Source organism: Protopterus annectens, chromosome 3.part1, assembly GCF_019279795.1.
Source record: "Protopterus annectens isolate FY-2018-M chromosome 3.part1, PAN1.0, whole genome shotgun sequence".
Taxonomy (NCBI): Eukaryota; Metazoa; Chordata; order Ceratodontiformes; family Protopteridae; genus Protopterus; species Protopterus annectens.
The window spans coordinates 13359644-13503822 of record NC_056732.1 but is presented as its reverse complement, the minus strand read 5'-3'; positions in this window follow the sequence as shown (position 1 = coordinate 13503822).

Sequence of the window (144179 nt, the reverse complement as noted above, 5' to 3'; positions counted from 1 at the left end):
TGGGTTGGGGATTGTGTCAAAGTCCTTGGCCAGGTCAAGGTAGGTAGTGTGAACTATTTTGCACTCATCCATTGCTTTGGTAACCTTCTCAGAGAAGTTCACCAGGTTGCGTAGGCATGACCTGCCATTGATAAAACCAAATTGGGTTGGGTCCAGTGTTTGATGGTTTCCTATGTCTTTATTGCTCATTTCCATGATAATTCTTTTCATGGCTTTACATACAAGACTATTGAGACTTATGGTTCTGTAGTTTCCAGGGTCTGTAGATGGCCCACCTTTGTGCAGAGGGATGACTGTTGCTGTTCTCCATGCATGAGGCATGAAGCCTGTTTGGATGCTACAGTTAAATAGTAATTCCAGAGGCCCTGATAGGTCATGTTTCATGCTAGTTAGAAGGCATCCTGGGATACTGTCTGGGCCCATTGATGCATTTGTTCTTGGCCTTAGAGAAAGCATTAAGAACATGTTCCCTAGTGATAGCAGGTGTTTGATGGTATTTCCTGAGGGAGGGTTGATGTGGACAGATGGGTAAAGTTGAAGGTGAATTTTTTTTTGTCCAGAAGGTTTACTATATCTTCTGGCTCAGTATAGGTGGATCCATTTACAGTGAGCTCTATGCACAATTCATCGCCTTTGAGGTTGCAGACATAGCTAAAGAATACCATGTGGTTGTCCTTGGCTGGGATGTGAAATTTACCTCAAATATGACTTTGGTAGACTTTATTTGTCCTCTGAGTTGTGTGCTTAGCTTGACAAGAGTGCTTTTATCCTGCTGGGTGCTACACCTCCTAATTTTTGCAATGATTTTATTCTTTCTGTTATACAGCCTATTGATGTTATGATTCTACCAGGGTGGCTTTTTAAAGTACCTACTAGGCTACTGGTCCTTAAGGGTCTTTAAAAGCCTAGCCATACATCCCCATGAGCTTTTTGGCCTTTATATTTTAAGTACATTTAACTCAGAGATGAGCAGAATATTTACCTTATGTCCCTATATGTAAGGGACAAGTATGCTGAACCAGAGGCGAAGTTGCAGTGATTCATCCACTTTGCTTTATGTGGAGAAGAAGGTGATTCCAAAGAAGTAATATTCTCTGTAATACATATTTATCCCCCCAACATGATGCAAAAAGATTTAGATCACTTGAGTTGGTGTTAATGCCTCCACTGAACTTGGAAATGTGCAGTAGGCTTGAAAGGATATTGTTTGTTGAGGTTCTGTATGGGATAGAGACTGCCCCTCAGTAGCCTGTATGACAACAAAAAGCAGCTTGATTTTTTTAGTAAAAAAATGTGAATGGTCAAGTTGTGTCACATGTTTGGAGAGGTACACACTGAAGGGAGTGTTATGTTCATTGATTTGTCTGATGACTGCACAATACAGTGGAATGATCACATCCCTGGTCCTGGATGCCATATCCTTAGAAATAAGTTGTGCAATAAAAAATGACATTCGTACAATAGTTGATATGCAATGATCGAAGAACAGCTCATTGTCTACATTGGTTCCCATGTCTCTAACCACTGGATAAATTTTCAGAGAGGGTGTTGTCACTGTGATACTTTAAATAGACTTTATGTTGGCATTTGGTTTTAGCCCATGCTTTTGACACCAGCTATTGGTTCAGAAGGGCCCTCTTAGAGGATGATTTTGTCCTCTGGGGAGTTTAGGTTTAGTTTGTTATCATCTGCACACCTGGTCAGCCATAAACCATTACCACTAACTTTGATCTGCAAGAAGTAATTGCCACAGAGGAGTGTCTCAAGGACTGACCCCTGGGGTACACCACTAGTGACAAGGCTTTTGGAGGAGGTAGACCTGCCCACCCTATTTTTTTTTTGGGTTCTATTTGTGAGCCAGTTTGCTATCCAATGAATAGCATAAATCTTCTTCTACCACTTCATCATCTCACTAAATCTCCCTCTCTCTTCTACTGACTACTTTTTTCTTTTCTACTCTGTACAAATACATATGATATATAAAATGAAATTATTATTATTTTTTTGCACACTGTATCTAGCTGTACATTTTTGCTTTTTTACCTTATTGTTAATCTTTGAGTGTAAGTGTGAATATATGTTTATATGTATGTAAAATGTATTTTTGGAGCTTTTCTCCTCAGGACTCCATTGAAAACGGGTTCCTTGTGGCCCAATGGACTATCCTGGTAAACCAACTGCAATAAATAAATAAATAAATAAGGATTTTCATTTAGCTAACATAGTTTATATATGATAGCTGAGTGTGGGATGGTGTTGAATGTCTTTGCAAGCTCCAAATATGCATGCTGTGTGAAATGATTTGCCCTCATCCATTGCTTCAATATCCTTCACAAAGAGGTCAACTAGGTTAAGAAGACAGGATACACCCTTGACAAATCCAACCTGATTTGATTCAAGAATTTGTAGGTTACCTCTTTCCCTATTTACTGATCAGATAATGATCCTTTGCATAGACTTACAGATGAGGCTGATCAGAATTGTCTATAATTTCCTGGTCAGTTGACACCCCAGTTTGGACAAGGGAGCGACAGATTCATTTGGCACAAAGCATGTTTATAGGCTGACATTGAGCAGTTCTGTAGGGGTCATACAGGTCTTCCTTCAGGCTGATCAATAAGCAACCAGTTGTGTTATCTTGCCCCATAGAAGTAGTGTTCTTGGGAGGCCTGAGGGAGAGTGCAGATGTGGGTAGGAGATTTAGGAATGCAGGAAGGGAGGGGGGGAGTTAGAGTAAAATTTATGTCCTAGTAGACTGTCTCTATGCTTTCTAGGTTCAAGTCTGTGATATAATTTAGTGCTGTTCTCGCTCAGTGCTAGGTATTGTTCCTAAGATTTCTAACATACTTGACGAAGGCGTCATCATCTTCCTCGGCCTTCATGGCTTTTCTTGTGCTTTACCAGGCTTTGGTCATCAAACAGGGTCTGGACTTCCCCATTATGTTTAGCAAGAATTTTTTTTGCATCAAGAGACACATTAATTTTTATATGCAATGAGTTTTTTTCTTTAATTATACAATCTGTTTATATTTAGTTCTATCATGTGTGTTTATTATTGAATTTAGAACATCTATTTACTTTGTAGGGGTCAGTTATATCTATGCAGCTATTCACATATGTATATAATTTGGAGGTAAAGAATTCTGCATAATCAGTGGGGGTCACCATGTTGGAAGGGACTGTTGAATTTTGCCAGGTCATCACTCAATGTGGTAGTGAAGGATGTGTGTGGTCTCTGTTTCCAGGTGAATGTGACTGAGTTCTGGTCCAGTCTGACCAGAAAGAGAGTTGCAATTGGTAGGGATCATAGCTGTTCCAAACTGATATGGACTAAGTCCCGGGTTTTATTGCCACTTATTGGTGTGCAGACTAAGTGGTCAAGAAGGTATACATTGATGAAGTCCAGAAATCTCTGGACATACATTTTAGAGGGTATTATCTCCCAGCTAGCGGTGGGGTAGTTGAAGTCCCCTAGAAGAATGGTGTTTGATATATACCTACTCTTTTTGATAAGTGGTATTGTATGTTTTACATCCACATGAGCTATGACCATCTCAGACAGATGGGGCCTTGGTTAATGTCTCATCTCTAGGATGGCAAACTCAGGTATGCAGCAACCTCCTTATGGTACACTGCATTGTTAGTAATGGAGAATCAATAATAATAATAATAATAATAATAATAATAACAATAATAATAATAACAATAATAATAGTAATACTACTACTACTACTAATAATAATAGTAATAATAATAATAACAATAATAATAATAATAACAATAATAATAGTAATACTACTACTAATAATAATAATAGTAATAATAATAATAACAACAATAATAATAATAACAATAATAATAATAATAATACTAGTAATACTACTACTACTACTAATAATAATAGTAATAATAATAATAATAATAACAATAATAATAATAACAATAACAATAGTAATAATAATAACAACAATAATAGTAATAATAGTAATAATAATACTAATAGTAATAATAGTAATAATAATAATAATAATAACAATAATAATAATAATGATGATAATAATAATAATAATAATACTAATAATAATAATACCCATTTGTTAACTGCATAGGCCCACTGGGCACACAGTCCTTTTTCCTGGGATGACCCAAGAGTAATGTCTGGTTAATTGACTTGTTTAAGGCCAGACAGAAGGCAAATGAAAGGAGAGGGAGTCAAGCCCTGTACCTCAGGAACTACAGCTCACAGCCTTCACTCTTTGTGCCAACTGCCAGACAGCCTATCACAGGCACGGAAAGAAAAACACAGCTTCTAATCTTCCAGCACCAAAGGTTAGTGTACTACAAAGGTGAGTGCGTTACAATGGTGAGTGCACTACAAAGGTGAATGTACTGCAAAGGTGAGTGCGTTACAAAGGTGAGTGCACTACAAAGGTAAGTGCACTACAAAGGTGAGTGTGCAACAAAGGTGAGTGCTCTACAAAGGTGAATCTACTACAAAGGTGAGTGTGCTACAAAAGTGAGTGTGCTACAAAGGTGAGTGCGCTACAAAGTGAATGCACTACAGAGGTGAGTGTGCTACAAAGGTGTGTGTACCACAATGGTGAATGTGCTACAAAGGTGAGTGCACTACCTGTTGTGCCACTGACACTGATGTGAGGTTACTATAAGTGGTCAGTTCTTTCTTTTGAAAGTTGGTCTTTAATTTCAGTTGTTTTTTTCATCACTTCCTTTTATTTGGCATTCTTTTGTATTTGTAAGGGTTATTTCTTTCTCATGTAGCATGGTGTTTGTTAAAAATTTCCTTTTATAACATAACTGAAAGAGTAGAGGACTATAGCAACTTCCAAGATATCCTCAGGTTCAATCCCGGGTTGAAGGAGTTTGACTTTGTCTGGCTATTAGTGGTAATGACTAAGGTTGTAAGCTGCTAAATACCTCTCTCTTCGAGTCCAGGGCTTGATTCCTGTAGCCTTGTTTGCCTGGTGTAGGTCTCTGAGCAGTTCATTTAACCTGATAGCACTCTGGGGCAATTGGGAAATTGGGCTCGGCTCCTCAAATATCTCCTGAATTTCATGCCAAGTAACTATTCACGAACTTACTTCATCCAAATAGGCTTCATCAAATCTGAAATATTTGTTAAATCCTGCAAGCAAAAGTTTACTAAAGGAAGTATGGCAGTTACTGCAGAGAAGTAGGGCTATGAGCTATCAATAAGTTTCCATAGTCAGTGGTTGAGTCTTCCAGCCTCCATTTTACTATTATGTGACTCTGAGTAAGTCACTAACCAGTCAGTGCTCTGGATCACTTGGAAAGCTGGGTTAGAGTCCTCAATGATCTCCTGGCCTGCATGCCTAGTAACGATCTATAAAGCTATGAAGAATGTTATGGAAGTCATGTAGATACTTGTTACATTTGTTATTATTTAAATGTTTAAATGTTATTTTATGGATATTTTGTGGTGTGTGAAGTATAGTCCTCTGTGGGATTTCACATGGAGATCCTGATTGGCATTTTAGTATATATTTCATGTTTTAAATGTCATTTGTTAATGTAGTGCTTAGTATGATTTCTGTGTTGAATTTTGTATTAAGGAATGTAATTCACAGACGGCAGTGTGTAGTGATTGTGATTACTTTTAGGTATGTGGCATTTGAGATACTGAGGTTAATGCGAACAGCTGATAATGTAAGTAGAGCAGCAAGATGTGTAATAAAATATACAGACCATAAACAGTTACAGGTAAGATACATGTGACTAAGGTGATGGTTTTTCCACATATTTCTTTTGTTATTGTAGCACTTCCCTATGAGATGTGAGCATCCCTTAAAAAATAAATGACAGGTTTTGTTAGAAGGCTATGTACTTCGATGCAGAATTCATAAGAAGAGAATAATTCCATTGGTATCTGAAGAAACATGGCACCTAATACATACCCCACCCAAATTATTACTTTCAATACTACTCATGATGAGAATTTGTGGGCAGAGCTGAAGGCACCGTGGGAAAAAAGGAATTAAGGAATTTGGAGATATGACATGTTTAGAAATAAATCTATATAGGAGCACCCAAAACAAAATAAATTGCTCTAGCAAGAACACATGAAATCGATGGGAGCAGGAATTTTTGCTGGGAATAGATAAGGAAATTAAACAAAGGCATGGATGGTGCAGTGGTGCAGCGGTAGAGTTGTCACCTCACAGCAAGAGGTTCTCTGGTTCAATTCTCGGCTGGTGTGCCTTCTGTGCAGAGTCTGCATGTCCTCCCTGTGTTCATGTGGGTTTCCTCTGGCTGCTCTGGTTTCCTCCCACGTTACAAAGACATGTGTCTGGAAAGTTTCTCCCTGGGCCTCTGCTGAAAATTTACTTTGTTCCAAGTCAGATGTTCCCAGTAAAACAAATGTTAAATAAATAAAAATAAAAAAATACCCGGTAGAGATGGAAAGTTTACACTATTCCAGCAACTACAAAAGCAATTCCACTTCTCTGATCAAAACGAGTAATGTTTAATTTGTTTTTAGACGTATGTAGTAACTCCAAGGTCACACAACTGTTGAGAAAGAGATAAACTCCTTACCTATATTACAGTCAAACTGTCTCAGTTTGACTGCAAATTAATCCGACCACTCACACCAATGATAGTGTGGGTGCTGCAAAGAGCACTATTAACTAACATCAAAGACTGAAACAATACTAATTTCATGAACTTTAATCATACTTTGACTTAGAAATTTTCATCATGGGATTAAAAACCCAAAAGATTTGGAGAAATTAAATGACAAAAAATACCATAAAAACAATGTATGCTAAATGCATGCTGAGACAACTATGACACCCATGCAGCTGAACCCATCTTAGTAAAACCACAAACTTATTTTTGCTTATCAGTGACTTTTTGCCCTCCTCTACTTGAGTCATTACACCCCTAACTACTTTCCCTCCTGCATTTGAATTAATTCATCCCTTTTCACTCCCCTTAAACATTTCTCATCTTGCTCTCTTTCTAACTGCCCCATCCACCACTCTACCCCTCTCATGCACCCCCTGTTTACCTAAGTTATTAACCTTTCAGATACATCAATCTGGAAAAGGCAGCCTACATAGAACCAATCCTATACCTGCTCTCTCAGTCACACGTTATTACCACTATATCCTCTTATACAATACTAAAATCTCCCTTCCTTCATATTTATTAATGTACTCTATTACATATCTTGAACACTTTGCAAATCTTTTTTACTGAAATGCAAGAACATTAGACTTCTTTAAAATAATGTTTCCTTTCTGCAGTATCAATCCATTTACTTCCTATAAGATTTTAGAGCTGCAAGAACTGTATCGACTTATAATTGTTGAAGTAAATACCTTACTGTATATACCTGTCTTGTAAATATGTTTGTTGTTTCATAAGAAATTTAACATTTGTTTTTCTGTGAACTGTCTGAAATTTACTTGTTAATATAAATGCACTGTGATGGAGGTTTTCCCCCAGGCCTCTGCTAAAAATGTACTCTGCTTATTCAAACTCTCTTTGTCAACAAAGACAAATACTCTAACACAATGGGTAATCTGAGGGCAACATTAAATTATTTTTGTTCCAGATCGTCCTTTGGTTTTAAACAAAGACAAATACATTAAATAAATAAATAATAATTATATATATATATATATATATATATATATATATATATATATATATATATACATTGAAAGACAAGTTATCAAACCCAGCTTATCTAAATTCACTTTATCTGAACTAGAAAAACTGAAAAAAAAACACCTCCCTAACTTATATATAACAAGTCTATGGTCTCACCACAGTGGAAGAAACACACAAAAAAACTAGAAATGCAATACCAACCCTTACAATCCAGCATGCTGTCATAAAATAAACTGCAGTATTACTTATACGTTTTTAAGAACATTCTGACAAGAAGTCAAAAAGCATAAACTTTCTATTATGAACATAATAACTGGTAAAATATATTGAAGAATTTCTTTAGATAAGATGTCATTAAATTAACCTTCTTATAGGTTCATAGGTTCATAGGTAGGTACTAGACTATCGGCCCAAGGGCCGACTTGTGATCAGATAAAGTGACAGTTGTATACCACCAATCTCAATATCTATGTATATATATATATATATATATATATATATATATATATATATATATATATATATATATATATTCCATACGCTAGATTGAAGGTTCATTACTTCGAAATAGTGTATGGAATGCACACTGCAGAGAAAGTGCACTTAATCAAAAGTGCACTTACATGAAGTTCAGTACAACAAACGGGCATTGCACTGAACTTCCGTGCAGTACTCACAGACCGTAGGGTTAGGTCATGGGTCATGGTAAGGGGATAGGGCTATGTGACCATGTGAGTGTGTGTAGTGGTGAGTTTTATGTGTTTGTGTGTTTAGTGCAACCTCGGAGTTAGTATATATGAGTAGCGGGGATGTAGGTGGGGTGCAGGGTGGCTTGCCCTCCTGCTTATAGGTAGGGTAGGTGTGTTTGCTTGTTATGTTGTGTTTGTGTGTGTTGTTTTGTTTGTCACAGTGTCATTAGGTAGGTATATGTGTGCTTGTTTGTGTGGTGGTGTGTGTGTTTGTGAATGATCGCGATTTTGAATTTTACGGTTGTGGGTGTCGTTTTTTTGGGCTTTCAGCTTTATAGTTTTGAGATACTAAAATTCAGTATTTTAGTATTTTGAGATTATAAAGTGAATATATATATATATATATATATATATATATATATATATACATACATATATATATATATATATATATACACATATATATATATATAAAGTTCCCAACTTCGAACTTGTAATAGGAAGTCTCACTTATGCGAAAGTTCACTTTAACAAAAGTGAACTTCCGTGAAAGTGCACTTCACCGAAAGTACTGCAGCCCAATGGAGGACATCAAAAAACAAGCTATGTCCTCCACTATGGTGCGATACTCACGGACCTTTGGGTTAGGGCATGGGTTAGGGTAAGGGGATAGTTAGGAAAACTATTCCCTTCCCCTAACCCATGCCCTAACCCTAAGGTTTGTGACTATCGCACAAGCACACTGCAGTGTCACTGGAGAGAACAACAGTGTTCCCTGCAGTGAGTGACCACCACAACCTACAGCTATTGCAGTCAAGCTACCCCCTACCACAAGTGTTTGCAGATGCAGGCCTGGAAACAGGTGGAGAGCCAGCAGGAGACGGCTGAGCCAAATGGGTGGTGGGAACGTGTGGCAATGCCACCATCTAAACTAGGGCAGATTCTGTAGAAACTGAAAATATAAATAGCTAGATATAAGGCAAAACACAAAATTAAATATTAAAAAAGATAGCAACAAAGAGAGGGAGAGAAAGGCATTACTATTATTGATGTGACATAAGACCTATGAGATTGTTATCCAGCTGTGCATTCTACAAGCACTAGAAATGCTGCTATGAAATGTCATATACAGTTACCCCAACATGGATTACCCCAAGGCCCTACCGTAGGATGAGCAGGTAGGTCTGCCTATGAAATGTCATATACAGTTACCCCAACATGGATTACCCCAAGGCCTTACCATAGGATCAGCAGGTAGGTCTGCCTATGAAATGTCATATATAGTGATTACCCCAACATGTATTACACCAAGGCCCTACCATAGGATCAGCAGGTAGGTCTGCCTATGAAATATCATATATAGTAATTACCCCAACATGGATTACCCCAAGGCCCTACCGTAGGATGAGCAGGTAGGTCTGCCTATGAAATGTCATATATAGTTGCCCTACATGGATTACCCCAAGACCCTACGTAGGATCAGCAGGTAGGTCTGCAGTGTCACAGTTCCCATTGTTGTGAATGTGTATGTGAGGGGGTGGTGGAATGTAACTGTTAAGCAGGAGATATCCTGGCCAGTGTTTGAGTCACTGACCCTGTGAATGTCCTGCATACAATGTACATGAAAGTCATATTCAACTACTCACATAACGTAGTTGTAGCAAGAGAAAGAAAGTGTAACTCAGGAAAAAGTATAACCAAAAGTGACAAATGCTGGAAAGAAATAAGGCCAATGTTGTGTCAATGGTCATACAGCAATGACCAGATAAAGAACCCCTAGCTCAGCACCCCCCCACACAAATGATACACCCCCTCAGATCACACTCCACATTAGCCACCCTTGGGGTACCTATACAAACATTTCTCCCTTTAAAACAACATTATTCTCTCTCCAAAAACATGTACCCCATGTTTAACAGGGTGAGCAACTCATGAATTTCAAACCATCATCATATCAGCGACTGAGAGATGCACTGCAGTAGGACAAATGAGGTCACTCTGTGTTTAGGTGCATTATAGAAGCCTGACCTAAATGAAACATTTTAAGTCATAATCTAAGCAAATTGTTTTTGGATGTTGAAATGATTATTTTACAATAAATTGATATTACTTTGTTGTTACAGTTTTTCTTTGGTAGATTTTGGACATTTTTACATCTTTTCATGATGCTCTATATTATATCATGTGACAAATCACCTGACTTGCCTTAGTGCACAGAATGAGTAGCGTATTTGTAAATTTGTTATGCTTTGAAGAGGCTCTGTTAAAAGTAGAAATGTGGCTTATTTTCCCAGTGGATCTGTCCACTGACAATAAAGGCTGCACATTTGGATTGTGCAGGGCTGTTTACTTTTGAGTTGTTATATGTCCAGTGTGAACCACTGTGCTATTACGCAATCTGCCTATTCCATGATTGTATTATATATGCATGTATATGTTATCCTTGATGTTGGCCAACTGTGGGTAGGTGGACATCTGTTTTGCTGACACACTTTGTCTAACAAAGCAGATAGCCGACAGCTGCATGAAATTACTTCAGTACTGGGGTTTGGGAATATGCTCTTTCCCGGGTATTGTGTCATCTCAGAGTTAGAATATTTAAGTACCAGGAGGTGTGGGGGTGCAGTGGGTTTTCCCCTCCCCTTCAAAACCCAACAGTTTCTTTTGAATGGTCCAAGATTATATCTCAGAGTACTAAAACAAATGATGCCAGGAGAGAGTTCCAAATACCCTAAAATTTATTGTTAGCGCTTTTGTTCATTCACAATTCACGATGAACTTCATCAGACAAACATTTCCGAAGAACTATCAACATTATAAAAGCCATTAATTATACAATTAGGAATTCAGTTAGTTAAGACACCTTAATTTAAAGCTGCAGTGCTAATATTATAAAACCATATATATTTTTTGTAAAATTTCTGTAAAAACTACTGTCCTTTATAAAACCACAACTAAGCATTGAAATAGTAGATGATCATAAGAAAGACTTTTTTTTGGACTATTTGCTCATCTTATTTTTGACAAAAATTAATGACTTCATGCACGTCAGTGTAAGTTAAAATATTCTCTCTCCAAATATTTTACCTTCAGCATACATTTAATAGAGCAATATTCATTAAGCCCTGGTGGGGCATTAGCATTCATCCTTAGCTGTCACAACAATTCCAATTTGTCTAGTTTTAGCTGCCATGGTCCTCCCCTTATGTTCTTACAAACCTGCTCGATGATAGTAAAACTAACTTATGTGTGGGGTTAATAGCTATGTGCTTGGCTAATGCGTTCGTAGGACTTCCTTTATTAATATGATATATATGTTCATAAACTCTTTGTTTGAAAACCCGCTCAGTTTTGCCTATACAATAACCATCACATTGTTGGCACATTGCAAGGTAGACAATTCCAGCTGTTTCACAATTAAATTTTACTTTGATTTTATATTGTGTGCCACGGATGCTAAACTCTTTGCCCACTCTAATATGCTTACAATAACCACACCGTCCACACTTTTTCATACTCCAATGGGCATGATACACTAGGTGTTGTCTTTCTTAAATGTTTTTTAGATTAGGACCTTTTTATAGCCAAACATGGAAGCAGACATTTTGCGGAAATGAAATTCGGCAAAGTGCCGTATCGGACTACTATAACTTCGAAGAACTGGTCTCGGCAAAGTGAATTTTTGAATAATGTAATTTTGGCCATTAGAATGGGAATCATAAATATATATATATATATATATATATATATATATATATATATATATATATATATATATATATATATATATATATATATATATATATATATATGTTTATTTATTTATTTAATTAATTTATTTATTTACATTTGTTGACCGGGAGTCTCCGACTGGACGTAGGTCCATTTTCAGCGGGGGCCCGGGGAGAAAAGCTCCACAGTTAAAATAAACAGACAGTAGTTATATTGGATTACATAGTGATTAACAATGTAACATAGCAATTAATTACAAACATATTTACAGATGAAGAACATAGTACATCAGTAGACAACTAGAATCTTTATCTGCAAAGTACATAACAGACATTAACAAATGTTACAGTAAGAAGTTCCTGCTGTATAATAAGTAGTTAGGCTAATGAGCATCTGAGCTTGCTATCATCAAGGTAGTTAGTGCGGTGGAAAGAAAGGTAGTGGTTGGATGGGGTGGGTGATATTAGAGTGGGAGTTGCAAGGGCATAGCCAGCATGTTTTTAGGTGTACTTTTAGTAAAGTTTTGAAGTGGGTGCATGATGGTACGGAGGTAATTGTGGGTGGGAGGGAGTTCCATAATTTGGCTATGGTGCAAGAGAATAGTGCTTCACCAGCAGAATTATTGGCTTTAGTGATCTGCAAGTGATTTTTGTTGCTGGATCTTAGTGGTCTGGTGGTGCGATAGGGTTGGAGTAGATTCTCGAGGGATGGGACATTTAGTGGATGGTTTACTAGTTTGTGGGTGAGTGATAGTTGATACCATTGAAGGAAGTGAGGGAGTTCAAGCCAGCCCAGTTCAGCAAGTGAGAGACAGTGGTGACTACGGTAGGATGCCCATGTGGCGAATTTGGCGATTTTGTTGTAGCAGGTCTCTAGCTTGTTTAGATCACTTTGCGTTAGGTTGGTATATACTGGAGAGGCATAAAGTAGGGTGGAGATAAGGTGGGAATTTGCTATTGAAATCTTTGCTGCTTTGATGAGAAGTTGCTTATTTCTGTATAACGCTCCTAGTTTTTTGTGGACTTTTTTTATGGTCATGGATATGTGAATGTCAAATTTTAGTTTATTGTCTATTTCCACTCCTAGCAATTTGGTGTGTTCAGTTAGGTATTTAGTGGTGTCTTTTGCTGTGATGTTAAAGTGAGAGTTGTTTTGAGTATGTTTGGTGGGTTGGAAGATGAGTAGTTTAGTTTTGTTTGGGTTGAGTATTAATTGGGCATTGGATAACCAAGTTTCAACTAGGAAAAGGCTTCCTGTGTGACTTTTTGCAGTTTGGGTAGGGACTGGGCTGAGCAGATGATGGTTGAGTCATCTGCATAAATAATTAACAAGGGGGCGCTTGCCCTCCTACAAAAAATAAAAGGTAATAATTGTTTTTTTTTTTTGAATGTTAATTCTAACCTGATTGCTATTTAATGGTTTGGTTGTGTGTTTGCTGTTTCATGAGATACTCACATATATATATATATATATATATATATATATATATATATATATATATATATATATATATATACACACACACAAACACACACACACATATATATATATATATATATAATATATATATCTATATCTATATATATATATATATATATATATATATATATATATATATATATATATATATATATATATATAAGTAAATAGGTAGGTACTAGGCTGTTTTGTGGGCTTTCTTAAGTCTAGCTAATTTTCCTCCAAAGGTCAGAAACGGATCCTTTATCTATCTGTAAGGTAAATAACTTAACCATTATACCAACCCCCATATATAGAATCTATATCTATAGCGATGTACATTTGTATGAAAAGACACTCATATGAGAGAACATCAATTCAAATGGAGTTTTTGTCGGCAGAGTTTTGTATGGGATTGTGGTACTGGGAATTTGCCATTACCCTGCTGTTATACAATCTCAAAATTAGTATATATAATTAGTGGGGAGTGGGAGTGCAGGAGTGTTTGCCCCCTTCCCCAAAAAAGAGTTTTATTTTTTATTTTTTGCTTTTGATCATTATAGATTTGCTCTAAAGTGATTGATGTTTGAACATTCACTCGTGTGAACGTTCATTATTTGATGAGACACACACACACACACACACACACACACACATATATATATATATATATATATATATATATATATATATATATATATATATATATTTATAATGGTTTGTATGATTTCATCGAGTTTTTAAAATCGAATTTCATATGGTCAAGACCATATGATCAAGTTTTTGGAAACTTGAAATAAAAAAATCTACATTTTTGAAGGAGGCAAGCTCCCTTCACCCGCACACCCTTGCAAATTATATATACCAACTCCAAGATCATACTACAGTGGGGAAAACGTAAATTCCCCTTTGAAGCAGTTCTATGTAGGTAGTGGGATCGAGAAATTTACCCTTTTCCCTACTGTAGTGCAATCTCAAAGTTGGCATATATAATTTGCAGGGAGTGTGGGGTCTCAATCATATGAATTTTGAGTTCTTGAAAACACAATTAAGTCATATAAAACTATATATAAACACACACACACATACACATGCACACTCACACACGCACGTGCACACACCATTAGATATATAGATATAGGTATATACATACATACATACATACACACATATATAAAAATATGTATAAGTATATAACATTTTTGCATACTGCAGTCTTATGGTCCAACGTGCAATAACAGGGTCTATATTAGATACTCAAAGAGATATTTCATCGAACGCCTCTTCATCGACCCATAAACCACGAAAACACAAAAAAACAAAAGAGCATATAAGCGATTTCTTTCCTTGGGAAAGAAATCGCTTACCCTAAACAAAAAAAACACATCACTACAATCAATACAAAGTGGAGGGCTTGCCCCCCACATCCCCCTAACAAAATATGCCAAGTCTAAGATTGCACTACAGTGGGGAAAACAGCAAAGTAACAGAGGTGGCCAAGCGATTTCTTTCCCAGGGAAAGAACTAAGAAATCACTTATATGACCATTCGCTGTTTTGTGTTTTCGTTATTTAACGGTTGATGAAGAGGCATTCCAAGAAATGCCTCTTTGAGTATATAATAGAAACCCCAATGACAAATATCCATTGGCGTACCACCCATTACATCTAAGGGTGGGTTTTCAAATGATCATGCAAGTACAACAAAGCTGACAGACATCATTCATGCCATGATAAATGTGGCTTGATCAATTGTCATCAATAATTTCAAGTCAAATTAAATGGCATCTATCAAAGGGTATGGAGAACCTTTCATTGCAGGTACTTCCTTACAAATAAAGATGTGATTTCCGTCACAGCATTGGCTGAATGGGTGTCTGTTTTCTTTGACAAGCTCTTACTTTCTTCCTAACTCTGCTTCACAGCTGCTTATGGCCTACGTTCTGAAACCCATTTGGGTGGCTTGGAGGAAAAGCTGCTTGGATTGGGTTCAGCTGCACAGGTTGTAAGAAAAAATCAGAGGAAAAGGAGGAGAGGTCATCTGGTACTTCCAACTACCAAACATATACAGAATAACTAAAGCAGGTAACTTGCCTGGTAGTTGTGAGGTCCTCAGTACTTAAGTGGTCCTTGCTGGATTCAATTTTCCTGTTATTTGGCTGGTAATTGCTATGTCTTTCCTGGAGTGGTAGTGGCTTCTCCTGGTCTGGGGTGAAGAGGTCTGATTTCAAGCTTCTCCCTTTTGTCATTTTAAAGAAAAGACACAGACCAGTTCTCCTTTAAGTTCAAAGATCTTTATTGGCAGATGAGGGTGATTTAGTTGACACACATGTACAGCAACACAGCTGAATGGGGGGGGGGGTACTGATATTCCAGCACCACTGATTATTCAGCTTTGGAGAATCTTTGTATGGGGAGGGCGGCAATCCACAGAGTATGTCAGAATGATGCTGAACCTCAAATTCCAAGCCTTGTCTGAGCCCACATTATCAATTAGAAGTTGTTTCTAGGTGTCAGCTTTGCAAATTGTGAATGGCTTAAACCCTAAACTTAGGTAACACCATTTCAGATTCAGAATAGCTCAAACTTCTAATCATTCATCACTATGATAGTGATTTGATGTAGGTCTCATGCACCTGATAGACAAAATGAAAACACTGCCATTCAAATAAGTCTGAAATGTTCTGTGGTAGGTTCTTTAAGAGATCTTCATCTATTCAAGAGAGTTTAAACTGTAATTTTCAAATGTAGCTCCTCATAATATTTCTTCTTTGCAGATGTTTTCCATTCTACTATTCATTACTGAGTGACTTTTGTGCAGAAAGACCAACATTTCTTCTTCAATAGTATTGTTGTGACTTCATAGCTACTCTACTGTCAATAGACATTGATATTGCAATAGTTAATTACAGTTTTTAGAAGTAACTAAACCAAATAGGTTCACAGGTTCATAGGGTATTGATAATGACCACAAGGGGCTTTTTAAGCCTAGTCTGGATCCCAAATCTCAAACAAGTTCTGGTACCTTTGTTATGCGTAAGCACAGGCCTGGGAGAGGAACCATTTACAGGCCGTCTCTGTCCATTAGAGGTGTAGGTGCCAAACCAGGGATGAATTTCCTGTTCCTCATCTAGTTGTCCATATTACACTTGAATTGGGGTAGGGAAGAACTCTGCTTCTTATGGATGGGGAGCCTGTTCCAGAGATGGGGTAGTCGGGATACATACCTATCTCTCCAGAAGGTCATATTTATATCACAGGTAAGGTTTAAGTCTTTAGAATAGGTTATTCTGGTACTGTTTTGCAGATAAGCAGGTGGTCCATCAGGGTCCATCAGGTCAGGGTTTTAGCAATGCCTTGTGTGCCCAGCATAGATCTCACCTCAAGAGCCTGTAGGAGACAGAATACAGGGATAGGGCCTTGATGCAGTCTGCATAGGACATGCTACTTACACCCTGTATTCTTTTAGTGAAGAACCTCTGTGGATGCTCCAGTTGTTGGATATGCCTGGTTAGGTACATACCAAACGGGGCATTGTACTCAATGATAGGCTGAATGAATGGTGAATACAGTGGAAGGATGACCTCCTAGGACCTAGATGCCATACCTTTGTTTATAAGTTGCATGACATAGATTGATTTCCTCACTACTGTAGACATGTGATGGTCAAAAGCTAAATTACTGTCTATGTGTGTCCCCAAGTCACTGATTACTGGGTCAGTTCTTATGAGGTGTGTTGTCAATTTGATAGTTACCAGGGGAGGGTGACTTGTCAAAGAATACTATTATGCATTTCTTGGCATTTAGTTTTAGTCTGTGGCTCTGACACCAGTTAATTGTCTGTGTCAGTCCTTTCTAGTGAACATTTGTGTCAGTGGAGGATTCTATGACAGCTCCTAATTTGCAATTATCTGCAAATTTTATTAGCCAAAGGTCATTGACATTGATCTTGTCTTCGAAGAAATAAATACCAAAAAAAGAGCAGTCCTAGGACTGATCCCCATTGGGACTCCACTTGTGATTGGCCACTTTGAAGAGGTGGACTCTCCAATAATAACTTTGTGGGTCCTGTCTGTGAGCCAGCTGGCTATGCACTGGGTGACATAAGGATGTATACCTAACTTTTTGAGTATGTCAACAATGCCCAGTTGGGGTATTGTGTCAAATGCCTTGGCCAGGTCAAGGTAGGCAGTGTGAACCATTTTGCCCTCATCCATTGCTTTGGTGACCTTCTTAATGAAGTCCACCAGGGTGAGTAGGCATGACTTGCCCTTGGCAAAACCATATTGGTTTAGGTCCAGTGTCTGCAGGTTTCCTATTTCATTATTGATCATTTTCATAATAATTCTTCCATGGCTTTGCATAAGAAACTAGTGGGACTAATGGGTCTGTAGTTTCCTGGGTCTGTAGATGTCCCATCTTTGTGCAGAGTAATGACTGTTCCCAATTTCTAAGGCACAGAACCTGTTTGAAGGCTACAGTTAAATAGCAATTCCAGAGGGCCTGATAGGTCAAGTTTTGTGCCATTTAAAAGGCATCCTGGGATATTGTCTGGGCCCACTGATGCAGTGTTCTTGGTCTTAGGGAGAGCATTAAGTACCTGTCCTCTAGTGATAGTAGGGGGAGTTATATTTGATGGTATTTTCTGAGGTAAAGTTGAAGAGGAAATAGGGGTAAACTTGGTGCTGAATATGTTGGCCAGGAGGTTTGCTATATATTCTGGCTCAGTATAGGTGGTTCCATTTACAATGAGCTCTGCACACAATTGTGTATTGTCATTGAGGTTGCAGACATAGCTAAAGAATGCCTTGTGGTTGTCTTTGGCCTGAGAGACCAAACTTACCTCATATTTGGCTCTGGGAGACCTTATTTGTCCTCTGAGGTGTTTGTATAGTTTGATGAGAGTGCTTTCATCCTGCTGAGTTGTACATCTCATATTTTTTGCACAGAGTTTCTTCCTTCTGTTATACAGCCTATTAGTGATGTGATTCCACCAGGGCAGCTTGTTTTTTTTCAGGTAGTTCTGTACTTTTTCCTGGTGGGTACAGCTGCTTCTATGTAGCTATTAACATGCTTGATAAGTTGCAGATTTACTGTGAAAAAGTTGTAAGATGCAAAACATCTGACAGCATGTATATTCCTTAGTAATCAATGACAGTAAATTTAAATTTAAAATTTTGTTAACCAAGATAAATCCACACAATTGCTAGTTATTATACTGTGCACAAATAAATGAGATGAATGTTAGTCTCATGGTTTCAGGCATTTCATTGCAGGTTACATATTCATAACTACACTGCACAAATGAGGAATCTTGTTTCTGGAGAGGGTTTGCATGCACACTATGGTACAACTGGCAGCTTGTGGCACAAAGTATTTAAACTGATTGTACTTCTCAGAATCTATACGTGGAAATAATTTTTGGCTGTATGCTTAAAAAAATCCCTTTTCTATACAAGCAATTACTTTCTAGAAAATTTCAAATAAAAAAGTAAACTTTATTTATTTTTTATAGCCACAAAAGCATAATTATTCTATGACATTCACAAGGAAAGCAAGAAAAAAGGAAATATATAAATATGAAAGTGTAAGCAGTATTTCAGATGTATTAGAATGTCAACCATTTAAAAATAATGCAGTCCACTGAGCTCTGTAGTTAATTTTCTGGTTTTATCTTAAATTATTACCATGGCAACTACTACAGTTAAAGAAAAAGAAAATATCTGGATTAAGAAGACATGCTGCACAGAAAGCAGTCAGATGTAAATTGAGAGAGAATTTGAATTATAAAGTAAATTAAATATTATGCTTTTCAATTAGATGATTCAATTAACATGGCATGCTTGTTTAAACTAATAAGCACAGAGATATCTTCTAGAAATCTTTATTATTTTATATTACCACAGTCTTTTCTGACTAAAAAATGCAGTGCTTCCTAAAATGTGTCAAACTACACAAACAACACATTACCAATATTTAATTCACAGATGACTTGGTGTGTATGTTTGGGAAAAAATGTGATATTCCAAGATACCTTTCTATGGCAATCGTTGCCAGTTCTACTCTCCAGACATAAACTCAGCCCATCTACAGCCGATACGTATGGAAAAGAGCTAAAAAACAACACTATGACAGGAACTTCCAACCCACATGACTTATAATATAATGTTTTTTACTACGTATGTGAACTTACCAGAGAGAGAGACCCTTTTTATTCATAACCCAGGCCATTAGGAAACAGAACCATTACATTTACAGAGAGTGAGAATGCAGAGCCAGCAAAATCACAATAAGATGGAAGAGGAGGTCCATTTTATGGCTGTGATCTGTAGTCTGATATTGTAAACGTTATCTGCTGCATTGTGTGGAAATCAAGAGTCTTAAAACACAAATCTTATTTTGAATGCCATTTCACTATACATTGTATCATCATTTCATTATACATTGTTTCACAAGATAAATAATTTTGTCACTTTCATCTATCTACCCTTCCATCCAGCCATTCGTCCATCCATCCATCCATCCATCCATCCATCCATCCATCCATCCATCCATTCTAAACAGCTTGTCCTGGGGAAGGTTACAATGGTGGGAAGTTAAACAGGGCAGCCCAGGCTTCCTTATTAGTGACACCTCTTTTTGTCAAATCCCCAGATATTCCTACATAAGTCAAAATAAGATGAATTTCTCAGCATGAGCTGTTTCCCTTGGTTGAATTTCTCCAAATGGTTATGTTTTTACTTACCTTGATGGGAATGGACCCCCATTCCTAAGTCAGGACACAATTAAAGCTCCTAAAATCAGGTTTACTTCACTGTTTGACATTTAATATAAGTGCTTTTCTCGGCACCTGCAATGTACCCAGGAATTGCCTCGTTTTGCATTGCATACGGGGTTACTTTTATTGGTGACATATTTAGATATGTTTGAAAATGTTTTTATTAGCCCAGCTGCTCCAACTACAGCTGGAACTGTCTGTGTGTCCTTATTTCACATTTCTCTAATTTCTGATTGCAATTCATGATATTTTATGAATTTATGTTTTTGAGTTCATAAGACACTGAACTCATTGGGTGCAACAATTTCAATAATCAATGCTATATCTGTCTTTTTCTATTTTGCTACACTATCCAGTCTGCTTGCTTCAACCTTCTTAGCTGCTGGTATGGGGTGATCCCATATAATCATTACTTTATAATTTTTGCTAATCTTCTGTGGTTCATGTTTCCCTCAGTTGCCTCTATGTTGCAATATTTACAAAGTCTCCAATGTAATTACTTTGCCACATTTTTATCTCTTTCAGTATACAAACCTTCACCATGAGTGTATTGCAACCTGCAATAAGATGCGTAATTGTTTCTAGTTCTGTACCTCAAGACCTACATTTGTCTGTAACTTCTACCTTTTTAAATGTATTTTATTAATCATCTGGTACCTAATTAACTATCTTGGGTTGCCAGTATTAGCCTTTCACCTTTTGGTTTAAATTCACCCTGTTCAAGCCATTCACATGACAACTCTTGGTCAACTTAACTGGCTATGTCAATGTATCAAGCCTGGCTAACTGACTCTAGAATGTGTAACAGTCTGTTAACCAGTTTACTGTGTAATTTAATTTAATCCTGATTTACACTTGGGATTAACTGTAACCTGTGGAACTTGTTCAACTTGCTTACTTATGTAATCGCTGTAAATAGTCTGTAATATGTAATGTTGGTATTATGTAATGCTGTATCTGCTTACCCTTGGAGTTTTTCTCCCCGGGCCTCCGCTGAAAATGGACCTGCATCCAGTCGGACACTCCCGGTCAACAGATGTAAAATAAATAAATAAATAAAGATGTGGCTGTTCCATCAGATCTACACGTCTTGCTAAAACTGTGGTCTTTCTGTTTCTCTTTCTTTTTTTCCTGACCCCGTTCTTTGTGTTCTTTCTTTTGCTTTTTTGCACTTTCTGTTGCCACCTGATTCTTAACCATGTTTGGTTGGATGTCCATGCCTCCTTTTTTTTCTAAAGGTTTCTGCTAACCTAAGCAAAGAGGTCATCTTGGACTTATTTTGTTACTGTTTTAGAACTTTTAATATATTTTGATCTGATGATGTCAATAAATACATATGCAATCCCACAATCACCGACTTATAGGCGTAGTCAAATTCAAGAGGCCTGTGCCTCCTTCAGACTGAGGGATGTATAATCTTGGCAAACACTACTTCTTGTATATCATCTGAAGGGCAAGGAGCAATTTTCTTGTTTTGCTATCAAGCTTTGTCAGCTCTTTTCATGGCCAGTAAATCACTCTAAACTCTATGTTAAAACAGGATGTACAAGTTTTGTTATAGCTTGAACATTATTCTTAGATGTGAATGCTGTTTTCAGTATTAATTTTAAGATATTCCTTAGTGAGCTTTGTTCTCATTTTTTTTCATGTTGTATTGTTGCTACTTGATCCATTCAAAGATACTCGTACACCCCTTCTTTTTCCAAATCATTTATATCCCACTCCTCCCCAAGTTTTATATTTTCTAGACTATTCAATTTTCCTCTTTCAAATGTTGGTTTTATCACTTGTAAATGCCAAATGACATTTCTATGTCATCTGAGGATACTGCAACAACTTGTAGTTGTGCTTTCAGATGGTTATTTGATGAATCATATAGTTTCAAGTCATCCACAAAATGCAGATGAGATATTGTTTCACTTGATGATTTTCTTGGAGTCACCCTTAATCTGTTACCTATGCTGTTGACTAAACAGCTTAATAGATTAAATGCAAGACAAAACAGTAATATTGGCAAAGAACCTCATTGAAATATTCCACACTTGATTTTCACAACCTGGATAGGAATTTGTCCTTTTTTGTGCTCCAACTGCAAAAGTGGTTTGCCATTTTATCATACTAACTGCAATAAAATTTACCAGTGCATGATGGATCTTGTACATCTGTAAGCGTGCTGTAAGCCAGGCCTGAGGAATATCATCAAATGATTTTTTGTAATGTATCCATGCCATTTGGAGATTCCTGTTCCTTTTACAGGTCTCCATTATGGCTTTGTTTAGCAAAAGATGATTCTTTGTTCCATATGAATCTCTTTTATTCCTCTTCTGTTTTACAGCCATGATTGAATTTTATCTAAATAACTATATACTCTATCTATATCAGCTTTCCTATACAAAGTATATGTTGTTGGGAGACAGATCATTGGTCAATAATTCTTAGGGTGATCAGCAGGTTCACATTTAAGTCAGAGTATGTTTTCCCCCTTGTTAGCCAACCCTGCCATTTCAGGATGTACAAATAAGTTGTTTTCACTCAAGGCTAAATCACAGTGCAAGGATGACATACCATTAACCAAAAGTTAGGTACGGTATCTGGACTTAGCATTTTCCATTTGGGAGCCTTTCTTAACCTTAGCTCTATCTCATTAGGAGTTATTTCATTTCAATACATATCTTCTATATCAAAGTCTCTTAATTGTTCTTATACTTTTTTTATCCACTCAGCCTCCTTATTGTGCTCAACTGGGTCCTCATAAATATTTCTCCAGAATGCAACAATTTCCTCTTTTCTTCGTGGTATATCAAATATTGCAGTTTTCTTTCCTAACTCCCTGTAGAATGTTTTTGTGTCATCCCTAAACTGTTTGTTGTATCCTTTCTTTATATTTCCCGGTGTATCTCCTGAGTTTTTTCCTTGTGCAGAGATTTTTAATGAATTGTTAGATATACCCTGGGATTCAATAAACTCTGTGTAGTTTTGCATGAAGACTACACAGAGTTTATGTGTGTTTGCTGTGATGTGCAGTGAGCAGCATTGGTAATTACATATGCATGCTGCACACTGCGTTTAAACGTAAGTGAAAAATTATTTATGATGCTGCTGTTGCTGCTTGCTGAAATCAAAGTCTGATTAATGCACTGAAAGTCTGATTAACACACTGAGCCGTGTAGGCTGTCAATTTTTTCAGTACTGTATTTACTTATGCTCAGTTACTAATAGAATAACTTGTCTATGTAACAGACGACACGTATGATACCGTAACAGTTTACAGCTTTTAATGTGCCAGGTTTAGTTTTGTAGTGCAAGTATGGATGATAACATTTCATTCTCCATTTACCTCAGAACAAACATGTCCCTACATGTACCACATTTAATAAAAATTATATCTATCCCACCATTTAGTCACTGTTCTTTTTTATACACTTTTTATGAAAGCAGTCTTTTGATGTAATACAGTCTGTTCATTGTGTTCTGTTTCAAGGTAAATTATGTAACAATCTTAAACTTTTAGGAAGTCATTCCTGTTAGGAAGTTGTTTTTGTCTCCGGCTGAAAGGAAGTTGTTCATTCATGCACTTGCGTTTCTTATCTGTACTACTCCTTGAAACTTGTACCAGGCACAGAATATTCTGTATTACACACAGTAGGATGCTGAACCATGCATATTTCTAACTAAGGAAAGTTTAACCCTCTTGTGTATATATGCTAGAAAACAGAAATGTACATACATTTAGATGTCTACATTTTACTATATATTCTAACAAGCTGAAGTGTGCATGCACTATTATAAGTGTCTAAATATACATATATCTAACAATTCTCCCTTTTTGTTTTAAAACACACAAACAGTTTACACTGATATGTATTCTTTGGTTAGATCATAATTTTCATTGTGATTTACAGAGAACACATTAGGAAACCAAACCTTTAGTTTTCTTTTGATACAGCAAGTTAAAACATAGTTCCATATAGTCAGTACAATAACAATCATTACTGCTAGAATCGAATGTATAATCCAGTCTAACAACATTTTTATTTTTGAAGACCATCCTATAACAATGCCTCACCAACTATGAGCAGTATCTGCTTCAGTTTTTTCTGCTAACATGATTAACTTATTTTTTACATTTACAGAATTTTATTCATGACTTAGGATTGTTTTATTAATATTTTGCAATTGCTGAATTAACTGTTTGCTTTCCATTATGACTTTATGTAATGACTCTAATGAAAATCCTATATTAACCATTGACAATGTCTTTGGATTCCATTATAAAGGTATTGCAGCCTTGCTTTCTGGAATAAACACATATGTGTTATTATTCCAGATTAAATGAGTGATGTTATTAAGGCAAGGCAACCTACAAAGGGATGTTGTTTAGTAAATAGTAAACTTTGATTTGTCACAATCCATATAGACTTTGGGCTTAACTCTGTGAACATTCCAAAACTAGAAGATAAAATTGCCCATTTACATAGGTTTATGGAATGTTGTAAAAAAACATGGTTCATATACTGGTGAGTGCTGACGACACACCAGTCCATTAGCTGTATTAGTGCAGTGTTCAATTTTGTGAGTTTTATTTTGTAAATCCATATAATTTCCCTCTAGCTGAGACAACCAAAACTAATACAGAAAAAATGGTGGTCCAAAAACTAGTGGTAAAACTACAACTTGACACATTACTTTAGAACTTGTTACATTATAATGTGTAACTTTTCTTGTACAGTATGTATTCATGCAGACTGTTTGTAGCCCATGCATAGTAATTGGGATCCATTTTTCAAACATGGTTCTCCACACATATTTGTTACTGGACAGTAATTTAATCTGAACTGATTTTTTTTTGTATTTGTACATATAAGGATTGTAAAGTACATTTAGTCCACTCTACAAATTTAGTAATATTAACATCAAACCCTAATCTGCTAATTAAGAATCATTAAAAATTGCCAAAATTCCTTCTGAAAGTTAACATGCTGTTTTTGTGATGCCCATATAGTAGGTAACCATTGTGCCTGTAAATGTACTATTTGTGAGATATCCTGTCCTGTCAGTTTTAATCTGTTTGCCAGTATTTCTATATCAATTGAGTTTAATGCCTCTAGGCCTCTTTCCATTCCCCCTAAAAGAGTATTCTACCAAGCTCTTCATCTTCTACAACCAGCAGTGTCAGGAGGGAATGAGATATTAAAATGTAATACTGTTTTTAGCAGTTTTGCCCCACTAACATTCATGTTGATGGTACCCTGATTACTTGATCAAACTTTACTGTGGGATGATTATTAAAGGCTCTGATAACAAAAAGGCAAGGATGTCTTCTAATGATTATTGAATCATTAATACAGACCAGTATTGTTACATCTTGGACCTTTATTTTAGTCACTTCTACAGTAGTGTTTACACAGTCAGTGTAAAATTGACAGAGTACCCTTTCCATTGTAGTATACAGCTTTTTATTGCAGTATTGTTTTGTAAAGATATATGCTAGACCTCAGGCTGTTTTTCAGATCATGACACTCTGATCTAGGGAATGTGACATTTTTGTCCCCTTGGACAAGAGACACTACCTTGAGTTTTACTTGTATTACTTCTGTATACCTTTTCTACTGGAGTATCTGCTATTTTTGGTGTTATTATACAATTACGAAATAGTGTAAAAAACAAAAGAGATATTGGCTTAACTAACAAATGTTTAAAACCAGATATATTTATATTATTTACATTTGCTGTTGTCTGGATTTTGCTCTTGTGCATTTTAAACAGGTGCACTTTAGGTGAAAAGAAAATACATGCATGTCAGTTTTGTGACTCTGTCTCTTTACTGCTTTTAACTATTCTCAATTAATTTCTATGAACTATAACTGTTCTGTTTTTTTTCTTTTTTTACCATTTTACAGATTATTTGCAACACTAATTTATTAATCTGAAATGGTGATTTTGAAATTATTTAACAGCTTAGCATGAGAGGCTGTCCCTGTGTGTATGTCATAAGAATGGCAGTCATACTCCCTACTTTACTGTCTAATTTATAACCATTTTGATTTATCTGGATGAAAGGTTTAAAATATTTGGGAATAAAAATTTAAAAGCAATTAAGTAACGCATCTGTCCATACATTAGATCCGGCTGTGTATTCTAACCATTTTTCAAAAGTAGAGTAGTGTGCTGTAAATTATTTTGTGTCAGCGTACCTAACTGCTGTTTCTCTAACTCTTTACTAAACAGATTCTTCTTGTCTTGTAGTTCTGCATGGGTTGTCTGATATTTTTTAGTAACCTGTTCTGCTGACTCTAAAGCTTTGATGCACTTCTTAAAAAGTGTTTGTATATGTTTTTAATTATTTAGCATTTGTTTACCAGGGAAAGTCTGACTTGGAACAGAGGGAAATTTCTCTGGAGGCCCAGGGAGAAACTCTCCAGACGCATGTCTTTGTGACATGGGAAGAAACCAGAGCACCCAGAGGAAACCCACACAAATGCAGGGAGGACATGCAGACTCCACACAGAAGGCACCTCAGCCGAGAACTGAACCATGGAACCTCTTGCTGTGAGGCAGCAATGCTACTGCTGCACCACTGTGCTGTCCATTAGATGTAATTGATGTTGTCTAAATGTTCTGAACCCATTTTGTTTGTCTTTTAGAAGTTTATTGCATTTTTTGTATGTTCACCATGAATCTCGTACCTGTCCTTATCTGTTTTGTGCTGTGCAGTGGCTTTATTTCACTTTTGTCAAAAGGTTGCAACAAGATGTACAGGAGATTCTGTCAATAACTGATTTGACTTGACTGCTGTTGCAACTCTGAAATTAACATTTCACATGTGGTGACAGGACTTAAGTGTTTAACATCTGGAAATAATGTAAGATTACCTTTTTCTGTTTCTTTATCATTAGAAGATGTTTCTTTACAATTTAAATTCTTAACAATGACCTGCACTGTATTTTATAGCATTGTACACAGAAAGCAGTTTCATATGATTCACACAATAAACATTTACTGTGAGACCACAAATTTTTCTGTTGAAGGTACCAGTCAAATGTTACTACCCATTTCCTCAGTACATGTACATCAACTTGCCCTAATAAGCTTTTGCATTTACCAATATGTTGCCTATACCAGTTCTGTAATCTCTCCCAAATTCTATCTGGTCATTCTGATACATTAAGAGTAAAACTATGTTTACACTTTTTACTAGCATCTTTAACGGCATCCATACTGTTGTCATGTAACACAGAAAGATTTTCTTACCATTTCCATAGGGATACTAGTGCTTACTGTAGATGGTTGGAAAATTCTGTAGTTACTTGAAAAACTGGTGAAATGAAGCTGTCCATTGCAGTTTAGAAACTGGGAATTCACCATCTTGTGGAATTTATGGCACTGTGACCTTCCTGCATGGTAGTGTCACCCTGGATCCAGAAGTCTGGGAACTGTACTGCTGCAAACTGTAGAAAACTGAAGTGCTAGTATTCAGAACTCAATCACACACATAAATGTTAGTTACTGCTCATTTAGTGAAGTAACCTTATACAAGGCACCACTCCTCCTATGTTTGAATACAGGCCAGACCTGCCACTGAAAAAATATTTATGATGCTGCTGTTGCTGCTTGCTGTAATCAAAGTCTGATTAATGCACTGAAAGTCTGATTAACACACTGAGCCATGTAGGCTGTCAACTTTTTCAGTACTGTATTAACTTATGCTCAGTTACTAACAGAACAACTTGTCTTTGTAACAATGCCATTACAGTTTACAGTTTTTACTGTGCCAGGTTTAGTTTTTTAGTGCAAGCATCGATGATAACTTTCCATTTCCCATTTACCTGAGAAAAAATGTGTTCCTACATGTACCACATCCAACAAAAATCAGATCCACCCCACCATTTAATCACTCTTCTTTTTTATGCACTTTTTATGAAAGCAGTCTTTTGATGTATGCAGTCTGTCAATTGTGTTCTGTTTCAAGGTGAATTATGTGACAATCTTAAACTTTTAGGGAGTCATTCCTGTTAGGAAGTTGTTTTTGTCTCTAGCCGATAGGACGTTGTTCATTCCTGGACCTGGGTTTCTTATCTGCAATTCTCCTTGAAACTTGTACCAGGCACAAAATATTCTGTATTACATACACAGATGGTTGCCAAACCATGCATAGTTCTAACTAAGAAAAGTTTAACCCTTTTGTGCATATATGCTATTAAACAGAATGTATATGCATTTAAATGTCCATATTTTACTATATATTCTAACAAGCAGAAGTGTACATGCACTATTATAGTTGTCTAAATACATATATCTAACAGTAAGCAAGCATGGTTTCGTGGCTATCCAGAAAACTGTGTAAAGCAACATGGATAGCAAACACATTTAACCTCAATGCAAAGTAGGTTAAATGGATCGCATGGAATGCCACAGTGATTACCTGGGCTTAACATATAAGTTATGCATATATTCCTAACACAGTACAGGACGGTGTATACATTGCAGAGTATTGTGAAATCCCATTCTAGGCATTCTGTACTGAAGATGTGCAAATGATCTGTAAGGGTACATGGACTGTCATGCAAAATAAATACTCAGGGGAAGTGTGTGTATTGAATAGGGACACACAGATGAATTGTAGAAATGAACACAGGGAAAGAGGACATGTGAAACAACCTAATGTACAGCAGACGAGGGTATGTCAATGGAAAATAGTTGTAGCAGGAACACCAATCACATATCAATATGTTACAGTAGGGACTGCACAGTGAAAATGTGCATTTTGTGACTGTCACACAAGGTGACATAACAATGGGGAGGGTGTTTGTGTGAGATAAGCGCCCTTACATGAATAATGCAGAGGACATCTATCAAGGATGTTATAAACAATTGGGTAGGGTGCATATTGTGAAACTGTGCAAACTGATATGCCTGAATATGAATGTAATCTCAGAAGAGGTCTCCTGTAATGGGACACAGGTAAAGGCTCATGGATAACAGTATAATAAGCATGTACAATCGTGGACAATATCAGAATAATACCACCAGTAATCCCATGTCTCTGACATAACCTATGTGATTCTGCGTGATCAGAGATGGTTTCTACAGAGCTCAGTACTTTAAGAAAGTGCCACAGCAAAAGTCTGCATTTTACAAGGCTGCAGGACAACTTATAATGGAAGACATCAGCACTGCATGTTGGACAGAAGATGTTGGGAGGCCTGCATGAAATGGATGTGTAGGCATGTTCAGCTGTGAAGATAGCTGTAGATCTGCATGTTACCAGATTGATGGGCATGGTATATCACACAACATTTGATATTAATTTATGTAGTGTACGTAATGTATTTGTCAACAAGTACTGAAAGACCAGGGTTACAGTGCATGGGGTAGGTAATACATGGCTGCATTGTAAATATCTGACATATTCTTAGGTAGGACCTTCATTTTGTTATGTTTCCAAATGTGGTTTCATGGCTTGAACAATAAATGGACAGTAAACAGTACTTATACATGTTAATATTTACTTTGAATAGCACAACGGGGAGCAGCGGGTTTGTGTGATTATTGGCAAAGTGTTTGCACATGTGAGATACACATATCCACTACTTTTCTTGTTTGTGCACAATCACACAGTGTGCAAATGTGAGGCTCATTGCTAAAATGATGACAGTTAGTATTGAGTGTATGAAACACAGCTGCTGCTTAGCTGTCTCTGTGGCAGCAGGTGTAAATGCATTGACACATTTCGTTTTGAGCTCAGATGATACTGGGTTCATATCCATGTGTATCAAATACTTTTAAATAAATAATAATAATGGAATGACGTTATTCTTTATAGTATATTCAGCATGTATTACTGTGTGTTGCTATTGTCGTAGCGCAGCTTGGTAAAGCATCATTGAGCAGAGGTAACTGCAGCATTGCAGAGCCATTCAGTGTTGCTTAGCATTCGTGCCCAATGCCAAACTCCATGCAAACATAGAGGCCAAAAAGTGAAGGGATCCGTTGTTTTTTTTTTTTTTTGGTACTTAATGTGTGTTGTGGGTGATTCTATTTTTTGAACAGATTATATATGTTAAAATGAGTTAGATAGGAAAGTGGTGAAATGGGGAGCAAGCAGAGGAAAGAATAAAGGGAAAGCAATACAGGAATGTGCAGGAGGGAGGTAGGAAAGAACCATACCTATCCATTTCTTCAACAGTATAAACTGAAAATATGTGCAGAATATTAGCTGAGAGAGGTGACGACAATGCACTCATGCTGTATAGCCAATTGGACTGAATTGAATGTGTCAAGAAGACTTGTGTGTGAAATGGAGAGCTGTGTATGGGACAATATATACTTTTTTGTGGTACAGGTGTCCATTTTTTTAATTCAGTAAGAGAGGAATGCTGGGTAAGGGACATTGGTATTTGTGGGTCAGATAAGGTGAGTAGGTGAGGAAGCAAATGCAAAAAAAAACAAGACAAGACACAGGGAAGGTGAAGGATACAAAACACTGGGGGAAACTATGATTGAGGTGAGGGAGGGGATAATCCAGGCTCATGCCCATCAAACACGGAGACTGAGAATCTAGTCCTCACCCACTGGACTGTCATTACTGTCCCCTTAACCCTTTGGCTGCTGGAGTGCTTGATGTCTTCTCCTCCTATGGACCATAAGGGAGAGCAGCCTCTCCATCCTGCATAGGTGTAGACCAATGGTGTGGTGCACAACCCCACACAACAACTCTGGCATGTCCTGGCAGGTGATGAAATCCACACCTCCGCCACTACTTTGGAGGGTACCACAGCACAAGCTGCTGGGACAGTACTACCTGACAGCACAGGTTGCTCAGGGGCAGCAGAGGCAGTGCTGCCAGGCTGGGTTCCAGATGTGCTAGGTATCGGTGCTGGAGCCACTGGAGCAGGAGCAGACTGATCCGCTGGGCTGGTATACCTTGCTGTGCTGTGAGGCATTCAGTTATTTGTTACAGATGGATGACCTGGAGGTATTTTGATGACACGTAATAGAAAATAAAAAAGAGATAAGGGTTGGGGTGATAGAAAAAAAGATAAATGAGTACCATCATACGTCACATCTAATGAATTAATACAATTATACAACTCTTTTATCTGTAGTATTACATTTAGGTATACTTCCTAACAACTACAAACAATAATTACAGGCTACTCAAAGTAACCTTTGAAGGTGCATATACTGCACATATGCTTGGTCCACTTATACAGATTACAGTTAACAGTAAAGCATTTATGCCACTTGTATAGAGTTTAATTTATGTAATATTATTAAAGAAATGCAGTATCGTAAATCTGTTACTCATGGTATTTGAACCCACAGCCTCTGACTATAGTCTTACACTTGACTCCTAAAGTTGGTTTGTGCTACAGACTAATGCATGCATGCCTGCTTTCGCAGTTAGGATATGTATGTTCGATTTGCTATTATTGTATAGAAAACCCCAAAATCTAACTTTAACTTTTAAAGCTACAATAATACTTTCTTGTACTGCATACATACCGCTTGCTTCCGTCAGTCTCTTCAGTTGATCAGCATGAGCCTGGCGATTCAACTCGATCTCAGCATTAGCTGTGGAAAGAGCAGAAAAGAACAGAAGAGCATTTGCATACTAGTCTTGCCCATATTTAGCTTTCTATGTATTAAAAATACTCTTTTATTGGCATGCATACACAGTTATTGGAAGTCACCAGTTTGAAACTTAGTTAACCACTGTTTGAGCATATCCCTCTTGTACCTTTGTAGGTGATTGAAATGATGTCTACACTGTTTTTCAGTGCATGGGATGCTGGTTGCAATGGATACAACCTGAGCCAAACAACTCCAAGACTCAGACTTGTACTGAGAGCCAGAATAGTCTCCTTGCACAAGCCTTTAGCTGTGGTGCTTTACCAGAAGTCCAGTAAATATCCTGGACTCAAGAACATCCCACCTTTGAGCCCTAAAGTGGGCACCTTCCCCTCTAACAGCAGACATCTCTAATACCTTCCCCTCTAACAGCAAGCATGTCTAATACCCAAACTAGAGCAATGGCAACTAATGATTTCCTGCCAGTTCCTGTTATCAGGTTTACTGGTAGTGCACAAACGTGAGCAATGGCACCAACCACGTTTGTGCAATGTTAAGCAGAGAGCAGCAGTGACAAGCAGGGAGGAAATAAATATTTTAAATTGGAAGGTTAACCTGAAACTAGACATTAGTTTGAGGGGTATTTACTCCCACAGCATGGAAATATATTTTGAAAATTGGAAGGTAAATTTAGTTAACTTTGCAAAAATGCACTAGGGGCATGAATTCCATGACCTGACACATTTTTGGGGCTTTATGCACTGATAAAATTGACTTTTAAAGTGTGTGATTCAAACCTATGCAGAAGGGGCAAAACATTTTCTTCCACAGCAGTGATTTTCCATCTTTGCCGCAAAAGTACTGTTCAGATATAGCCATGAATCATTCATCAATATTTGTCTGACCTGACAAGGTTGTTGTATATAGATTCAGTTGTGTCTGTGTCTTATTTAATTGTGAAGGCAATCCAAGTCCAGAATTATACTTACAGAAATATACTAGACAGCATACCCTCAATCATATATCTGAAAACACAATAAGGGTGTCTTATTCCTCATACATATAACTCATATCAGCTCCAGCTCCACTATCTAAAGCGTTATAAGTGGGATCCGATATAATGGGAAATGGAACAGCAGTAAAAATGTCTGGAATGTCTTGCATTAGATCCCAGGACCATGTGTATGGCAGCCCTACACTTACACCTGTTGCCACAAGAATGTTAACATAACACTTGCATATTTTTCTGTTCATAAATATAAACTGAAGCATCACAACACTGGGGATCACGTCAGTCACCCTGCTAGACAGGGGTCCAGGGAAGTAAATATTGTGGGAAGAAATAATCAGAGAATTGTTATGGCTAGGCTTGTATAGGCCCTAGGGCCGATAGCCTAGTACCAACCTATGGACCTATGAAGCTATGAACAGTAAAATAGGTTGTACACCCTGTACTAGAACCCAGGACCATATGTATTCCAGCCCTACACTTACACCTGCTGCCACAGGAGTAGTTACATGACAGTTCCATAATTTCCTAGTCAATCTTAGGTTCTGGGGGTTAACCACTATGCAATGCCGCTTAGTGTGTTTGTGCAGTGCCCATCAGAGTTAATTGAATGTATCTGTTTTCAGTTATTGACTGTCTGCATCCTGTCTACTGGTATTCGATGGCCGAAAGTGTTGGGAAACCTTACTAACCACCATGCAACATTCCTTAACAGTGTTGCACAGTGGAAAGCAAAAACTGCAACAATGTATCCTTTTTGACTTTTACAGTTTTATAGATGCTTTGTTTTCAGGTGTTCTGTCTGCTTCCTGTGTGGGCCCCTAGTCTGGGTTTCCGTACTGCTAAGCACCATACAAATGAGATAAGCAAAGGTAGACCTGACATTCACTGTGTTTCTCCGTTTCCCTTGTTTGTGCTAAGCTGTGCACCATGCAAACACTGGCATTAAAAAAAGAAAAAGAAAAGTAGATGTAATGAAGAAAATCAGTCTATGAAATAAACACTGCAACATGTTTGTTGGTACACGTGAAATAATTTTACACAGGTCTGGATATGAACTTTCACTCCAATGAACCTTCAGAACACAGTAAGGGTTTCTTATCCCTTACTGTCACACAAACAGCTTTACAGCAGAGAACTGAACTCATACTGCATGAAATCAACTGCAACATCATCCACAGTACTAACAAACCATATGACAGGTATTTGTACGTGTTAATTTCAGATGTAGTGCACTGAGTGATTACACAACCATTTATAACTATTGCTTGCAAAAATGCAGATCTGTCTTATCTCTCTGCGTTTGTTGCTCTTTTTTTGTCTTATCTGAGGAGTAATCTGAAACATGTAGTCTATGAGGCATTCTGTATCATTGTCCTTAAAATGTGTGAGGATATTAAATGGCAATAATATACAGCAGCTATCAACAAATGAAGGGGAGGTTGGATGTTACTAAACAGAAACTGAATTGTGTGCTGCTTACCTACATTTCAAACCATGATACTATTACTTCTATACTTTGTAAGTCTATCCTGGCTGACACACCCACTGGAGGTAGGGAAGTCTGAATTGCTTTTGTGTTTTCCTTTCTCCCTACCAGTAATCATTCACAGTTACAATCCATTATCAACAAACACTGAGGAAGTCCCTGTACTATGTTTATATGTGCTATACTGAGCTAAGTATTTGGAATTCAGCAATTCTAATAAGTTCACACCTCATTTGTATCTTCACCATGCTCACAGACCTTAATCTACTCCATAAAAAGGCAACCATGTAGCTAGGAAACCTGAAGGTGAGAGACATGTTTATATTTATGTGGATAACACAGAAGAGGATATTACTTTGGGATATATCTGTGGGATATATATATATATTAGCAAATGCTACTTTTATCTGTCTGTGTTTCTTAGAAGTGTACTGATGGCATGTGTGATGTCCCTACTCTGGACCAGTGATCAAGGAGTCTCAAGCCTCAACACGGACACTGGTGAGGGACCTTCACTTGCAACAAAAATGGATGCACACAGTATTTCCAGATGCAGCTCTCTGCAGCAAGTACAATTTCCCTTAAGAACACACAAGGAGCACACTAATGTCGTAGGTCTGGGTTTCCATCTCTCTCTCTCTCTCTCTCTCTCTCTCCAAGCCCCCAAATAAGACTCCCCACTGACACAGCTGTAGATCTGAGTTCTCAGCCAAGTGTTCCAAACCAACCCTCTCTGTGAAACCAGTGCTCTGTGTCCCTGCTTCAAGTAGCTGACACACACACTCTTTGAGATTGGATGTTCACACACACACACACACACACACACACACACACACACACACACACACACACACACACACACACACACACACACACATATACACACACACACACACACACCTGGAGAAAGGCTGACACACATTTACCAGCTATGTCCCCTTTGCCCAGACTATAAGATAGATATTGCCACCAGAACACTTCAAAGCCAGCTACTCTAATGCTTTTACAACAGTACCCAATTATACCAAATAAAATTAATACTAATACAAATGGTAGTGTTTGACCAATGGTGCAAGGCTTTCAGAAGTGGCCACAGTGTCACTAAATACATATAAGTACTCTCAAAGGTAAACATTTTCTCTAAAAGGCCAGACACAATGAAAAGTTTAAATATATTTAACAATAAATAATAAATGAACATGAAAATGCTAAATATCTGTTTACAATAAAGACCAGGGTTTCAATAACAGGGGATATTAAAAATAACACAGATGGAAAGGTTCACACAGATACAAAAATCATTACTTAACTAATCTCACTATATTTTCCTGACTTATCTAAAGAATTACTATTCTCTGGTTACTTACTAAAGCAAGGCAAGATGAAGTGGACAAGTGGTCATTCTTTGGCAGGTTTCAAAAACGGACTACTCTGAGACTTCTGTCTCATCTAGTATTAAGACATAATTTCAGTGCTGGATTACAGAATGACATCACGTACATCTAGTTACTTGACTACTGGTTCCCACACTACCCCCTTTACTAGAAATTGAACCAGACTCTAGCACATATGTGTCATAATACACACACATAGAGCTCTGCTAAGATGTATTATAGCATCTGAAAGCTAAAAAAGTATTACAAAAACTTCCACCCTTCCAGGGTAGCAATTAGTTCACCCCTAAGGACAATACAGTAGGATTCCTAGTTTTGGTTTTCAGAGAAAGTTCGCCTCTGGCTGCAGTGAGAACTATAAGACACAATCTTTATGGTCTAAACCAGGTAATTTAATTTCAGACTATTTTTCAAAATTAGCTGGACTGGGATTAATCTCTTCTCTTCCAGTGTCCTCTGTTACAATATAATAATTTTTAACAGTTACAATACAGTCTGACATGCAGGTGCATTTCTTTTCTGCCTAGCAGGACCCAATGTTGGTAAATTTTTAACACAAGCAGCTTTACAAATACATTTTTCAACACAAGCATCTGTACAAATCAGTTTGATGTATGAATGACATATAATTTTTTTACAAAACTCCAGCTAGCTATGCTGGTAAATGTTCCACATCCAATGCCCTACTCCTTCTGGCATAGCTGGCACTACCTCCCATCACCACAGTATGGACATGTTTGTTAGAGCATTTCATTTTTTCAGCTGAGCAGCCTTATGAACTGTCATGACAAGTGCTAATGTTACAATTGTTTTTCTGTGTACACTCTTCTATTATTTCTGTGAAATGGTAAATGTCAGTGTCCTATATTGTCCATGACATAGTGGTGGTCACCTAATAGGATGGACCCTATACACTTCTAGTGGAGTGCTGGCCACAGTTAGACATGAATGGCAATAGCTTAAAATGGAATGTCCTGTGTTAAATCTGTTGACATGCTTCAGGAACAGTTCATTTGATAGCACTTTTAGCATTTCAGTGATGGTTTGTTTGCAGAATGTGTCATTTGCCTGTTCTTTGGTTTGTTTTCAGAATGTGTCATTTGCCTGTTCTTTTGGGGATAGGGGAGCAAAGTTGCATTTCTGTTTTAGCACAAACAAGGATATGTTGATATTGTTACTCTCCTTGCATTGCATCCAACCTTGCTTTGTATGTAAATGTAATATGGAATAACCACACAATTCCATCTTGACTGGTTTATGTTTCTTCAGTGGATAATAGTGAAATGCTACCTTATATGTGTTATCTGGAAACAGGACGTTTAGATAGGTAATACATATAATTCTCCTTCTGTTGTGCTTTAGGTCACCTAGGACTATGGTACCCAGGTGTCTCAATCCCCAACCCCCCCCTTCAGTAATCCTGAGAATCATGTCACTGTGGAAGCCTTTAGGCAACATGGTGCCTTTCTGCTTGAGAGGGGACGTAAAGAGATGTCAGGCAGAATGCAAGTTTGGCAGCAGATAGTTGCTGATGTGAATACAGTAGGTGGCCAGAGCAGGACATGATTTCATCTGCACAGAGGAGAGCAGCTGCAGTGGCCCATGATCAGTTCCTGTCCACTGTCAGGGATCCAGACAGCTCCTAGGAATGTGCAGAACAGTATTTCCTTGACATTGGTACTACTGTTTCAGGGCAAGTATGGCCCAGGAGGAGCTTCCAGGTAGGCTTATGTATCTCAATTGTTACGTAATCTTGTATAGTAATATCTTCTTCACTTTCGGCTGTTCCCGTTAGGGGTCACCACAGTGGATCATCTGTTTCCATTTCTTCCTGTCCTCTGCATATTGCTCTGTCACACCAACCACCTGCATGTCTTCTCTCACCACATCCATAAACCATATCTTAGGCCTTCCTCTTTTCTTCTTACCTGGCAGCTCCATCCTTAACATCCTTTTCCCAATATACCCAGCATCCCTCCTCAGCACATGTCCAAACCAATGCAATCTCGTCTCTCTGACTTTGTCTCCAAACCGTCCAACCTGAGCTGACCCACTAATATACTGATTCCTAATCCTGTTCATCCTTGGCACACCCAGTGCAAATCTTGTATAGTAATATATTGACAGCAATATCTAAGTTCTGAACTCATTACATCTGAGTGACGCCTCCAGATGCATCTGCAGTTAACTCCTACTGTCAGCTCTAGGCATCAAGCATTGTTCATATTTAAGTTCATGGGTTCATAGTAGGTACTAGGCTATCTGCCTGAAGGCATTTATAAGCCTAGTCAAAATGTGTTGGCTTTCGACGCCCCCTTAGATTAGTTCCCTGTGCCTCTGTCCAGCAGAGCCACTGAAGTGATCCCTGGGGTAAACTTTCTGTTTCCCATCCACTCGTCAAGGTTTATTTTGAAGAGTTTTAGCAAAGAGCTCTGCCTAATGTAGATTGGAATCTTGTTGAAAAGCATGGGAAGTCTCTGGGACAAGAATTTATCCCTCCAGCACGTCCTATTTATTGTTGTGGTGAGGTTTAGATCCCTAGAGCATGTGGCTCGTGGGGATAAGGTTTTCTTTATGTGGAGCATGTCCATCAATTCTGGGTTGGACATGGCCTTGTATGTCAGGCAGAGATCACCTCTGAGTAGGCGGTATGCAACTGAGTACAGCTGGAGTTTCTTCAGTTGAGCTGCATAGGGCATCTGTTTGAGGTCAGTGATCCTCTTGGTGAGGTACTTCTGCAATCTTTCCAGGTGTTGCAGGTGTCTTGTAAGGTGCATCCCAAATAGGGCGTTGTAGTCTATGATGGGTGTGATGAGTGATGAGTACAGGGGCACAATGACCTCTTTTGATCTGGATGCGAACCCTTTTGCGATTAGGTGGGCCATGTAGAAGGATTTTCTAACCACTGATGTGATTATCAAAGGTGAGATTGCTATCTACTTGGGTCCCCAGATCCCTTATTACGTCTTCCATATTTAGGGGACTACCACCTATGTGGTAGTTTGTGGGTACTTTTTTTTATTCCAAAGGTGATGACTATGCACTTTTTGGCATTTAGCTTGAGGCCATGATTTTGACACCAGGTATCCGTCTCAGTGAGACCCTTTTGGAGGATGTCTGTGTCAGCCAGAGAGTCAATTACAGCCCCTAGTTTGCATTCGTCTGTGAACTTGGTCAGCCATAGTCCTCCTGTGCTTGCCTGTAACTCTGAAAAGTATATGCCGAACAGGAGAGGTCCTAGGACTGAGCCCTGGGGAATGCCACTTGTAACTGGTTTAGAGTCGGACCTAGCTCCCGCAACTCTCACCATGTGGGTTCTGTATGTGAGCCAGTTGGCAACCCATCTTGTGATGTAGGGGTTTATGTTCAGGCTGGTGAGCTTGTCTATAATACCAGAATGGGGAATGGTGATGAAGGCCTTTGCGAGGTCTCGGTAGGCTGTGTGTACCACCTTTCCCTTGTCTATAGCCTTGTTAACTGTCTCAAAGAAGTCCACCAGGATTAGGAGGCATGATCTGCCCTTAACAAGGCCGAACTGAGTAGGGTCCAGTGTTTGGAGGTTCCAAATGTCTCTGCTAATGAGTTCCATGATGATGCACTCCATAGCCTTGCAGACCAAGCTAGTCAGGCTTATAGGGTGATAGTTCCCGGGGTCTGTTGTGGCTCCACCTTTCTGGAGTGGAATAATCATTGCTGTTTGCCACTCTATGGGTACGTAGCCTGTGGAGAGGCTGAGTTTGAACAGTGTGTTTAGGTAAGGGGTTAGTTCATCTTTGAGCTCATGTAGGATGCAGCCTGGGACACCATCCAGTCCACTGATGCTGTGTTTTTGGCTTTGGAGAGGGCTGTTTTAACCTGAGTGTCTGTGATTTCAGGGACTCTACATTCTTCTGGCATGGTTATGAGCCCTTTTGGGGGGTGAAAGGGGGGTGAAGTTTGCGCTAAACCTGTCTGCCAGGATGTTGGAAATATCAGTCGGTTCAGTGTATTTTGTGTCATTCTGCACTAACTTCGAGCAGATCTCAGTATTGCCACTTAGATTCTTGACATAGCTAAAGAATGACTTGTGGTTATCTTTGGAGTCCTTGACAATTTTTCTTTTGAAGCTCGCCTTGGATGATTTTATGAGGGATTGTAGTTTCTTGCTGATACAGATCAGGGTTGTCTTCCCTTCTTGGGATTTTCCTCTTTTCTGTACTAGTTTCCTCCTTCTATTTTATAGCTTCTTTATAGCAGGAGTCCACCAGACTGGTTTCCTTTTCTTGGAGGAGTGAGTCTTGGTTTTGCTTGGGATAGCATGATCTATGCATTCTTGTGGTGCCCGTAGAATGCATTAGTAAAGGATTTTGCAGCTTGGACAGCGTTATCCTTTAGCATGGGGGCTTTGAAACTTTCCACCTCGGTCTTAAGTAACGTGAAGTTTGCTTTTGAAAAGTTTTTTACGGTGGTTTCATTGTCTGGGAGAGGGGGCGGAATGTGGATATCCAAAGTGATTTGTTTATGGTCAGATCTAACCAATGAGAGGTTGACCTCCGGTGTGGAACACCAGTCTCCCATGTTGGTGATGACCAGGTCCAATATGTTGTCACCTCTGGTGGGAGTGTTGACCAGTTGTTCCAGGGCATTTGAGTTTATGAATTCTAAGAAATGTTGGGTAAGAGAGTTAGTACTTGAGTAGTTCTCCCAGTTAATGTTTGCGTAATTGAAATCACCCAATATTAGGGTGTTTGGTAGGACCTTTATGTTTCCCAGTGTTTCCAGAAATGTGGAATGGGGGTCCTGGAACATGGTGGGTGATCTGTAGCAAGCAACAACTTGAATTGCAGTTTTGCCTGTTGTTAGTTGCACGTGGATGATCTCTGAAGCATCATGCTGTGCCACTAACCTGGAGGTGTGGGTATCCTTGATGAATATGGAAACGTCCCCACCTTTTGTATTTTGGTTTGGGTTCTCTGGCCGAAATGTATGGTATGAGTTGTAGCCTGGTAGTGCTGGGGTGCTGTCTGGAGCCTTAAATCATGTTTCTGTTACTGCACATATATCGATTTTCTCCATACTGAGGAGTGCCTCAAGTGCATGCATTTTGAGGTTTAGACTTCTGGCGTTGAGCAGCATTACCCTCAGTTTTTTATTACTTGTGCTATTTATGGTGGTGGGTCTGTCTTTTGTGCCTTGCCTAAAAATGGCACTATGGGGGTGGCAAGAGCCTTGGCCAGTATTCGAAAGCCTAAGAGTGACATGTGCAAGCCATCTCAAACGAAGCAGCGTGGCTTGTCTAGCATGTCATCACAGCTGGACAGACACTAGATCCTCTTTGAATGACAGCAGAAACTTAGACAATTGTTGAAATTGATAATTTTTTTCTTTATACTGTGGTATCATTCTTGGTGAGGGTAGGATGCTACTCAGGGTCAGGGTCATACCGGCCTGGGCTATGTGATCAGAGAGCTCTTCCATGTCTTTTTTCATGTAGTCCAGGGAGGTACGGTCTCAGGTCATTCACACCAACATGGACAATGACAGAGTCATATTTGCACTTGTTCTGGAGTGACCTGAGTGCTTGTGTTATGTGGCGGATCCTGGCACCCAACAGGCAGCTAACAGTAACCTTCTCCTTATTCAGCCTAGTGAGTGAGACATCAGTGTGCCTGACTATAGAGTCACCTATTACTAGTATGTTGGGTATGTTATTTTGCCTTAAGGGCTGTGATTGCATGGCACACTGGTTTTGTAAAGTATGTGTTCCATGGTTTGTGTTGGGGGGGTGGAGGTTGCTTGGATGTTTTCTTTGGAGGTCTCTGTTGCTTTTGCAGATTTTTATTTAGAGCCTCCGAGTATGTTTTCATGTATTTATGTGTGTTTTTTGCTGATGCTGGTTTAATGGGTCTATGTGAGACTGGTGGTGTGATGCAAGTATTTCCCTTCTCCTCATGAATGTCTGATCCAGTCTTGGGTTGAGAGAGAGCTTAGCCTCTAGTTTGGCTGTATAATTGCATCTCTCGCATGTATTAGTGTTTGGTGGTAGGAGGAGAAGGTTGTCTGTGTACATGAGGCAGTTGTAACATTGCCTCAAAATGCCCAGATTCACCAGTTGGACTGGAGAGTACACCTGAAACTGCCCTTTGAACATGCCTGGATAGGTACAGTGAACTGTTTTACTGGATGGCTGGTAAGGTCGAATAGAGAGCCTTGTCCTTCTGTACAGTACAGGAGGGTCTAATGCTAGGCTTTATAAGTGCTTGCTATGAGATTTGAGCAAGTGCTGAGCTGAGAAATGAATGGCTTGAGTGCTTAAGTTGAAAGTTTGTCTAGTTCCAAGGGAAAAATTGAAGGGAATACTTTGTAGAGCCGGGAATAGTTTTATCCTAGCTAACCTGTGCTGCCTGGCACTCAAAACTGGGCAAATGCAGTATTTATAGCAGGGAAATGAAAGAGATAGAAATTAGCCCAAGATGGCCAATAAACTACTAATTTCTGGGCTGAAACCACTCCTCCAGGGACAGATAGGCTGCTCAAAGCTCCCCTCTCTCACAGGTGAACAGAGAAACTTCCTTCTATCCAAGTAAGGTATGGGCAAACACAGAGATTTGCAACACAGCCCTGAATTCAGCACTAACCTGAAAACTGGACTATACTAGCTTAGAATGGTGGGAAACAAGTATATATATATATATATATATATATATATATATATATATATATATATATATATATATATATATATATATATATACATATATATATATATATATATATATATTGTTTGTTTGTTTTTCATAAAGTAAAGCAGATATAATTAAAAAAACACTTTAAATGCACAGAAACGGATACTTATTGTTATGTATCACAGATCAGAGTTGCAGTCAATGCCCCTAGTAATAAAGTAGGAAGAAACACAAATACAGTAAAAGCAAATGAATAAAGTGCATTTTTTATATATAAAACAATAGAAAACGAACAAACTGATTTAAACAAGTTACCCAATTAACCAGAAAAAAGTTCAAAATTAAGCCCTGCTCCAGCAGTCTTCAATCAAACAAGTTCTAACTGCACACTCCTGCTACTAGGGTGCAGGGGAAACTTCTCCAAAAAAGATGGCCTGGATCACAGCTCAAGTTATACAAACAAAGCTAGATTGAGCAGGCCTGAATATGGTCTATGCCACAGCAACAAGGCACACCAATTTCAAAAAGAAACAGATCAAATAAGCAGGCACAATAAGCCTGTGACCAGAAATTCCCTGCTGAGAAGGGCAGAATCCAGCCTCTCCTCCCACAAGAGTGCAGACCACAAACCTTCTTAATGCAGAATAACTGGCCTGAAGCCCAAGTGCTTAAACCAGAACTAATACACTTTTAGAATAGCAGGCACTGAGCTTTCAATCAGCAATTCCCAGCTCAGAAGGATGTAAGCTACCTGCCCTGCCACAACAGTGCAGACCACAAACCTTCTTAATGTAAAACAACTGGTATGAAGCCCAAGTGCTTAAACCAAAAGACTTAGAATAACAGTTACAATTTAATCGGGCTACTACCAAGCAGTAATAAATGCAGCAGAATAAATAAAATTGAGTACTTTTAAGAAGAGGCAAAAGCAAAATAAAGTAGGAGGAAACATGAATACAGTAAGAGCAGATGAATAAAGTGCACTTTTATTTTAAGTGCAAGGAGAGAGGAAGGAAGAACCTAAGTGGGTTGGCTTTCTCAAATCTTCTCTCTGTATTACGTAGAGTGAACACTAGACTCAGAATATGATCTCAATGTACTCGGTTAAGTGAGCAAATGAGATGGACCCAGGAGGAGTGTTCAAATACAGACTTACAGGAGGGGCAGGCAATTCCAGAGCCAACGACACTAATACCAACACAGGAACAGGGAGGGAGGGTGGATAACTAACTGCAGGGAGACACACAGCACACTGTTAAGTGAAACACACAATTAGGTAACAGAAAAAATGAAATACAGTACTTTTAAAACTGCAAGTTTGTACTTAGAAGACTAAAATACAATACTGCAAGTTTCACTTAACTTCAGCTTGTAATGCAGATGATTGTAGCCAAGCAAGTCTCAGAAGTTGAGCAAAAACTGTTGCATCAACAATTCCAAAACCATGCTATTTACAAGATTTTAAAATATTTCATCTTAAGGCTTACACAATGTCAAACTCAATGCATTAATATTTGACCTCTGTCTAGTGCAGGTAAAAAGATATTAACTGTTGTTTTTATGATATTAGTTTATATCTATATAGTTTCACATTTTTGAAATATCTCAACAAGTAACACAAACAGAACCCCTTTGCCTCATATAAAAGCTCTCAACTAGATGAATACAATGTTACTGATAGTATGTGTGTAACTTGAGTGGTTTCTGAGATATTGTAAGTTGCTTACAGAATATTACAAGTGTAATAGTTAGTGTATAGTTTGTGCTGAATAGTTTGCCATTTATACTTCTTTCATAACCCCTGTGATTCCACAGATATGAACATTTATTTGAAACGTGAGGACGTAATTTGATTCTGTCAAAGGCTTAGGCTCCGCCCATTGGAAGTTACAGTGCAAACTTCCTGAGCTCCACTGGAGTGAATGAGTTAACAATACATTTGTTTGGGGGGGGAGTTGTAGATTGCTACAGTTGACAACACATTCTGATTCATTACACATGGGCTTGGGCTGGAGTTGTCATCTAGGTTTTTGTTAAAGGTATCATTAATTGACATACAAAGGCACCATGTTTTAATTCCCTGTGCTACTGTTGTGTTGATGTTGTCTTTAACTTTTACTTAACTTCTTCCAGGACCATCATCCATGGGAAGCACAGCATCACCTGAACATGGTAAGCCAAACATGTTTATGTCAGTAGTGATGACCAGTTTAAAGAAATATGTTATTTAATCCATATGTGCAATGTGGGTGTCAGGACTGTTGTGTGTATTGTTGTACTGTAGTGGCACCACTGTTAATTTGTTAGCATACATTTGTCTATTAATTAATTATTATTATTATTAATTTCTTTGCTGTGTTTGTTGCTTATTTTCATAGATAATCCTGACAGTGGAAGTGTAGGACTCTTACCTCCTGATGTCAGAGTACTGGCAGACTCTGATGATGATGGTGGCCAAACAGAGGCACAATCGGGGGGGGGGGTGCAGAGGTTGAATCTGACACTGAGGTTGACATTCAGACATCCTCTGTAATTCCATTGGACACAGCCAGTAGGCCTACACCAACCCATGCCAGTGAGCCCTCAGATATTGGACAGGTGGCGGGCAAGACACTCTATCAGGGAGGTGTGGTTACTGCTACTTCACTGCCTGTTGACTTTGGCCATAACCAAAGTGTGGGCTAGGTGCCATGCAGGAGGGTTGTTAGGGGTGCTCAGAGGAGACCTGCTGTGCATCCTGTACCTGATCCAGGTGTGTCTTCCTGTGCCACTGAATGTATGTTTAAGGCCATCATGGAGGCACAGGCACATTCTTATAGGTCCCCCAAAGAAATGCTTAGGGTTGTAAATGTGGCATAGGCTAAAGTGCGGGATTGCCTCCACCATGTTGCTGATTTAGTGGATCAGATGAATGACACATTGGAATGGGCAGTGTCTGTGATGGAATGTTTGCTGGGAGGGGGATGGCATCCTCATGGGTGTAGGTCAGTTACATCATCTGCTGTTAGCTGACATGGCAGTGCCCAGTCACGCCGATAGTGGCACTACTTCCACTGCTCTGTCAGTGGTTAAGCTGTCCACACCCAGATGTAGTAGGCCATGGGATCGTGGTCCTAGGTGTACTCATGAGGGGAGCTCATCTAGCAGACATCAGTCGCATTCAGGTAGCAGCAGTCCATCTGACCACGGGTGTGGGTGTGCCAGTGCAACTCCTGGCAGAGCCAGATCTCATGGTCAGGTATGACAACAATGAACAGCCACCTCTACCAGACATGGCTCATACCTGTCCAACCTACTAAGATACAAAGCTTGCACACAGTTTGGCTCTGTTCATGCAGGCCCTCACACACCAGTTTTACCTAGAGGACCCATACAGATGCACACACACAACAGTTACATGGTTCAAACATAAAGCTTAAAGCTCATTCTGTCTCACTGAACATTTGTTACTTTATCCAGATATCTGCCTTCTTTTCTTTCTTACTCACACTCACTCAGCAACCTTTTGTGTCAGCCTAGGCTTCCTGCCCCCCCCCCCCCCACACACACACACACACACACAAAACACCCTGTGCAAGTGATAACCATGTCATATCCTTGTTTTCTGTATTTTGGATTTAGGGATATCTATTTATTTATTTCAGTTTGATGACCAGGAAAGTCCACTGGGCCAAGAAGAGCCGATTTTCAGTGGAGGCCAGGGGAGAAAAATCTCCAAGCAAAAAATGATACAGTATTTACTTGTTGTAAGATACACATAATTATTGAGAAATATACAGTATGTAAAATATACAACATATAGTTACTGAGCATAGTAAGTTAGGTACACATTGAGAGTTGAAAATAAAAGCATACAAGTACTGGAAACAGTAGTACATCAATGGTAGGGAGTGGATTCGCATAGTGAGGGTATGGGATATAAGTTATGAATATAGCAGATTGGAGAAAGAGAGAGGGTAGAAGGGTGCTTAATTTGGAGTGTGACAAGGGCATTCCCATTTAGATGATAAATGAGAGAGCAGGTGAGATTTGAAATTGTTATGGTTAGATAGATTGCGTAGCGGGAAGGAACGAGAGTTCCACTATCTTGCTATGGAACAGGATAGTAGTAGTTGGCCAGGGGGTTGTGAGGGTTTGTAAACTTGTAGGAGATTTTAGTTTTCAGATCTGAGGGAGCAGTTTGGTTTGTGGGGTTTTAAGGATGTAGTGAGAGGGGCTGTTTAGCAGGTTTGAAGATGAGCTTGTGGGCAGTGGTAAGTTGGAGATATCTGAAGTAGTTGGGAAGTTCGAGCCATTTGGGGGTGTCGAGGGAGTGGCAGTGATGGGATGAGTTTTTTGCATTATTGCAAATCTGCATATTTTGTAGTAACAGGCTTTGTGTTTGGCTCATAGGCCAAGTTGGAGATCAGTGAACAGGGGAGCACCATACATAAGAGAGGGGAGAAAGAAGGTGGATGCTAGAGTTTGCTGGATAGAGGGACTGAGGTAACGGTTGCATCTGTAGAGGAGACAGATTTTTGATGGGGTTTTTTTGAATGAGGAGTGTATGTGGGTGTCAAATTTTAGGTCTTCATCAATGATAATGCCTAGTGGCTTGGTATAGGGAACGATTTCTAGGGTGGTGGTGTTCTGGCTAAGTATGGAGAATGAATGTTTGTCGATATTAGAGTTTCTGGAAGGAGTAAAGATCATTAGTTTTGTTTTATTAGCATTTAGAGCTAAGGGGTGGATTGCATCCAGGTTTCTGTTTTGGAGAAGGCTAGTTGGGTTTTTAATAGCAGTTTGGAGGAGCAGGAGGATGAGCAGATGATGGTTGAGTCATCTGCATACTGGAATACTGAGGATTCGGGAATGGAGTGGTGGAAGTTGTTGATGAATATGTTAAAGAGTAGAGGACCCAGAACAGAACCTTGGGAATGCCGGTGGGTGTAGGTAGGAAGGGAGAGTTTGATGTTTTCCATTTTACAGCTTGTTGTCATTCAGAGAGGTAGCTCGAAAACCAGGCTATGGTGGTGGGACAGAGGTGTAGGGTGGAGAGCTGGGATAGGAGTAAGGTGTGGGAGTTGGTGTCGAATGCTTTAGAGAGATCTAAAATTAATTTCGATACAAATGTGCCAGTGTTGTGTGCTAGGTTGATGATTTCAAGAAAGGAAAGGAGGGCAGGTATGGCACTGTGGCCAGGGCCGAAGCCGTGTTGAGTGGGGGAGACGATGTTATTTAGGGTTAGGTAAGGCATGAGTTACGCATGGATAGTTTTTTCTAGTATTTTAGAAAGATGACAGATTATAGCAATGGGTCTGAAATTGGTGGTGTCTGTGTTTTTACCACCTTTATGGAGTGGGATGATGTAATCATGACACCAGATTTTAGGGATGTAGAATTCTTGTATGGATCTATTTATAAGAATAGAGATGGGGTAGGCTATGCTTTCTGCAGATAGTTTGAGGACAGTAGAAGGTAAATTGTCAGGTGCATTGTGATAAGGTCTTAGTTTGAGGACAACGGTTTTTATTGTACTTGTGGAGATGCGTGAGAGGCTGAAGAGGGAGAAGGGAGGTGGGTGGTTGGGGGATGGGAGGCAAGAGGTGAAGGGGTTGGAGGGGGCTGAGGGAAAGATGTGGATAGTTTTGCGATACAATCTATGAAGAATGAGTTGAATTGGGTGGCAGTTTCTAGGTCAATTAGGTTGGCTTTGGACAGGGTTATCTTTATTACCGGCGTGGAGTATGGAGGAAATTGAGTCCCAGAAATCTTTAGGGTTGGATGAGTGCATGGATTGGAGTTTGTAGTAGTAGGCTTTGCTGTTTTTTTGTTATTAGTTTTTTTTGGAGTTCTGAAGTTGCTTAAATTCTATGAGGGAGTTGGGGGTTTTTTGTTTTTGATATTGATTACATTTTTTGTCATGCTGGTGCATAGCAAGTTTAGTTTCTTTTGATAGCCAGGGGCAGGGATTGGTTTTGATGCGCTTGGTTCTTAGGAGGCTTGCTGGTTTAGAAGGGTGAGGAATGATTGGTTGAAATAAAACAGCACTATCTGGTGGAAATGTTTTTATAGGGGTCCAGTTAGTATGCTTTACACATTCTGAAAAAGTTTGAGGATTGAAAGAGGAGAGGTTATGGGTTTGAGTGTAGTGATGCAGTTTTTGTAGAGAAGTGGTGAAACGATTGGCGAAGGCTGGTAAGTAGTCACTGAGAAAGTCTGGTAATATTCCAGAATTTGAGATAAGGTTGTAATGAGTTGTTGGGATCCAATCTATGATGGTACTGGAGGTACCATCTTTATTTGGTCTGGTTGGAGAATTTATAAGTTGGGTGAAACTGTACAGATTGATTGTGAGGGAAGGGGTTTCAGAGGTAATAGAGGCCCAGTTAATGTTCATGTCACTGAATATAGTTTTTTTTTGATGTTGGAGGAAAACCAGGAGAGGATATCTTCAAGTGTCTTGATGTTATTGTCTGGGGGAATATAAATGGCTCCATTGCATATAGACTTGTTTATTTTTAATAGTCGTATTGTAATTTCGGTGTTGGTAAAGGTTGGGATATGGTTGGTGTAAGGAGTCAATGTATGAGAGGAGGGGTAGATAATAGCTACTCCACCTCCTTTTCTTTGAGTTCTGTCATTGCAAAGGATTTGGTAACCTGGTGGGAGAATTTCATTATCTTTTATGGAGGATTTAAGCCAGGTCTCTGAGATGGCGGTTATGTGGGGATGGTTATGGGAGAACCAGGCATGGAGGTTAGGGATTTTGTTTCTAAGGCTTTGTGCACAAAATGTAGTGAAGCAAATGGACTTAGGTTTTTGGGTATGAGGGATGTGGTTTATGGATTAATGCTGGAATTGGGTCTGAGATTTGGGTGGATGTCGCCGGAGAGTGAGAGAGATATGGTGGAAGAGTTGTGTGATGTGGTGTAATGGGGAGGGGAAGCTTGGGTTATGTAGGGGAGAGATTTTGTGGTATGACAATTAAGATTTGAGTATACGGAGGGTGGGGTGGGGAGTAGTTTGGGTTTGAATAGATATGATGGGTTGGAAGAAAAGAGTTCAGGAGAAATGAGTGTGTAAGCTGGGGTAGGAGATTGGTGGACTGTGCAAGTGGCATGTGAGTGAGAAATATGGTGTGTGTCAGGGAGATACGCAAGATAGGTAAGACAGATGAGAGAGCTTAGTAGGCTAGCTGGTATTATAGTGAGTGATGAGATGGAGGGTATTGTATTTGAGTGGGTGGAGTATTAATGAGGTTGAAGTGGGTGGGGTATGATAGGAGGTTATGTGTGATTGGAAGACGGTGGGTGGTGAGGGGTTTGAGTGGCTATAAATGTGCAGGTAGTGGAAGTTGGTGGGAAATGGGGACAGGGTAGGGGGGCGGAGTGAGCCCGAAGGGCGAACGGAGTGGGATGAGCCAAGAGGAGTGAAAGTCCCATGAAAAATAATCAGTGAGTTGGCCCCTTGGAAATAAAATAGTGCAACAGCTAGAAGCGTGGCAAGTGAATTCTCTTAGAAGGAGTAAGAGAAATCTGTCCTTAAAAGAGAAGAAAGGAATACAAAAATATAAAAATGGTAGGGTAAGGGGTGCAATTAGATAGGGCTGAAGTACGAGTTGTGGTTATCTATTATGGGGAAATGCTGCCACCTAGTGGTGAAATGTAATAGGAATTTAATTATTCTGTAAGAAGTGGTCAAGGTAGAACAACACAAAATGGGGGAGGGAAGGAAGGATGGCTATGGACTGCATTATGCTGCTATCATGTATGCTGTGGGTACATAACCACTAAAACACTAATTAAATAGATATAAACTAGTAGATATTTCTACTAACACACTGGCTCATTTTGGAGGGAAGAGCACACTTTAAACTGCACTGCAGGTTTTTTGGGTATAGGTGCTCCAAGGACGTCTTCCTTAGGAGGGTGGAAAATTCCCGGTTAAAGTAGGACAGTTTGGGGAGCACCCGAGGTTGGAGGACGAAGGTAACAGCAAGCTGTAGAGAGAGAAAGAGGTTGTTCAGTGGTTTGGGAACATAAAAGAAAAAAGGTGGAGCATCTAGTAGAAGGATAGATTAGATAATAAAGGGAAGGTAAGAGCATTAGCAATTTGTACAAAGAGCACTTTATAGGGAGAGGAGGAAGTGAACATAACTAGGGTGGAAACAAGAAACAAAATGGCACTATGCATTAGTAATTTGTACAAGAACATATTATAGGCAGAGGAGGAAGTGAACATTACGGTGCAAACAAGAAACAAAACGGCACTATGTTATACTTAACAGACCATCAAACAGGAGTGCAGGAAGAATTTAAACACAGTGCGTTCTCTTTTGTAGGCACAGAATTTCTAAATTAGGCATATAACAGCTAAAAACAGTTGCAACACAATATCAAACTCATGAGAGCTGGGAAAGAACAGTATGTGTTAGCACGCACTCTCTAGGCTGTAGTGTTTGTGGGGGAGACACAGCAGGATACATAAGCTTTGTGTCTGATGCTCAGGGTGCACAGTGTTAGCATGTGGCACTCTCTAGGCTATAGTGTTTGTGGGGGAGACTCAGCAGGATACATAAGCTTTGTGTCTGATGCTCAGGGTGCACAGTGTTAGCACGTGGCACTCTCTAGGCTGTAGTGTTTGTAGGGGAGACTCAACAGGATATATAAGCTTTGTGTCTGATGCTTAGGGTGCACAGTGTTAGCACGCGACACTCTTTAGGCTATAGTGTTTGTGGGGGAGACGCAGCAGGATACATAAGCTTTGTGTCTAATGCTCAGGGTGCACAGTGTTAGCACGCGGCACTCTAGGCTATAGTGTTTGTGGGGGAGACTCAGCAGGATACATAAGCTTTGTGTCTGATGCTCAGGGTGCACAGCTGACTTAGCCCTTAGTATATCTGCATTTCTGTTGCTTTGCTAAATGTACCTTTAACACATTTTAGTCTTAGAAAGTTAGTTGATAGAATCTAACATTTTTTGCATCAGTTTGTTAATGATCTTGTGAGGGCTGTGAAATCTGAAACTGCAACGTGTTTCATTACTTTCTAACTTCTTTCTTTGCTGATTTTTCCAGTACAAACATTTGGTGCTAAACTGAGGATATTTGGTGACCATCAGTACTTTTGAGAGGTATGACTCTGTGAATCTTTGATGACTGAGGCCTACTACTTGATACAAGACACATATAGTCACATAAGTCTCTGCTGTCATATGTTAAAGTCATTTTTGTACAAACCCCCCACCTTTTACTTGTTTACATTATCAGGTAACAAAGTAACAACATGCACAGATATGCCACTCATTCATATTATTGCACAATACACTCCAGGTTAAACACTTATCTTGAAAATCCAGCAGTTGCAAGAGTTTTAGTTCAGGGCTGACTCTTTCTGATGCTATCAGTACACAGACATTACATGAGAGGTAAAGGTTGTGTGAGTTGCCTGACATCAGTGTTAGTATATATATATATATATATATATATATATATATATATATATATATATATATATATATATATATATATATATATATATATATATATATATATATAGGAGTAGGATGAAGGTATTAGCCCCTTAGGTGGTAAAAGAGTGTGCTATGCTTTGCCTCACAGTCAATGCAAGGGCAGACTGAGCATGCCTGCATCTGCCTACATCCACAGCAGTTGCTGGTTTCCCCTCTGAATCCTTACCTGCTTGTGGCTGTGGTGGGATGCGTGCCCCTTCCCCTTGCTGATACTGCTGAAGCTGCTTTGTCAAGATAATGTTGTGTAGCATGACACAGACAGTAATCCTTTTCAGTATATGTACATGGGTTGTACTGCAGGGCTCCCCCAGATGTATCTAGGCACCAGTCAGTATATGTACATGAGTTGTACTGCAGGGCTCCCCCAGATGTATCTAGACACCAGTCAGTATATGTACATGGGTTGTACTGCAGGGCTCCCCGAGATGTATCTAGGTACCAGTCAGTATATGTACATGGGTTGTACTGCAGGGCTCCCCCAGATGTATCTAGGCACCAGTTTGTATATGTACATGGGTTGTACTGCAGGGCTCCCCCAGATGTATTTAGGCACCAGTCAGTATATGTACATGGATTATACTGCAGGGCTCCCCCAGATGTATCTAGGCACCAGTTTGTATATGTACATGGGTTGTAATGCAGGGCTCCCCCAGATGTATCTAAGCACCAGTCAGTATATGTACATGGGTTGTACTGCAGGGCTCCCCCAGATGTATCTAGGCACCAGTATCTTGACTTCAGCACCCTAAACACACACTTTATGATATTTCTGGTTTGAGCATGTGCCTCATTATGGTGTTCTTCAGCAGGTGTGTGTGCATTTTTGATGGGAGTCATCAGCCATGGTTCCAGTGCATAACCTGCATTCCCCAGTAAATGACCCTGTGGCATATCCCCCCTAGTGAACATCTGATATTTCGGAGATGTGGCAGATATGGGAGTTGTAGTAATTGCTTGGGTTGCCAGCACACATGTTCAAGATGGTCCCCTTGGCATTGTACATGAATTGGCAGTTAATAGAGTGGAAGCCCTTTCTGTTTCCGTAGAGCCTTCCCTGTTCCCCAGGTGGTGCCTTAATTTCTATATGTGTGCAATCTATAGCATCCAGTACTTCAGGGTAGTGTGCAACAGGGTAGAACTCCTGCATATTTGTGGCCCTGTCCTCAGGAGTACAGGGAAAATATATGTGGTTACTGGCATGATGGAGCATACCATTTAGGAATTAATGGAGGATCCTGGATGCTGATGCCTGTGAGACCCCCAGCATGTCCCCTGTTGGCCTCTGAAAGGTTCCTATAGCTTAAATTCTAAGTGCTACACATACCTTTGTCTCCACTGGGATGGGTTCCCTTTGGTTTGCCTTGGGTATGAGTTGAGGATGACAGAGGTACTGTGCCTCTATTCACCCTGTAATGCTCCACAATTTCCACCTCATGCAGATTGGGATAAGTTAAATGGGGTCTGAAACCTTTTCTCCTTCTTGGCCTTGGTCTGTTAGCAGCAGCAGTGCCCCAGACTTCAGCCCGTTCCACGTGCACATGAATTAAAGCAACAGCAGCCCCCCTAACATTGGTTTTTGTGGAGACTCCTTTCATTGGCTGATCAGCCCCTAACATTGTTTTTTGTGGAGACTCCTTTCATTGGCTGACCAGCCCCTAACATTGTTTTTTGTGGAGACTCCTTTCATTGGCTGATCAGCCCCTAACATTGTTTTTTGTGGAGACTCCTTTCATTGGCTGATCAGCCCCTAACATTGTTTTTTGTGGAGACTCCTTTCATTGGCTCTATTCCAATAGGTTTTGGAATTCACAGAGAAAACCAGCACTGAGTCTACATGGTTGCTTTATAGCTTGTTGAACAGATCCTCCACCTTGGATTGCTTGATTAGTATGCAGTTCAGCTGCTTATGTTATAATTAGCATGCCACTGTGTTTATCTAGTTTGTGCAGCTCTACACACCATGTAGAGCTGCTTACTGCATCCAAAACAGTGTTCTACCTTGTGAGAGTCACACTACGACACATACACAGTGTAAATGGACCATGTAGGGTTTATTGAATCTGACTGAAAGTATAACTCAAATTTATTTATCCTTTATTGTTAATTTATCCTTTTTGTTGACCTGGTTACTTCCATTAGGCTAGTAACCTCCTTTCCGTAGAGATCCTTGGTGGTATTTATACTATTAGGGGAAATTTGGCCAGGCCATTGGGAATTTCCCCTACATTTTTCAATAGGTGCCATGGGATCTTTTAAATCAACCTGAACTACCACCAACTGAAGCAGATAGGGCCCTGGTTTAACATTTCATCCAAAGGATGACATTCAAGAGTGCAGTGTCACCCTTATGCTGCACTGCAGCGTCAGTAATTAATCTACCTGGGCTTGGAATAGAACCCACAGCTTTCTGCACAAAAGGTGATTGTGCTATCTGTTGTGCCACTTAAAATGTTGATCTATTTTGGTGTAGTATTTTTATTTTAACTCTTTCACTTTTCTAGTAATTTTTAATTTACTTCCTTTTCTATACTCTTTCAGTAATAATGCTTCTTTTCTTAACTGTTTCACTAGCATTTCTAATCGATGCTTCCATGTGGTAATCTATTTGCCCCTTTATTTTCCTTTACTAATTTATGCTTTGTTATTAATACCCTGTCTGTTATTAGTGTCACTGTACAATAATTTATTCTGTTAATTTCTCATATAATGTGCCTCTTTCCTTATATTTCAAATTATTTTATTAATCTGGCTTATTAATTTTTTTAACAATGTCTGTCTTATTGACTTTTGGCAGCCTCTGTCTCTCATACATATTATTATATTTATCCATTTCTATCAAATCCAGCTGCTCTTCTTTTAAATTGTTTTCTTCCTGTCTGTTTCTTCTATGGTTTGCATTTACTGCTCTTTCTGCCTCTGCATGGAAATATCTTTTTTTCCCTCAAAAATCTTTATTGATTAGTTTTTAATATCAAGTAACACTTTCACACATGAAAAGATTATATATGAAAAGAGTAAATGGTGTTATATCAAACACATCAAAACTATAATACACTTATTTACAATTGTGTCATACAATTATAAACAGTCAAGTATTTGGTAAGCTTTATACTTCTAAATGACTGTATCACTAGAATAAGAGCTGGATCTGACTGATAATCCAATACCATTCCAAGAATTCCATAACTTATATACTCATTTACATCTCCAAAACATGTGCATTAAATCTGCTTTTTGGAACTCACATTGTGGGCATATAAGTGAAATGGATAATTGAATTCTATGTAGAGCTACAGGGGTAAATAGACATTATTTACAATCATAAGTTGTGTATACAATATTTTTCAGGTGGAGTATTTTATGCTATTTTAAATGATTATTTGACTATTTCAATCTCCGTTATCAAGGGGTTTGCATCCACCCAGTATTTAGAAAAGAGAGTATCTGTCTGAAATCCAGGCCATCTTTTTTTGGAGAAGGTTCTCCTGCACCCTAGTAGCGGGAGTGTGCAGTTAGAACTTGTCTGATTGAAGACTGATGGAAAAGGGCTCAGTTTTGAGCTTTTTTCTTGTTAATTGGGTAACTTGTTTAAATTAGTTTGTTACAAAAACCGCCAAAAGCCGAAAAACTCTACGAGAACGCTAGATATATTTAAACGCTTGATAAACACGTTTTTCGTCCAACACTAGTAGTTGAACTTCATCAGAAGCAAAGACAAAAGAAAAAATAGTTTAATAGCTAAATCAGTTTGTTCATTTTCTATTGTATTATATATATATAAATATATATATATATATATAAAAAAATTGCACTTTATTCATCCGCTTTTACTGTATTTGTGTTTCTTCCTACTTTATTACTAGGGGCATTGACTACAACTCTGAACTGAGATATATAATAATAAGCATCCTTTTCTGTGCATTTAAAGTGTTTTTTATTGTATCTGCTTTATTTTCTGAAATAAATATATAGACTTGTGTCCTGCCTTTCTAAGCTAGTATAGTCTAGTTTTCAAGTTACTGCTGAATTCAGGGCTGTGTTACAAATCTCTGTGTTTGCCCATACCTTACTTGGATAGAAGAAAGTTTCTCTGTTCACCTGTGAGAGAGGGGAGTTTGAGCAGCCTATCTGTACCTGGAGGAGTGGTTTCAGCCCAGAAATTAGTAGTTTGTTGGCCATTTTGGGCTAATTTCTATCTCTTTCATTTCCCTGCTATAAAAAACACATTTGCCCAGTTTTGCAAGCCGGGCTGCACCAGTTAGCTAGAGTATAACTAGTCCCAGCTCCACAAAGTCTCCTCTTCAATTTTTCCCTTGGAACTAGACAAACTTTCAACTTAAGTACTCAAGCCATTCATTTCTCAGCCTGGCACTTGTCAAAACTCATAGCAAGCACTTATAAACCCTAGCACTAGAACCCCTATACTGTACAGAAGGACAAGGCTTTCTATTCGACCATACCAGCTATTCAGTAAAACAGTTCACTGTACCTATCCAGGCATGTCCAAAGGGCAGTTTCAGGTGTACTCTCTAGTCCAACTGGTGAATCTGGGCATTTTGAGGCAATGTTACAACTGCCTCATGTACACAGACAACTCTCTCCTCCTACCACCAAACACTAATACATGCGAGAGATGCAATTATACAACCAAACTGGAGGCTAAGCTCTCTCAACCCAAGACTGGATCAGACAGTAAAGAGGAGAAGGGAAATACTTGCATCACACCACCAGTCTCACATAGACCCACTAAACCAGCACCGGCAAAAAACACACATAAATACACGAAAACATACTCGGAGGCTCTAAATAAAAATCTGCAAAACCAACTGAGACCTCCAAAGCAGACATCCAAGCAACTTCCACCCCCAAACACAAACCATGAAACACATATTTCACAAAACCAACGTGCCACACAATCACAGCCCTTAAGGCAAAATAACATACCCAACATACTAGTAATAGGTGAGTCTATAGTCAGGCACACTAGGCTGAATAAGGAGAAGGTTACTGTTAGCTGCCTGTTGGGTGCCAGGATCCGCCACATAACACAAGCACTCAGGTCACTCCAGAACAAGTACAAATATGACTCTGTCATTGTCCATGTTGGTGTGAATGACCTGAGGCATACCTCCCTGGACTACATGAAAAGAAACATGGAAGAGCTCTCTGATCACATAGCCCAGGCTGGTATGACCCTGACCCTGAGTAGCATCCTGCCCTCACCAAGAATGATACAACGGTATAAAGAAATAATTATCAATTTCAACAATTGGCTAAGTTTCTGATGTTATTCAAAGGGTATCCAGTGTCTGTCCATCTGGTATGACATGCTCGACAAGCCACGCTGCTTCACTAGAGATGGCATGCTCCTGTCACCTTTAGGCTTTCAAATACTGGCCGAGGCTCTTGCCACCTCATAGTTCCTTTTTTAGGCAAGGCTCAAAAGACAAACCCACTGCCGTAAATAGCTCAAGTAACAAAAATCTGAGGGTAATGCTACTCAATGCCAGAAGACTAAACCTCAAAATGCACGCACTCGAGGCACTCCTCAGTATGGAGAAAATCGATATATGTGCAGTAACAGAAACATGATTTAAGGCTCCAGAGAGCACCCCAGCACTACCAGGCTACAACTCATACCATATATTTCGGCCACAGAACCCCGAACAAAATACAAAAGGCGGGGGAGTATCCATATTCATCAAGGATACCCACACCTCCAGGTTAGTGGCACAGCACAATGCTTCAGAGATCATCCACGTGAAACTAACAATGGGCAAAACTGCAATTCAAATTGTAGATTGCTACAGATCACCCACTATGTCCTAGGACCCCCATTCCGCATTTCTGGAAACACTGGAAAACATGACAGTCCTACCAAACACCCTAATATTGGGTAATTTCAAATATCCAAACATTAACTGGGAGAACTACTCAAGTACTAACTCCCTTGCCCAACACTTCCTAGAATTTAAAAACTCAAATGCCCTAGATCAACTGGTCAACATGCCCACCAGAGGTGACAACATATTGGACCTGGACATCACCAACCTGGGCAACTGGTGTTCCACACCGGAGGTCAACCCCTAGCTGGTTAGATCTGACTATAAACAAATCACTTTGGATATCCACCTTCCACCCCCACACCCGCACAAGGAAATCACTGTGAAAAACTTTTAAAAAGCAAACTTCATATTACTTAAGACTGAGGTGGAAAGTTTCAAACCCCCCATGCTAAAGGATAATGCCGTCCAAGCTGCAAAATCCTTTACTAATGCATTCTACAGGCACCTACAAGAATGCATGGATCATGCTATCCCAAGCAAAACCAAGACTCACTCCTCCAAGAAAAGGAAACCAGTCTGGTGGACCCCTGCCATAAACAAGCTATACAATAGAAGGGGGAAATTAGTACAGAAAAGAGTAAAATCCCAAGAAGGGAAGACATCCCTGATCAGTATCAGCAAGAAACTATGATCCCTCATAAAATGATCCAAGGCGAGCTTCGAAAGAAAATATGCCAAGGACTCCAAAGATAACCACAAGGCATTCTTTAGCTATGTCAAGAATCTAAGTGGCAATGCTCAGATCTGCTCGGAATTAGTGCAGAATGGCACAAAATACACTGAACTGACTGATATCGCCAACATCCTGGCAGACAGGTTAAGCGCAAACTTCACCCCACCTCTCACCCCCAAAAGGGATCATAACCATACCAGAAAATGTAGAGCCCCTAAAATCACACACACTCAGGTTAAAACAGCCCTCTCCAAAGCCAAAAACACAGCATCAATGGGACCGGATGGTGTCCCAGGCTGCATCCTACATGAGCTTAAATACGAACTAACCCCTCACCTAAACACACTGTTCAAACTCAGCCTCTACACAGGCTACATACCCATAGAGTGGCGCACAGCAACGGTTATTCCGCTCCACAAAAGTGGAGCCACAACAGACGGAACTATCACCCTATAAGCCTGACTAGCTTGGTCTGCAAGCCTATGGAGCGCATCATCATGGAACTCATTAACAGAGACATTGGGAACCTCCAAACACTGGACCCTAACCAGTTCGGCTTTGTTAAGGGCAGATCATGCCTCCTAAACCTGGTGAACTTCTTTGAGACAGTTACCAAGGCTACAGATGAGGGAAAGGTGGTACACACTGCATATCTAGACCTCACAAAGGCCTTCGACACCATTCCCCATTCTGGTATTATAGACAAGCTCACCAGCCTGAACATAACCCCCTATGTTACAAGATGGGTTGCCACTTGGCTCATGGACAGAACCCACATTGTGAGAGTTGAGGGAGCTAAGTCTGTCTCTAAACCAGTTACAAGTGGTGTTTCCCATGGCTGAGTCCTGGACCCCACTTTTCAGAGGGACAGGCAAGCACAGGAGGAGTATGGATGACCAAGTTTGCAGATGACTGCAAACTAGGGGCTATAATTGACTCTCCGGCTGACACAGACATCCTCCAAAAGGGTCTCACTGAGATGGATACCTGGTGTCAAAATCATGGCCTCAAGCTAAATGCCAAAAAGTGCAAAGTCATCCCCTTTGGAAAAAACAAAGTACACACAAACTACCACATAGGTGGTAGCCCCCTAAATATGGAAAATGTAATAAGGGATCTGGGGACCCAAGTAGATAGTAATCTCTCCTTTGATAATCACATTGCCAAAGTGTTTAGAAAATCCTTCTATGTGACCCACCTAATCACAAAAGGGTTTGCATCCAGATCAAAAGAGGTCATTGTTCATAGGTTCATAGGTTCATAGGTTCATACTAGGCTATCTGCCCTGGGGCATTTATAAGCCTAGCCCGATTGTATTTGGCTTACGCCACCCCTTGATTTGAGTATACTGTGCCCTTTTTAAAGTTTAGTTTACTGTGCCTCTGTCTAATAGTGACACAGAAGTAAACACCGGGACAAACCTATGATCCCCCATCCACTCATCAAGATTCTTCTTGAAGAGAGTCAGTGAGGTGCTCTGCCTAACATGAATTGGAATTCTATTCCAGAGCGAAGGGAGCCTCTGGGTTATGAATCAGTCCCTCCAGCATGTTCTATTTATTTCTGTGCTGAGGTTCAAGTCCCTCAAACGCGTGGCTCTAAGGGATTTAGATTTACTGAGGTGGAGCATGTCCATTAATTCTGGGTTGGACATAGCTTTATATGTCAGGCATAGATCACCTCAAAGTAGGCGGTATGCAACTGAGTAGAACTGGAGTTTTTTTAACCGAGCAGCATATGGCATCTGTTTGAGTCTCTTGATCTTCCTGGTGAGGTACTTTTGGGGTCTTTCTAATTGCTGCAGGTGTCGGGTAAGGTACATCCCAAAGGGGGCATTGTATTCTATGATGGGCCTAATGAGGGATGAATAAAGGGGCACGATTACCTCTCTTGATCTAGATGTGAATCCTTTCATGATGAGGTGGGCTATGTAGAAGGGCTTTCTAACCACTTTGGCAATGTGGTTGTCAAAGGAGAGATTGCTATCAACCTGGGGCCCCAGATCCCTAATTACTTTCTCTGTACTTAATGGGTTACCACCTATGTGGGTAATTTGTGGGCACATTGTTTTTGCCAAAGGGTATGACTATACACTTTTTGGCATTTAGCTTTAGACCATGGCTCTGGCACCAGTTATCTGTCTCTGCAAGACCTTTTTGAAGGATGTTTGTGTCAGCTGGAGAGTCGATTATGGTGCCCAGTTTGCAGTCATCTGCGAACTTGATGAGCCATAGTCCTCCCACGTTGGCCTGTACCTCAGAAAAGTAAATACCAAACAAGAGAGGTCCCAGGACAGAACCTTGTGGGACGCCACTTGTGACCGGTTTCGAGTCTGACATGGCTCCAGCAACTCTGACTCTGTGGGTTCTGTCTTTGAGCCAATTTGCGACCCATCTTGTGACATAGGGGTTTATATTTAGGCTGGATAGCTTATCTATGATGCCCGAGTGGGGTATTGTGTCAAATGCCTTTGTGAGGTCCAGATAGGCTGTGTGGACCACCTTTCCTTCATCTATGGCCTTGGCGACTGTTTCAAAGAAGTCGACCAGGTTCAGAAGGCAGGATCTGCCCTTGACAAAGCCAAATTGGGTAGGATCTAGTGTCTGTAGGTCCCCAATATCTTTGTAAAGCTGGAGTTTTTTGAGATGGTCAATGTAGGGCATCTGTTTGAGGCCAGTAATCCTCTTTGTAAGGTACTTCTGTGGCCTTTCCAGCTGCTGCAGATGTCTTGTGAGGTACATTCCAAAAGGGGCATTGTACTCTATAATGGGTCTAATGAATGTCGAGTAGAGGGGAACAATGACCTCTTTTTTATTGGATGAGAATCTTTTTGTGATGAGGTTTGCCACATAGAAGGATTTCCTGACTACTGTGGCAATGTAATTATCAAAGGGAAGACTACTGTTTACCTGGGTCCCAAGGTCTCTTATCACACATTCAGCATTAAATAGACTGTCGTTTATGTGGTAGTTCATGGGTACAGAGTTTTTACCAAATGGGATGACAATGCACTTTTTGGCATTGAGCTTGAGGCCATGACTCTGACACCAGGCATCTGTCTCAGTGAGTCCCTTCTGTAGGATGTCCACATCATTTGGGGACTAGGACTATGGCAACTAGTTTGCAGTCATCTGTGAACTTCATTAGCCAAAGGTCTTCTGTGTTAGCCTGTACTTCAGAGAAGTAGATACCAAACAGGTGAGGACTCAGGACTGAACCCTGTGGTACTCCACTTGTCACTGGTTTGAAGTCAGATTTGGAGTCTGCAACTTTTACAATGTGGGTTCTGTCAGTGAGCCAGTTGGCAACCCATCTTGTGACGTAGGGATTTGTACCTAGTTTAGTGAGTTTAGTTATAATTCCAGTATGGGGGATGATTTTTGAAAGCCTTGACGAGGTCAAGATAGGCTGTGTGAACCACCTTACTCTTGTCTACGGCTTTGGTGACTGCCTCAAACAAGTCAATCAGGTTCAGAAGGCATGATCTGCCTTTCACAAACCAGAACTGGGTGGGTCCAGAGTTTGGAGATTACCAATGTCTTTGTTTATGAGTTCCATGATGATACATATCATGGCCTTGCAGACCAGGATCATCAGGCTAATAGGGCAATAGTTCCCAGGATCAGTGGTGGCTCCCCCTTTGTGGAGTGGGATAACTGTTGCTGTGCAACATTCAGTGGGCACAAAGCCTGACGTGAGACTATGATTGAACATGGTGCTTAGGTGGGGAGCCAGTTTGTTCTGAAGTATGTGTAAAATGCAGCCTGGGATGTTGTCTGGTCCCATGGATGCTGTGTTTTTGGTTTTAGAGAGTACAGCTTTTACCTGCATAGATGTGATTACAGGGACTCTGCATTCTTCCTGTATAGATATGGGCCCTTTAGGGGGTGAGAGGGGGGTAAATTTAGCACTGTACCTATCTGCCAGGATGTTGGCAATATCAGTTGGTTCTGTAATTTTCATGCCATTGTGCTGTAACTCAGAGGAGATCTGGGTATTGCCGTTGAGATTTCTGACATAGCTATAGACTGCTTTGTGGTTGCCCTTAGAATCAGTGGCAATTTTGTTTTCGCAGCTAGCTTTGGAGATCTTATAAGGGATCTCAGCTTCTTACTGAGGCTGACCAGGCAGCTTCTCCACTCATGGGATTTTACTCTCTTTTGCAACAGTTTCTTTCTTCTGTTGTAGAGTTTGTTTATGGTAGGGGACCACCAGATTGGCTTCCTTTTTTTTGGAGGATAGTGTCTTGGTTCTGTTTGGGATAGCATGATCCATGCACTCGTGTAAGTATTTATGTAGGATTCAGCATTTGTAACTGTATTGCCCATCTGCATGGGTGTCATGAAGTTTGCCACTTCTGTCTTAACTCATTACATCCAAGTAATGCCTCCAGGTGCATCTGCAGTCAACTCCTACTGACATAGGCATCAAATATTGCTTGTTCATATTTGCATCAATAATTCTAAAACAATTTTATGTACAAGGTTTTAAAAGATTTCAAATTAAAGCTCATACAATGGCAAACTAAACTGCATTAATGTCTGACCTCCATCCAGTGCAGGTAAATAGATATTAACTGTGTTTTTTATGATATTAATTTGCACAGATATAATGTTCACATTTTTCTAAATATCTCAACAACCAAGTAACACAGACAGAACTCTTTGGCCTCATATGAAATCTCTCAGTCAGATGAATAAAATGCTGCTGACAGTATATTTGTTACGTGAGTAGTTGCTGTGATATTGTAAGTTGTTTACAGAATATTACAAATGTAATAGTTACTGTGTTTACCGTGACTTATAAAATTCGGTTTAAGACCTAGAACCTAAGCAATAGTACCACAATAAAAATAGTTAGTGCTAAAGAGTTTGTCATTTATACTTCTTTCATAACCCCTGTGATTCCACAGATATAAACATTTGTTTGAAATGTGAGGGCGTAATTTGATTCTGTCAAAGGCTTAGGCTCCGCCCATTGGAAGTTACAGTGCAAACTTCCTGAGCTCCATTGGAGGGAATCAGTTAAGAAGCATGAAGTTGGCTTTAGAGAAATCTTTTACTGTGGTTTTCTTAATGGTGGGTGGGGGTGGGATGCAGATTTCTAGGGTGATTAGCTTATGGACGGATCTGATAAATGAGGAGTTGATTTCAGATGTGAAACACCGGTCACTCATGTTGGTAATGACTAAGTCTAGGATATTATTGCCCCTGGTGGGGATGTGGATAAGTTGATTCAGGGCATTGGAATTTATGAATTCCAGAAAACGCTGAGTGAAGGAATTGGTACATGAGTAGTTTTCCCAGTTAATGGTGGGGTAGTTGAAATCGCCCTTTATTAGGGTGTTTGGTTGAACCCTAATATTTTCCAGTGTATCAAGAAATGAGGAGTGGGAATCCTGGGGCATGGTTGGGGGATCTGTAGCAAGCTACAATTTAGATTGCAGTTTTGCCCAGAGTTAGTTGCACTTGGATAACCTCGGCTGCATTATGCTGAGCAACTAGCCTGGAGGTGTGGATATCCTTAATGAATATGGACACACCTCCGCCTTTGGTGTTCTGGTCCAGGTTAGATGGCCAAAAAGTGTGGTATGAGTTATAGCCTGGTAATGCAGGGGTGCTCTCTAAAGCCTTGAACCAGATCTCAGTCACTGCACAGATATCAATGTTCTCCATTTTAAGGAGTGCCTCGAGTGAGTGCATTTTGAGATTTAGACTTCTAGCATTGAGTAGCATTACCCTCAGTTTTTGTTTGCCTGTTTCTGTTATGGTGGTGAATTTGTCATTTGAACCTTGCCTAAAAAAGGCACTATAGGGGCGGCAAGAGCCTTAGTCAGTATTCGGAATCCCAGGGGCAACAGGTGCAGGCCATCTCTGGCAAAGCATCGTGGTCTGTCGACCATGTCGGCCCAGGCAGGGAGACACTGGATCCCCTTAGAATGACACCAGAAGCTTAGCCAATTGTTGAAGTCAATTATTTTGTCCTTGTACTGTGGTATCATTCTGGGTGATGGCAGGATGCTACTCAGGGCTAGGGTCATACCTGCCTGGGCTACAAGATCAGAGAGCACTTCCATGTCTCTTTTCATGTAGTCCAGGGAGGTATATCTCAGGTTGTTCACACCAACATGGACAATTACAGAGTCATATTTGTACTTGTTGTGGTGTGACCTGAGTGCATGGGTTATATGGTGGATCCTGGCACCTGACAGGCAGCTGACAATAACCTTCTCCTTGTTTAGCCTGGTGAGTGGGACATCAGTGTGCCTGACTATAGAGTCACCTATGACTAGTGTGTTGGGTACGTTGGTTTGCTTTATGGGCTGTGGTTTATTGGCACACTGAGTCTGTGGGCTGTGCCATTTTGGGTTGTTTTGGATGGTAGAGGTTGCTTGCATTTCTACTTTGGTGGTCTCTGTTGCTTGAGCAAATTATTATTGAGAGCCTCTGTGAATGCTTTTGTGTTTCTATGTGTGGATTTTGGTGGTGTAGGTTTAGTGGGACTATGTGATGAGTGTGATGTGGTGCAAGTGTTTACCTTCTCCTCTTGACTGCCAAGCTCAGTCTTGGTTGGAGAGAGCTTTACCACCAGTTTGGCTAGATAAATGCATCTCTCACAGGTTGTAGTGTTTGGTGGTAGGATGAGAGGGTTGTCTGTGTACATGAGGCAATTGCTACATTGCCTCAAGATGCCCAGATTCATCAGATAGACAGGAGAGAAAACACTGGGAACTGACCCTTGGACATGCCTGAATAAAAAACGACTTTCCTCTAGACAAGTGAGGAAAGTGAGTATAAGAGCTATTTTTCTCTAAGGAAGTGAGGAAAGTAAGTACAAAAACTTTTTTCTTCTAGGTAAAGAGGAAGGGTGAGTGCTGTAGTAATTTGTAGCTTATTTAGTGCTAACAACAAGTTCTGAACAAGTGCTGAGCAGGAATAAGCAAATTCAAGTGCTAAAACTAAGAATCTGTATCTGGATTAGACTAGTTACAGGAAAGGTGGGAAATGAGAGTAAGCAAGGTAACAAGGAGGTCCAAGTACACCAGGAGTAAACACCAACAGTCTTCAGCTACAAATGCTTACACCCTTCCACTAGGCAAAAAACTACTTTATTGAAGAACCACAGATGACCCAGGTTTCGTTCAGTGACGAACTTCATCAGATAACCAACATAAAACATCTCGTTCTTTAAATATCATTCACCCTCCCACTAATTGGAAGATACGTGCATGAACTGTACAGAATTGAACTTGGGACATGTGCATGTTGTTTCTGGACATAATTGTGTGAATATGGATAAGTTTGATCATACTATGTGTATAGGTAAGTGTATCATTGGTACAGACATTCATTTGGAAGCTAATGATAGTATGTATGATAATGACAATGCTGGTACATGTGTTGGAAATGCATTTTGTGGCTCGAAGACAATTGTAGAATCTACTGGGATTCTGGATAATAACAAGTCACGTTTAGTTGACAATAATGAAAATGATGGTGATTTTTCACATGTGTGGGGACACATTAATTATGATGAAAGTAATGAAATGTATAAATATGTGGAGAAGCACGATGTAAAGGATGAAGTAGACATCATACATTTGATGGATATGAGCACACATGAATACATAAATAACACCATATCAGTTGATGGGATGAGACATGGTGCACAAGGAATTGTATCAAATTATATATGTATTGAGGAAGATCTTGCAGGACAAATACTTGGTGTTGACAATGAAAGTACGGATATGAACGTGAATTTTTACATTAATTTAGATCCAGATGTATATTGTGAATTAGGGAATGTCTATGAAAATACTCCTAATTTAAATTATAATACAATCACAGACACAGCTAATGATTGTAGAGTTGGTGACTTTAAATTATATAATTATTCAAAGATCAGTATGAATGAAAAACAGGTGAACCTATTTTCAAAAGGGTTTAATTTTGTAATTGGTTAAATCAATTATGGAGTTAAAATGTTCAAATTAAATTTAAGAACATGGTTCAACACGTGTCCTGATGATGAAAATCTTTATAGACAGAAAGACAGGGCACCAAAAAGAGCGAGTGCATTTAATCCACCAATGAATGACCAAATAGCTATTTTTGAAAGACTAAGTGAGAATGATATGAGGAAATTTTACAGGACTTATAAAAATTTAATGCATTACAATATGTCCAAAGAGGAATACGAGATATTTAATAGTATAAGGAATGAGTCAAGCATTAGGATTATGAAAGTACACAGGATTATATTTCTTATATGATCGGCATGTTGCAAGGAGACTCTTATGAGGAAGTAAGTCTTAATGAAATAAATAATGCCAAGATAGATTTAACTATCAAAAATATGTTACAAAAAGGAGAGATAACAGAAGATGAATATAATTATATGAATAATGAATATCCAGTAATCAGTGGGATATTTGGCATACCTAAAATTCATAAAGGCTTGGACAACCTGCAATTGATGGTAAGAGAAATAAGACGTGTTTTATTAGTCAGTTTTAGATTACCACCTCAAGAAATGTTTGACTAAGTTTCCTTACATCAGCAAAGACTCTTGGGATTTTAGTTAAAATGAATGAGGGTGACTCATTCATCACAGTTGATGTATGTAATTTGTTTACTAAGCAACTATATGAAACAAAGTTATTTGATCAGGACAAGATAAATATGATGGTGAACCTAATGGAAATAGTATTAATGAATAATTATATACAGTATGATTATGAGTTACTGGGAAGTCAATTACATCTTTAAAACTGAATACTTTGAACATATTAAACTATATACAAGATACCTTGACGACATATTTATTGTATGGGATGAGAGAAAGGATTTGTTGGAATCATTCATTGGGTATATTAACAATACGGTGAGGTTTCTGAAGTTTACCCATGAAATTAGTGAGAAAGAAATAACATATTTGGATGTGAGGTTAACTTATGATAAGAAGTGTGGTAAAGTAACATCTAATATTCATAGGAAATCAACTTTTTCTAATGCTTATTTGCATTATACCAGCTGGCACCCTGACCATCAGAAAAAAGCAATTGTTAAAGGGCAGATGGTCAGGCAATGATGACTTTGTGGAAGAACTAAAGTTTATGTCCAATATGTTTCAGAATAGAGGGTATCCTGAACAATTATGCGCTAAAATATCAAATGAGGTGTCTTACAAGAGAAGAGTAGGATTTTATCAGGCTATATTAACATCAACAGGTCTGGATTTGATTAATACTAATCCTAATTGTGAAGAAGATAAAATGAGTGGTATTCCCTTATATATATCAGTATATAATGATTCTTTTCTGATTATTAGGGATATTATTCTGAGGAATTGGGATATAATTAGTAAGGATAAAAAAGTAGGACACTTGTTCAATGTAAAATTTGTTTATAAGAAGGATGCATCATTTAAAAATTGTTTTGAGAGATGTGATGGTTCCAAAAATACAACTACATGTAGACAGATAGGAAATTTTAAGTGTGGACGATGTACTATATGTTCACACATTTATTGCACTGGTGAAAATATTGTTGTCAATAGTTATAGTATTAATTTAAAGGGACATTTTAATTGCAATTCATCCAACGTGGTATACCTTGCTTTGTGCCAGGATTGTGACTCATTTTATGTCGGTAAGACTTCCCGACATTTTAAGGATAGAGTAAGAGAGCATTTATCTGACATTAGAAATCTTAAAACAACTAATGCACTTGCCAGGCATATAATGGGCAATGCCGGACATAAATTTAAGTTCTGCATTATACAGAATGTTATTTTCGATGTACAAGGTAGGGTTATTCCTTTAGATTTGGATATATGTGAATTAAAATGGCAGTTAGTGTTAGATGCATGCAACATCCCAGGGCTTAATGAGTGTTTAAATTGTGTGAATATAATGAGCTTATAATACACACACAGTTTATAGCCATGGAATAATATACACAATTTACAAATATATGTTTGTTTTTATATATACATTTTCTATTTTTTATATATAGGTTTATACATATATCCTCAATATATAAAATATATATAATTTTATCATCTCATGTCTTAGTGTCCCAGATTATTGTATTTACAATCAATTACACATATATATTATATATATGTACTATTGTTGGTGTGTATATATATATATAATTTTTGTATATATATATATATATATAATTTTTTGCGTATACATTTTTTGCATTTCTTACATACATATATATATAAATTTTATTTATTTTTACATATTAGTTTTATATATTAGCATATACACATATATGTTTAAGATCAAATTTACGTTCATGCTGATATTATATGTGTTTTTAAATATATTATATTATAATGTAACTTTATTATAATTTTAGATATACATACATATTCTTACTTAAGGTATTATGAAATGTGATTTACATTTTTCTTGGTTCATCTGTACAGTTCATATTATATTATCATATTTTATTTATGTATAAGCTATAGGATGAGTTTTATAGTATTTTGTATTTACATTATTTATTTCATACGCACACAATGTATACTGTGTCTTTAAATGGAATAATTATTTTATTGAGTAATTTAGTTAATTGATGCAATTAGTGGGAGGGTGAATGATATTTAAAGAACGAGATGTTTTATGTTGGTTATCTGATGAAAACCTGGGTCATCTGTGGTTCTTCAATAAAGTAGTTTTGGATTGTCGTTCTATCGTTTTTTTGCCTAGTGGAAGGGTGTAAGCATTTGTAGCTGAAGACTGTTGGTGTTTACTCCTGGTGTACTTGGACCTCCTTGTTACCTTGCTTACTAGTTCGGTGCGTCTTGTGCTTTGTGGGAAATGAGTGTAAACATGGGCTTTTAAACCAGAAGGTTGAAAGAGAATGCAAAACTGCCCAAACGGCCAATAAACTACAATTTCTGGGCCAGAAACTACTCTTGTGGAAGATAGGCTACCTAGTGCTTACCACTCCCACTGATAAGCTAGAAGGCTTCTCTCCAACACAGAAAGGCTTGGTGGGCTCAGAAGCTTACAAGCAGTGCTGGATACAGCAAATCTGTATCTGGACTTAACTAGTTACAGGAAAGGCTGGAAACAAGCCGTGCCTGTTTAAATAAACCACCATTCTTTTGTGACCTTTGCATCTGGAATTCCCACTCACATCCTTCACTTTGTAACTGATCTGTAACTTGCTGTTTCATGTTTCCATTTCTGTATCAAACTGCTTACTTGTCACTACATTAGACTTCTATGCTACTAATTTTTGTGACATTTGCCATGTCTGGTTGCCTTTCCCTATATGTATTTTCAAATATTTTTTAAAACATCTTTATTGAATTGTGAAGTATAATGCTTGTTAATGTTAATTTAATAAAGTTTGATTACTTTTGTATAAATGTAAATTTGCCTATTTTCAAATATTTTTGTCCTGTTTTCCTCAAAAGACCATGTCTCATGCCCTCCTATGAAACCCACTAGGGTATCCAAAGCAGCTGCCACAACCACTTCAGCTGATTTCTCTCAGCCCAGAGAAGAAGTAGATTGTCTATTATCATCTGGACTAGCAAGTTCCTCATTCTATCATGGACATTTATTCACTTTCATCTGTTTTCTGTCTTCTTTTTTTCCTTCAGTTCCACTTCTGATTCATTCTTTCCATTGAAGAGTGTAACAGCCTCTCTTACCGCCCCTGGAGTATCTCCACTCTAAAGCTGGTGCCATGTGGGGGGGGGGGTCTGACTGCTTCCAAAAGGAAATTTTCCATTTCTAAAGTGGTCCTTGGTTCCAACACTTGTTTTTGCCTGTTTACATCTCATGGCTACTCCCCTCTATGAACCATGCCTCTCACAGGGAACACCTCCATGAAGGCCCTCTGCTCCCCATGTTTACATCTGATGGCTACTCACCTCTATGAATCACACCGCTCACATGGAACACCTCCATGAATGCCCTCTGCTCCCCATGTTTACATCTGATGGCTACTCACCTCTATGAATCATGCCGCTCACATGGAACACCTCCATGAATGCCCTCTGCTCCCCCTGGGATGGACATACTCACCCATCTTTACCAGTGGCTCATACATTTGAGCAGCTAATTGAATCTGGGTCACCTGGACAATCATTAGGTCTTTATCCCTCTATGTCACAGTGCTGGTCATGTCTTCTGACTCCTTTTGATCGCTACCCAAACTTGTGTCCATAGATGAGGATCTGGACATTGACTTCTCAGTAAAATGAGAGTTTTGTCCAGTGATTAATTTCTGTCTGCATCATTGCGGTCTACTATGACACCTTCAGTACTACTACCAGTATACCAGTGTGATGGTCAGTGCACCCATCTGCAAGTCTATGCACCCATTTGATGTCAATTTTCTGTTCAACTCTGCTTGTTCATCAATAAGACCCCAGGATATTGCAACACATCCACTTGAGAAAGATTCTCCACTCCCACCTGCGCAGAACAATGATTTATTTTCTATTAAAGAACCTTGACTTTTATCTTGACAGATATATTTTCCATTAAAGAACCTCGACTTTTATCTTGACAGCTTTATTTTCCATTAAAGAACCTTTACTTTTATCTTGACAGATTTATTTTCCATTAAAGAACCTTGACTTTTATCTTGACAGATTTATTTTCCATTAAAGAACCTTGACTTTTATCTTGACAGATTTATTTTCCATTAAAGAACCTTTACTTTTATCTTGACAGATTTATTTTCCATTAAAGAACCTTGACTTTTATCTTGACAGATTTATTTTCCATTAAAGAACCTTGACTTTTATCTTGACAGATTTATTTTCCATTAAAGAACCTTGACTTTTATCTTGACATATTTATTTTCCATTAAGAACCTTGACTTTTATCTTGACAGATTCCATTAAAGAACCTTGACTTTTATCTTGACAGATTTATTTTCCATTAAAGAACCTTGACTTTTATCTTGACAGATTTATTTGCCATTAAAGAACCTTGACTTTTATCTTGACAGATTTATTTGCCATTAAAGAACCTTGACTTTTATCTTGACAGATTTATTTTCCATTAAAGAACCTTGACCTTTATCTTGACAGATTTATTTTCCATTAAAGAACCTTGACTTTTATATTGACAGATTTATTTTCCATTAAAGAACCTTGACTTTTATCTTGACAGATTTATTTTCCATTAAAGAACCTTAACTTTTATCTTGACAGCTTTGCTTTTCTTTCCTAACCACTTTGCACATCACTGAGCATCACTGAACCACTACAATGCTTGTCAGAGTTCATGGTCACCTGAGGCAAAGAAGTCAACATAATCTTCAAATAGCAAACACCTCTTGTATACAACAGGATACCTTCCAAAGGTACCAATTCTAAACTGTGACTTGTTAGTGTGAGCCTAAGAACAAAGAGATGGAATATACAAAAATGGAGACTTATATGTACTGTCTAACATCGCTTTGACCTGAAGAGTTCAGTTTATTCTAAGGTACAATGATCACAGAGTTAGAATATATACATAGCAGAGGTACAGGAGGTGCATGTTGGCTTGCAGATTACCTACCCCCCAAAAAAGCAACTTTAAAATAGAGCAGAAATTGTTGATCTCCACTGTTGTGTAGCTTTGCTGTTTTCCTTTCGCAATGGTGACTTGGCTCCTTCTTCTTCTCCTCTCCAAGACAAATACAAACAAGAAAGGAAGAAAGACATGGGCTTGTTGTAGTCTTATAATCACTCTGATTGCACTCAGCTGAATGCTGAAAATGCAGACACTGTTCTGCACTGCAAGTACAGGGGCTAAAAGACATGCAAAATTGACCCTCAGACTCGGCACAGGACATGCAAAATGGACCCTCAGACCCTGCACGGTTGTAACATTGGATAAAACATTTCAGGTAAAATTGTCATATGATTCTTTGAGGGTCATAAAATGAATGCAGACTACACTGATGAAGTCCTATGATACTCTAATATACATGCAGGGACAGGTAGTTAACCCCTTCCATGGCCAGAAGTCTACATTACGGAGGGTTAACTGTCAGTCGAACTGTCCACTCCGGAACCCTGGCTCTCAAATGAACCTTAGGAATAAATTAGCAACATGATGCTTCTATAACATGAAACTGCACTCCTGTCCCCCTTTGAAAAAATAAAAACCATCCTGGATTTGTAAGTCCAATACTCCTAGAATGCTCACTGCTTTACTCATTTCTACCCAAAATCTCATCCACACCCACAACTTTTCCATCTCACAGATGTCTATTTCTTTTCTTGCAGTATTGCACCTAAAGAATAAACTCAGTCATGCTAGTTGTTTATGATTTTGACTTCCCATTGGGTTCAGAAGTTCTTTACGGTACTTATTTTACCTCCAGACAATGCCTTAATTTGGTACATTTGCTGAAACCTGAGTTACTGGATGGTTTAACACAGCTTGTTTGAGGCTGGCCAAGATGCAGTAATACTCAGTAAACCTCAACCGTACCTTTATTCGATAATAGAAAATCAGGAGCAATGAGTGAGACAAGACAAAGCGCTGGTGAAGTTGTCAACTCATTTCGAATGTAGATTGTCAGTCGTAGTTTCTCAGTGTTGCATTTATAAGACCTTATTGAGGAGTAGTTCTCATTTATCTTGGCATTAAATTGACTAAATGCAAGAAATGATCTCAGAGTTCTGAGTAAACTACTCCAAAGATAGGGAATCATCTAGGAGAGATCTCTCTGTCCACCACAAAGAGAACATAACAGTCTCTTAAGGAAAATGGTTTTAATAGTTTTGTGTTATGAGGTAATTTTGTACCTAGGAGGAGGCAGACAAAGTACCAAAGCCTGTGAAAGTAAAGGAACTTAAAAAATGCCAGTTTTGTGAGTCAATGGTATCCAGTCAGGTTATATTTAGGGTACCAGACTGACGTTACAAACCTCTCACTTTTCAGAAGAGTGGTGTAATAAATGTATGCATTCAGTTTCTCATAATCTACACAGAGTTATATCCCAAGCCAAGAAATATCACAGGAAAAACATTTAAATTTGGGCAGGACAACATTACATCCTGGAACATTTTTGACTTCATTATTAAGCAAGACTGCATTTTTTTATAACAAGCTTTAGCTTTGTCGGTGCCTTATTTTTATGTATCTGCATTATGAATAATGTTGACAGCCTTAACATATAACATACCCAAATATTTTGGTGTTCGGATTAAGTCACATGTCTTGTCTGTCCATCCCCAGACCTCAGAAGGGCCTGTTTTCAGGTTTTGAAGCAGCATTATTTTTGTTTTATCCATAGATGTACTCCTCACCAGACTGGAATCTTGCCTCACTTTAAGCACATTTCTCTCTCCACACAATACAGTTCTTATTCAATCACTTGAAAATAAAACTTTTATACCTAAAGTGGTATTTGAGTTTACTGAAAGCTCAAGCTATTTTATTAGAGCCTAAAAGTTAGGGAGATATGTTACTTCTTACCTTGAATGTCCACAGAGAAGTCACATGGTATCCAAGCAGAGATCAAAATCTTCAATGCTCATCTTTTGTCATTTCAAGGAGAAGGGGCCAGGATTGTCAAATCATTGTCAAAACAGACTGTTTCCAAATGGTTGTCTGGATTTTATGTTTTGAAACATAAACCCTAAAAAGGCACGGTAAAGGGTAAAAAGGCTCATACACCCTAGCAGCTTCATTCAGCATTTTTTTTTATAAAGGATCTAGAATCTATTCTAGAACAAACAAACAGTCTCCCTGTCTATAATAATTCATGCATTAATTAAAACAAACCATATTTCCTTGAATATATAGGGCTTTTTGGACGCTTCCAGGGGGACTGGGACCAAAGTCCTTCTTCCACTTTGTCTATCTAAGCTTTGGTAATTTACCCAAATAGCCTAGGCTTCTGCATCAATGATTGAATGATGAACACAATGCAGTAGCCTAAGTAATTTTACCATGACAGGATATGTCTGAATGATCACTGCTGCAGTAGCTTCTCCCTCTCTCCATCCCCTTGCTTTGTCTGTTTTTATGCCAGGGAGTGGACATTTCTTGTTATTTTCCTAGCAGTGTCCTTCTCCAGATTTTAACCTCCCTGACTCTCTGTTGGAATGAAATGTCTGAAGGGCTTGATGTTCAGTCCTGAAGTTTAGTCAGCTCAGCTTACCTGACTAATGGTTTGAGTATGTGGAGATGCCCAGAAGGACTGGAAGCTGGTCGGCCATCACGTTCTCTGCAGGACATAACCCATGTAGCTTAAGCTACTGCAGCAGTGATCAGTCAAACATCTACTATTATGGTAAATTTACTTGCACAACTCTACCTTCTCCTGTAACAAGAGAATGGAAGCTGGAAGCAGCAGAAATGTTTGCCTCTCACTGTTGAAGGATTACAGAGGGACTTAGAGAGGAGCCTGATCCACAGCAGTAAAACAGGTGGTGGGAGCCTGATACCAAGGCAAGGGCCAGTCCAAGACCAGAGAGACTAGAGGGCATGAACGAATATAGCTTTAAGCAAGCCCAGAGACACAAGCAAGGAAGACCCGCACACTCGATATACATAAGATTGAAGTGAATTGAAAGTTATTGAACTTTATCAACTATTTAAGTTGTCTCATTCAAATCTGAGAATTATTATTTATGTGAAAGCAGCATTTCAAAGAATTGTCAAAATGTATTGCTTTGAAAAGTTTACTTCAGTAAAGGCCTGCTTTAATTTAGAAATGTAGCTTTTCTCTGTTCTGTAAAAGGCAGCCATTTATAATAGATGTGTTTTATGCTGTAAAATTCATCCCATTTAAGAGGAATTCCCTAATATGTGGCTTTATGGGTCCATAACACACTATGTACAGATAGATAAATATACAGATAATACATAAATAGATGGAGAAATAGATAGATGCAGAGCTAGATGGATACATAGATGGGTAGATAAAAAGACAGAGAGAGACAGAGAGATATACAAATAGACTGATAGTGTGATGTCCCCACTCTAGGCCAATAATCAAGATGTCTGAATCCTCACCACTGACACTGGAGAGGGACATTCACTTGGAACAAAATGGATACAACCAGTATTTCCAGATACAGCTCTCTGCATCAAGAACAATTTCTCTTAAGAACACACAGGGTACACACTCAGTCTGGGAACCATTCAGGTTCCCAGTAAGACTTCCCACTGGCACAGCTACAGAGTTGAGACCTCAGCTGAGTGTCAAAGCCAAGTTCTCCTCCACTCTCTCTCTCTCTCATTGTAAAACCAATGCTTCATGCCCCATGCACCTGCTCCAAGCAGCTGACACACACACACACACACACACACACACACACACTCTTTGAGATTTAATTTTCACACACAAACACTCGCGCGCATGCGCGCACACACACACACACACACACACACACACACACACACACACACACACACACACACACACACACACCTGGGAAAGGCTGGTACTGATTTACTAGCTATGCCACTTTCTGCCCAATTATAAGGTAGTTACACCACCATCAGACACTCCAAAGCCAGCTACTTTAATGTTCTTGCAAGTGTATCCAATTATACTGAGCGAAATTAATATTAATACAAATGGTAATGTTGACCAAACAGCAAGGATTTCAGGAGTGGCCACAGTGGCACTGAATAAATATAAGCATTCTCAAAGGTTAAAGTATTCTCTATAGGAACAGCCAGAATGAAAGTTTATATATATTTAATAATAAATAACAAAAGAACATTAAAATACTAAATATCTATTTACAATAAACACCAGAGTTTCAGCCACAGGAAATATTAAAATAACACAGATGAATAGATTCACACAGATATATAAAAACAGTGCTTAACTAATCTCACTATATTTTACTGACTGATCTAAAGAATTACTATTCCCTGGTTGACTTACTAGAGCAAGGCAAGATGAAGCCAGTGAGGGGTCCTTCCTTCTCATGTTACAAAAGCAGACTGCCCTGAGACTTCACTCTCACCTAGTATTAAACATTATTTTAATGATGGGTTACAGAAGGACATCACATACATCTGGTCATCTGACTTCTTATTCCCATGCAACCCTCCATTGCTAGCATATGCCAAGATTTAGCACATATGTGTCAATAATGTACACACATAGAGCATGCTAAGATCTGATGCAGCTTCTGGAAATTATAAAACAATTTCAACCTTCTACCATTACAGAATAGCAATTAGTTCACTGTTAAAGACAATACAGAAGGCTTTCTAGTACTTGTTTTTCCAGACATTTTGTCTCTGGCTGTGATCAGAACTGTAAGATACAATATTTCTGGCCTAAGCCTAGTAATTTAATTTCAGAACATTTTTCAAAGTTAGCTGCAGCTGGACTTTGCTTAACCTCTTCTCTTCCAGTATCCTCTTTTAAAACATATACATTTAATTCAGTTACAATATAATCAGGACCCATTGTTTACACATTTGAAACACTAGCAATTTTATAAATGCATTTTCAACACAAGCATCTGTACAAATCAGTTTGATATATGAATGACAAGTAATTCTGTACAAAATTCCAGCTAGCGCAGTGGATATATATATATATATATATATATATATATATATATATATATATATATATATATATATATATATATATATATATATATATATATATATATATATATATATATATATATATATATACATACACACACACACACACACACACACATATATATATATATATATATATATATATATATATATATAGATGTAAAATAAAACTAAGTAATTTAGTTGAAGACCATGTGTTTTCTATTTTATTCCTTTATCATCAACAATTTATGTACACTCTACTTGCATCACCAACTTACACTATACATACATCTTCAGTTTATCTAAAATATATTAAATCTAACATAGGTCCACTACTTGCAAGAAATTCCAGCCCACCTGAAAAATAACTCCCTGAAACTAAAATCTGTATGTACAGAAAACTAAAATAAAACTATAAAAAGAAAGAAAGAAAGAAACATGGACAGCATGTGTCATTCAGTTCAGTGTGAAACAGATACACAAGGTCAGCACACAGAGAAAACATATAAATCTCCTCACAAAAATAGCAATGAAGTGAAGAAACTTGCTTGCCATTGGTCCTGTAGTGGTGTGGGTTTTTTGAGGGGGGGTGTCTTTTGTAGTAGTTGTTGCTCCCTGTTCATTAGTCCTGGGCTAATCTGCCCTGTTGGTTCCTTGCTGCTGCTGTGGTCTGGTTACCTGGTTTTGTCTTATTACACCCTTAAATTTGTTGAAATAAAGAGCAGCGCTCTGTTTTCTTAATCAGTGGAAGATCACAAAAATAGCAATGAATAATAAATGAACCGTTTGAAGTGAAATTCATTAAAATAAAAATGTCATAATCAAATAATAATAAATAAATAAATAAAACATGAGCATCAGCTATTCATTTGCAAAATGGCATTACCATCAAAAAAGAACTGAATCAAATATATAGACTAAGTTTAAACAAATGAAAAAACAAAGCTTTACAATTTGACAAATGTTAGCATCACCATTACTACACTGCTAATTTATATCAAAACAATTAATGTACATTACTGAAAACGTAGTAAAATGTAGTCCAAAGCTACTGTACAAAATAATTCACAAAATGCTCCATTCATAGAAACCTATGCAAACTACACAAATCTTAGCCTACTACACAATATAGGTGGTTATCTTAGCTCAGTAATGTCTACAGAAATAGTAAGTTAAACCTAATAAAACAGAGAAAGCTGGATGAATAAGTATACACAGAATATATTTGGGGTGGAGGGCTTGTAAAACAAATAAATATCCTCTTCTCTAATTGTTTGCAGACAGATGGGTTTGTTACTCATCTCCAAAGCTCATTCCTTAAACCTTATAAGATAGCTGAATTTGTTCTAGCCTAAATTCCCATGTGTGTGTTTGTGTGTGTCTGTGTCCATGTCCGTGTTATGTATATATTAATGTATTTATCTATTCATCTGCCTCATATATACAGTGGATATAAAAAGTTTACACATCCTTGTTAAAATCCAGGTTTTTGTGATATAAAAAAGATGAGACCACAATAAATCATTTCAAAACTTTTCCCACCTTTAATGTGACCCATAGCCTGTACAATTCAATTGAAACAACAAAAAAACAAATCTGTTAGGGGGAAAAATATAAAAAATAAAAAATTGACAATACTCTGGTTGCATAAGTGTGCACCCCCTTAAACTAATACTTTATTGTGTGTGCACACCCTTAAACTAGTACTTTGTTGAAGCACCTTTTGATTTGATTATAGTATTCAGTCTTCGTGGGTAGGAGTCTATCAGCATGACACATCTTGACTTGGCAACATTTGCCCACTTTTCATTGCAAACGCACTCGAAATCTGTCAGATTGTGAGGGCATCTCTTGTGTACAGCCCTCTTTAGGTCACCCCACATATTTTCTTTTGGATTTAGGTCTGGGCTCTGGGTGGGCCATTCCCAAAACTTTAATTTTCTTCTGGTGAAGTTATTCTTTTGTTGATTTTTGCTTCTCAATTTTTAGAGTTAACTTATTTATCCAGCTTTCTCTACTTTTTTAGGTTTAACTTACCAACCCTGTTGGTGTCTTGCTGTTATACTTGGTGGCTTTGCAGTTGCCCGCCCCTACTGTAAATTTGATCTGGAACACTCCGCCCAGTCTAGTGTCATTAGCTGATTCTACCCAATACAGAGAGAACACCTGAGAAGGCCAACCCACTTAGTTTCTTTCCTTCTGTTCCTCCTTTCTCCCTTTCTTACAAAACAAATAAAAGAAACATTTGCCTGAATCGCCTTGTGTTCTGACTGTGCTTCTCAAACATTTTGGAAATGTACAGTATATTTTAGTGCATTTATTAAAACTGTATTTGCCTTAATATTGCTACAACTCAAGTGCTCTAGGTTGCACTGCATCTGAATTGTTTTAGTGTGTTTTAGCTGCTTTTCTGTATATATGGATTTTTCTCTATATGTAGACTAGCTACTTATTCTACTTTATTACTGCCTCTTAAATCGTTTTTCAGTTGTGCACTTGCCTTGCTTCATTCAAAAAGTTTTAAATTGCTAATTTTGTAGAGTTTAAATTGCATTTACTGTTTGTGGCTACACACTCAAGTGCGTTAGCCTTTTCTGTGTTTATTTACTGTATTATAGCACCGTTTAGCCTGTTTTAAAAAAAAAAAAACAAAACTACTATCTTGTTTGCTTGTTTCCCACCTTTCCTAGCTAGTATAGTCCAGATCCCAGGCTTTGCTTGTCTCAGGACTTTATTTTCTGTGCTCAGAGCTATCCAGACCTTGTTGTGGTAGAGGGAAGTCCTACTGCTTACCAGTGGGAGTGGTGAGCATTGTACTGCCTATCTAACGCTAGAGGAGTGGTTTCCAGCTCTGAAATTGTAATTGTATTAGCCTTTTGGGCTGATTTCTATCCCTTTCAACTTTCTGGCTTAAAAATGCATGTGTTTGTGAATTTTCTGCATCATGCAGTACTGTGAGGCTATGGTGAAACTATTCCAGGTGCCAAAATGTCTGCTCTTCAAATTGTCCCTTAGAACTAGCTGGTTTCTCAGTAGTAGCACTAAAATCTGAACCCCTGCGACTAGCACTTGCTCTAGAACCTGCTGGAAAGCACTAGGGAGCCTTAAACTGATACAACCACTCAACTCTCCTTGTTAATAAGGAGAAATTAATTGTAGGCACTAAACAGCCTATAACTGCAAAGTACCTTGCAAAGGTAAGGGAAAATGGCTCTTGTACTTTATAAAAAAAGCACCTAAACAGTCATGTCCAAGGTTCAGCTTCTGGTGATTTCTCCTGTCCACCTGGTGAATCTGGGCATACTGGGGCAATGTAGCAACTGCCTCATGTACACAGACAACCCTCTCCTCCTACCACCCAACACTACAACCTGTGAGAGATGCACTTATATAACCAAACTGGAAGCAAAGCTCTCTACGGCCAAGATTGTGCTAGACAGTCAAGAGGAGAAGGTTAACACCTGCAATACACCTCAAGCAACACATTGCCCTTCAAAACCCACACCATCAACACCCACACATAGCAACACTAAACCCACATATGTGGAGTTCCTTAACATTAACCTGCCCAAGAAACAAGGACCTCTGAAGCTGAAATGCAAACAAACACCAGTCACAGCCAAAGTGACACATAGCTCACAACACCAGTGTGCCACCCAACAACAGCCCCTAAGGCAAGACAACGTACCCAACACTTTAGTCATAGGTGACTCTATAGTCAGGTACACTGATGTCCCACTCACCAGGCTGAGCAAGGAGAAAATTACAGTCAGCTGCCTGTCGGGTGCCAGGATCCACCACATAACACATGCACTCAAGTCACTCCACAACAAGTACAAATATGACTCTGTCATTGTCCATGTTGGAGTGAATGGCTTGAGACGTACCTCCCCTGGACTACATGAAAAGAGACATGGAAGAGCTCTCGGATCATGTGGCCCAGGCAGGTATGACCCTAGCCCTGAGTAGCATCCTGCCTTCACCCAGAATGATACCACAGTATAAGGACAAAATGATTGATTTCAACAATTGGCTAAGCTTCTTGTGTCATTCAAAGGGGATTCAGTATCTGTCTGCCTGGGATGACATGATTGACAAACCATAATGCTTTGCCAGAGATGGTCTGCACCTGTCAGCCCTGGGATTCAGGTTACTGGCTAATGCTCTTGCTACCCCTATAGTGCCTTTTTAGGCAAGGTTCAAAGGACAAAACCACCACCGTAACAGGTACAAGCATGCAAAATCTGAAGGTAATGCTACTCAATGCTAGAAGTCTAAACATCAAAATGCACTCTCTCGAGGCACTCCTAAAAATAGAGAACATCGATATCTGTGCAGTAACTGAGACCTGGCTCAAGGCTCCAGAGAGCACCCCTGCAATACCAGTCTTCAACTCGTACCACACTTTTCGGCCACCAAACGAATACTGAAATACTAAAGGTGGAGGAGTGTCCATATTCTTCAAGGATATTCACACCTCCAGGCTAGTTGCCCGACACAATGCATCTGAAATTTTACAGGTGCAACTAACACAAGGTAAGACTGCAATCCAAATTGTAGCTTGCTACAGATCCCCCACCATGCCCCAAGATTCTCACTACACCTTTCTAAACATACTAGAAAATATTAAGATACAACCAAACACCCTAATACTGGGTGATTTCAACTCCGTCATTGTCCATGCTGGTGTGAATGACCTGAGACGTACCTCCCTGGACTACATGAAAAGAGACATAGAGGAGCTCTCTGACCATGTAGCCCAGGATGGTATGACCCTGACCTTGAGTAGCATCTTGCCCTCACCAAGAATGATGCCACAGTATAAAGACAAAATGATCAGTTTCAACAACTGGCTAAAGTACTGGTGTCATTCAAAGGGGATCCAGTGTCTGTCAGCCTGGGATGACATGTTCGTCAAGCCACATTGCTTCGCTAGGGATGGCTTGCACCTGTCACCCTTAGGCTTTCATATACTGGTCAAGGCTCTTGCCACCCCCATAGTGCCTTTTTTAGGCAAGGCTCAAAGGACAAACCCACCTCCATAGACAACCCAAGAATAAAAAAACTAAAGGTAATGCTACTCAATGTCAGAAGTCTAAACCTCAAGATGCACACACTCAAGGCTCTCCTCAGTATGGAGAAAATTGATGACTGTGCAGTAACAGAAACCTGGTTCAAGGCTCCTGAGAGCACCCCAACACTACCAGGTTATAACTCATACCATGCGTTTCGGCCCCAAAACTTGGACCGAAGCACAAACGGAGGGGGAGTATCTATATTCATCAAAGATACCTACACCTCCAGGTTAGTGGCATTGCACGAAGCATCGGAAACCATCCATGTGCAACTAACAGTGGGCAAAACTGCCTTTCAGTTTGTAGCCTGCTACAGAACACCCTCTCTATTACAGGAACCCCACTTGGCATTCCTGAGAACACTGGAGAATATGAAGGTCTCTCCAAACACTATGTTATTGGGTGACTTCAACTACCCAAACATTGACTGGGAAAACTACTCAAGCCCAAACACCCTCACCCAATGGTTCCTAGAATTTATAAACTCTAACGCAATGGAACAACTGGTCACCACTCCCACAAGAGGGAACAACATATTGGACCTGGTCATCACCAACATGGGGACTCTATGTTCCACACCAGAGGTAAACCCCTCATTGGTAAGATCAGACCATAAACAAATTTCCCTGGACAACCATATCCTGTCCCCACCCCCAGCCAAGGAAATCACTGTAAAGAATTTCTCAAAAGCCAACTTTGCACTTCTCAAGACTGAGGTGGAATCCTTCAAAGCCCCTGGGCCAGAGGATAATACAGCCCAATCCACAGAATCATTTACAAATGCATTCTATGAGCACCTGCAGGAATGCATGGATTGTGCTATCCCAAATAAAACCAAGACTCACTCCTCCAAAAACAGGAGACTGGTCTGGTGGACCATGGCTATAAATAAGCTATACAACAGAAGGAGGAAGCTACTACATAACAGAGCAAAATCCCAAAAAGGGAAGGCATCTCTGATCAGTATTAGCAAGAAACTTCAATCCCACATAAAATCATCAAAGGCCAGTTTCGAAAGAAAAATTGCCCTAGACACTAAAGATAATCACAAGGCCTTCTTTAGTTATGTCAGGAACATGGGCAGAAACTCCCAGATATGCTCTGAATTGTTGCATAATGGTACAAAATATACCAAACCTACAGACATAGCCAACATCCTGGCAGACAGATTCAGCACAAACTCCCCCCCTTCCCCCCCAAAGGAGCAAATGCCTATCCCAACTGAATGTAACCTCCCTGACATCACAGATGCACAGGTGAAAGCTGCCCTCTCCAAAGCAAAAAACACAGCATCTATGGGACCGGACGGTGTCCCAGGCTGTGTCTTACACGAGCTCCAAGAAGAACTGAACCCTCACATTAAGTCACTGTTCAAACTTAGCCTTACTACAGGATATGTACTCAAAGAATGGCGTACAGCTACAGTGGTCCCACTCCACAAAGGTGGTGCCACAACGGACCCCGAAAACTATCGCCCCATAAGCCTGACTAGTCTGGTCTGTAAAGCTATGGAGCATATTATCATGGAACTCATAAACAAAGACATTGGGAGCCTCCAGACACTGGACCCTACCCAATTCGACTTTGTTAAGGGCAGATCTTGCCTCTTAAACCTAGCTGATTTCTTTGAAACAGTTACCAAAGCCATAGATGAGGGCAAGGTAGTCCACACAGCCTACCTGGACCTCGCAAAAGCCTTCGACACAATACCCCACTCGGGCATCATAAATAAGCTTACCAGCTTAAATATCAAACACTATATCACAAGATGGGTTGCAAACTGGCTCAGAGATAGAACCCACATGGTCAGAATTGCAGGTGCCATGTCTGAATCCAAACCAGTTACAAGTGGCATCCCACAGGGCTCAGTTCTGGGACCTCTCTTGTTCGGTATATACTTCTCTGAGGTTCAGGCTAACATGGAGGGATTATGGCTGACAAAGTTCGCATATGACTGCAAACTGGGGGCCATAATCGAATCTCCAGCTGACAAAAGCATCCTCCAAAAGGGTCTCACAGAGATGGATGCTTGGTGCCAGAGCCACGGCCTCAAGCTAAATGCTAAAAAGTGCATAGTCATCCCCTTTGGGAAAAACAAGGTGCCCACAAATTACCACATAGGTGGTAATCCATTAAGTACGGAAGAAGTAATTAGAGATTTGGGGACCAACATAGATAGTAATCTCTACTTTGATAATCACGTTGCCAAAGTGGTTAGAAAGACCTTCTATATAGCCCACCTTATCATGAAAGGGTTCGCATCTAAATCAAGAGAGGTCATTGTGCCCCTCTACTCATCACTCATCAGGCCCATAATTGAATACAATGCCCCTTTTGGGATGTACCTTACCCGACACCTGCAGCAACTGGAGAGACCCCAAAAGTACCTCACCAAGAGGATCATGGGCTACAAACAGATGTCCTATGCAGCTCGACTAAAGAAACTCCAGCTCTACTCAGTTGCTTACCGCCTACTCAGAGGCCATCTATGCCTGACGTACAAAGCCATGTCAAACCCAGAATTAATGGACATGCTCCACCTCAAAAAATCCAAGTCCCTTAGAGCTACACACTCCAGGGACCTAAACCTCAGCACAAAAATAAATAGGACATGCTGGAGGGACAGATTAATTTTCCAGAGGCTCCCCTCACTCTGGAATAGAAACCCAGTTCATGTTAGACATAGCCCCTCGCTGACCCTCTTCAAGCAAAATCTGGATGTTTGGATCGGAAATCGCAAATTCACTCTTGTGATCTCTTCTGTGTCCCTGCTAGACAGAGGCAGTAAACTAATCTTAAAAGGGTACCTTCTGTCACCTACTTTACAGAGGCACAGTAGGCTAATCTAATAGGGAAGCAGAAGCCAAATACACTCTGGCTAGGTTTATAAATGCCCTAGGGCAGATAGCCTAGTATCTACCTACGAACCTATGAACCTATTAACTGGGAAAACTACTTGGGTACTAACACCTTTTCCCAACGGTTCTTGGAATTTATAAATTCCAACACCCTGGATCAACTAATCCATTGTCCCACCAGGGGCTCCAATACCCTAGACTTAGTCATTACCAACATGGGAGATAGATGCTCCACACCAGTGGTCACCCCCTCATTGGACAGGTCTGATCATAAGCAAATTACCCTTGACATCCACATCCCACCCCCTCCCCCCAGTAAGGAAACCTCTGTAAAAAACTGCTCCAAAGCCAACTTCATGCTACTTAAGTCAGAAGTGGCAAACTTCATGGCACCCATGCAAATGGGAGCTGAATGTTCGACTGCTGAATCTTACACTAAGGCACTGTAAGAGCACATCCACTCGTGAATGAATTGTGCTATCCCAAATAGAACTAAGACACTCTCCTCCAAAAAAAAAGGAAGCCAATCTGGTGGCTCCCTGCCATAAACAAACTATATAACAGAAAGAAGAAACTGTTACAGAAAAGAGGAAAATGCCAGGATGCAAAAAACTCCCTTACCAGCCTCAGTAAGAAGCTGAGAACCCTCATAAAATTCTCCAAAGCTAATTACAAAAATAAAATTGCCAAAGATTCCAAAGACAACCACAAGGCATTCTATAGTTATGTCAAGAATCTAAATGGCAATGCTCAGATCTGCTCTGAGCTACAACAGAATGGCATTAAATATACTGATCCCAAGGATATTGCCAATAACCTGGCAGATAAATTTAGTGCCAACTTCACCACCCATCACCCCCTAAAGGGCCCATCTCAATACCAAAAGATTGCCAAATTCTGGTAATCATGGCCACACAGGTAGAAAACGCACTCTCCAAAGCTAAGAATACAGCATCCATGGGACCAGATGACATCCTGGGCCGTGTACTACATGAACTACAAAATGAACTGGCACCTCTCCTAAGTGACATGTTTAATCATAGCCTCACCTAAGGCTTTGCACCCACTGAGTGATGCACAGCTACAGTTATCCCACTCCACAAGGGGGGATCCACCTTGGATGCCGGGAACTACCGTCCCATCAGTCTGATGAGCCTGATCTGCAAGGACATGGAACACATTATCATGGAACCTATAAACAAAGACATTGGCAACCTTCAAACACTGGACCCCACCCAGTTTGGGTTCGTGAAGGGCCGATCTTGTCTCCTGAACCTGATTGACTTTTTTGAATCAGTCTCCAGAGCTGTGGACAAGGGTAAGGCAGTCCACAAAGCCTATCTGGACCTGGCAAAGGCCTTCAACACCATCCCACACTCTGGAATCATAGATAAACTTACTAAGCTGGGCATAAATCCCTACATAACTCGATGAGTTGCCAACTGGCTTACTGACAGAACCCAGACTTTAAAAGTAGCTGACTCCAAATCCAGCTCCAGACAAGTGACAAGTGGAGTACCTCAAGGTTCAGTCCTGGTGCTGCTCTTGTTTGGCATCTACTTCTCTGAAGTAAAGACCAACACTAAGGGACTCTGGCTAACAAAGTTCGCAGATGATTGCAAACTGGGAGCCATTATTGAATCCCCAAATGATGTGGATATTCTACAAAAGGGCCTTACAGAAACAGATGCTTGGTGCCAGAGCCATGGGCTCATGCTTAATTCCAAGAAAATCATAGTTATCCCCTTTGGGAAAAAACATGTACCTGTGAATTACTACATAGGTGGCAGTATACTAAACACTGAAAGTGTGATGAGAGACTTAAGGACACAGATGGACAGTGGACTCACCTTTGATAACCACATCACCACAACAGTCAGGAAATCCTTCTATGTGGCACACCTCATCACTAAGGGCTTTTCATCCAGAAAAAAGGAGGTCATTGTCCCACTGTACTCATCCCTCATTAGACCCATTATAGAGTACAATGCCCCATTTGGTATGTACCTCACAAGACATCTGCAACAGCTGGAAAGGCTGCAGAAATACCTCACTAAAAGAATCACAGGCCTAAAGCAGATGCTCTATGCTGACCATCTAAAAAAACTCCAGCTATACACTGTGGCATATCATCTAATCAGAGGCAATCTCTGCTTAATATACAAAGCCATGTCAAACCCTGAGCTGCTGGACATGCTCCACTTAATGAAATCCCAGTCCCTTAGAGCCACTCACTCCAGGGATCCAAACCTTGTCATCACAATGAACCAAGCATGCTGAAGGGATAGGTTCCTGACCCAGAGACTCCCCATACTCTGGAATAGACTGCCAATACATGTCAAGCAGAGTGCCTCCTTGGCCCTCTTCAAAAGGAACCTTGACAATTGGATGGAAGAGAGAAAATTCACCCCAGGGATCGTGTCAGTCACCCTGCTAGACAGGGGTCCAGGGAAGTGAATATTGTGGGAAGAAATATCCAGGGAATTGTTTGGCTAGGCTTGTATAGGCCCTAGGACCGATAGCCTAGTACCAACCTATGAACCTATTTGGATGTATGCTTTGGGTCATTGTCTTACTGAAAGGTGAAATTCCTCTTCATCTTCAGCTTTCTAGCAGATGCCTGAAGGTTTTGGACTAAAAGTGACTGGTATATGGAACTGTTCATAATTCCCTCCACCTTGACTAAAGCCGCAGTTACAGCTGAAGAAAAGCAAACCCAAAGCATTATACCACCAGCACCATGCTTCACTGTGGGGATGGTGTTCTTTTGGTTATGCGAAGTGTTGTTTTTGTGCTAAACTTATCTTTTGGAATTGTGGCCAGAAAGTTCAACCTTGGTCTCATCAGACCATAACACATTTTCCCACATGCTTTTCGGAGACTTGATGCACCGTTTTGCTAATTTTATCTCGGCCTGGATGTTTTTCTGTGTAAGAAAAGGCTTCCATCTTGCAACCCTACCCCATAGTCCAGACATATGGACAATATAGGAGATTGTTGTCACATGTAGTACACAACCAGTACTTGCCAGAAATTCCTGCAGCTCCTTCAGTGTTGCTGTAGGTCTCTTGGCAGCCTCCCTGACCAGTTTTCATCTTGTCTTTTCATCACTTTTGGAGGGATGTCCAGTTCTTTGCAACATCACTGTTGTCCTATATTTTCTCCATTTCTTGATGACTGTCTTCACTCTGTTCCATGGTATATTCAATGCTGTGGAAATGTTTTTGTATCCTACTCCTGACTGATACCTTTCAGCAATGAGATCCCTTTGATGCTTTGTAAGCTTTCTGTGAACCATGGCTTTTGCTGTAGCAGGCAACTGAGTAAATGTCAGGAAAATCCTACTAGGACAGCTGAACTTTATCTGGGGTTAATCAGCGTTTCTTTAATTGATGGCAGGTGTGTACCCAAGAAGACTGAATGATGTAATTAAATCAAAAGGTGCTTCAAAAAAGTATTAATTTAAGGGTGTGCACACACAACATAGTATTAGTTTAAGGGTGTGCACACTTATATAACCAGCATATTGTATGTTTTTTTTTATTTTTTATATTTTCCCCTAACAGATTTGTTTGTTTTTCAATTGAATTTTACAGGTTATAGGTCACATTAAAGGTAGGAGAAGTTTTGAAATTATTTATTGTGGTCTCATTTTTTTATATGACAAAAACCTGGCATTTTAACAGGAGTGTGTAAACTTTTTATATTCACTGTATATGTTTATATATATGTATCTATAGAGAGATAAAGGTGATAGTTAACCCTATTATGTCAATGACAGGTGCATAGGTGGATAGTGAAGAGGTATGTTTTAAGTAGGCTTTTGAAGGAGTGTGTGGAGTTTTGTAGTCTGAGGTCAGGTGGAAGGTTGTTCCATATTTTTGCTATTTCATGGGCAAAAATGATTCCCCAGAGTTGTTTTTGCATGTGATGGTTTTGATTAAGGCTTTGTTGGAGGACCGAAGTTGTCTATTTGAATTGTAGAAGTTCAGCATGCCAGTCAGGCCAGGGATTTTCTCGGGATAGTAGAAAATTAGATGAGCTAGGCTGAGTTGATGGTACCTTAATAGGTTCGGAAATTCAAGTTTTCAAAAAACCTCGTCTGCTTACTATTTATACACCCCATCTGTCCTGGACAACACAAACAACACCATCTAAATATACCTATCCATGTGTGAGCAATAAGCTATATATGAGTGTGTGTATGTGTGTGTGTATATTTGTATGCATGTGTGACTATATATATATATATATATATATATATATATATATATATATATATGTGTGTGTGTGTGTGTGTGTGTGTGTGTGTGTGTGTGTATACATATATATATATATATATATATATATATATATATATATATATGTGTGTGTGTGTGTGTGTGTGTGTGTGCGTGTGTGTGTGTGTGTGTGTGTACAGATTGTATGTATGTATGTGTGTATATATATGTATATATGTGTGTATATATATATATATATATACGTGTGTGTGTGTGTGTGTGTGTGTGTATATATATATATATATATATATATATATATATATATATATATATATAGTTCCACTTGAAATCATTGAAAACTTGAAACATCGAAATTCTGATCATCGGGACCAGAACATCAAGTTTAAAACCATCGGAGATTCAAAGGGAATGTAAAAAAAAAGAAAAATACCTCTAAAAACTATTTTATGCAGGAGGGCTTCGCTCACCTGCACCCCACACCCCCCAACTTTAATATACCAACTCTGAGATCACACTACAGTGGGGAAAAGGGAAATATCCGTTTTAGCGCTATATGCAGAAGCACTAAACAGGATATTCCACATACCCTGTCTGCAGTGCCATCACAGAAGTGGCACATTCACAGACACCGTGTGCAGGGCACCTTGCTGCCCTGCAGAAACACTAGCTTTTCCCTTGTTTACTTACCTTTTTCTTCCCCTTGACAACATCGATGTTCTAAACACTCGATGATATGGTCTCCACCATATGAATTTCGATGTTTTCAAGTGGAACCATACATATATATATATATATATATATATATATATATATATATATATATACATATATAGATATACTCTTGCATGTATATTTGCTTGAATGTATATATGGAAAACTTAAACATTCATATACTCATTCAATTGTGAAATATCTTGCAATGCTCTACCAGGGTCTTCTCTACTCTCATTGTATATTCTGTACACTTGTATTTTTAACCAAAAGAGAGAATATCCTCTTATTGCATACTAATGTATGCTACTACTCTTTAATTTCTCTCTCATAATTTTTTTCTCTCTGTAAACTTATGGAGTATTTCTCTCCAGGACTCTGCTGAAAATGGGCACTTGTTTTCCAGTCAGACTATCCTGGCAAACAAATGTTAAATAAATAAATAAAAATAACCAACGGACTGGAGTTCACACGGTTTTCTTTTATCGAATGTGTTGATAGTCACGTGCCACACATGTTATAGGTAGATCTATTGACTGTACCTTTCTTTTGTACTCTATTATTGTGTAAAGGTAAAAGGGTTTTGTGTGACTACTGAAAGTTTTGGTATTTCTGGAAGCTTCTTCATTAGATATAGGAATGTGTCAATGTTCACTGATAAGATTTAAGAGCTACAGCTAGGGAAGGGGATAGATTTAATGTGGTGTGTGTGTGTGTGTGTGTGTGTGTGTGTGTGTGTGTGTGTGTGTGTGTGCGTGTGTCTGTGCTCGCTAAGTCATGTGACGTACATGCGAGTGCTTCCTGGTTAGTGTTAAAGTAAGGGCTGAGTAAGGTGACAGCTGCAGTGTTTTGTTGAGTGTGTGTCGTCTGGGTGCTTGTCTTGTATAAGAAAAGGGGTTTGGTAAGGTAATGTTTAGGACTCTGATTGGGACAACTGCACTGTTAGGGACAGCGTTGGCAGACATGAGTTAGGTAGTACAGGGGGAGAGGCACCTTCCTACATGTTCACCTTATGTGTTCCCTACTGTTTTCTCTTTTCCTACTTTCCTGTTTGCCTCACTTCTTTCCTTTTTATGATTCCAATGATGTATTTTAATAACTGGGCTCCATGGGAGTATAGATGCACATATATCTCTCAAACTGCAGACATTGAAAATGGTTGTAAATTTTCATGAAAAGTAGGTTTCACAGGTGTCTGGACACCTAATTAACATACAATTTAAATAACGAATAGCCCATAAATATTCTTACTTCCAGCAGGATTATAGGATATTACTCAGAAACACAAGTTTAAAAAAAAACACAAGTGACAAAAATATAATAATTTTATTAACAACACAGTGTGTAATATGAAAATTTTAGTAAAATATACTGCAAAACTCTGCTTCACAATGGCAGTTATTTTTGCTTCTGAAAAAGGGAGATCTAGAATGTGGGTTTTCTTTGTCTAAATTATTGGTCCCTCCAGTGTGTTGGTCATGCAGCCTTGTCCACCTTCTCAGTATCATGCAGTTTGCTGAGACATGTCCTCTGCCTTGCATGTAGCTCTTCAATAGACCCTGTTCTGTCAGACCTACTACACAATGGCACGTCCAGTAGTATCATAAATAGCCACTCATGTCATCTCCGTCTCTGGCTAAATAAATAGAACATGCTATATGGATGGGTTTGCGCCACAAAGACTGCCACTTACGTGGAACTACCTTCCATTCAACATAGAGAAAAGTACTTTTCAGTCTATTCACATTTAAGGTGGGCGAATAAATGGGAAAATTCACATTTACACCTGATTTAGCATGTGTCCCTCATTGATAGGGGGAAAATGCAAATGTCTCAACATATCCTTGTTCTGCATATGGTTATTTAAATGCAAAATATAAGGGCTAAAAACTACCATGGGAATGTAAGGCTATAGGCATCTTATGTTCGTCAAAAATCAATAGCCTAGTAAGTCCCTATGAACTTATATAGTCTAGCAAACAGCTTTAAAATCATATGTGATAGATGGCATTTACAAAATCATGTGAAGGGATACATCAAACCTGAATATAGGTATGCAGTTCCAAAACAGATACAGTTGACAGGTCTGCTTGCACATAAAAATGGCTACCTAGTGGTCTGCATTGCATGCTGCCTTCTGACCAAAGGACATAGAAGCACGTGGAGTTTGGTCTGCTTTCTAGTCAGATATAACAATGTGACCTCATGGTTTCTGCTGTTTTGGGATCATTCTCTGGAAAGCACACGTTGTACTCTAAGAATGATATCCTGCAGTTGGAGTATTTCATAACATGATTGCATGTTTATGTCCACTCCATTCCTCATTTACATATCTGTAAGTACAGTTATCTGCCCATAAACACTAAATGTTTTTGTTTGGATATTCAAAGTCTTTCTCTGTCAACTCATAGTGCCTCTTAAATGTACAAGCTTTACACTGAAATACAACAAATGTCTATGAATTCCAGCCAAAATGTCCCAACCTTAGATCTGCTGTTTCCTGTAATCTGTTCGTATGAACCATGCCATCTTTCAGTATCTCTGCATTGTCTGTCACTAGTACCATTCTAGCTGCCACAGTGGGCTATTTGACACCTAACCAGTTTCCCTTTTTACGCATGAATTAACCTATATTCATGTATGTAAGAAACTCAAAACTCTTTTCAGTCCTTTAAATTAATGCATATCTTAAATGACACAATACAATTGCAATCTCTAATATATATAGTAACGTCTCTCTTCTGAAATTTAACACCTTATGCCATCAAACTTTGAAGTAATCCTTACTGGGGTTATAGCTCAATGTTCACATATTTCCCCACTGTTCATACTGGTGTTTGTTTGTTTTCATTTCCTAACATGCTGGTTCTATTTTATTAAAAGTAACCCTTTTTTGCAAATGTTTTCATGGTAACACAGACTACATATATGTTTTTATTCTCCTTTAAAAAATGAATATTTTTTTAATTTGGTGGCATTATATTTATATTTGAAGTAATGGATTCTGAGGATTGACTTGTGAACTATGGCATCACTTATTATTATTATTATGATTATTATTATTATTGTTATGATTATTATTATTATGATGATGATTATTATTATTATGATGATTACTATTATTATTATGATTATTATTATTATGATTATTATTATTATTATTATTATTATTATTATTATTATTATTATTACTATTATTATTATTATTATTATTATCATGATTATGATTATTATTATTATTATTATTATGATTATTATTATGATTATTATGATTATTATTATGATTATTATTATTATTATTATTATTACTATTATTATTATTATTATTATTATTATTATCATGATTATGATTATTATTATTACTATTATTATTATGATTATTATTATGATTATTATGATTATTATTATTATGATTATTATTATTATTATTATTATTATTATTATTATTATTATTATTATTATTATTATTATTATTATGATTATTATTATTACTATTATTATGATTATTATTATGATTATTATTATTATTATTACTATTATTATTATTATTATTATTATTATTATTATTATTATTATTATTATTATTATTATTATCATGATTATGATTATTATTATTACTATTATTATTATGATTATTATTATGATTATTATTATTATTATTATTATTATTATTATTATTATTATTATGATTATGATTATTACTATTATTATTATGATTATTATTATTATTATTATGATTATGATTATTACTATTATTATCATGATTATGATGATTATTATTACTATTATTATTATGATTATTATTATTATTATTATTACTATTATTATTATTATTATTATTATTATTGTTATTATTATTATTATGATTATGATTATTACTATTATTATTATGATTATGATTATTACTATTATTATTTGTATTATTATTATCTATGATGAGATAATAAGCATAGCATTTTCATTTTGAATTAATGAATCTTTGTTACTGTTTTCTGCCATAGCATATTTTCTTCCACTGCTAATAAATTGGGCATTAGAACTGTAGGACTGTATATTTCATGCACATCAAATGATGCTGAAACTTTTATGTAAAAATAATTTTTCCTCTTTTTAACAATTTAAATGGATTCACTCTGTACTGCAACAGCCTCAGCCTTCCTACCTGCAATCCTTTACATCTTTGTTCTCACCACCCACAGTGCAGTCACTAACATTTCACCACCACAATGCAGTCACTAACATGCCACTACCCACAGTACAGTCAGTAGTGTCACCACCCAAAGTACAGTCACTAACATGCCACCACAGTGCAGTCACTAGTGTGTCACTACTCACAGTGCAGTCACTAACGTCACTACCACAGTGCATTCACTAACTTGTCACCACCACAGTGTTGTTGCTAGCATGCTTCCTTGAACCATATTCAGACTACAGTTATAAATAGGCTAGAGGCATAGGTTCATAGGCTCATAGGTAGGTACTGGGCTAATGGCCCTAGGGCCTATATAAGCCTAGCCAAAAAGATACCCTGGCTTTCACCACCCAAGAAAATTAATTTCCTGTGCCCCTGTCAAGCAGAGCCACTGAGGTGATTCCCTGGGGTGAATTTCCTATTTCCCATCCAATCATCAAGATTTTTCTTGAAGAGTGCTAATGAGGAGCTTTGTTTGATATAGATAGGTAGTTTGTTCCAGAGTATGGGAAGTCTCTGGGACATGAATCTATCCCTCCAGCATGTTCTGTTTAATGTGGTGACAAGGTTTAGGTCCCTAGAGCATGTAGCACAGAGGGATTTCTTTAAGTGGAGCATGTCCAACAGCTCTGGGTTTGACATAGCTTTGTATGTTAGGCAGAGATTGCGATGGAGTAAAGTTGGAGTTTTTTGAGATGGTCTGCGTAGGTCATCTGTTTGAGACCAGTAATCCTCTTTGTGAGATATTTCTGTGGCCTTTCCAGTTGTTGTAGATGTCTTGTGAGGTACATACCAAAAGGGGCGTTGTACTCTATAATGAGTCTAATGAGTGATGAGTAGAGGGGAACAATGACCTCTTTTTTCCTGGATGAGAAACATTTTGTGATGAGGTGTGCCATGTAAAAGGATTTCCTGACTACTGTGGCAATGTGATTATCAATGGAGAGACTACTGTCCACCTGTGTCCCAAGGTCTCTTATCACACTTTTGCTGTTAAGTAGACTACCACCTATGTGGTAGCGCATGGGTACAAAGTTTTTGCCAAAGGGCATGACAATGCACTTTTTGGCATTGAGCTTGAGGCCATGGCTTTGACACCAGGCATCTGTCTCAGTGAGGCCCTTTTGTAGAATGTCCACATCGTTAGAAGTTTTGATTATGGCTACTAGTTTCCAGTCATCTGTGAACTTCATTAGCCAAAGACCTTCTGTGTTAGCCTGTACTTCAGAAAAGTAGATACCAAACAGGAGAGGACCCAGGGCTGAACCCTGTGGTACTCCACTTTTCACTGGTCTGAAGTCAGATTTGGAGTCCTGCTACATTCACAGTGTGGGTTCTGTCAGTGAGCCAGTTGGCAAACTATCTTGTGACATAGGGATTTATACCTAGTTTAGTGAGTTTATCTATAATTCCAGAGTAGGGGATGGTGTCAAAAACCTTGGTGAGATCTAGATAGGCTGGATGGACCACCTTACCCTTGTCTACGGCTTTGGTGACTGTTTCAAAGATGTCTGTCAGGTTTAGGAGACATGATCTGCTTTCTACAAACCCAAACTGGGTGGGGTCCAGAGTTTGGAGATTATCAATGTCTTTGTTTATAAGTTCCATGATGATATGTTCCATGGTCTTGCAGACGAGGCTCATTAGGCTAATGGGGCAGTAGTTCCCAGGGTTCATGGTGGCTCCCCCTTTGTGGAATGGGATAACAATTGCTATGCAACATTCAGTGGGCACAAAGTTAAGGTGAGACTATGATTGAACATGGTGCTTAGGTGGGGTGACAGTTCATTCTGTAGTTCACATAGAACACAGCCTGTGATGTTGTCAGGTCCCATGTATGCTGTGTTCTTGGCTTTGGAGAGTGTGGTTTTTACCTGTACAGCTGTGATGACAGGAACTTTGCATTCTTCCAGTATAGAGATGGGCCTTTTAGGGGGTGAGAGGGGGGTAAAGTTAGCACTGAACCTATCTGCCAGGATGTTGGCAGTATCAGTTGGTTCTGTATATTTAGTGCTATTGTGCTGTAACTCAGAGCATATCTGAGTGTTGCCATTGAGATTCTTGACATAGCTATAGAATGCTTTGTGGTTGTCTTTAGAATCAGTGTCTATTTTGTTTTCGTAACTAACTTTGGAGGATTTTATGAGGGATCTCAGCTTCTTACTGAAGCTGACCAGGGAGTTCCTCCAATCAATGGATTTTATTCTTTTTTGCAACAGTTTCTTTCTTCTGTTGTAGAGTTTGTTTATGGCACGGGACCACCAGATTGGCTTCCTTTTATTGGAGGATAGCAACTTGGTTCTGTTAGGGATAGCACGATCCATGCACTCATGTAAGTGCTTATAAAGTGCATTTGTGAAGGATTCAGCAGTCGTACCTCTATTGTCTGTCTGCATGGGTGTTGTGAAGTTTGCCACTTCTGTCTTAAGAAGCATGAAGTTGGCTTTGGAGAATTTTTTTACGATGGTTTCTCTAATGGGGGGTGGGGCAAGATGTGGATGTCTAGTGTGATTAGCTTGTGGTCGGATCTGACCAACGAGGAATTGACCTCTGGTGTGGAACACCAGTCTCCCATGTTGATAATGACTAAGTCTAGGATATTGCTGCCCCTGGTGGGGGTGTGGATAAGTTAATCCAAGGTACTGGAATTTATGAATTCCAGAAAAGGTTGAGCAAAAGAGTTGGTACACGAGTAGTTTTCCCAGTTAATGGTGAGGTAGTTGAAATCACCCATTATTAGGGTGTTAGGTTGTACACTAATATTTTCCAGTGTATCTAGAAATTAGGAGTGGGAGTCCTGGGGCATTGTGGGGGATCTGTAGCAAGTTATAATTTGGATTGTGGTCTTGCCCAGAGTTAGTTGCATTTGGATGATCTCGGATGCATTATGCTGAGCAACTAGCCTGGAGGTGTGGATATCCTTAATGAATATGGACACTCCTCTGCCTTTAGTGTTTCGGTACAGGTTAGGTGGGCAAAAGGTGTGGTATGAGTTATAGCCTGGTAATGCAGGGGTGCTCTCTGGAGCCTTAAACCAGGTCTCTGTCACTGCACAGATGTCGATGTTCTCCATTTTAAAGAGTGCCTTGAGTGAATGCATTTTGAGGTTTAGACTTCTAGCATTGAGTAGCATTACCCTCAGATTTTGCTTGTACCTGTTATGGTGGTGAATTTGTCATTTGAACCTTGCCTAAAAAAGGCACTATAGAGGTGGCACGAGCCTTAGCCCGTATATGGAATCCCAAGGGTGACAGGTACTGGCCATCTCTGGCAAAGCATTGTGGTCTGTCGATCATGTCATCCCAGGCAGACAGATACTGGATCCCCATAGAATGACACCAGAAGCTTAGCCAATTGTTGAAGTCAATCATTTTGTCCTTGTACTGTGGTATCATTCTGGGTGATGGCAGGATGCTACTCAGGGCTAGAGTCATACCTGCCTGGGCTACAAGATTGGAGAGCTCCTCCACGTCTCTTTTCATGTAGTCCAGGGAGGTACAGCTCAGGTCATTCACACCAACATGGACAAGGACAGAGTCATATTTGTACTTGTTGTGGAGTGACCTGAGTGCATGCGTTATGTGGCGGATCCTGGCTCCCGACAGGCAGCTGACAGTAACTTTCTGTTTGTTTAGCCTGGTGAGTGGAACATCAATGTGCCTGACTATAGAGTCACCTATGACTAGAGTGTTGGGTACATTGTTATGCCTTATGGGCTGTGGTTGAATGGCACACTGACTTTGTGGGCTATGTGTCATTTGGGTTGTGTTGGGGGAGGTGGAGGTTGCTTGCATTTCTGCTTTGGAGGTCTCTGTTGCTTGAGCAGATTTTTATTGAGAGACTCTGCAAATGTAGGTGTGTGTTTTGTGTTTCTATGTGTGTGTTTTGGTGGTGTAGGTTTAGAGGGACTATGTGATGAGTATGGTGTGGTACAAGTGTTTACCTTCTCCTCTTGAGTGTCTAGTCCAGTCTTGGGTGAAGAGAGCTTTGCTTCTAATTAGTTTGGCTATGTAAGTTCATCTCTCACATGTTGTAGTGTTGGGTGGTAGGAGGAGAGGGTTGTCTGTGTACATTAGGCAATTGCTGCATTGCCCCAAGATGCTCAGATTCATCAGGTAGACAGGAGAAAACACTGGGAGCTGACCCTTAGACATGCCTGGATAGGCGCTTATTTATTAAGTAGTAAAACCGTTTTCCTCTAGATAAGTGAGGAAAGTTGAGTGCTGTAGTAATTTGTAGCTTATTTGGTGCTTACGAGTTCTGAACAAGTGCTGAGCTCAAAGAAACAGATCTGAGTGCTAAAACTAAAACACTGGCTAGTTCTAAGGGAAAATTTGATGAGCAGACTTTATGGCACCGGGAATAGTTTAATGCTAGCTAAGGGGCAATGCATAAAGTGTATTTTTTTTTAGTATAACAGTAGCAAATGAGCAAACTGATTTAAACAAATTAACCAATTAACCAATAAAAAGCTAAAAACTGAGCCCGTTCCAGCAGTCTTCGATCAGACAAGTTTGAACTGCACACTCCTGCCACTAGGGTGCAGGGGAACCTTCTCCAAAATAAGATGGTCTGGATTAGTGCTCAAGTTATACAAACAAAGCTAGATTCATCAGGTCTGACTTTAATCTATGCTTCAGCAAACAAGGTGCACCAATTTCAGAAAGAAACAGTTAAAATAAGCAGGCACAATAAGCCTTTAACCAGAAACTCCCAGCTCAGAAGGGCATAATCTACCCTCTCCTCCCACAAGAGTGCAGACCATACCTTCTTAATGTAAAATAACTGGCCCGAAGCCCAAGTGCTTAAACCAGAACTAATACAATTTTAGAATAACAGACACTAAGCCTTCAGTCAGCAACTCCCAACTTAGAAGGATGTAAGCTACCTGTCCTGCCACAACAGTGCAGACCACAAACCTTCTTAATGTACAACAACTGGTCTGAAGCCCAAGTGCTTCAACCAAAGGCTTAGAATAACAGGCACAATCTAATCTCAATAACATTGAAAAATTTGCCACCAACAGACAAAACCATATCCACTATTTTGTTGCCCAAATTGGCTCAAACTGCCTCACAGCTTTGATTACATACAGCTTATCTCCACACACAATATTATTCACAAAGCTGATAACTGCCCTACCTTTACTCCTATTCTCTGTTCCTATCACCCTAATAGATGTCTTTGATCTAATGAACAACATCTTCTCAGCAGATATAAAGTCCAGAAATCTTTGGCCAAAGTCTCTAGTCATAGTGTTGTTGCTAAATTAAAATTCTATCCCTCTGCAAATTAGATCTACCTCTAATGTATCCAACTTCAAATAACTACTAAAAGAATACCTAAATAAAACCTATCACCGCTTTTGCACTACTCCAGGCTGAACTAGTCCCGCCATCCACCACCAGCATATCTGAACTATGTTCAGAGAGAAGGAATTAGTCAAACCTATTTTTGCTTGGTGTGTATTATCTAATCATCACTGTACCAATGGGTGTACTCACTCAGTGTGTTTAATGTTATCCCTATGAACTGCAGCTTGTGATTACTTTAACTATTGACAATGTTCTTTTTCGTTTTGTTATAGTTATCCAGATGTTTGTACTACATATGTCTAAGTTCACACTGTATGAACTGAAGTTGACATTTAACTTAATTTTTATGTCATTCTTTAGTATTGGGCTTTGTTTTTAAATTTTATTAAACTGTAACCATATTATATCAATGAGGAGCTTTTCTCCCAGGCCGCCACTGAAAATGAGATATTATCCCAGTCAGACTTTCCCGGAAAATAAATGTCAAATAGAATAAAAATTAAAGGGTTAAGGATATGCGCTACTAGCAGGTTCTATCCTGTAGTCCCTCACTTTGATTCCTTCAGTAACTACTTGCTTATTAGATCAGTGTGAGCAAGTCATTTGAGCTGAATTTACTCTGTTCTTTTTTCATGCCACATATAAAAAGAGGGGTATGTGCCTACTGTCTTGTTCTGATCAAGAACCCAGAAAAAATCTCTTTTGTTCTACGTGCATAGCAGATATTTGTGCAATCTATTCGTCACTGATCTGTGTCCCTGAGACACCTGGAGGCAATATTCTTACAATGGCTATTCCTTTTTCACTTCTTCTATTTAGTGCTATAGCTCGGTCAGTTGGTATCCCGGACAATGCTGCAGCTGGACACCACTCCCTCAACTGGAGTTGAAGAGCTCATACAAAAATAGTTCTTCAGCGTTGAGGACGAAAACCATCATCCAGCTATAGCTACATAATAGCTCTTTGCGTTGCTATGTTTTTACACTATGTGAGACTCCTTTCAGAAGCTCTAACAATGATTTGAAGCTGTAACAAGGACATGAAAGTGTAACAAGGACATGAAAGTGTAAAAAGGGTTTGAAACTGTAACAAGGACATGAAAGTGTAACAAGGATTTGAAACTGTAACAAGGATTTGGAACTGTAACAAGGACATGAAAGTGTAACAAGGACATGAAAGTGTAACAAGGATTTGAAACTGTAACAAGGATTTGGAACTGTTACAAGGACATAAAAGTGTAACAAGGACATGAAAGTGTAACAAGGATTTGAAACTGTAACAAGGATTTGGAACTGTAACAAGGACATAAAAGTGTAACAAGGACATGAAAGTGTAACAAGGATTTGAAACTGTAACAAGGATTTGGAACTGTAACAAGGACATGAAAGTGTAACAAGGACATGAAAGTGTAACAAGGGTTTGAAACTGTAACAAGGACATGGAAGTGTAACAAGGACATGAAAGTGTAACAATGATTTGAAGCTGTAACAAGGGCATGAAACTGTAGCAAGGATTTGAAACTCTAATTAGGACAAGAAATTGTAGCAAGGATTTAAAACTGCAACAAGTATTTAAAACTGTAGCAAGGATCTGAAATTGTAAAAAGGACATGTTTTTTAACAAGGATTTTAAACTGATACAATAATTAGAAACTATAAGAAGAATAAGTGTACCAAGGACATAAAAGTGTAACAAGGGTTTGAAACTGTAACAAGGACATGAAAGTGTAACAAGGGTTTGAAACTGTAACAAGGACATAAAAGTGTAACAAAGGTTTGAAACTGTAACAAGGACATGAAAGTGTAACAAGGGTTTGAAACTGTAACAAGGACATGCAAGTGTGACAAGGACATGAAAGTGTAACAAGGGTTTGAAACTGTAACAAGGATTTGGAACTGTAACAAGGACATAAAAGTGTAACAAGGACATGAAAGTGTAACAAGGATTTGAAACTGTAACAAGGATTTGGAACTGTAACAAGGACATGAAAGTGTAACAAGGACATGAAAGTGTAACAAGGGTTTGAAACTGTAACAAGGACATGGAAGTGTAACAAGGACATGAAAGTGTAACAATGATTTGAAGCTGTAACAAGGGCATGAAACTGTAGCAAGGATTTGAAACTCTAATTAGGACAAGAAATTGTAGCAAGGATTTAAAACTGCAACAAGTATTTAAAACTGTAACAAGGATCTGAAATTGTAAAAAGGACATGTTTTTTAACAAGGATTTTAAACTGATACAATAATTAGAAACTATAAGAAGAATAAGTGTACCAAGGACATAAAAGTGTAACAAGGGTTTGAAACTGTAACAAGGACATGAAAGTGTAACAAGGGTTTGAAACTGTAACAAGGACATAAAAGTGTAACAAAGGTTTGAAACTGTAACAAGGACATGAAAGTGTAACAAGGACATGAAAGTGTAACAAGGGTTTGAAACTGTAACAAGGACATGAAAGTGTAACAAGGACATGAAAGTGTAACAAGGGTTTGAAAGTGTAACAAGGACATAAAAGTGTAACAAGGACATGAAAGTGTAACAAGGACATGAAAGTGTAACAAGGGTTTGAAACTGTAACAAGGATTTAGAACTGTAACAAGGACTGAAAATGTAACAAGGATTTGGAACTGTAACAAGGACATAAAAGTGTAACAAGGACACGAAAGTGTAACAAGGACATAAAATTGTAACAAGGATTTGAAACTGTAACAAGGACATAAAGTGTAACAAGGACATGAAAGTGTAACAAGGGTTTGAAACTGTAACAAGGATTTGGAACTGTAACAAGGACATGAAAGTGTAACAAGGACATGAAAGTGTAACAAGGATTTGGAACTGTAACAAGGACATGAAAGTGTAACAAGGACATGAAAGTGTAACAAGGACATAAAAGTGTAACAAGGGTTTGAAACTGTAACAAGGATTTGAAACTGTAACAAGGACATGAAAGTGTAACAAGGACATGAAAGTGTAACAAGGATTTGAAATCAACAAGGACATGAAAGTGTAACAAGGGTTTGAAACTGTAACAAGGATTTGGAACTGTAACAAGGACATGAAAGTGTAACAAGGACATGAAAGTGTAACAAGGGTTTGAAACTGTAACAAGGATTTGAAACTGTAACAAGGATTTGGAACTGTAACTAGGACATGAAAGTGTAACAAGGGTTTGAAACTTTAACAAGGACATGAAAGTGTAACAAGGACATGAAAGTGTAACAAGGGTTTGAAACTGTAACAAGGACATAAAAGTGTAACAAAGGTTTGAAACTGTAACAAGGACATGAAAGTGTAACAAGGACATGAAAGTGTAACAAGGGTTTGAAACTGTAACAAGGACATGAAAGTGTAACAAGGACATGAAAGTGTAACAAGGGTTTGAAACTGTAACAAGGACATAAAAGTGTAACAAGAGTTTGAAACTGTAACAAGGACATGAAAGTGTAACAAGGGTTTGAAACTGTAACAAGGACATGAAAGTGTAACAAGGATTTGGAACTGTAACAAGGACATGCAAGTGTGACAAGGACATGAAAGTGTAACAAGGGTTTGAAACTGTAACAAGGATTTGGAACTGTAACAAGGACATAAAAGTGTAACAAGGACATGAAAGTGTAACAAGGGTTTGAAACTGTAACAAGGACATGGAAGTGTAACAAGGACATGAAAGTGTAACAAGGATTTGAAACTGTAACAAGGACATGAAAGTGTAACAAGGACATGAAAGTGTAACAAGGACATAAAAGTGTAACAAGGGTTTAAAACTGTAACAAGGATCTGAAATTGTAAAAGGACATGTTTTAACAAGGATTTGAAACTGATAACAATTACAAACTATAACAAGGACATGTAACAAGGACATAAAAGTGTAACAAGGGTTTGAAACTGTAACAAGGACATGAAAGTGTAACAAGGACATGAAAGTGTAACAAGGGTTTGAAACTGTAACAAGGACATGAAAGTGTAACAAGGACATGAAAGTGTAACAAGGGTTTGAAACTGTAACAAGGACATAAAAGTGTAACAAGAGTTTGAAACTGTAACAAGGACATGAATGTGTAACAAGGGTTTGAAACTGTAACAAGGACAGGAAAGTGTAACAAGGATTTGGAACTGTAACAAGGACATGAAAGTGTAACAAGGACATGAAAGTGTAACAAGGGTTTGAAACTGTAACAAGGATTTGGAACTGTAACAAGGACATGAAAGTGTAACAAGGACATGAAAGTGTAACAAGGGTTTGAAACTGTAACAAGGACATAAAAGTGTAACAAGAGTTTGAAACTGTAACAAGGACATGAATGTGTGTAACAAGGACATAAAAGTGTAACAAGGGTTTGAAACTGTAACAAGGACATGAAAGTGTAACAAGGACATGAAAGTGTAACAAGGGTTTGAAACTGTAACAAGGACATGAAAGTGTAACAAGGACATGAAAGTGTAACAAGGGTTTGAAACTGTAACAAGGATTTAGAACTGTAACAAGGACATGAAAATGTAACAAGGATTTGAAACTGTAACAAGGGTTTGAAACTGTAACAAGGACATGAAAGTGTAACAAGGATTTGGAACTGTAACAAGGACATGAAAGTGTAACAAGGACATAAAAGTGTAACAAGGACATGAAAGTGTAACAAGGGTTTGAAACTGTAACAAGGATTTGGAACTGTAACAAGGACATGAAAGTGTAACAAGGACATGAAAGTGTAACAAGGGTTTGAAACTGTAACAAGGACATGAAAGGGTAACAAGGATTTGAAACTGTAAGAAGGACATGAAAGTGTAACAAGGATTTGAACAAGGACATGAAAGTGTAACAAGGACATGAAAGTGTAACAAGGGTTTAAAACTGTAACAAGGACATGAAGTGTAATTAGAAACTACAAGGGAATGAAAGTGTACCAAGGACATAAAAGTGTAACAAGGGTTTGAAACTGTAACAAGGACATGAAAGTGTAACAAGGGTTTGAAACTGTAACAAGGACATAAAAGTGTAACAGAGGTTTGAAACTGTAACAAGGACATGAAAGTGTAACAAGGACATAAAAGTGTAACAAGGGTTTGAAACTGTAACAAGGACATGAAAGTGTAACAAGGACATGAAAGTGTAACAAGGGTTTGAAACTGTAACAAGGACATAAAAGTGTAACAAGAGTTTGAAACTGTAACAAGGACATGAAAGTGTAACAAGGGTTTGAAACTGTAACAAGGACATGAAAGTGTAACAAGGATTTGAAACTGTAACAAGGACATGAAAGTGTAACAAGGACATGAAAGTGTAACAAGGGTTTGAAACTGTAACAAGGATTTGGAACTGTAACAAGGACATGAAAGTGTAACAAGGACATGAAAGTGTAACAAGGATTTGAAACTGTAACAAGGACATGAAAGTGTAACAAGGACATGAAAGTGTAACAAGGGTTTGAAACTGTAACAAGGACATGGAAGTGTAACAAGGACATGAAAGTGTAACAAGGGTTTGAAACTGTAACAAGGACATGAAAGTGTAACAAGGACATGAAAGTGTAACAAGGACATAAAAGTGTAACAAGGGTTTAAAACTGTAACAAGGATTTGGAACTGTAACAAGGACATAAAAGTGTAACAAGGGTTTGAAACTGTAAGAAGGACATGAAAGTGTAACAAGGACATGAAAGTGTAACAAGGACATAAAAGTGTAACAAGGGTTTGAAACTGTAACAAGGATTTGGAACTGTAACAAGGACATGAAAGTGTAACAAGGACATAAAAGTGTAACAAGGGTTTGAAACTGTAACAAGGACATGAAAGTGTAACAAGGACATGAAAGTGTAACAAGGACATAAAAGTGTAACAAGGGTTTGAAACTGTAACAAGGATTTGGAACTGTAACAAGGACATGAAAGTGTAACAAGGACATGAAAGTGTAACAAGGACATAAAAGTGTAACAAGAGTTTGAAACTGTAACAAGAATTTGGAACTGCAACAAGGACATGAAAGTATAACAAGGACATAAAAGTGTAACAAGGGTTTGAAACTGTAACAAGGACATGAAAGTGTAACAAGGACATGAAAGTGTAACAAGGACATGAAAGTGTAACAAGGATTTAGAACTGTAACAAGGACATGAAAGTGTAACAAGGACATGAAAGTGCAACAAGGGTGTGAAACTGTAACAAGGATTTGGAACTGTAACAAGGACATGAAAGTGTGACAAGGACATGAAAGTGTAACAAGGGTTTGAAACTGTAACAAGGATTTGGAACTGTAACAAGGACATAAAAGTGTAACAAGGACATGAAAGTGTAACAAGGATTTGAAACTGTAACAAGGATTTGGAACTGTAACAAGGACATGAAAGTGTAACAAGGACATGAAAGTGTAACAAGGGTTTGAAACTGTAACAAGGACATGAAAGTGTAACAAGGACATGAAAGTGTAACAAGGGTTTGAAACTTTAACAAGGACATGAAAGTGTAACAAGGACATGAAAGTGTAACAAGGACATAAAAGTGTAACAAGGGTTTAAAACTGTAACAAGGATTTGGAACTGTAACAAGGACATAAAAGTGTAACAAGGGTTTGAAACTGTAAGAAGGACATGAAAGTGGATTTGGAACTGTAACAAGGACATAAAAGTGTAACAAGGGTTTGAAACTGTAAGAAGGACATGAAAGTGTAACAAGGACATGAAAGTGTAACAAGGACATAAAAGTGTAACAAGGGTTTGAAACTGTAACAAGGATTTGGAACTGTAACAAGGACATGAAAGTGTAACAAGGACATGAAAGTGTAACAAGGACATAAAAGTGTAACAAGGGTTTGAAACTGTAACAAGAATTTGGAACTGCAACAAGGACATGAAAGTATAACAAGGACATAAAAGTGTAACAAGGGTTTGAAACTGTAACAAGGACATGAAAGTGTAACAAGGACATGAAAGTGTAACAAGGACATGAAAGTGTAACAAGGACATAAAAGTGTAACAAGGGTTTGAAACTGTAACAAGGACCTGAAAGTGTAACAAGGACATGAAAGTGTAACATGGACATAAAAGTGTAACAAGGACATGAAAGTGTAACAAGGGTTTGAAACTGTAACAAGGATTTGGAACTGTAACAAGGACATGAAAGTGTAACAAGGATTTGGAACTGTAACAAGGACATGAAAGTGTAACAAGGACATGAAAGTGTAACAAGGACATAAAAGTGTAACAAGGGTTTGAAACTGTAACAAGGATTTGAAACTGTAACAAGGACATGAAAGTGTAACAAGGACATGAAAGTGTAACAAGGACATAAAAGTGTAACAAGGGTTTGAAACTGTAACAAGGATTTGGAACTGTAACAAGGACATGAAAGTGTAACAAGGATTTGGAACTGTAACAAGGACATGAAAGTGTAACAAGGACATGAAAGTGTAACAAGGACATAAAAGTGTAACAAGGGTTTGAAACTGTAACAAGGACATAAAGTGTAACAAGGACATGAAAGTGTAACAAGGGTTTGAAACTGTAACAAGGATTTGAAACTGTAACAAGGACATGAAAGTGTAACAAGGACATAAAAGTGTAACAAGGGTTTGAAACTGTAACAAGGATTTGAAACTGTAACAAGGACATGAAAGTGTAACAAGGACATGAAAGTGTAACAAGGGTTTGAAACTGTAACAAGGATTTGAAACTGTAACAAGGACATGAAAGTGTAACAAGGACATAAAAGTGTAACAAGGGTTTGAAACTGTAACAAGGATTTGGAACTGTAACAAGGATTTGGAGCTGTAACAAGGACATGAAAGTGTAACAAGGACATAAAAGTGTAACAAGGGTTTGAAACTGTAACAATGATTTGGAACTGTAACAAGGACATGAAAGTGTAACAAGGATTTGGAACTGTAAAAAGGATTTGAAACTGTAACAAGGATTTGAAACTGTAACAAGGATTTGGAACTGTAACAAGGACATAAAAGTGTAACAAGGGTTTGAAAGTGTAACAATGATATAGGCTCATTGGTGGAGGGCTTTTTTAAGCCTAGCCATGCATCCCAAATCTCTGACGAGTTCTGATACCCTTGATAAGTGTAAGCATGGGCCTGGATGAATTATTTACAGGTTACCTCTGTCCATTAGAGACATAGGTGCCAGACCATGGATGAAATTTTGGTTTCCGATCCAATTGTTCAAGTTGCATTTGAATTAGAATAGGGAGGAACTCTTCTTCACATGGATGGGGAGTCTGTTCCATAGACATGGTAGTCTCTGGGATACATACCCATCTCTCTAGCAGGTCCTATTTATATCACAGGCAAGGTTTAAGTCTTTAAAATGGCTAATTCTAGTATTGTTTGTTTTGTGGATATGCAGGTGATCCATCAGAGTGGGGTCTGATAATGCCCTGTATGCCAGACATAGATCTCCCCTCAAAAGCCTGTAGGAGACAGAATACAGGGATAGGGCCTTGAAAGGGTAACATGAAAGGGTAACAAGGATTTGAAATTGTAGCTAGTAGCTATACTCACTCCTCTCTGCAGTTCCTGAAATACTCATATTGGAAGCAGTTTTTGAAATTGAATACCAATACAGCCTACAGTCTTGCAAGAATTGATTGGCACATGTGTACCCTAACAACAATTACACCACTGACTTCTTGTAGAGACCAAGCAACAGCTCTTCTGCTAAACTAATCATGCCCCTAATAGTTTGTGCCACCCCATTTTTACCCATCTGTAACTACAGCTTTGCTTCTATTTCATAAATATGAACTGCAACTGAGGATATAACTCCTGCTGAAGAAGTATATAGAAGCAATGGTGATGTCTAATGGTTTCATGAAATATGGATATAACTTACAAGAGATAAATAAGGCATCACTGTCTTTCTTATGTTATAGCTTTTTCTATTATTAATATTGTAAAAAAATGGTACCTTTAAATGACCTCACAAGATATTCTAAAATTATTCATCCATCTCCTAGGATAGTGTTTAAGTATAAACTTAATTTAAAAAGACAGTTATGCTGCAGATAGTCCCTTCCACCACACCAGTCTTCCTAGTATATCATTCCCACCTCATCTCAAGCCATGCAGAGAAAAACATCTGAGCATGTGCACCGTCCTGACGTACTGTGGTCCAGTCTTTTCCTCACCATAGTAAATAGTAGCCACCAGAATAAAACTGCTTAACAGAGAGAACCAATAGCAGCATAAATTGAACTGCCTCACTCTACTCATCAACCAGTCCTGAAGTACGTCCATTGCATGCCATTCATACAGCCCTAACTGGAGAACAGGAGTCCTGCTCTGTAAAACACATGGAGTGACCAAGCCCACAAACAGGCTCACAGTCCTGAAATGAACATAATGCAAAACATAAACTGTCAAAAAAAAGCTAAACATACTCATAAAAAATATAAACATATAAACATACATCTGGAGCGTTTCTCCCCAGGCCTCCGCTGAAAATTGGCTTTGTTCCAAGTTGGACTTTCCCAGTAAACAAATGTTAAATAAATAAAATAAAATAAAATAAAATAAATACTAAAAATGTTGAAATAATGAAGGTAAGTTCAAATCTTAACAGTTCACAAGCCTATTAGGCTGTAGTGATTTATTTTGTTAGTGAACTGAAACACAGTAGATGTTCTTAAAACAAAAATAAGCTGCATATCACTTGAAAAGTATATAAGTACTAGAAGGAGGCTCTTTCAAAGATCGATTCAGACAAGAATTATTTTACACCAAAGCCATTAAATATAAATAACCAAAAAACATTTGCAGGCAGCTGTGCTCACAGGCAAAACCTGTCAGTGGCTAATGTTGTTTGCAGAGTATCCATCTCTCACTAAATATCATAAAGTATGCATGACCAGTGTGGATACACTCTTAAGTAATGAGAAATGACTGATCAGGCCTGATTGGCATATCTGAAGGTCTATGCATTAGAACATGGAAATGGCTAATGATTCTCATTAACCATAAAATCCTGATAGGGCTACCTTTATTGATGTGAAAATGACATTCCAATCAATAGACTACCCCCTTTGTCGTGTTAGGATCAGGGACATATCAAATCATTCACAAGTTACTTTTTGGGAGGTCAATATGCAGGTGTCAGTGACTTCAACTCCTCTGACATACAGTATGATGGACTGACAAAGACCTGTCTCAGAGTTTTGTGGTTTGTCCCATTCTGATTTTTTTCATTCCATAACAACCTCATGTCTGTGTTACCATGGCAAGAGATCCTTCTTTACTAATGCTCTCTTCAACAAAGTTGCAAAACCCTTATCATTACTGCAAGAATTACTTTAATGAGCTAATAATCAGCTTATCCTCTGTTCTTCTCCTGTTACTGGGCCATTTCTCATCCTACCGTCACTCTGTAATATTTCTCAACATCTCTCTAACTCTGTCCCAAACAGCTAGTCACACTTCATCCTTACACTATCCAAACATCGCACCAAACCTATTTAACAATGCCTCTCATCTTTACTCCAAACATAGACTCACTGATGCCATTTCATTTCAAACCAGTACAAAATTAAGTAGAAAAATTCTCTCCAGAAATCAGTAACAATAATTCCCCAATATATTTAAATCCTTCTAGGATCAGAGATTTACCCCAATCCTGGCCCCACTTATCACAACAAACATCAGGACAATTCTCTTTCACACACTACTCTAACTATACAATGATCAATCCCCATCTCTGGTAATATAACTTTTGCTGCCATGAATGTTAGAAGCTTAAGAAATAAAACTGCTGAACTACATGTCTTGATTACCCAACATAAGCCTGATATTCTCACTGTCACTGAAACTTGGTTTAAACCCAGAATAAACAATGCCAAAAGCAAACCTCCCAGCTATAATATCACCCATAATGACCATATAATGAAGAAGGGTGATGGTATTGCTTTAATATTTCCCCAAAATTAACAGATTTCCCCTTACAACAAACAGATAACAAAATTCAGTTCAGCAGAACTTCTTATAATGTTCCTAAAATTAAATAGTTGTAAACAGATATGTATTACTGTTCTTTACATCTCTAGTGGCAGAAATAAAGCTATACTGGAAGACATCCTACACTGGACATCCATAACAATTCCACAAGAAATAATACCACTAGGTGATGTGAATGTCAAGTGGTTGGACATAAATTCTAACTATCCTGCATCTAGTGGGAACTTATTTGGTTTCACACAACTAATTAATAGCATTATAACAAGACATCAAATTCCCTATTAGACTGGATTCTACTATCAAACCCTAGCAAATACACCCCCTTAAGTACAATATCTGACCATCCCAGTGATCACCTCCCAATCTAAACAACCACAGATCTCACTCATCCACTCAAACAGCATGTTTATCAAACAACACATAACCTTTCCAAGTTTAACCCAGAAATGTTCATTATTAACCTGTCATCTATTAAATGGAACTTCCTAAAAATCCTCCCTTTAGATGATGCTGTAAATAAATGCAATACAACTTTCCTGAATATCCTAAATAGCCTTGCAAATCCTAGAAGGAAGAAATTGAAAACAAATAATGCAATATGGCTATCCAAAAAAGAGTCGAATGCTAATGCCGGATAGAAAAAAAGCATGGAAAAATGGCAAAAATATAAAACAACACAATATCTTGAAAACTTCAGGACGCATCACAATTGTACTAAAAAGGAAATTAATGAATGAAGACAAAAAAAACGATACTATAATAACTTTCACAATAATAGTAAACACAACTGTAAAAAATGTTGAATAGCCATTAAAGAAATCTTGCATCCTGGCCATAAATTCAACTCTAACCCCTCTCCCAATAAGTCATCAATCAAAACCGCAATACAGTTCAACTCTCATTTAATAGATAGTATAGCATCTCTAAACATGGTTTCCCCAACATCTAATCCTAATCTTACTCATGGTTTCTCCAAAATCTAATCCTAACCTTACTCAGCAGACAAGTATCACCATATCCACTTTCACCTTCAAACCTGTGCCCACATCTAATATAAAACTACTCTTAAACAAACTCAAACCATGCTCTCCTCCACCTGATGACTTTCCAAGTGAATATGTTAAAATGTCATCCAATAGCATTGCCTGCCTTGTCTCAAGCGATATAAATAGGTCAGTCAAGGAATCCCACATTCTGTCCCTCTGGAAAAAGTCACACATCATCCCTCTGCACAAAGGAGTAAATTCAACAAACATTTCTAACTTTAGGCTTATAGCAATCTTATCTCCTCTCTCCAAAATACTTGAAAAATCTATTTAAAAACAATGAGTAAACTGTCTCCTGCAGGAAGAAGTCCCATCCCAACAGGATTCTGTCCATTAATGGTGTTAACACTGCACTTATAATCTATATAGATACTGTCAATAAAGCTAGAGATAATTGCAAACTAGTATCCTCCTTATTTCCAGACTTGTCTAAAGTTTCCACACAGTTTGTCACAGCTAACTTCTCTTTGAAATATCCTCATTAGGTCTTTCTCAGCCCACCCTTCTATCACTCAAAAGCTACCTATCCAATAGATATCTGTCAGTAAAATGGCACTCCACCCTCTATCTATACCTCCCAGTCACCACTGGTGTACCACAAGGCTCCATCCTTGGTCCCCCTCCTGTTTAGCATTCTCACCAACACCTGCTATATAGCCACACAAAAGACCTCTCTAATACAGTACACGGGTGACTCCACACTCATTTGCACATCTGACAACATGGTAGACCTCCAAAAAATTACTTAGAAAACATTAACAGCAACTGAAACATGGGTTTGTAACTCACAACTCATGCTCAACCCTAAAAAAACTACTATTTTTTCCCCCAAATCCATCTCTCATAGAAAAAAAAACAAAATTTAAAGTCCTTTCACCTGATATTACAACCACTGAAGTCACTTCTCATAGCAAATTATCAGGGATAACACTGGATGATAACCTTAAATTTGATCTACATATACAAAATTGCATAACAAAACTCATCAAAAATTACGGAAGCTTAATGCAGCGAAAAACATTCTCAATGACACAACTAAAGCTACACTTACCACTACTGATCTCCATGCTTTTATATGGTGCTAGAACCCAAACACGGAAGGTGCAAGGTACACTGGTAATCCAAACAAAGCACCTCGAATACCAGCTAAAGTAGGCACACAGTTTATTAAAAAGCTGAACAGTTCACACAAAATCACTAACGCTGAATATAATACAAATACGTTTTCGTCCTGAACTTCATCAGATAGTGACATCTGTTTAATCACTTACCTATATACCCTTAAACCAATTTGAATTAACCAATAGTGAATTTTCCCACTGACATAAAAGTAAATGTATGTAAAAATGCATTGAGATGTACATACAATTGTAAAATGAACTTACTCTATATAAATATGAATAAAATGCTGAACCACATTAAGCAGTAATATCAATAAAACATGAAAAAAGCATAAAAACATTGTGTTAATAACATTATATACATATTAAATGTAAAATATATAAAGTACTTGATGTTACATAAACACACAGATAGTTCCATCTACTGGCCATAATGAATATTGCACTCATTTCTCATAATTTTGCAGATCTTAATTTTAACACTGGGGTAAGGGAGATCATGTCGTTTAACCCAGGGGGCTTACTGGCTTCCAAAACAATTTGCCAGTATAACTCCCTGTATTCCACCAGCGTCTCCCACATCCCACCCCTAGGATCCATAGGTACAACATCCAGTATAAATAAGTGAAATTCAGCTTCTAGACATACCTTGGTGTGTTTGTATAGGGAATTGGTTTCACATTTAGTTCTTATATCATAAGTGTGCTCATAAATTCTCTGTTTGATTTTTCTTTCACTCTTCCCAACATGGAAAGCATCACATTTTTTACACAGGACTAAATAAATTATCCCTTTAGTGCAACAGTTAGCAAATGTTTGTAAGGTCAATTTTTTATTTCTAGCTTGTAAATAGACCGAATCCCCTGTTATAAGGTAGGGGCAATAGTTGCAGGTACCACATTTGAATAAACCTTTTTTCTTGTTACTGTTTGTACTATTCCAATCCTTCATTCCTCCTTTTTCAAACATATCTTTTAAATTGTTGCCCTTCCTATAGATATATTTTAAATCCTTGTCGAAAATATGACTTAAATCAGATACCTTGGAAAAGTTCTTCCACTCCTTGTTAATAATTTTCCTAATCAGTCCTGATTGTCCATCGTATGTAGTAATTATACCCGAGGTGTAATTGTCAGTTGAACCACCTGCATTAACTTTGTGTACATTCAGACCATCTATATTGTCAATTTTGCCCAAAATAGGAGCAAACCTTTCTTTCCTACCTTCCATAACCTCCCTGTAGGTCTTGTCAATTATTTCTTCTGGATAACCTCTGTTCAAAAACATGCCCTTCAATACCTCACATTCATTAATAAATGTAGAATCATCAGAGGTCATCCTACATAATCGCACAAATTGTCCCTTAAGGACACTCTTTTTTTTGATGAGGTGGATGTGAACTTGTGTAGTGTAGGTAGGAATTTGAGAAAGTTTCTTTTCTAAATATTTTGGACCTAAAACCTTTTTCTGTTCTCACTACATTGACATCTAGATAATTTACTTGTTCCACATTAAAATTATACGTAAATCTCAAAAAATCAGTGGTCCCATTGACATATTCCACAAAAGTCCTAAATTCATCTTCTGTGTCCTTCCATAAAAAACACAAATCATCTAGAAATCTGCAATATAACGTCCACTTGTTCTTGTATATAGAATTTAAAATAAACCTGTTCTCCCAATATGCCATAATAATGTTGGCATATGTGGGAGCGCAATGTGCCCCCATAGCTACACCTCTGACTTGCTTAAAATACTCGCCTTGAAAAAAGATAAAATTATTTTTCAAAACTATATCCATCAACAATAAGATAGTTCTGAAATCATTGTGTGTAATTTCTTTATAATCCACTAACATTTCCTCAAACCATTCTAGGCCTGTGTCATGTGGAATACTTGTGAACAAGTCAACTACATCTAATGTACCAAACCCTTTAGTGTCAGTTTTATATGGTGCTCCCATCCTTACTAACCTTCGGTCAGCACAAAAATCAAAACTTGAACAATGCTATAGCAAAGTTGTTAAATTTGCAGCAAATACCCGTTTAAGTACCTATCAATGTATAGCACTAAAAAAGCCTAAATTGTTAGAACAACCCCATCAAGTAATATATATATATATATATACATACAGCTTCTTACCACCTATAAAATTATCCAAAATCCATCTACATGTCCAGCACTAAATAACATTCTACACAACTATGTTCCTAGTCGGTTATTATGATTCAGTGACCAAAAACTCCTGTCTGTCCGCAAACCTATCAAATCTGTTGGGCAATCCACATGTCGCTTATTCCTGGAACTCTTTATCTCTATCCATCAGGTCATCACCCTTCTTTCAAAATCATTCTGAAAAACTTCCTAGCCAAATGCTGGCTCTGTTCTTGCTCAACACAAAGATAAACTGGTAACCATTTGAAACATTTGAAATATTGGGGCCCACTACAGCAAATCCCAAAACATGGAGACTGAAAGTTTGAATGAGCAAACTTATATATACTAAGTCCGTGATGCCACTTCTCAGAATATTCCTTTTTCTTTGAGGTATGGCGATCTCAGAGTTGATATATATCACTTTGCCCTCCTCCCATAAAAGAAGTTTCAAGGAAAAAAGTAATTTCCAACATTTATTCTTCTCTTGTGTTTTCAATCTTGTTTTGTATGACTTGGCAGCACTTGACATTCTGAGTGCCAACATTTCGATAGGGACCCAGATAAGCCATGTGAATAAATGTGGACAGATTCCTGTTCTTACATTACATCTCTTTACTTTTCCTTCATCGCTCCCTTCCTTACTTCTAGCAATTTCTATCCCCTGGCTTTCTGTCTTAATATACCATAAGCCTGCTTTCTCTCACTCTGCATTGCAATTTCTGTTTGTATTATAAACTGGCTATTAGATCTTGAACTATTAAATCATTGTCATTTAACTTGTATCTATTTTTAAGCAATGTTTTTACATTATTGCTAATTTGGTATAATTATTTAAAGTGCATTTATTTTTTGTATTATTTTTAAAGATTGTAAAATTATTATTCTTAAAATGTTTTGTAATACTTTGGCGATTTTCTCCAAGGGCCCCCTCTGAAAATGGGCTCCTACCTAGTTGGACTTTCCCACTATTCGAATGTCAATAAATAAATAAAACAAGCTTTGCAGTTAGCAGCAGAGGAACAAGTTAATAATCAACACAAACCAGATCAGACATTGACTGTAGATTTGTACCCCCAAGATGTTGACCAGTTCTTCAGATTTCCATACAACAAACTCTCAGTAAAGGCTTTTGTCATACATACTGAACCTGAAATACCTTCAGATCTGGCTGGATCCTGTTCATTCTTTCAGCTTCTAGACAAAAAAAAAAAAAGATGGAAGTGTTTCAGCCAATAAAACATTTGCTACAGGCTCACAATCTGCCTTTCCTTCATCAAGCGATATAGGAATACATCTGCTTAACCCTAAAGTAGAATGTGGCCTACCAGCTGTTTGCCTGAACTGCTTGCATAATTCTAGACTGCTACAAACATTACTAACTTTCAGATCCTTCGGTGTCTCCCTCACTCTCTTTCTCACTGTTTCTTTCTCTCCCTCTCTCTCTCTCTCTCTCTCTGTCTCTCTCTCTTTCTCACTGTTTCTTTCTCTCTCTCTCTCTCTCTCTCTCTGTCTCTCTCTCTCTTTTTCTCTGCAAACAGCAAAGGGGTTTACAATAACCACCAGAGCAACTATTCTATTGTGCACCTTAAATTTAAACTTTATACAGTGAATATCATTGTCCTTAACCTAGAAAATAAAAACCAGATTAGTGTTGTATTCTTTATAGTCACAGGATCAAGAAGGTTTCTGTTTAAGGAGACCCTGCTTTGTTGTTATAGTTGGGAAAATACAGCCTGGCTCCATGGTGCAAAGAGATGGAGCCCTGACTGTGACCCAGGTGACCAGAGTTTGATTAGCAGTTGCAGTATAAGAGGAGCCCAGTATAGAAGGTGTTAAAGGGCATGGGCAGTTGGGCAGTTTACCTCTCCAGGAGTAAGGGCTGGATTTGCATGCACTTGGTGGCACACAGATTGGTGCAGTCTCCCTGGTGGATATGAAGTAACCAGTGGTCATGCTCTGGGTGGAGAGGCAGGGTTACTTGGAGGGAGCATCCCTTGCGGAAGTGAGAGGACATCATCTGAGTTCAGCCCACCATTTTTCCCTTTCCCACCAGCTTGACAAATACATGCACCCTAATGACTAATGACCCTTCTCAGTGGAGGACATCATCTGAGTTCAGCCCCCCATTTTTCCCTTTCCCACCAGCTTGACAAATACATGCACCCTAATGACTAATGACCCTTCTCAGTGGGTTCTCAGCTGGAAGGAAATGAATGGACAGATAAACTGTCTGACGGTCTGAGACATCATCTGATCATCAGAGACAGCAGAGGTAAAACTGCAACACCTACCTGCCAACAAAGATATCTTGTAATGGTCATGAATAAACATAACAGTCACCTAGCATACTAATGCAACTCACTGTTTCACAGACAAGGGTTTATGTGACAGCATCAAGAGGTTCAGATATGGGTTCTATAGCAGATCACCGAACGCTTAAAAAAGCAAACAGTGATTAATCGACCTTATGTAAGCAAAAGCTTACAATGTTGAAGTGTCAGAACAGCAATTTTTTCCAAGGAAAAAAAACTGCTGTTCCAACAACAAAAAAATAAAAAAAACAATTTCAAACATTACATTACATTAAGTGGGGGGCTTCGCTCCCCACACCCCCCTACTTAAATATATCAACTCCCAGACCGCACTACAGTGCCGAAAATGGCAAAGTAAAGAATCAGCCAATCAAATTCTTTCCCACTGAAAGAATTCACTTCACAGTCGCTTCGATATTTTGCGTTTTCAGCCTTTTATGTTCGACCAAGACACATTCGAAAGAATGTGTCTTCGGTCTTGTAATATAGACCCCAGATATGCATAACTAACTTTTCCTTTGTTTTTTTATTACTGTTCTTCATGTTTTGTTCCTGTTCTTGTCTGTTGCATTATGTCTAGCTGTTGGGGCAGTGGACTAGGGAGCTGTTAAAGAACTGGTTTATGTGGTCCAGTGGTTCAGGGTTTGATTCCTTCAGCCTCTATTGCCGAGTTGTATGACTATGAACAAATCACTTAACCACGCAGTGCTCTGGGGCTCAGTCTGAAAACGTTCCACGAATATCAGTCCTATACCCTAGTCAACAAATTAAAATAAAACATCTCCCATGCTCTTTCTTCTATGTGTAAACATTGAAAATGCAAGCAATATACAATCTTCATTATGTATGTCATGAATAGCTATGAAATGTGCATCATTATATTTTGCATTAGCTACCACACGATGTAGTTAATGCATATGTTATTAATTGTGTCTTGTTGTTTGGGTCAAGGTTGAAATGTATTCATGGACCACTCCACCTACTTGGTAAATGAATGAATGAATTAACTAATTAATGGAAAAATGAATACAATAATGATGTAAGACAGTGTTGTGGATATAACTGGAACCATGTCAAGGAAATGAAATTAATATAAGCAGTCACATAATGTAGAATTTTTATTAATGTTTGCCATTTTTAACATTGCATTCTACATTTTTCAAGCATTTGGAAAGCTAGTCATTAATGCAAAGTGAACAAAGTGAAACACGTTAATTTGATCCTTGTATATAGCGAGGACTAATAACAGGCAGGTCATGTGACTGTTCAAGGTCAAAGTAAGTCAGTGATATTTTTCTTGTTTGTACAGAGCATTCCAAAAGCACTACCTGTGAAACAGTACTATTTCAGTAAATCTGCTGAGCCATTTTATGCAGTTAGTTACTTTGATGGCTTCTACTGTAGGTTTTAACTCCATTAATATTGATATATGCAGCTGAATATGTTTTATATGCAAACAGCCTTGACAGAAATAATAAGACGTGCTTTGAAACTTCTGCGTAAGATTTACACTGACAGCACTTGGGAAAGTTATCATGCATTATTAGTTTACTGGTATTCTATTTTATGCTTGCTTTACAGGTATTAGACTTGAATTTAACCTTCAAACTAAAATTCATGGTTGCTACAAAGTTATTCGGTCAATTAACTTATTTTTGTAAATTATTTACTTAAATCACACTGGCCTCATTACTTGGAAATTTTTAATTCCAGCTCTTACTAGACTTTTAAAATTTAACCATAGTGTAATGTCTAATCATATTTTTTAAAGTTATCATGATACATTTCATTTCTGAAAAGATACCTAGTTTTTGAAAGTGGTTTTGTTTTGCTCTCACAATAAATCACTGACATTAATCTTGGGCTGCAAATAAGAAGTTACCTGCTAATGTATGCAGACAAAATCTATTAGTGGCAGTACAAAAGCCATGGCGTTCCTGTGATTTGGGTCCTAATAAGGACTGCTTTCTTCTGTTGGATTATAGACACACCATCCTGGTTGTGCACATGTGCCCAAACCACCATTATCTGTTCATTTTGACTTTCTCTGTAATTGGTGCTATTTTGCCTTCTGCTCTTATGTCATCATTTTTTCATCTGACCTACAGTGTGCATCCTACCACCCACTTCAGGTGTTTCATCTCCATCTTTTGTTCAAGACTCTGAGAGGTGTAGAAAGCCTTGAACTTTGAGAAACAAGCTTTTCATCAAAAAATGGGAAGCAAACAAACATAATTCACTGCTACTAAACCAATTTAACCTGCACCTATAGTGGCCTCTGTATTGATACATTTTTTTATGTTTTCCAACTTTTTTCCATTTTTAGCCGTACAAGTTATCTATTTTCATTGTTTAACTTGTTCTATTTGATGTAGTCTTATAGCTTAATTTGAGGTTGTGGGAAGATTGTGTATTACTACAAGATCTTAGCATCATTTAAACACTACACTGCACTTCTATCTCCATAAATGCAGTCACTTGTAAAAGCTAGCTGTTATCATTTTGAAACCTGGGGCCTTATCCTTGTAGTTTCATGAGCAGTTGTGGCAGAACTATGAACTACTGTTACATATAAGGCTCATTAAGTGAATTATTACTACATGTTTCCATAAACAGTGTTACTGGTAAATGTCTGCGTAGTCTGGTGCTTAGACTGTAGTTTGGATTGCAATCATGGCAGTATTGTAAGTTCTGCTCTAGAACTCTTTCTTCAGTGCTTTTTCAGCTGTTTACATGCCAGTTTTGCTGCTAGAGTTTATAATCTGCTTACCATTTAGCTGCTCAGAGTTACATTCCAGTGCATTTCTGTTTACTTTGTTACTGTTTTTCCCCATTCATTGTGCCTACTCCGGCCTTCACTGAGTCCTTAAATTAAACTTTCTGAAATTCTAACAATACTGGAGGCCACTGACATGTAGCTCAGAGTCATAGGACTAGAGCAAATATTTTAGATTTATTTGACTGGATCCCCTCTCTAGCTAGTCTGCTACTTGCAGCTTAAATTTTTTTCCGCAATTGTCTAACCCTTTTCCTGTTGTGGTTTGAAAAGGCTGAGTCTGGGGCTTTTTTCACCTCTTATCATAAGCTAATTCCAAATCCCCCCTTCATTGCTATTGTCTGTTGTGTAAGCTACTTTAAGTAGTTTTCCCACCCATTATTTTCCATACATCCATAATGCTGTGTGCCCACAGAGCAAGCCAGGATTATTCTTGCGCCAACCTCCTTTAGTACAAATTGTCTCCTGCTTATTTTCTTAGAGCTGCCATCTGCTTGGCACCATCACCACATTCTGAGATGGTCCTGAGTTAATCCTGCTCCATCATTGGCAGATAAGATATTTACTTTATTGTTTTGCACTTCAGTTAACTGTTTTAGAGTGATACTGCTTTATTTTTGCTGTATTTGCTGATTTTGTAGTTTAAATCATTGTAAAGGTCCCTAATAATTAAAATTGCCTTGTGTAGGTAGTCTGTTTAAGTTGTTTTGTGGTAGCATTATTCTTTCTAGAAATTGTTTTTGTGTTTTTACATTAAGAGACTGGGATATTCCATCTTGTGCCATTAGCTTTTAGCTTTGTCTATCCAAGTTGGGAAACACATAAGAAAACTATCAGTGTAGTCATTTTATTGGCCAGTATTTAAAGTACCTGTAGAGATTTGGAGCATTTGCATGCCACTGCTCATCAAGCAGCAGGGGTTAGTATTTCCCTATACAGACGCAGATACCAAAAACAAAATTTCTGCTGTAAAACCACCACTAAAACTGTACCAGTAACTCAGTGAATACATGTAGCAATTACTTGATGTGTTGAGTAGCATAGAGCAGATAGTGTGCATGTTGAGGAGGCACTGCCCCTGAATTTTGTATTATATAACCTGATCTAGTCTAGTATGTGTTGAGTAGCATAGAGCAGACAGTTTGTGTGTTGAGGAGGCACTGCCCCTGAATTTAGTATTATATAGCCTGGTCTAGTCTAGTACGTGTTGAGTAGCATAGAGCAGAGAATTTGTGTGTTGAGTAGGAACTGCCCCTGAATTTAGTATTATATAGCCCGGTGTTGAGTAGCATAGAACAGATAGTTTGCGTGTTGAGGAGGCACTGCCCCTGAATTTAGTATTATATAGCCTGGTCTAGTCTAGTACATGTTGAGTAGCATAGAGCAGATAGTTTCTGTGTTGAAGAGGCACTGCCCCCTGAATTTAGCATTATATAGCCTGGTCTAGTCTAGTATGTGTTGAGTAGCATAGAGCAGATAATTTGTGTATTGAGGAGGCACTGCCCCTGAATTTAGTATTGTATAGCCTGGTCTAGTCTAGTACGTGTTGAGTAGAGTAGAGTAGATTGTTTGCGTGTTGAGGAGGCACTGCCCCTGAATTTAGTATTATATAGCCTGGTCTAGTCTAGTACGTGTTGAGTAGCATAGAGGAGATGGTTTGTGTGTTGACTAGGCACTGCCCCTGAATTTAGTATTATATAGCCTGGTCTAGTCTAATACGTGTTGAGTAACATAGAGGAGATTGTTTGTGTGTTGACTAGGCACTGCCCCTGAATTTAGTATTATATAGCCTGGTCTAGTCTAGTACTTGTTGAGTAGCATAGAGCAGATAGTTTGCGTGTTGAGGAGGCACTGCCTGTGAATTTAGTATTATATAGCCTGGTCTAGTCTAGTAAGAGTTGAGTAGCATAGAGCAGATAGTTTGTGTGTTGAGAAGGCACTGCCCCTGAATTTAGTATTATATAGCCTGGTCTAGTCTAGTACATGTTGAGTAGCATAGAGCAGATAGTTTCTGTGTTGAAGAGGCACTGCCCCCTGAATTTAGCATTATATAGCCTGGTCTAGTCTAGTACATGTTGAGTAGCATAGAGAAAATAGTTTGTGTGTTGAGGAGGCACTGCCCCTGAATTTAGCATTATATAGCCTGGTCTAGTTTAGTATGTGTTGAGTAGCATAGAGCAGATAATTTGTGTATTGAGGAGGCACTGCCCCTGAATTTAGTATTGTATAGCCTGGTCTAGTCTAGTACGTGTTGAGTAGAGTAGAGTAGAGTAGATTGTTTGCGTGTTGAGGAGGCACTGCCCCTGAATTTAGTATTATATAGCCTGGTCTAGTCTAGTACGTGTTGAGTAGCATAGAGGAGATGGTTTGTGTGTTGACTAGGCACTGCCCCTGAATTTAGTATTATATAGCCTGGTCTACTCTAGTACGTGTTGAGTAGCATAGAGGAGATTGTTTGTGTGTTGACTAGGCACTGTCCCTGAATTTAGCATTATATAGCCTGGTCTAGTCTAGTACTTGTTGAGTAGCATAGAGCAGATAATTTGCATGTTGAGGGGGCACTGCCCTTGAATTTAGTATTATATAGCCTGGTCTAGTCTAGTATGTGTTGAGTAGCATAGAGCAGATAATTTGTGTATTGAGGAGGCACTGCCCCTGAATTTAGTATTAAATAGCCTGGTCTAGTCTAGTAAGAATTGAGTGGCATAGAGCAGATAGTTTGTGTGTCGAGAAGGCACTGTCCCTGAATTTAGTATTAAATAGCCTGTTCTAGTCTAGTATGTGCTGAGTAGCATAGAACAGATAATTTGTGTGTTGAGGAGGCACTGCCCCTGAATTTAGTATTATATAGCCTGGTCTAGTCTAGTACGTGTTGAGTAGCATAGAGTAGACAATTTGTGTGCTGAGGAGGCACTGCCCTTGAATTTAGTATCATATAGCCTGGTCTAGTCTAGTACATGATGAGTAGCATAGAGTAGATAGTTTGCATGTTGAGGAGGCACTGCCCTTGAATTTAGTATTATACAGCCTGGTCTAGTCTAGTACGTGTTGAGTAGCATAGAGCAGATAGTTTGCGTGCTGAGGAGGCACTGCCCCTGAATTTAGTATTATATGGCCTGGTCTAGTCTAATACATGTTGAGTAGCATAGAGCAGAGAGTTTGTGTGTTGAGGAGGCACTGCCCTTGAATTTAGTATTATATAGCCTGGTGTAGTCTAGTATGTGTTGAGTAGCATAGAACAGATAATTTGCATTTTGAGGAGGCACTGCCCCTGAATTTAGTATTATATAGGCTGGTCTAGTCTTGTACATGTTTAGTAGCATAGAGCAAATAGTTTGTGTGTATAGGAGGCATTGCCCCTGAATTTAGTGTTATATGGCCTGATCTAGTCTACTACATGTTGAGTAGCATAGAGCAGAGAGTTTGCGTGTTGAGGAGGCACTGCCACTGAATTTAGTATTATATAGCCTGGTCTAGTCTAGTACATGTTGAGTAGCACAGAGCAGACAGTTTGTGTGTTGAGGAGGCACTGCCCTTGAATTTAGTATTGTATAGCCTGGTGTTGAGTAGCATAGAGCAGATAGTTTATGTGTTGAAGAGGCACTGCCCCGGAGTTTTGTATTATATAGCCTGGTCTAGTCTAGTATGTGTTTAGTAGCATAGAGCAGATAGTTTGCATGTTGAGGAGGCACAGCCCCTAAATTTAGTATTAAATAGCCTGGTCTAGTTTAGTACATGTTGAGTAGCATAGAGAAAATAGTTTGTGTGTTGAGGAGGCACTGCCCCTGAATTTAGTATTATATAGCCTGGTCTAGTCTAGTATGTGTTGAGTAGCATAGAGCAGATAGTTTGTGTGTTGAGGAGGCACTGCCCCTGAATTTAGTATTATATAGCCTGGTCTATTCTATCATGTTTTGAGTAGCATAGAGGAGATAGATTGCATGTTGTGGAGGCACTGCCCCTAAATTTAGTATTATATACCCTGGTCTAGTCTAGTATGTGTTGAGTAGCGTAGAGCAGATAGTTTGCATGTTGAGAAGGCACTGCCTCTGAATGTGGTGGTACTGCGGTAGCAGTGTCACCTCACAGTAAGACGCTGTCTGGTTCGATTCTCAGCTAGAGCGTCTTCTGCGTGGAGACATGCGTGAATGGGCGTACCTTCGTTGAAGGTTGTGCGTCAGGCCTGGCAAGCTGGTACCTAAAATCAACTGCCAATCATTAGCGGACTGGAGTTCCACTGTGGCGCCCCCTAACCAGGAAAAGACGAAAGACACAAACAAATAGCCTGGTCTAGTCTATAAACCCCAAAGCTCCCTTAGTCAGCCCTATATTAACCCACTTGAAGACCCCCATCTTTGTAGCTCACCCAATAAAAAGTAGACATCATGGAAATGTACTTCCTCAGTTTTTGCTGCATCTAATTTGGTGGATATGGGTATCTTGAGACAATGTACCAATTCTATAATATTCACTGACAACCATTTAATCCATATGTGAGTGCTGTATATACATGATTTCTCTGGAAGCAAAAACTCTAATGTACAAATACTCATAATAACAATCTGTTTTTGGAAGTACACATGGTACACCCACCACACATAGTATGCACCCCACACATAGACCTACTTATGCTGAGGCACTTAACTGCATCTTCCCAAACCTCAAAGACCTCCCAAATATTCCACCTGCAAAAACTATCCTCAGTAAACCCAAAAGCCGTCAACAGAAACAGCATATAACACTGCACATACAGCCACACCCAGTAAAGCCTCAACTACCAATACACTATCCAGGACTGTATTCATAGGGGAAAACATTTTGAAACATACTGGTACTCCACTCACCAGGCTGAACAAGCAGAAAATAATAGTCAACTGTCTATCAGGGCCAGGAACCACCAAGTTAGGCATGCACCACAGGTACCAGTGTGATTCAGTCATAGTCCATGTAGGTTCAAATGACTTGAGACATACCTGCCTTGACTATATGAAAGCAGGCATTATGGATCTCTTGGATTATATGTACCAGGTTGGTATGTGCCTAGCACTGAGAAGCATTCTACCTTCACCAAGGATGATGCCACAATATGAACAGATGATTATTTGACTTTGATAATTGGCTTTGCTTTTGGTGTCATTCTAGGGGGACACAGTATTTGTCATCATGAGATGGGCATGGTTAACAAACCATATTGCTTTCCCAAAGATGGTCTGCACCTGTCCCCTCTAGACTTTTCAATATTCACTAAAACATTGTCTTCCCAATAGAGCATTTTTAGGCAATGCTAAATTGACAAGTCTTCCAAAATAGCAAACTCTACCCAAGGAAAATTAAATATCTCACTGCTTAGTGCCAGGACTATGAAACTAGAAGCTCCACTCCCTTCATGGTCTCTTCACCTGGAGAATGCAGGCACCTGTGCAGTTACCAAGACATGGTTTGAAGCCACAGAGAGCTAGACTTTCCACTTTGTGATACCTTAATCCTCTTGTATTAGAGGCGACATAGGATATATGCAAATTACCCTTTAAGGATATCAGGTGTTTCAGCTAAATGGCAATTCTGAATGTCCATGACATTTTCTTTTAAGTCTATTTATAGACAATTTCAGGCCAATAAAGCCAAACCCCACTAGCTGTGGACATGCATGTTTCTGCCTTCTTATGGCATCATCAGCACAGCATAAGTGGAATAGTTGGCTAACATTTGGAAACACAGGGTTGTCATACCAAACTATATCCATAAACACAGTGGAAATTCTAGCTTTTCTAGATTTTTCTTTTTGTGCTTTTTTAACTGATTGTTTTTTCTGTGTGACCTTTTTACTCAATATTTTTATTTTGTTAGATGGGATATTTTGCAGTCACCCTAATGTTTAAGGATATCAGTTGTGTACAACATTTTGCAAATGTTAGCCAAACATTCCACTTATGCTGTGCTGTTGATGCCATATGAAGGCAGAAACATGCATGTTCACAGCTAGTGGGGTTTGACTTTATTGACCTGAAATTGTTCATAAATAGACTTAAAAGAAAAAGTCTTGGACATTCAGAATTGCCATTTAGCTGAAACACCTGATATCCTTAAAGGGTAATTTCCATATATTCCATGTTGCCTGTAATACAAGAGTTATAAGGTATCACACAGTGGCAAGTCTAGCTTTGCTAGACTTTTCTTTTTGTGTTTTGTAACTGATTGATTTTCTGTGTAAACTTTTACTCATTGTTTTATTTTGTTAAAGTGTAAGTGAAAACATAACTGCCTGTGTATGTCCAGTAAATGTAACAAGTATTCTCCATTGTAACTGAAATTTGGAAAGAATATGGAGAGGTTAATGGTCTGGTTAATATTGGATTCTGGTACTACCTTAGGTAGAAAGGAAGCACTGGTAGGTAAGGTAACCCTATACTTATGAAATACTAAGTAAGGAGGTTTTGAAGATAAAGATTGAAGTTCTGATATTCTTCTGGCCAAAGTTATAGCAACCAGAAAAGCTGTCTTTCAAGATAGAAATTTTAAATCACATTTGGTGCAGGTTCAAAAGGAGTGTAAGTCAGGGCTGGAATTACTAGAGGTCTGATGGGGGAATAGGGTCTTTAAAAGGGGATCTGAGCAACACAGTACCCTTCAGAAATGCTTTCCAAATTTTGAGGAACACAAAGAAGAATTCTGGACTCCCACACTGACATTTTAAACTGCTGCTGCCCAAACTTTAATCATGGATGAACTTGCTACTTCATTAAGCAACCCAGGTAGAAAATCAAGGACTGAATGTATAGGAGCTATAAAGAGGTCAGTGTGATTCTGCTCCGCCCAATAAAAATGTTTCAGTTTGCATTTGTACAATTTTCTGGTGGATGGTTTATGGGATGATAAAATGGGACAGACTGGGGAAGAAAGCATAGGTCGCCTGGTCATTACCGCAATTGGAGAAACCATGTGATCAGTTTGAGATTTGAAATGTCATGGTTAATCAGGCCTGTAAGATGGGACAGAAGGTCTGGAGTTGGATCCAGAATCCAAGGGGGAGACAAAAGATGAAGCCAAAGAAAGGGGAAACACACTTGTCGAGGCCAGTAAGGTCTAATGAGGATGATTCTGCTCTTCAGTCTGGCTGCTTTCTATAGAAATTTGGGGATCAAGATAGTTGGGGGATCAGAGTATAACAGACTTGGAGCCAATAATGCAGAAGAGCATGCCTTGGTGACTCCCCTCTCTGGGGGATTAGGGTAAATAAGTTCCTACACTTGTTGTTTAGGGGAGATGCAAAGAGATCACAGCAAGGCTGACCCCATTTATGGAAAGTCATTTCTGCCACCTTGTGGTTACGGAACCACTCATGTGGTAATAGAATGGACCTGCTGAGTTTGTCTGCTATCACATTGGACTTCCCTGGAATGTACATTTCCCCAAGAAAGCAGTTGGAAGCTATCATCCATTGCCATACTCTGAGAGCTTCTCGACACATGCAGTAAGATGTGGTCATCCATTGCCATACTCTGAGACATTCTCGATACATGGAGTAAGATGTGGTTCTTCCTTGTTTGTTGATATACCAAACTACTGACGTTGTCTGAATTGCAATTGTCCTGAGAGGGAGAGAGTCTTAGAGAGCTTTCAATGCAAGTAGCATGGCTCTCATCTCTAGAACATTGATATGCAGACTGGCTTCTTCGGGGACCATGTGCCTTGGACTGTCTTCCCAGATAATGTCTCCCACCCAATCTGAGAAGCATCCATGGTCACTATGGCCTTGAGCTGAGGAAGTATGAACAGTCAACCTTGTTGAAGCTGGCAAGACTCCATCCACCATGAGAGGTAACTTTTGCATATTTGGGTCACTTTTATCATTGCAGACATAGGGTGACTGAAAAAAGACCACTGTACTTGTAGCATCCATTGTAAAATTCTCATGTGATACCTCACCAGTGGCACTAGGATTATGGCTGCAGCTATCAAACCTAGAGCTTGCAGGACTATTCTGGCTGAAATCTTCATACTGCAGAGGATCCTTTTGATTTGGAGTCTTATAGTATGTACTCATGATAATGGAAGGGATGCAACCGTTGATTGTGCATTGAACATTGCATTTATGAATTCCAGCTTCTGTGTGAGTTGCAAGTTTGATTTGTTGTGATTTATGGTGCTTCCAAGATGTAAACAAATTTTCAGTACCTCGTCTCTTGCTTGTACCAATCAATGCCTGGTTGGGATGGTGATGAGTCAGTCATCTAAATATGGGAATGCCCAGATTCCCCACAACCTTAGATGTGCTGCTACCACTGCCATACATTTGGTAAACACCCTGGGGGCTGTGGTGAGACCAAAGGGCAGTACTCTGAATTGATAGTGACTGTCTCCCACTCAGAAGCTTAAGAATCGCCTAGACTGTCTGTTCATATTTATGTGATAGTACATGTCTTGGAGGTCTATAGAGCACATCATGTTATCCTTTCCCAGAAAGGGTAGAATGGATTGTACTGAGACCATTTGGAACTTGGTGTGTGTGACTGACTTGTTTAGCATGCTGAGATCCAAAAATTGTTCTCCAGTCCCCTGTCTTCTTTGGAACTAAAAAGAACCTTGAGTATGTTCTGGATCCTATTTGGTCTGGTAAGACCTCTTGGATGACTCTTTTTGCAAGCAACTGCTGAATTTGTTAGATGTTGCCAGCTCCCTCTGACTGGGTGGAACATTCAGGAGCTTTGTTATTGCTAGGTGCAGAAGGAAAAAGGGTATGGTATATCCTCTGATAATAATCCTCTGTACCAAGTATCATTTTTTATGTTTAGCCAGGCCATTTGGCACAGGAAAATTTGACCCCCAACTGGCTCCAGATGAAGATAATTAGGCCTCTGTTCAGGAAGGCTGATAGGGTCTGTCAAAGAAAGTATCTTTGGACCGTATATTCTGTGGGCCTCCTCTGCAATGATGGTGTCTTCTGCCATTATCATTTCCCCATCTGTCTCTAGGAGAACTAGTTTCATGTGTGTCTTGGACTTTGAGATTTCTTTAACCACATTTTATGACCTCCCTGTTGATTCCTTGAAAAGGTTTATTGGGGGGGTTTAAAAATGTACTCCAACAGCAGACAAGGTCTTTCCATCTTTCTCACACCTTGAAAGTGTTTCTATCATCATGGGTCTGAAAAGTGAAGATCTGTCAAATGGACCATTGACAAAAGAAGAGTTGAAAGGCTCCACAAAATCACACAGATGCATCCAGCCATGCCTCCTGATTGATATGTCTGAATCCACCACCCATAAGGCATCTTCTGTTGCACTGGAGATGAGTTTCATAGATGAGTTCGCAATCGATTGTAAGGTAGTCAGCTGAGGGGCCACAGCCACTTGGGCTGCTTCAGTAGTGACTCTTATTAATGAATTAGAAAGTTAATTGAGTAGATCCCTTTGCAATCTCATGAAGTGGGCTAGATAATTCAGTGAACATATGGCAAAATTCACTGCAGCATATACACCTGCTTCCCAAACCTGTCCATCACCTTAGACTCTCTATTAGGGGATAGACAGATGAACTTTCTTCAGCAAGTTCCTTTTTTGGTGGCAGCCATCAAACCATGGCATCAATGGATATGCCTTTACTCTGATACTACCTTTTTACTGGAAATGCCATAATTCTATATGGTCTCTTGGGGATGGGTTCGGTCGAGTCAGGTTCCTTACAAGTCTTTTTGACAAATTAACTCCACCAATTCATCAGCTGGTGGGGCTACCCAAGAGGTACATGGGCCAGTCCTTAAAGCTTCCAGATATACCAGCTCTTCAGGAGATGAGTTGTGAACAAGCCAGCCACCCATTTGTTTTAGGAGTTCAAGGATGTCTCTGAAGGAGACGTCATCAGGTGGTGATTTGGGAGACCCCCTTCCTTCATAAAAATTAGTATCCATGGTGAAAGACTCTTGGGGTGAGTCCAGGTGTGTCCTTTTACACTGTCTCTTCCTAGGGACTTCCTCAGTGGAATGGTCCTGGGAAGTATTGTAAGAGGTAAAAATCCCAGACTGGGTAGACTGAAAGCTCTGGACTGGCTGTCCCAGTGGTGTAGAGTGTTGAGGATCATGTGACAAAGTCAGTTGGGTGGTCAATGACCCACCTGATCTTCAGGTACAGAGAAGACCCTCTTCACCACCTCAAAGGCTCACCTCCTCATGGAAAATGAGACCTATGTTTCAGAGTGAGGGAGTCCCTGCTCAGCCAGCACCCCCCCCCCTCCTTCCTGCAGGCTGCCCACACAAGGAGGAAGCCAAAGCTAAGCTATTAAATGCCAGAGCTCTGAGAGGGAGAAAAGGCTCCAAGAACCTCAAAGTTGACTGAACCCCTTCGGATCGAGTTTATATTACGTTACTGAACATTTACAAGTTTGAATATCATATGGTCGTCACCATATTATCAAACTTGTGAATGTTATAAAATGTAATAAAAAAACAAAAAAACCCCACAAAAATTAACTCCCGAATGTCTTAAGCAGGGGGGAAAGTCCCCCTGCACCCCCACCCCCCGCTACTTAAATATACCAACTCTGAGATCACACTACTGTGCAGAAAAGGAAACTCTTCCCATTCTGCACTGTAATAGAGATCTCTGTTGACATGCTCACAGATTGAAAAATTTGAACATATGGTGCCGATCGTATGACATTCAATTTTTTTGCTGTGCGATAACATGATATAGACCTCTCAGATCTGACATGGAAGCCTTGGCTCCAAGAGCCATTCGGATCTGAAAAAGTCAGAGCCAATGAACTCAGAGTCATTGTCGGATCTGAAGAGACCATCCTCTTCAGATCTGACACAGATGGGCCTGGAGCACTTGAATCTGATAAGTCGGATCCCACATATTTAGTCAGAGGAGGAGTAGACATTGGTGAAAGCCCCTGATCCGATGGGGTAGGAAGTATAAGGGTACTTTTCTGAATTTGTTCCTTGACCAGTTCCCTCACCATCCTTGCCATATCTGCCTCAGCCTCAGTAACACTTTTGGAAGAGCAGGAAGACACAATAGACAGTGGCCTAGAGCACCTCTCCAGAAAAGGAGAGGATACTCTAGATGGTATTTGATCCAATGATGGAGAATAGACAGTCTGAGGAAGGGGTTTAGGATCTGAGGACTTTGGATCAGAAGTTGTCTTCATCGTAGGATCTGGGGATACCATTTTCATCAGATCCAAAGATTTATGAGGCATCGGTGAAGGCAGATCTGACCTAGGCACTTACTTCTTGGGTTCCAAAGCTAATCTGGACCTCTTTGTATGGTCCCCTGGCTTTAAGGAAGTTGATGGTTGGACCCCAGAGATGGCTTGCAAGAAGGTGGAGGGTAACATCCCTTTCAAAATTAACGTATTTTTCCTTTTTGTGAAAGCCCTAGGATTGAAGGCCTCACAGATATCACACTGCCTTTTTAAATGTTCAGGCCCCAAATATTAGACATACAAGGAATGCCCATCAGAAAAAAGCATCTTGTATCCACATTTACTACACTTTTTAAATCCTTTATCTGACTTTTTCCTGCACAGAAAAAACTATGAATGAGGAAATAATTGACATTTATAGACAGCATTGTAATTTGTAGATTCGCATGCATACACACGCATGCTCGAAGATAAGTACAAGGACAGGGAAGAATGTTTTAGGAAGTTGTTCGATAAAATTTTTAAGTTCAGTTTAGATAGTTACATTTTTTTTTCATATAGGGTAGGGAGAAGAAACAGACCACAGAAGAATGGTACCTAGAAAAGGAAAAATAGAAATCAGAGCTATAGGTAGAAATATACAGAAAAAGAAACACTAAAGAGAAAAATAAAGACTTTTCAAAAGACTTATCTCACAGAAAATGACAAAACACTAGAGCAGTCAGCAACCACGTCTGGACACAAAGAGCGGCAAATGAGACCTGAGGGTAATAGGGATACGGGCATTGTGGGTAGGGAGGAACTCGAGAGTTTGTAGGCTTCAACGAGCTGCAATGGTGGCCAGGTTGGATCTGAGGGTCAGATCTGAGTCCCATACGTTAAGGATGAATGAAAATTGACAACATCAGGTAAGACATTATAGTAGGCTATGTAGACATCACCCTTAAGAACAATTAAAGTGTTTATGGGCTATTAAGGTGCTCCCAATTCCTAGAATTTGTAGCATGTCAGTGTTTGTAATGTACCTGCATTGTTTACACATGCCACATTTGTATGTTTTATTTTTATTTTTTTATTTATTTAACATTTGTTGACCGGGAAAGTCCGACCAGGTTCCACAGATTCTGTTTTCAGTGGAGGCCCGGGGAGAAATGCTCCAGAAGCATGTCTTTAGAATGCGGGAGGAAACCGGAGTACCCGGAGGAAACCCACACGAACGCAGGGAGAACATGCAAACTCCACACAGAAGGCCCCCCAGCCGAGAATCGAACCAGAGAACCTCTTGCTGTGAGGTGACAGCATTAACTGCTGCACCACTGCACTGCCCTATGTTTCTTTTAACTTGTTGTTGTCTGCTGCCATATTATTCCTTCACTTTTTTACTAGACTGTCCTTAATGTTCACTCCCCTCTTGTATGTAAAAATAGGTGGTTTTGAAAACACACCCAGAATATTATGAATCTTAAAAAAAAGCTTCAGTGTTGGTTAATAATTCTTTGAATTTCCCTTGAATCATCATTATATTTCAAGATATAGGACCAATTGTAATCCATATCGGTTCCTGAACCTTCAACAACTGAACCCAAACTGGCATCCTTAGTTCCCAACAAGGGAATGAAATTACTGCTCTATCCTTGTAAGCCCTCAGTTACTACTATGTTTACTAGTTGGGGTGGAACTTGTTGCAATGGATTTAAAAGGATGTAAAAGAGTGTTAGTTTAGTCCTGATGAAGTCTCAGAGATACAGATGAAAGCGCTTAACATTCGGTCAATAAAAGAAAGCGATTTCTTTTTCTTTTCTCCCTCATTCTTACAGGCCCTCTCCTGTCTAAATTCTCCACCTCCGTTTCCTTCTGTCAAATAACAGTACCTAAGATTACCATTCCACCTTCTGTTATTCCCACATCCTATCCCCTCTCTCTTTCTTACTACTGTGTTTTCTCTGCTTCACAAAAACGTGTTCAGCACCTCACTTCCCCACTTAGAACTGTTTTCAGAAAATTCTACTTCTGAACACTGACTGTATCATAAAATGTACTGTCCCCATATCCTAAAGATTTGTTGGTAAATATATGTATGTATTATATTGTATGTACATTGTATGTTGCAAAATTTGTATTATATTGTATCAACATTGCATACCGCCTGTGCTGTAAAAATTCTGAGTAATCTATTTCATATGATTCTGCAACTACTTTTCTGTATTTCACTACTTTCTGTTATATGCCTGTATAAGAACGTATGTATTTGGAGCTTTCCTCCCCAGGCCTTCACTGAAAACAGGTTCTTTTTGACACAGTCAGACCATCCCAGAAAACAAATGTCAAATAAAATGAATAAATAATTTTAATATATTCTTGTTTTGGGGGTCCTTTTCCACAAGTTAGTTACTGAGGTCGTAGTGGCTATAGGTTATTTTTTACCTTGGCAGTTTTTGCAGTTTTGTCCATTAGTTTAAATTGCTTCATGAAATGGAAGCCTGGGAAGTTAATTTTAACAACGGGTCCACCTCCAGTTGAGAATCACAGTTATTAGGAGAGCTGACCAGGTTCATAGGTTCATAGTTTCATAGTTCTTTACTAGGCAAATGATCACAAGGACCTTTTTAAGACTAGCCATGGATCCCAAATCTCTGACAAGTTCTGGTACCCTTGATAAGTGTAAGCAGGTGCTTGGGAGATGAAACGTTTACAAGCAGGGACCTGGGAGAGGAACCTTTACAGGCTGCCTATGTCCATTAGAAACATATGTGCCAAACTAGGGATGAATTTCCTGTTCCCCATCCAATTGTCCAACTTACTCTTGAATTGGGTTTGGGAGGATCTCTGCTTCTCATGGATGGGGACCCTGATCAAGAGAGGGGAAAGTCTCTGCGATACATACTTGTATCTTCAGCAGGTCCTATTTATATCACACGCAAGATTTAAGTCTTTCGAACAGGTAATTCTGCTGCTGTTTTTTCATGGATATATGCATGAGATCCAAGAAAGTGGAGTCTAACAATGCCTTGTATGCCAGGCATAGATCTCCCCTCAACAACCTGTAGGGACAGAATACAGGGATGGAGCCTTGAAGTTGTCTGCACATGACATGTAACTTATGCCCTGTATTCTTTTAGTGAGGAACATCTGTGGATGTTCTAATTGTTGGACATGCCTGGTAAGGTACATACCAAAGGGGGCATTGGACTCAATGGCAGGTCTGATGAATGCCAGAAACAGTGGAACAATGACTTCCTTGGATCTAGACGTCATACTTGTGTTTATAAGTTTCATCACTACTGCAGACACATAATGGTCAAAGGCTAGATTACTGTCTATGTGTGTCCCCAAGTCCCTGACTACTGAGTCAAATCTTAGGGGTGTGTTGTCAATATAATAGTTTCCAGGGGTAGATGACTTCCCAAGGGGTACTGTTATGCAATTCTTGGCATTTAGTTTTAGTCCATGGCTCTGACACAGTTGTTTGTCTGTGTCAGCCCTTCCTGGAGAACAGTTGTGTCAGTGTGGGATTCAATGATAGCTTCTAATTTGCAATCATCTGAAAATTTAGTCAGCCAGAAGCCATTGACATTGGCCTTCACTTCAGAAAAGTAAATGCCAAAAATAAGCGGTCCCAGAACTGATTCCTGAGGGACTCCACTTCTGACCGGCCTATTTGGAGAGATGGCCTCCCAAGTTATATCATCCTGGGTCCTGTCTGTGAGCCAATAGGCTATTCAGTGGGTGGCATAAAGGTTTGTACCTAACCTCTTGAGTTTGTCAACAATGTCCAATTATGGTATTATGTCAAATGCATGGCCAGGTCAGGGTAGGCAGTGTGAACCATTTTGCCCTCATCCATTGCTTTGGTTACCTTATCAAAGAAGTCCAACAGGTTCAGTAGGGATGACCTGCTTTTGACAAAAACAAATTGGGTTGGGTCCAGTGTCTGGAGGTCTACTATGTTATTATTCATTATTTTCATGATAATTCTTTCCATGGCTTTGAATCTGAGACTAGTGAGAGTTATGGGTCTGTAGTTTCCAGAGTCTGTGGATGACCCACCTTTGTACAGAGGAATGACTGTTGCCTTTCTCCATTCATGAGGCATGAAGCCTGTTTGAAGGCTACTATTAAATAGTAATTCCAGAGGCCTTGATAGATCATGTTTCATGCTATTTGGAAGGCATCCTGGGATATTGTCTCAGCCCATTGATGCAGTGCTCCTGGCCTTAGAGAACATTAAGCACCTGCTGCTTAGTGATAGCAGGGCAGTTATATGTGATGGTATTTAGTGAGGGAAGGTTGAGGGGGATAGAGGGGTAAAGTTGGAGCTGAATTTGTCAGCAAGTAGGTTTACTATATCTTCTGGCTCAGTATAGGTGGTTCCATTTACAATGAGCTCTGCACACAACTGTATATTGCCTCTGAGGCTGACATAGCTAAAAATGCCTTGTGGTTGTTTTTGGCCTGGGAGGACAAATTTACCTCAAATGTGGCTTTGCTAGACTTCATTTGTCCCCTGAGTTGTTTGTTTAGTTTGATAAGAGTGCTTTTATCCTGCTGGGTGCTGCACCTCCTAATATGATTTTCTTCCTTTTGTTATACAGCCGATTGATTTTGTGATTCCACCAGGGTGGCTTGTTTTCTGAGTTAGTTCTGTACTTCTTCCTGGTGGGTACAACTACCTCTATGCAGCTATTAACATGCTTGTATAGGGCTTCTGTGAACAGTTCTGCATAGGAAGCAGTGTTGTCAGATTTATGGGGGCTTGAAATTTTCCTAAGTTATCACTTGATAGTAGGAAGTTAGCCTTAGAGTAATTTCTGAATATTCCAGGGTTAGCTGCATTTCCAGATTTTATTTTTACTTCAAAGGAGAGCATTTTGTGGTCTGACCTTACCTGAGAAGACATTACACTAGGGGGTGTGCAGCACTCTCCCATATTAGTGAGAACCAGATGTCTGCACCCCTTATTGATGCATTGTCAGTCTGGTCCAATGAGTTTGTGTTTAAAAAATCCACAAATCTCTGTGCCTGTAGGTTTGGTGCCATATAGGATTCCCAGTTAATAGTAGGGTAAATAAAGTTGCCAATGAATATGGCATTGGGTTGGATGGTGAGTGTTTCCATTAAGTTTAAATACATGGTATGCATTTCCTGGGTCTTTGACGGGGACCTCTAGCTGCAAGGAAGTGGTATTGAATTTTGTCTATGATGATTTTAGCATGGAGAAGCTCAAGTGTATTGTTGTGTTTGACCAACCTTGAGGTATATTTATTTTATCATGTAAACTGAGACACCTCCAGCTTTAGTCCCTGTCTGTGTAATAGTTGGTCTAAATGTGTGGATAGCATTATAACCTTGCACTGTCAGTGTGCTCTCCTCGGCTGTAAAACATGTCTCGGTGACCACACAGACGTTAGCATTCTCTAGGGTGAAGACAACTTCAAGGGAGTGGAGTTTTTTGTTTAGCCTCCTAGCATTGAGCAGTGATACTTTTAGATTTTTTTGGTTTTGATTTGCTATGTTAGAAGTACTTTCAGTTTGGCATTTCTTAAAAAGGCACTATGGGGAAAGACAATGTTTTAGCTAATATTCGAAAGCCTAGAGGGGAGAATTGCAGACCATTCCTGGCAAAGCAGCGTGGTCTGTTGACCATCCCCTTCCATGCTGACAGATATTGCACCCCTTTAGAATGGCACCAGAAATTAAGCCAATTATTCAAGTCAGTCATCTTTTGTTCATATTGTGGCACCATCCTTGGAGAAGGTAAAATGCCACTCAATGCTAGGCTCATACCAGCCTGGGACACATAGTCCAACAGCTCCATCATGTCTCTCATCATATAGTCTAGGGAGGTTTGTTTCAGGTCATTTATATCCACATAGAATATAATGGAGTAATACTGGTACTTGTGGTCCAATGACCTGAGTGCATGTGCAATGTGGTGGATCCTAGCCCTTGATAAGCAACTGACCATGACTTTCTCCATACTCAGCCTGGTGAGGGGGCCATCACTGTGTCTCACAATGGAGTCTGCAATGACCAGAATGTTGGATTTTGTGGTGGCTTGGCTTATGGTCTTAGAAGTAGAGGCTCCATGAGATGTGTCCGTATGTGTTGATGTGGGTGTTGTTTTGAAAGAATGCAATCAGGGCTACTGAGGGCATTTGTTATGTGTAGTTCATCTAGGATGTCTTTAGGGTTTAGGAAGACTACATTTAAATGTCTCAGCATATGTCTACTTTGAACTGTATGTGACGAGTGCAGCATGTGTACTACTGACAACCTTATTGACATTAGGAGTAGTTTTATGTGAGAGCTTTGCCTCCAGTGACATTGTGTAAATACTCTCACATACCATATCAGTTTGTTTGAGAATTAACTGGTTGTGAGTAAACATGAGGCAATTTCTGCATTGCTTCAGGATGCCAATATACACCAAGCTGGTAACGTAGCTAGTAGGAAAGCTCATATCCATGGCAGCAGACCCTTTTTATTGATTAGACCGTTGGAGTGAGAATATAAAGCAATGTCAGGAGTATCTGGTTTGCAACTCTGAGGGCAGAGCTTGTCAATACAAACTAGTTGCCCTGTGTGTAGCTAGGTATTGGTGAAATTTCAATACAGGGCACTGCCAAACATTTGAGGAGAAACTAATAAGTAGACCCGATGAACTATGGACAAATCAAGCAGTACTTACTGAAAAGAAAGAATTAGCTTGTCAAGAATGATGAAAAGTGAGGGGGCATGGCCAGCATGTGAACTGAGTGTCAACATCTTTCTTCAGCTCTGTCATTAAAATGTATTTATGACAGGAAAAATTAAAAAATATTGATTGTGGAATACCACAACTAATGGTATAATAAGTCTACATAAAAAGTGACACTTTCTACAAATATTCCTGTCAAAAACCTAAATTTTGAATCACCTGATCAGGCACTAGTATGCAATAATATATTGTATCTGTAAATGTGCATCACTTGATCAGTCACTAGTGTGTGATTATACATTGTATCCATAAGTGTGTACCACCTGATTATGGCCTAGTATGTGATTATACATTATATCCATAAGTGTGCACCACCTGATCAGTCACTAGCATGTAATTATACATGGTATCTGTAACTGGCATCACCTGATCAGTCACTTGTAAGTGATTATCCATTGCCTCAGTAATTGTGATCACCTGATCTGTCACTAGTATGTGATTATACATTGTATCCATAAGTGTGCACCACCTTATCAGTCACTAGTATGTGATTATACATTGCATCCATAAGTGTGCACCACCTGATTAGTCACTTGTCTGCGATTACACAGTGAATCCTTAAGTGTGCATCACCAGATCAGTCACTAGTCTGTGATTATACATTGTATCAGTAAGTGTGCATCTCCTGATCAGTCACCAGTCTGCGATTATACATTGTATCAGTAAGTGTGCACCACCTGATCAGTCACTAGCATGTAATTATACATGGTATCTGTAACTGGCATCACCTGATCAGTCACTTGTAAGTGATTATCCATTGCATCAGTAATTGTGATCACCTGATCTGTCACTAGTATGTGATTATACATTGTATCCATAAGTGTGCACCACCTGATCAGTCACTAGTATGTGATTATACATTGCATCCATAAGTGTGCACCACCTGATTAGTCACTTGTCTGCGATTACACAGTGAATCCATAAGTGTGCATCACCAGATCAGTCACTAGTCTGTGATTATACATTGTATCAGTAAGTGTGCATCTCCTGATCAGTCACCAGTCTGCGATTATACATTGTATCAGTAAGTGTGCATCACCTGATCAGACACTAGTATCTGATTATGCATTGTATCCATAACTGTGCCTCACCTGATCAGTCACTAGTGTGTGATTATACATTGTATCAGTAAGTGTGCATCTCCTGTTCAGGCAGTAATATGTGCATATACATTGTATCCATAAGTGCATCACCTGATCAGGCAATAGTTGGCATTAATACATTGTATCCATACATGTGCACTACCTGATCAGTCAATAGTCTGCGATTATACATTGTATCCATAAGTGTGCGTCACCTGATCAGTACCTAGTCTGCAATTATACATACTATCAGTAATTGCACATCACCTGATCAGTCACTAGTCTGTAATAATACACTGTATCCATAAGTGTACATCACCTGATCAAGCACTAGTCTGCAATAATACATTGTATCCATACATGTGCACTACCTGATCAGTCACTAGTCTGCAATTATACATTGTATCAGTAAGTGTGCATCACCTGATCAGTCAGTAGTCTGCAATGATACATTGTATCCATATGTGCCCATCACCTTATCAGTCACTATTCTGTGCTTATACATTGTATCCATTAATGTGCTCTACCTGATCAGTCACTAGTCTGTGATTAAACAGTGTATCAGGAAGTAGGCATCTCCTGATCAGTGATTAGTCTGCAAAAAACATTGTATCCATAAGTGAGCACCACCTGATCAGCCAATAGTCTGTGATTATACATTGTATCAGTAAGTGTGCACCACCAGATCAGTCCCTAGTATGTGATTATACATTGTATCAGTAAGTGTGCATCTCCTGATTGGTCACTAGTATGTGATTATACATTATATCTGTAAGCATGCATCACCTGATCAGTCACTAGTCTGTAATAATACATTGTATCCATAACTGTGCATCACCTTATCAGCCACTTGTCTGTACATTGTAGCCATAAATGAGTATCACCTGATCAGTCACTAGTATGTGATTATACATAGTATCTATAAATGCTCATCACCTGATCAGTCCCTAGTATGTGATTATGCATTGTATCCATAAGTGTGCATCACCTGATTAGTCACTAGTCTGCAATAAACATTTTATACATAAGTGTGCATCACCTGATCAGTCATTAGTCTGCAATAATATATTGCATACATAAGTGTGCATCACCTGATCATTCACTGGTCTGCAATAATCAATTGTATCCATAAGTGTGTATCACCTGATCAGTTACTAGTATGTGATTATACATTGTATCTATAACTGTGCACCACCTGATAAATCACTTTTATGTGATTATACATTATGTAAGTATGCATCACCTGTTTAATCACTATTATCTTATTATACATTGTATCCATATGTGTGCATCACCTAAGTGTGCATCACCTAACTAGTCACTAATCTGCAATAATACAATGTATCCATACATGTTCAACACCTTATCAGTCACTATTCTGCAATAATACATTATATCCATAAGTTTCCACCTCCCGATCAGTCACTAGTGTGTGATTATATATTGTATCCATAAGTGTGCATCACCTGATCAGTCAATAGTGTCTAATTATGCATCATATCAGTAAGTGTGCATTACTTGATCAGGCACTAATATGTGAATATACATTGTATCCATAGGACTGCATCACCTGATCAGGCATTAGTACGTGATTATACATGGTAACCATAAGTCTGCATCATCTGACCAGGCACTAGTCTGCAATAATACATTGTATCAGTAAGTCTGCACCACATGATCAGTCACTACTATGTGATTATACTTTGTATACATGAGTGTGCACCAACTGATCAGTCAGTAGTACGTGAATATACATTGTATTCATAAGTGTGCATCACGTGATCAGTCACTAGTATGTGATTATACATTGTATCAGTAAGTGTGCATCACCTGATCAGTCACTATTACGTTATTATACATTGTATGCACCACCTGATCAGTCAATAATATCTGAATATACATTATATCCATAAGTGTGCATCACTTGATCAGGTACTTGTCTGCAATATTTCATTGTATCCATAAGTGTGCATAACCTGATCAGTCACTGGTTTGTGATTGTACATTGTATCAATAAATGTGCATCAGCAGATCAGTCACTAATATGTGTTAAACAGTGTATCCGTAAGTGTGCACCACCTGATCATGCACTCGTATGTGATTATACATTGTATCAGTAAGTGTGCATAACCTGATCAGTCACTATTAAGTAATTTTACATTGTATCCATAAGTGTGTACCACCTGATCAGTCACTAGTATTTGATTATACATTGCATCCATAAGTGTGCACTACCTGATCAGGCACAAATCTGTGATGATACATTGTATCCTTAAGTGTGCATCACCTGATCATTCACTAGTCTGCAATTATGCATTGTATCTGTAAGGGTGCATCACCTGACCAGACAATAGTCTGTGATATGCATTCTATCAGTAAGTGTGCACTAGTATGTGATTATATATTGTATCTGTAAGTGTGCATCACCTGATCAGTCACTAGTCAGTAATAATACATTGTATCAATACATCTGTATCACCTGATCAGGCACTGGTCTGCAATAATACATTGTATCCATACATCTGCATTTCCTGATCAGTCACTAGTATGATATTATACATTGTATTAGTAAGTCTGCATCACCTGATCAGTCAGTAGTCTGCAGAGATACATTGTATCCATAAGTGTGCATCACCTGATAAGTCACTATTAAATAATTATACATTGTATCCATAAGTATGCACAACGTGATCAGTCACTAATAGGTGAATATGCATTGTATCCATAAGTCTGCATCACCTGGGTCAGGCACTAGTCTGCAATATAGATTGTATCAGTAAGTGTGCACCACCTGATCAGTCACTAGTATACATTGTATCCATAAGTGTGCACTACTTGATCAGGCATTAGTCTGTGATTTTACATTGTATTCATAAGGGTGCATCACCTGACCAGACACTAGTCTGTGATATACATTGTATCAGTAAGTGTGCATCACCTGATCAGGAACTAGTATGTAATTATACATTGTATACATAAGTGTGCATCACCTGGTGAGTCAGTAGTCTGTGATTATACATTGTATCAGTAAGTGTGCATTACCTGATCAGTCAGTATGTGATTATATATTGTATCTGTAAGTGTGCACCACATGATCAATCAATAGTATGCGATTATGGATTATATCAGTAAGTGTGCACCACCTGATTAGTCACTAGTTTGTGATTGTACATTGTAATGATAAGTATGTATCACCTGAACAGTCACTATTGTGTGATTATACAGTGTATCAGTAAATGTAAATCACCTGATTAGTCACTAGTCAGTAATAATACATTGTATCCATAAGTGTGCATCACCTGATCAGGCACTGGTCTACAATAATACATCGTATTCGTACATGTGCATTACCTGATCAGTCACTAGTCTGTGATTATACATTGTAATAGTAAGTGTGCATCACCTGATCAGTCACTAGTCTGTAATAATACATTGTAGCCATAAGCATGCATCACCTGATTAGGCAATAGTCTGCAATAATACATTGTATCTGCACATGCGTGCTACCTGATCAGTCACAACTCTGCGATTATACATTGCATCAGTAAATGTGCATCACCTAAGCATTCATTAGTATGCAATGACACATTGTATCCATACGTGTGCATCACCTGATCAGTCACTAGTATCTGATTATATATTGAATCCATAAATGTGTACTACTTGATCATTTACTACTGTGTGATTATACATTGTATCCATAAGCGTGCACCACCTGATCAGTAACTAGTCTGCAATTATACATTGTATCAGTAAATGCAAATCATCTAATCAGTCACTAGTCTGTAATAATACACTGTATCCATAAGTGTACATCACCTGATCAAGCACTAGTCTGCAATACTACATTGTATCCTTACATGTGCACTACCTGATCAGTCACTAGTCTGCGATTATAGATTGTATCAGTAAGTGTGCATCACCTGATCAGTCAGTAGTCTGCAATGATACATTGTATCCATATGTGCCCATCACCTTATCAGCCACTATTCTGTACTTATACATTGTATCCATCAATGTGCTCTACCTGATCAGTCACTAGTCTGTGATTAAACAGTGTATCAGGAAGTAGGCATCTCCTGATCAGTGATTAGTCTGCAAAAAAACATTGTATCCATAAGTGAGCACCACCTGATCAGCCAATAGTCTGTGATTATACATTATATCAGTAAGTGTGCACCACCAGATCAGTTCCTAGTATTTGATTATACATTGTATCAGTAAGTGTGCATCTCCTGATTGGTCACTAGTATGTGATTATACATTATATCTGTAAGCATGCATCACCTGATCAGTCACTAGTCTGTAATAATACATTGTATCCATAACTGTGCATCACCTTATCAGCCACTTGTCTGTACATTGTAGCCATAAATGAGTATCACCTGATCAGTCACTAGTATGTGATTATACATTGCATCCATGATTGTGCACCACCTGATCATGCACTAGTATGTGATTATACATTGTATCCATAAGTGTGCACTACCTGATCAATCAGTAGTATGCAATTATAAATTGCATCAGTAATTGTGCATCCACTGATTAGTCACTAGTATGTGATAATACCTTGTATCCATAAGTGTGCACCACCTGATCAGTCACTATTACTTGATTATACATTGTATCCATAAGTGTACATCACCTGATCAGTCAGTAGTATGTGATTATATATTGTACCCATAAGTGTGCACCACTTGATCAGTCACTAGTATGTGATTATACATTGTATCAGTAAGTGTGCATCACCTGATCAGTCACTACTAACTAATTATACATTGCATCCATAAGTGTACACCACCTGATAGGTCACTAGTATTTTATTATACATTGTATCCAAAGTGTGCACTACCTGATCAAGCACTAGTCTCTGATTTTACTTTGTATCCATAAGTGTGCATCAACCAATCAGTCACTAGTCTGCAATATACATTGTATCTGTAAGTATGCCTCACCTAATCAGGCACTAGTATGTGATTATACATTGTATCCATAAGTGTGCATCACCTGGTGAGTCAGTAGTCTGTGAGTATACATTGTCTCAGTACATGTGCATCACCTGATCAGTCATTAGTTTGTGATTATACATTGTATCTGTACGTGAACACCACCTGATCAGTCAATAGTCTCCAATTATGCATTGCATCCATAAGTGTGCATCACCTCATCAGGCACTAAATGTGATTATATATTGTATCTATATGTGTCCACCACCTAATAAGTCACTAGAATTTGATTATACATTGTATCAGTAAGTGTTCACCACCTGATCAGTCACTAATCTGTGAGTATACATTGTATTAGTAAGTGTGCATCACCTCAGCAGTCACAAGTCTGTAATAATGCATTGTATCCAAAAGTGTGCATCACCTGATCAGGCACTAGTATGTGATTATAAATTATATCCATACATGGGCGGCGCAGT